The sequence below is a fragment of the Ptychodera flava genome, chromosome 2 (genome assembly GCF_041260155.1).
Source record: "Ptychodera flava strain L36383 chromosome 2, AS_Pfla_20210202, whole genome shotgun sequence".
NCBI lineage: Eukaryota > Metazoa > Hemichordata > Enteropneusta > Ptychoderidae > Ptychodera > Ptychodera flava.
In genome coordinates, this window is record NC_091929.1 from 27,285,564 (window position 1) to 27,429,742 (window position 144,179).

The window sequence follows — 144,179 nt, forward strand, 5'->3', positions numbered from 1 at the left end:
ACGGCTCTCAAAGTTGGCTTTTACTTTGAATGATTCAACCTTGCACTCCCTTGATTACTGTATATTTTATTTTCTCTTTTCAGCTCGAAATCCTTTCTCCGTTGTAAATACATGTGTGCGACTACTCTTAACGTAACGAGCTGAGCGTCCTATGACAAGAGACGTCGAGATGAGCAGAATGCGGCCATATTTTATGGCAAAACATGTAAAATGTTTAGGAGATATAATTGCATTGGCTCGTTAAATACTCAATGTAAGAATTATGTCGTAAATAAAATGGTAACTCCCCCACGGTGTGTGTACGCGAGAGTTGGGTAAAACTCGCGGCAAATAGTTTCAGGCGATGGTATGTGAGATGAACTCACATTGTTCGAAAATCGAATGTGTCGTCGCTCTGAGAATTATTGGCGTGGGTCATTGTTATACAAATGTGTAGTACAAAATTTCTCACACTCAGAATAACTCTCTCCTGTCTTGGGTCTATCTTATCAAACTCGTAAATCTTTGTCCAATGAGATAGGTTATTTCAATGAGAAAATCTTTCGTCCTTTCGTTTCTGCTCTGTCAGGACTGTGAATCAGACGAGAAAAATAGCGACTCTGGTAACGTTGATTGCAAAATGTCAATGAGTCTCAAAGTTGTATTATTTTTAGTATGCGGTAAGGTCTTCAAGTACTTGATAATTATCGATTGCTTTAACTTCAGTCTCAATTAAATGATTGCTGTAACCTGCATTCTGTAGTGTTGCCTTAATGCCGCATTAGCTCGGTAAAGTTTTCTGCATTTAGCCTCCATGAAGAGTAGTCCATTTGTAATCGGTTCCTGTATCGCTGTTGCGCGTCATCTATTTTCAGTCTGAAAAACGCATTGGCATTAAATTTAGGTATGACGATTTCACCGCAAAATTTCATAAAAATTGCAAGATGAACTATATGCAAAGCCACGCGATTGCCAGTGAAAGCGCGATATCTCAGAGACTTTGCACAAACGTCAGCGGCCATTGCTGATAATAAATTTTATTAAACATTCTCATTTCAAAATTAGTTATTATAGTGAAAAGTGTTGATACAAACTGATATGAAAGTATATGGATTTTGCAAAGCTGGATGGCGAATATCATCATATATTATATTACATTTTATCAGGGCCAGTCTGTAGCAAAATATAAACTAGAGAAATCGGAATAAAGACATGGGCCCGGCTATTTGTGTACACAGTGCATAAACAATATAATACAACACATTAATGTATGGAAGTCTATGAACTACTCATCGACCCGAATAATCAATTTAATCGAAATAAGTACTGGATTGCCTCTATCTGTACACTTAGAAAAACATTTTTGCTTACGATATTGCCCTTGGTGATTCTAACTACCCGAATATAAATTTTTTTCTGTAAGTAAAATGACTGAATAAGTAGATTGGTTGGTATCTTTTCTGTATAATAAACAGTTAAGACAGACTTGACCCACTGAGGACGGAAATTCTGACAATATAGCAAAACCTTATGCACTGTGACTGTCGTTGTCATTGAAACGGCATCTTTCTCCTCCTTGATAAAGATAATTGTACGATTTGTCCTTCACTAACCTGATAGCGACCAGTCAGTAGCTGGCTCCTTGTCGGTGAACACACAGGCTGCACATAGTAATTCTCTAAACGCACCCCTTCTCTCGCCAAATTGTCGATTGCCGGAGTTTTGATTACGCTGCCGTGATAACCGACGTCATTCCAACCTAAGTCGTCGGCGAGAATGAAAACAATGTGTGGTGGAAGCGGAGATGACGCCCAGCAAAAGCCAATAATGGTTAGAAATAACAATGATTCAGTGATCGACTCCATTTTCAACGTTTCTGGGTGGCGTTCATAAATCCGTATGGGGTGTCTTTTTGGTAAGAGACTCGGCAGTCAGGTTCCCTACCCAATGTCTGCCGCTTGCGGCGGTTTAGGGACTGGTCATTTTCTTCGGCCGGGGGGGGGGCGGTGGATTCATGGGGGGGTCACCCTGTTTTTGACTTTGGTGATGGGGGGGGTCACCATGTTTTTGAAATGCCCAATAGGGGGGAGGGGTCAGTGTGTTTTTGAATTTCGATACAGGCTCATCATTGCCTAAAATGCATCGTGTCAGCCACAAATTTTATCTAGTTGCATTTTTCGGCGCGCCCTTCGGGCGCGTAACTTTAATAATCAGACATATTTTTCAGCAAGCCTAACTTTAACATATCAGGCATACATATATCAGAGATATATGTATGTTCAATATTTTTCAGCGTGCTCTTTGAGCGCATTACTTTAATATATCAGACATTTTTCAGCACACCCTTCCTGTGCATTACTTTAATATACAAGACATATATATCAGAGATATCAGGATGTTTCATATCCTTCTCCGCGCCCTTCGGGCGCCATACTTTAATAAATCAGAAATATATACCAGAGATATCTTGATGTTTGCTAAGTGAAAGTGTACTATTATGAAATCTGCATTTCATATGAAAAGCATGACAAATTCCTGATACTTTTCTGTTCTCTCTATGAGAATTCAGTATGAGAAAGCAACATGCACAAATATCAATGTTCCAAGAAAAGGTCATCTCAGACTCTGCATACATCAGATTTGACTAAAATGCCTCTCTATGGTTCCTCAGGAGATTTATTTGGATGGCTGGCAAGTCTTAACACCCATCAAACATTTTGATTTACTGCTTTTTCCTGTTTGATATTAATGATTGACATCCATTGCTGTACATCAGTTCAGTACATCTGGGTGTAAGCATAGAAAGTGTGAAATACATTCACAGCTCATTCAAAATGTACTGTATTCAAATTTTAAGATTGACACTTTGAAATTCCTATCTTACAACTGACATGCCAACAATTTCATTAAAACACAGAATGACTGTTAAAATATAAATGTATGTAAAATATTATATATATATATATATATATATATAATATATATATATATATATATATATATATAATATTACATATATATATTACAGTATTATATTGTTACATATTACAGTTGTCGCGTGTGTGGGGGGGGGTTCATCCTGTTTTCAAAATTTGGAATAGGGGGTCACCTGTTTTCAAAATTTGGAATAGGGGGGGTCAGCCACTTTTTGACGTCGGCAAAAAATAATCCACCGCCCCCCCCCCCCCCCAGGCCGAAGAAACTGACCAGTCCCTAATCCCCTAATAGTGTCTGGTATGCACCGTTCTACCCATGGCTGTCATTGGCCAGCTTTATATCGACCAATCTGATTTGTTAATTCCTGAAAAACTTTTTGTATGAATTAGTAGCCTCACACATGTATGTCATGTCATTGCAACATACATCAACAAAGTTCAAAATATTGCCAGTGATTGTTTTATTGGGGGCGTCGAAAGTCTCTCTTTCTCCCTCTCTCTCTCTCTCTCTCTCTCTCTCTCTCTCTCTCTCTCTCTCTCTCTCTCTCTCTCTCTCTCTCTCTCTCTCTCTCTCTCAAGTTGAATATGCACAAATCAGTGTTCTCACACACTGTACAGGTAACAGGATGTACAGTGACTGTATTGGGTGTGTTGTAGCATGTATCGGAATCACTTGGTTGTTTGTTATTTCTACGTACATGGATTATTGTAATTTTAAACAATTCATCAGAGACTATCGCGCTGCTTCTAGGAGCGATAAGGCTTTCTTAAAATCGTTCGTCAATCCTAAATGAAAAAAAAAAACAAAACAGAAATAAAGAAATTGATTTTTAAAAATATTAATGTGCATAAACGCATCCATCATGTTTATGCAGTCACTGGATGGAAATATTACTCTCGCTAAGAAATGTTACGCTTTGAAACAGCTGGTGGAGATACTAAAAAAGGCATTATTCCTAATTTATATTCGTAGGCTTGGCTTATTTTGGCATTTTATTAGACATCTGGAAGAGACGTCACACAATTTTTTATCGAAAAAATGATTTGTAGCCTAAATCTGGTGGAGATGTTTAAAGAGAGATTTTTTCTCATTCATTTTCACAGGCTTGGCGTTTTTGGGGCATTTTATTAGGCATCTGAAAGAGACGTCACGTTAATTTTAAACAATATTGTAACCCCTAAATCGTTTTCTTGGTGAAGAAGGGGCAGTCGTTCTCAAATGATTATCGTCATCTTTAATATCTGCGATCGGGTCAAAGTTCACAACAAGAACATAACGTCATACGTAAGCAATGAACCAGTCCCATCGACGGTTAACAAGGAGAGTTTAACTAGTTCACAACACATGATGAAGTTTACTGATAAGAACCTAAAAATATACCCATTTTAGAGGTTGTTTCTTCTCTCATAATACAGCATTGTATAGAAAATCTGGTGTAAAAAGGGGTTTCCAACCGAAAACTCACTTGTCTTCAAACTGTGCTTTATCGCTAGTATAGAGTGACAATCAGAGTGCCGTATATTACACACACACACACACACACACACACACACAAACACATATATACACACACACATATATAAATATATATATATATATATATATATATATATATATATATATATATATATATATATATATATATATATATAACAAATTACTTCAACAAATTACTACGATTTAAATAACAGCAAAAAAACAGACATTATAGGATACATAAATACTGGAAAATCAACATTTAACATATGACCCAATTTAGGGTGAACAGTGAGCAAAAAAAAGTCATTCGTATCATTGGTATGATAACGCTGACATTTGCATTAGGTTCTTTCTCCCGTTTACCACTTTCATTAAAAATGACATCATTTCTAGCAATCTTGTCTTTCACATACCTTTGATTCCATAACAAAGCGTTATCTATAGGTGATTCGACCTACATAGGTGGTGTAGCTATCATATTGTATGTGTCGGTATGTTTGAAAATGCAATGGCTAATATGGCATCAAATAAGTTCAAACAGTTGTTATCATTCAAGGCAAGTAAATCACCGGTTCCAAGAAACAATAAAAACACTGAAAAATCAATGGTGCAATCTCGAAAAACTAGTTACGTGGTGATACCAGGTGTCAAGAATTGGTAATTCAACTAGATACCAAACTACTTTTTGTAGTCAAAGCCAGGAATACTGTCTCTCATGATCTGAGTAACAGAATTGCCATATTTGGAAACAAGATCTCTATATCTATCATAGAAATTCATGAATGCTCTAACCGACCTACTTTGTAAAAATCCCTGTCTCACTAGCTCAGGCTGGACAGCTGTGTCCCACTTGAAAGTCTTCATATGAATAACAAGCTTTAAAGTATCTCAAGAGTTATGAAAAGTATACACAATAGCACTCAAACAGATTACTGATCTGTAAAAGGACGCATTGTTGTTGTATTGTATGGGTCAAAAAATATAGGCTTGTCTCGTCGATGCATATTGCGTCACGAATGTGAGAGTGTATCTCGACACAAAACAGGTCAAAATGGGAGCTTGCACAGAGGATGAATTTGGTGTCTCAGCGTTTGTGCCCTTCGCCAGATGTGATGTATACTAATTATTCTTGCAATGAAATTAACCCAGTATAAATGTAATGTCGCCAATAAATGTAACAAATAGCAACCATAAATATAATAAAAACACCAAACATAATTGTAATGACTGGCTAACCATAAATGTAATAAAACTCACCTATAAATGTAATTCTTGTCAACCAAAAATGTTACAAATCTACCTGTCATCACAGTTTAAGAATTAGACCATAAATATTTATCTATGTAACAAATAGGAAAGCAACTCCAGTCATTGTCCATGTCTTATTTGTTTGCGCTTTGTGTGATTTGTGTATTTTGAAAGTGTACCTTTACGTTTCGCTGTTTTGTGTATTGAATCAATTTGACACGGCGAGACACAGCTGTACTCTGCATGCTATTGCAGTTTCTACTCCAGAGTGGACAGACTATAACACTACGATCTCTAACGCTATTTTTTAAAAATTTGCCGCACTTTCTTCATCAGTCGCTTAAAATTCATCTTCAGGGGATAAATAGTGTGGAATATTGATAGATTGTCTGTTTACCTATGTTGTCCCACTTGAAGTTTGTTCCTTCATTTGGGATGTTATAATGTCGGATTTTGTTCTGCGATGTTCAAGGTAGTGATCGTATTGTGTTTACTAATTTAATATAGATATATGTTCTCGCCAACATAGTTTGTCTGGTAAGTTTCTGTTAGAAGGTTGTGTATATTTCTCTGTTGTTTTTTCTGAGTCCTCTGTTGTAAACTTAGTGCGTTATCAATGCTCAACGAGCTGTTTTGACACTTCCTTATTATGTCATCATTAGTGTGTAGAACTGCTGTTCCACTTTCTTTATTATCGAACGTTTTGATCGTTAATTTTCAGGTTTCTGATAATGTTCTCAATGTATTCTATTATGTGTTTCGGAAAGGAAACCTAGTACTGGGAAAGTATGCAATAACATTGCACTATCTTTATCAGTCCGGGTCAGCTCCAAAATTGGAGCGCTATACCATAATATTTCCCCACTCTCATTAGCCAATCAGCGGCCAGCGCGCCATCAGTAAAAATTGTATTTCCTGGCAACCTCCACATGCGTCCTTCGTTACGTACGCCATACTGTGTCGAACTCCCGCGCCGTATTCTGTCATAATGTCGAACAGTTGTGTGGCCACTCTGTCAAAACACAATTTCAAAAGCGCGTACCAGTTTTATTCTGGCTAAGACAACCAAACCCCATATATCGCTGTGATTCCTAGACTCTGGCTTGAAGTCCTGCGAAATATAAATCGTGTACCTACACAGATCGTTCAGAATACCCCATTTGTATCGGTGATGGCAGCGATACAAATTCTACCGTATGCGGAACAGTTGTGTGGCCACTCTGTCAACACATTTTCAAAATCGCGTACCATTTTTAGTCTGCGTTTGACAACTACAAAACAGGTATCGTTTTAAAGCTCTGACATTGCTCTTCTTTCTTGCAAAATGTTATACGCGTACCTACAAATAACCTTAGTTTATAACAGTATTTCTAATAGAGATGACGAACATCCACAAAATGATTCTCGGTACTTGAGCGAAATCGATAAACTGGGGGTAGAAATGAATCGTCAATATTTCGAATATTTGTTCACTAATCGGACTCCATGTTGGACATGACCTTCTGCAGAACACGTGGATTATGTTGACTGTCGAAATTCGTCGAAATTCACAAGACAGGGGCTTAATAAGCGGCCCAAACTGCCGATCACACTTGGTGGGTAATTTGTGACCCAGCGTGACCTGTACTTTATTAATGATGTAATCTGGTCGATGATTGGCTGAATGCCGGAATACATTATCATAATGAGTCTCCATTTTGGAGCTGACCCGGACTGTTTATTCAAGTTTATTATTTACTCAGGGTATTGATAAACACATGATCACATATACAAGTTTATAACATTTATAGTTGAATTTTATTATATTTATGGTGAATTTGTTTATTATTTTTTGTGGGTCCGGGTTTTTACATTAATGGTTGACTGTATTATTACCTTTCTGGTTGATTTTATTTTTGTGGGTAATATTACATTTTTGGAGATTATTACATTTAAGGGAGTTACAGTGTCATATTGAGGGCTAGTGAGACCCAAATGTCACTGAAAATAATCGTACTTGGCAAATAAGGTGATTTCTCTATTTTTGAATGACATTATGGCGAGCAAATTTCATCCAAATCGTTCTATCACACCGTCAGCTTATCGCCCTTTGTCCGTTTGGATTTCCAAGGCCTATTACAGAAATGGTTATTTTAGACTTCCTTTGTGAAATAATATTGTGAATCCGAGGTGCTGGAATGTCGCTATGTCCTCGTTGTCCTCTCAATATAGTTGAGTTATTTCCTAAGCAAGTATTATATAGATAAATAACAACTGCATACATACATACATACATACATACATACATACATACATACATACATACATACATACATACATACATACATACATACATACATACATACATACATACATACATACATACAGAAAAGCTAAATGTTATTGCGCCCTCTTTGATGTACAGTCAATTTTACTTCTTTTTTCATTCGATGATTTGACTCAACATGACAACGGTTGCTATTCTTTATAATGTGAGACGTATTACGACAAGGCGATTCATCACATCTATCTGTGCTTTCTAGATGTAAAGGATAGCCTTGACAATTTTTCAAATAACGTCACTAAGAAATACAAAAAATGAAAAATTAAACATATAAAGTTGCCGAAAATAGAGGTTTTATTTGCATGTATTGTTAACCTTATTTCAGAACATTTTATAGTGCAAGATATATTAACATTTACCTCTAATTTACACAAAATACATTATCATGCTTATGCAAACGTACAATGCGCATCAATAAGAGCGCCTGCAATCTTAAGGATGATGAACGGTCCAAGCACGCCGCGTGTTCGACGAAAATAATTGTTTTTGTTTTCAAACCCCTTCCCTTAACAAAAGTGTGGATGTGGAAATCTCAAAATAAGTTTGAACTCTATCCTAACTAGATAAACTGCTGCAATAGTTGTCATTCGAAGGATTAAACTCTCAACCTTCAGGGACGTTTCATAGCAACATCTGAACAGTGATTGAGCTTTACGTATATATTCACGGCATAACCATGGCAAAATTATGGTTCATCTGTCAAGCGCGTTGCTTAATTATCTATGGCTCCTAAAAGAAATTTGAAAAAAATATTATTCGACAACGAATCAATTACAAGGTATAGTATTTAAGCTATGTTTGCAATTTACGCTATGCCCCTGTTATGCTTTTGGTGTACCTAGATATACCTCTGAACAAATTTTTGTATAATTCACACTTTCGTGCGAGGCATATTTTTGGCTTATTCACTATTGAATATGCCCAAAGACAATTAAGCATTGGTTTTTACAGTAACGAGGATGAGGCCACGTGTTCTTCAGATTTACCAAAGTTTTGGCAATGCATTTTAAAAATACGTTACAGAAATCCAAGATGGTGGATAAGTCCATACCTGTTTCAATAACGAAACTTTTGTTTGGTCTCGCTTTGTAGAGGAGATGGTCCAGCTGATACATATCCGTCAGGTTTATATAATGTAAGCTTATCAGCGAATCTGCACAACAGTTTCCACCCTGTATCACCAAGGAGTAAAGAATATTAAAATAAATGGTTGACATAAAAACGATATGATACAATATTTGCTCTACTAGCAGGTTAACGTTGATCGGCAAAAATTATAACGCAAATCATCGTTTTCCAAAATAACTTGGTGTCACAGAACGTTACCGTTTGCAGACTGTGTTGTTTCGTTTGCGTTTTTTAAAGGACGAATTTTACCTAATTTTAGAGAAAAAATCCATCTTAAGAATTTGGAGGTTAGTAACCCTTCACTGTTTGTTTTCGATTACATGTGTTGTTTAACTTACTCAAACATAATAAGGGACCTGGACAGAATCAACAGTGGGAGGGTTGGTGCTTTAAAAAGGTAGATACATAAGAAATGTTGACTCTCCCTTGCACGAAAGTTCTGACCCTCTCCTTCTCCTTGGTCAAATACAAGTGACCATCCCATTAATTTATTTCATGTCAAAGGATTTCTAGTTCAAGATTCATATAGAGGATAAATCCCAGATAAGGCTGTATCAATAACATAACAAGCAAAAAGTATTAAAATATTAAAATGAAAGCGATCACTACAATAATCAAACGTGCTTTAAATGAACAATCAAATAAATGAGACCAAGAGAACAAACAAAACCCAAGCAACGATGTAAATGAAAATATCTGTACCATATATCTCTGATTAAAGAATAATCATAATCATACCTATTCAGAATCCAATAATAATAAAAGGTAAAAATTCGTTAATACATCGTCAACTGTTCCAAACACAGACCGGAACAGCGCAGAACAGACAGCAAAGTACCGGAACACATAACAAAGTGAAATCCGTGAAAGAAGACTTTAAACGAGACTTTAAATTATAAAGTTATATATGCATCGGTTGCCTGTTGCCCTACTCCGGTGCGAAATTAAGACAATAATAATGTTGCAGTACCTCTTGTGGAATAAAACCAAATCAGAGTGTTTGTCTACATTTAACATGATTGGAACTAATGTGTTATAATTTGATAGAGGAGTAACGCTAATTAAATTTTCACATGACGAAAACCTTGTGTGAAAGACGTTGTTCTCAGAAGTCCAATTAAAATTCAGTGGTGTCAGCTTAAGACGATTGGAACTAATTTTGTATAATTTGATTGTGAAGGGAGGTCGTTTTAACATGGAAATGTAAGCTCAAACAAACTGATTATTAGCAAATTTGCATATTTAGTGGATTGGATTTGGAAGCATTCAATACAACGACTGAAATTAATTTGGGAGATTTGATCTTCAATTGTTCCAATTTCTCTTAAGTGTTAGGTGCCCATTGCTGCATATAGCAATATTACAAATTACTCATAAAAGTGTATAACTTAAAAAGGAAGAGCAGATGAGCTTACATTCGCAGATAAATTTCACATTACTCCTCTATCAAATTATAACACATTAGTTCCAATCATGTTAAATGTAGATTCACTGAGGCAATTAACTGGCATAGTTTGTACTGTGATGCATAAATTGCAGCTCTATAAGACTATTTTAAGGCCAAGCTCACGTGAGAGAATAGGTATGCTCTGTACATAAAAAAACCTATATCTTTTGATGTGGGTACGATGAAAGACCTTTGACTTGACCCGCCTCTTTTTCCTGAGTTTGACGGCCTTCTATTAGGTTAGTAGCTTCATCCAGAATGCATTACATGACTCTACGGAGGGAGGAAATGCGAATATATACTGTGACCACTACACCCGCTGATTTAAAAACATTCTGGCCAATTAAATTTTGCATTTCCCATCCCTAGAAGCTGACGTTCTTATCTTTCTGAATGAACTTGTGTAACAGGGAAGCACACGGTCCTGCCATGCTTTCATCTAATGATGGATCTAAACTTTAAAAACTTTACAAGTCGACAAATCCCGATACGAAAGCAGTTGGGTGTTGTTCACAATGAAATAAACTGTTAACAGCCATTAACTGTACGCGCTTTCTTCAAGCATTGGAGTCACTGTGGTATTTCAACACAATTTTGGTATAGATTCCATCAGTAACATTCCCATTGGGTGTCGTCATACTTAAGACAATTAGACTAGTCTAGTCACATGCCTTTCCCGTAACACATTGAAATTTATCTGACTTTGATAAAGCGATCATGCAATTTAAGGTGACATAACTTACATATTCGTGTGCCATTGCGAGCGGATTTTCTTGACGGCGACAATGTATTGTGCATTGTCACTTCAACTGACTGCCTAGCTTTGGATTGGCCGACGAGCTGGCATTGACTTTTAGGTTACCCATTGTATCGATAAACATGTTGAAAGTTCTGATCGAGAGCGGTGATATATTTTTTTTAAAAACATATATTTCATAAAACAGCGTGTGATAAGTAATTTTGTTATTTAACAATTAGATTTGAACTTGAACAATTAAGATACTCATTATCTACAATTCTTGAATTGTCATATTTTAGTCGAATTTGAAAAACAAAGGCCAAGGCGAAAATCTGAAAGTTGTATGCGCTGATAATCAGTCACGCAAGGTTTATTACGGAATGAATAAAATATGATCATGAATAAACAAATTTTCGAAAGTACACACATCCCTCAACCGTTATACTGCTAATAATATTCAGGTGTCAGTGTGTGTAAATGTAAGATTATCTGTGGTTATACATGATTGGTCTACTAACTTGACCAATCCAGATTTTTCAACTCTCCCCATCCACAATACAGTATTGCAACATAATTTATCAGTAGCATGTTATTCAGATATTGAGTATTTTGTTGTTCTTGTAATAAAATATCCAAACTCGTTATCGAAGTAATTGCCTCCTGCTGCTCACATTTACGAGATATTTCATATCGCTTGCTAGGGAAGACGTTTTGGTTGCTGGCTGTTAAGTATGTTATAGTATAGATTTATAGACAAGATTGTTTGATTTCACATATGCAGAATATTCAGACACAATGGAGTATGTTACACCCACACGCTGAATAACGTGAAAACTTTACCATGTGCAAAGAATTGTTTAAAGTCATGAAATGATAATATAGAATTCATATTCTCTTTAATGCTATACTATAGCATCATGGTATTATCTAACATGTTTTATATAATTAAAAAAAACATTCACAAGAGGTCCCACTCGAATTTACTGAATTAGAAATAATGATATTAATTGCTTTTAAGATCTCAATAGCGTTATAAACATGCGCACACATTGCGATGACCACGATCCAGTTGCTTTAATCTATGATAGTATGATGGATATTGACAGCTATATAGAACATGCATAGGTGACGTCATAAATGTCACCAGCTTGTAGATTTTCATTTTATTATTGTAACCATCCTGAAGTGAAATGTTTTCATGTTTCCCTGTAGATATATCAACTCGATTATATGTGCCAAAATGAGTGATTTACACTTAGGACCCATAGAAAGGCCTGTCGATCGTTACCTAATTAAAAAGTGAAGTTAAAGTATAACTTATTAATTTTCATTGATCACAATTTTTGCAGGCATCAGCTCTTTTAACTGGATAGCAAAGTCGTGTTATTTGTTAGAATTATGCACAGTGTCGGATTCCATATAATTATGTTTATGATGATAGTTAAATTTTCTATATATCGCATTAGGTAAATTGAGGCCATAACCAGTATGTTTGTCCACAATAGCATGGCTTTGAAAGGTGCCGATGTCATCGCATTGGACTATGTGGGTTAATACCTGTATACGTGACCTGATGTTGATGAATAATGGCTGACTGTATCCAGACACAACCTCAAATCCAAAGTCGTGTAGAATTGACTGATGTTATAAAATGTCGTATGTTTTTGAATGTTGGTGTGCACAAGTGTGCGAGAAAATTGACCTGTAAACTCGCGATTTATGTTTAACTCTGTATTCAAAATTGTCGGCAAGTATGCTGCAAGGTCACTTATAATATTCTATGACAGGCTCAATCAATCAATCAATCCATCAGTAAATCAATCACTCAATTAATCAACAAGTTATCAACAAATCAGGCAAACAACGAATAGTATGTGATAAAATATCTCTTGCATTGTCTTACTACTGTGTGTCACAAATTAAATAATATTGCAGAGTAGTTGCGCTAACTTATTCTTTCTCTGAATACCCACAATCAACTGCCTGGCTCACCATGGCTCATTCTGTATGTGTATTACGAAAACGACAACTACAGATGAACCCTTCCATTTTGTAATAATGTTCGGGGAGCTACTCTTCTTGTCAAATTGTAACGATTTCTCTGATTATATGCTCATAGACGTCAACCTTTTTTTGCTGAACATAACTGAGCTTCAGTCAATCTTTTCACGTCCTTCAACTCTGAACGGGTATGCTCTTATCTCATACTTAGATTTGTCCGTCTCCTCATATTTCTTCAACTAGCCAGAGACGCTATGAGTGAAGTACCATAGGTTAAAGGCAAAATACTAATTGGAATTTGCAGGAAGTGACTTGCTTGAAGTCCATTATTTTGAGCATTGATGACATCTTCCTGTTGGTCAAAGTCAATGAGATAGAACTTAAGCTGAAGGCGCGATGGAAGGGTTGATCTCATGTATGGTGATAACCCTGTACATCATACTGTGATATCTCCGTTATTCCACTTTTCGCAGATTTATCATTATCTCAAGGTTTTACAAATCATTGAGGGGCATGTCTTAATACAGTGTGGTGATTCAAACCCTCTTCAACATCAATTTGTATAGCACATGCCACATTACGACTTGTATCATAGAAATACCTCCTTTCAAAATGTAATATTCAGCTTCAGTTCTATAGTCGACTGTTTTAAAAAGCTATGCCCTTTGTGTATGATTTGTCAGCATCTTTGCCGGCGTTCAATTACGACACGAGGAGTCATCAGTTTCTTTGTCAGCTTCGAATCTTGAAACGTTTCCGTCGAAAAGCCACTTAAATCACGACACTGTTTGCTACGGATGATATGAGAAAAACACAAGTAAACAGAATTTAAGTGCCTAAGTCTTAAAGCCGCAATTTTCGATCCCAGGTTCTCCCATTAATGGAGTTCTCCTTCCAGTCAAACACTTGGCCAGTACGATGTTTGGTTTCTCTCACATGAATTACAAAAACTGATCTCAACTTTTTGGCACCTTTTGCTAATCCTGCAAACAGAGTTTATACAAGCGTTTGATTGACGCATTTGGGCCGGTGGCCTTGAAAAGCAATAAACTTATTATTGATTGACGGTCAGTTAAAGTCGCCAACGGTCATAGATTCCCATCACAAACGCTATTTCCTGGAAAATCGTCTTCCAGTCAAGTTAGAATTTGAATATAATCAAAGAGTTCGATCGGTAGCAGCTTCGTGCTGACCGCTTGGCAGTCTGTCTGGTTTTTGCAGCGAGAAAAAAAAACTTAATTCTTTCATTTTTTGGAGCGTATGCCCACGTGTTGCCTGTTTGATGTCCACTTACACAATGAACGCCGCCATAGCTTCGCGCCCTTTTATACTGAGGCACCGACTTTAAACTGGTTATTTGTTTGTATTTTTGCTGTGAGAGGTGTAGTTTTACGAATTTCACTTAACTACAATGTAGATACTACGTAAATCTTGAATCTTATATTTCAGGAAACTACGTGTAGATCATATAATACATATGTCAGCGTGAGTACTGTGTTCACTAACCGTAAATCTAGAGAATCGATTAAACTATTTAAAATAATGAAATGGCAGGAATTTTTTGGCTTCAAATCATTAATCGACTACTGGTATCTTTAGTCAAAATTTATGATTTTATAATTTACGATATGCTTGACATTTAACGATTTCAATAACAGTTCCCTCACGATATCAATAGAGCATATCGCTCTTTAAAAAGACGAAAGACAGATGCAAAAAGGACGCATTGTTGTTGTATTGTATGGGCCAAAAAATATAGGCTTGTCTCGTCAATGCATATTGCGTCACGAATGTGAGAGTGTATCTCGACACAAAACAGGTCAAAATGGGAACTTGCACAGAGGATGAATTTGGTGTCTCAGCGTTTGTGACCTTCGCCAGATGTGATGTATACTGATTATTCTTGCAATGAAATTAACCCAGTATAAATGTAATGTCGCCAATAATGTAACAAATAGCAACCATAAATATAATAAAACACCAAACATAATTGTAATAAATGGCTAACCATAAATGTAATAAAACTCACCTATAAATGTAATTCTTGTCAACCAAAAATGTTACAAATCTACCTGTCATCACAGTTTAAGAATTAGACCATAAATATTTATCTATGTAACAAATAGGAAAGCAACTCCAGTCATTGTCCATGTCTTATTTGTTTGCGCCTTGTGTGATTTGTGTATTTTGAAAGTGTACCTTTACGTTTCGCTGTTTTGTGTATTGAATCGATTTGCCACGGCGAGACACAGCTGTACTCTGCATGCTATTGCAATTTCTACTTCAGAGTGGACAGACTATAACACGACGATCTTTAACGCTATTTTTGGAAAAGTTGCCATACTTTCTTCATCAGTCGCCTCAAAGTCATCGTCAGTGGATAAATTGTGTGGAATTTTGACAGATTGTCTGTCTACCTATGTTGTCCCACTTGTAGTTTGTTCCTTCATTTGGGATGTTATAATGTCGGATTCTGTTCTACGATGTTCAAGTTAGTGATCGTATTGTTTTTACTAATTTAAATATTGATATATGTTCTCGCCAACATATGTTGTCTGGTAAGTTTCTGTTAGAGGTTGTGTATATTTCTCTGTTGTTTTTTCTGAGTCGTCTGTTGTAAACTTTGTGCGTTATCACTGCTCAACGAGCTGTTTTGATACTTCCGTATTATGTCATCATTAGTGTGTAGAACTGCTGTTCCACTTTCTTTATCCAACGTTTTGATCGGTAATTTTCAGGTTTCTGATAATGTTCTCAATGTATTCTATTCTGTGTTTCGGAAAGAAAACCTAGTACTGGGAAAGTATGTAATAACATTACACTATCTTTATTAAAGTTTATTATTTACTCAGGGTATTGATAAAAAAGATGATCACATATACAAGTTTATTACATTTATAGTTGAATTTTATTATATTTATGGTGAATTTGTTTATTATTTTTTGTGGTTCCGGGTTTTTACATTAATGGTTGACTGTATTATTACCTTTTTGATTGATTTTATAATTGTGGTTAATATTACATTTTTGGAGATTATTACATTTAAAGGGGTTACAGTGTCATATTGATGGCTTGTGAGACCCCAATGTCACTGAAAATAATGATACTTGGCAAATAAGGCGATTTCTTTATTTAAAAATGACAGTATGGCGAACAAATTTCATCCAAATCGTTCTATCACACCTTCAGCTTATAGCCCCTTGTCCGTTTGGATTTGAAAGTCCTATTACAGGATGGTTATTTTAGACTTCCTTTGTGAAATAATATTGTGAATCCGAGGTGCTGGAATGTCGCTATGTCCTCGTTGTCCTCTCAATATAGTTGAGTTATTTCCTAAGCAAGTATTATATAGATAAATAAGAACTACATACATACCTACCTACCTACCTACCTACCTACCTACCTACCTACCTACCTACCTACCTACCTACCTACCTACCTACATACATACAGAAAAGCTAAATGTTATTGCGCCCTCTTTGATATACGGTCAATTTAACTTCTTTTTTCATTCAATGATTTGACTCAACATGACAACGATTGCTATTCTTTATAATGTGAGACGTATTACGACAAGGCGATTCACCACACCTATCTCAGTGCGTTCTGGATTTTAAGGATAGCCTTGACAATGTTTCAAATAACGTCACTAAGAAATACAACCAGATATGAACTGAATATGCTCACGTGTTTAACAACTGGTTCATTAATAGTAGTACGCTTCACAGAACATTGATATATATGATATCACTATATGTAACAGGTTTGTTAAAACTTCGCACAGTACTCTCAGAGTTTAATCACTAATTACAAAACTTTATTAATATGCGAATGAGCTGTCAATTAACTTGACACCGCTCGATGCTTTATGAGACAATTAGATATCCATCAGATCAACATTTGTATCACGTTTTATTTAATTTAATGCAGTAATTTTAGAATAATGTCACTTATTACAAAGTTCATTAAATATGCAAATAAACCCTAACATTAACTTGACACTGTTCAATGATTCATAGCACAATTAAATATTTATCAAATCAATATCTGTAGCACGTTTCACAAAATTTTAGTGCCGAAATTTCAGAGTTATATACCTAATTACAAAGTTTAATAAATATGCAAATGAACCCTTAATTAACTTTATACTACTAAATGCTTTACAACACAGTTAGATATCTGTCGTATCAGTATGTGCAGCAGTTTCATCACATTTGATGCAGTTATTTCGGAGTTATATGACTAATTATAAGACTTCATGAAATATGCAAATGAGCTAATTATTAACTTGACACTGCTCAATGCTTCTCAGTACAATTGGATATTTATCAGATCAACATCTGTAGCAAGTTTCATCAAATTTAATGCTTTAAATAATTACTAATTACAAAGTTCATTAAATATGCAAATGAACCTTTAATTAACTTCACACAACTAAAAGCTCTACACCACAATTAGATATCTGACGGATCAGTATCTGCAGCAGCTTTTATCACATTTGGTGCTGTTATTTTGGAGTTATATCACTAATTACTAAACTTCATAAAATATGCAAATGACCTATTTGTTAACTTGACACTGCCAAATGCTTCTCAGTACAATTAGATATATATCAAACCAATATCTGTACCCAATTTCATTGACTTGGGTGCCGTTATTTCAGAGTTATATACCTAATTACAAAGTTCACAAAATATGTAAATCAACCCTTAATTAATTTAACACTACTAAATGCTTTACACTACAGTTAGATATCAGTCGGATCAGTATCTGCAGCATATTTCATCACATTTGGTGAAGTTATATCGGAGTTATATGACTAATTACAAACTTCATAAAATATGCAAATGAGCTATTTATTAACTTGACACTGCCTAATGCTTCTAAGTATAATTAGATATATATCAAATCAATATTTGTTGCAAGTATCATCAAGTTTGGTGCAGGAATTTCAGAGTTATCTCACTAATAACAAAAGTTCATTAAATATGCAAATGAGAAGATAATTGACATGACACTCACAGTATCATCATAATGTTCTTAGATTGTCATCTGTGATAAGTTTCATGAAATTTTGTGCAGTATTTCTTGATATATGTCTACACTGTCATTACCGTCTCCATAGGGAAACCATTGTACGGAAAAAAAACGATATTGCGTAACTTCATTAATATGCAAGCCACACTAACCAAAATCTAATCAGTTCTTGCAAGTAGCACATGGTACCTGTGTACCAAATCTGACTTGAATCCGTTCAGGCGTTTTTGAATTATCGTGTAAACAGACAGACAGACAGACACACACTAACACACACACACACACGGACAGGCAGACATACATCGTTATGACAATAGCCCACGTGTTTACACACGTGAGCTAAAAATGAAAAATTAAACATACAAAGTTGCCGAAAATAGATGTTTTATTTGCATGTATTGTTAACCTTATTTCAGAACATTTTATAGTGCAAGATATATTAACATTTACCTCTAATTTACACAAAATACATCATCATGCTTATACAAACGTACAATACAGTTCAATACGAGGGCCTGCAATCCCAAGGATGGTGAACTGTCCAAGCGCGCTGCGTGTTCGACGAAAATAATGGTTTTTGTTTCAAAACCCTTCCCTTAACAAAAGTGTGGATGTGGAAATCTCAAAATAAGTTTGAACTCTATCCTAACTAGATAAACTGCTGCAATAGTTGTCATTCGAAGGATTAAACTCTCAACCTTCAGGGACGTTTCATAGCAACATCTGAACAGTGATTGAGCTTTACGTATATATTCACGGCATAACCATGGCAAAATTATGGTTCATCTGTCAAGCGCGTTGCTTAATTATCTATGGCTCCTAAAAGAAATTTGAAAAAAATATTATTCGACAACGAATCAATTACAAGGTATAGTATTTAAGCTATGTTTGCAATTTACGCTATGCCCCTGTTATGCTTTTGGTGTACCTAGATATACCTCTGAACAAATTTTTGTATAATTCAACACTTTCGTGCGAGGCATATTTGGGCTTATTTACTATTGAATATGCCAAAGACAATCAAGCATTGGTTCTTACAGTAACGAGGATGAGGCCACATTTTCTTCAGATTTACCAAAGTTTTGACTATGCATTTTAAAAATACGTTACAGAAATCCAAGATGGTGGATAAATACCTGTGTTAATAACGAAACTTTCGTTTGGTCTCGCTTTGTAGAGGAGATAGTCCAGCTTATACATATCAATCGGGTTGATATAATGTAAGCTTATCAGCGAATCTGCACAACAGTTTCTGCCCTATATCACCAAGGAGTAAAGAATATCAAAATAAATGGTTGACATAAAAACGATATGATACAAAATTTGCTAAGCTGGCAGGTTAACGTTGATTGGGAAAAATAATAACGCAAAGCAGCGTTTCCGAAAGTAACTTCGTGTCACAGAACGTTACCGTTTGCAGACTGTGTTGTTCCATCTTAAGAATTTGGAGGTTAGTAACCCTTCACTGTTTGTTTTCGATTACATGTGTTGTTTAACTTACTCAAACATAATAAGGGACCTGGACAGAATCAACAGTGGGAGGGTTGGTGCTTTAAAAAATAGATACATAGGAATTATTGACTCTCCCTTGATTACTTGCACAAAAATGCTGGCTCTCCCCCTTCTCCCTGGTCAAAAAAGTGACCCTCTCCTATTACTTTATTAATTTATTTCGTGCCAAAGGATTTCTATTTCCAGAGTCACATAGAGGATAAATCCTAGATAAGTTTTTATCAATAACATGACAAGCTAAAAAGTATTTAAAAATTGAAATGAAAGCGATCAGTACAATAATCAAACATGCTTAAAATGAAAAGTCATATAAATGAGACCAAAGAGAACAAACAAAACCCAAGCAACGATGAATATATACCTCTGGTAAAAGAATAATCACAATTAGACCCATTCAGAATCCAATAATAATAGGTCAAAATTCGTTACTATATGGTCAACTATGACAAACACAGACACAAAACAACACAGAACAGACAGCGAAGTACCGGAACAAATAACAAAGAGAAATCCATGGAAGAAAGACTTTAAACTAGACTTTAAATTATTGAAGTCATTGCTGCATCGATTGCATATTGCCTTACTACGGTTCGAAATTAAGACAATAATAATGTTGCAGTACCTCTTTGGGATACAACCAAATCAGAGCGTTTTTTTCACAGCGATGATTTATCAACACTGATTATGTGTAGCTTTCTGATATAAAACGATTGCATCACTTGCTATATATATAGTTAATCAGAAAGTTTGAAGAGCATGACACACTTAGTATTAGGTCGTTCGTGCATTTCATGAATTTCAGCAATTAGGTTATAGAGCTAGAGGGCGCTGTACTTTGTCAGGCTTTGGATACAGTGGCTTACTGACAGTTACATAAGCATCATGTATTGATTATCATTTCATCATTTGTCTGTTTTATAGAATTATTTTGTCAGGCTATATATTAAAGCTAGGCGCTTTCAATTAACTTGAACTTCTCAAGTACGTTTATCACACAAAGGTTTAATCATGCTGACAGCCACATATCATAAATAGCCAATCTACTTTGTTTAATCAATTTCCGTAAGTACACAATATAAAAAAGTAGAATTCAAAGACTTCAATTACACTTCTGAATTTAATGAATTGCTGTATAATTTAGATGATATATCAAAGCAAACGATAGGAGCTAATTTGGGATAATTTGATCTTCATATTTTTCAAATTTTTAAAAAGTGTTTGGTGCCATATAGCTGAATGTTACAATATTACAATTTACTCATAAAAACAAGTTTGTAACTTAAAAAGAAAAGCAGATGAGCTTACATTTCCAGATTAGAACGACCTTACTTCACAAACAAGTTCTCCCAAACTAGTTCCAATCGTGCTAAGCTGGCACCACTGAATTTTAATTCGACTTCGGAGTAACATCGGTCACACAAAGATTTTGTCATGTGAAAATTTAATTAGCGTTACAAACTGATTGTTAGCAAATTTGCATATTTTGTGGATTGGATTTTGAAGCATTCCATTCCACGACTGGAATTAGTTTGGGAGATTGGATCTTCAATTGTTCCATTGCTGCATATTGCAATATTAAAAAATTACTCACAAAAAGTGTATAACTAAAAAAGGAAGAGCATACGAGCTTACATTTGCAGATAAATTTAACATTATTCCTCTATCAGATTATAACACATTAGTTCCAATCATTTTAAATGTAGAGTCACTGAGGTGAATAACTGGCATAGTTTCTACTGTGTACTGTGATGCAAGAATGCAGCTCCGTAAGACTATTTTAAGGCTAAGCTCACGTGAGACAGTGGGTATATTCTGTACATAAAAACCTATATCTTCTGATGTGGGGTACGGTGAAAGACCTTTGACTTGACCCACCTCTTTTTCCTGAGTTAGACGACCTACTGTTAGGTTAGCAGTTTCGTCCAGAATGCATTGCATGACTCTACGGAGAGAGGAAATGCGAATATATACTGTGACCACTACACCCGCTGATTTTAAAACATTCTGGCCAATTAAATTTTGCATTTCCCATCCCTAGAAGCTGACGTTCTTATCTTTCTGAATGAACTTGTGTAACAGGGAAGCACACGGTCCTGCCATGCTTTCATCTAATGATGGATCTAAACTTTAAAAACTTTACAAGTCGACAAATCCCGATACGAAAGCAGCTGGGTGTTGTTCACAATGAAATAAACTGTTAACAGCCATTAACTGTACGCGCTTTCTTCAAGCATTGGAGTCAGTGTGGTATTTCAACACAATTTTGGTACAGATTCCATCAGTAACATTCCAATTTGGTGTCGTCATACTTAAGAAAATTAGACTAGTCTAGTCACATGCCTTTCCCGTAACACATTAAAATTTTATCTGACTTTGATAAAAACGATCATGCAATTTAAGGTGACATAACTTACATATTCGTATGCCATTGAGAGCGGATTTTCCTGACGGTGACAGTTTATACACGTGTATTGTCACTTCAATTGACTGCCTAGCTTTTGATTGGCCGACGAGCTGGCATTGACTTTGAGGTTACCCATTGTATCGATAAACATGTTGAAAGTTCTGATCGAGAGCGGTGATATAGTTTTTTTTAAAACATATATTTCATAAAACAGCGTGTGATAAGTAATTTTGTTATTTAACAATTAGATTTGAACTTGAACAATTAAGATACTCATTATCTACAATTCTTGAAGTGTCATATTTTAGTCGAATTTGAAAAACAAAGGCCAAGGCGAAAATCTGAAAGTTGTATGCGCTGATAATCAGTCACGCAAGGTTTATTACGGAATGAATAAAATATGATCATGAATAAACAAATGTTCGAAATTACACACATCCCTCGACCGTCATACTACTAATAATATTCGGACGACAGTGTGTAACTGTAAGATTATCTGTGGTTATACATGATTGGTCTACTAACTTGACCAATCCAGATTTTTCAACTCTCCCCATCCACAATACAATATTGCAACACAATTTATCAGTAGGATGTTATTCAGATGTTGAGTATTTTGTTGTTCTTGTAATAAAATATCCAAACTCGATTTTCGAAATACTTGCCTCCTCCTGTTCACAGTTACCAGATACTTCATATCGCTTGCTTGGGAAGACGTTATTGTTTGCTGGCTGTTAAGTATGTTTATAGTATAGTTTTAGACAAGATTGTTTGATTTCATATGTGCAGAATATTCAGACACAATGGAGTGTGTTACACCCAAACGCTGTATAACGTGAAAACTTTACCATGAGCAAAAAAATTGTTTAAGTCATGAAATGATAATATAGAATTCATATTCTCTTTAATGCTTTAGCGTCATGGTATTCTCTAACATGTTTTATATAATTTTATAAAAACGTTCAGAGGAGGTCCCACTCGATTTTATTGAAATAGAAATAATGATATTAATTGCTTTTAAGGTGTCAATAGCGTTATAAACATGCGCAAACATTGCGATGACCACGATCAGATCCAGTTGCTTTAATCTATGATAGTATGATGGATATTGACAGCTATATAGAACATGCATAGGTGACGTCATAAATGTCACCAGCTTGTAGATTTTCATTTTATTATTGTAACCATCCTGAAGTGAAATGTTTTCATGTTTCCCTGTAGATATATCAACTCGATTATATATGTGCCAGAATGAGTGATTTACACTTAGGACCCATAGAAAGGCCTGTCGATCGTTACCTAATTAAAAAGTGAAGTTAAAGTATAACTTATTAATTTTCATTGATTACAATTTTTGCAGGCATCAGCTCTTTTAATTGGGTAGCAAAGTCGTGTTATTTGTTAGAATTATGCATAGTGTCGGATTCCATATAATTATGTTTATGATGATAGTTAAATTTTCTATATATCGCATTAGGTAAATTGAGGCCATAATCAGTATGTTTGTCCACAATAGCATGGCTTTGAAAGGTGCCGATGTCATCGCATTGGACTATGTGGGTTAATACCTGTATACGTGACCTGATGTTGATGAATAATGGCTGACTGTATCCAGACACAACCTCAAATCCAAAGTCGTGTAGAATTGACTGGTGTTATAAAATGTCATATGTTTTTGAATGTTGGCGTGCACAAGTGTGCGAGAAAATTGACCTGTAAACTCTCGATTTATGTTTAACTCTCTATTCAAAATTGTCGACAAGTATGCTTCAAGGTCACTTATAATATTCTATGACAGGCTCAATCAATCAATCAATCCATCGGTAAATCAATCACTCAATTAATCAACTAGCCATCAACAAATCAGACAAACAACGAATAGTATGTGATAAAATATCTCTTGCATTGTCTTACTACTGTGTGTCACAAATTAAATAATATTGCAGAGTAGTTGCGCTAACTTATTCTTTCTCTGAATACCCACAATCAACTGCCTGGCTCACCATGGCTCATTCTGTATGTGTATTACGAAAACAGCAACTACAGATGAACCCTTCCATTTTGTAATAATGTTCGGGGAGCTACTCTTCTTGTCAAATTGTAACGATTTCTCTGATTATAAGCTCATAGACGTCAACATTTTTTTGCTGAACATAACTGAGCTTCAGTCAATCTCTTCACGTCCTTCAACTCTGAACGGGTATGCTCTTGTCTCATACTTAGGTTTGTCCGTCTCCTCCTCACATTTCTTCAACTAGCCAGAGGCGCTAAAAGTGAAGTACCATAGGTTCAAGGCAAAATACTAATTTGAATTTGCAGGAAGAGACTTGCTTAAAGTCCATTATTTTGAGGGTTGATGATATCTTCCTATAGGTCAAAGTCAATGAGACAGAACTTAAGCTGAAGGCGCGATGGAAGGGTTGACATCCAGTATGTTGATAACTCTGTACATCATACTGTGATATCTCCATTATTCCACTTTTCGTACATTTATCATTATCTCAAGGTTGATTGAGTGCCATGTCTTAATAAAGTGTAGTAATTCAAACCCTCTTCAACAACAATTTGTATAGTACATGCCATATCACCACCTGTATTAGAGAAATACCTCCTTTCAAAATGTAATATTCAGGTTCGATTTTTAGTCGACTTTTAAAAAGCTATGCCCTTTGTGTATGATTTGTCAGCATCTTTGCCGGTTTCTTGCAATTTTTTATTCAATTACGTCGCGACAAGTCATTAGTTTCTTTGTCAACTTTGAGTCTTGAAACGTTTCCGCCGAGAAGCCACTTAAATCACGACACTGTAAGCTACGGATGTTATGAGAAAAACACCATTAAACAGAATTTACGTATCTAAATCTTAAAGCCGCAATTTTCAATCCCAGGTTCTCCCATTAGTGGAGTTCTCCTCCCAGTCAAACACTTTGCCACTACGATGTTGGGTTTCTATCACATTAATTACAAAAAAACTGATCTCAACTTTTTGGCACCTTTTGCTAATCCTGCAAACAGAGTTTAGACAAGCGTTTGATTGACGCATTTGGGCCGGTGGCCTTGAAAAGCAATAAACTTATTATTGATTGACGGTCGGTTAAAGTCGCCAACGGTCATAGATTCCCATCACAAACGCTATTTCCTGGAAAATCGTCTTCCAGTCAAGTTAGAATTTGAATATAATCAAAGAGTTCGATCGGTAGCAGCTTCGTGCTGACCGCTTGGCAGTCTGTCTGGTTTTTGCAGCGAGAAAAAAAAACTTAATTCTTTCATTTTTTGGAGCGTATGCCCACGTGTTGCCTGTTTGATGTCCACTTACACAATGAACGCCGCCATAGCTTCGCGCCCTTTTAAATTGAGGCACCGCCCTTAAACTTGTTATATGTTTGTATTTTTGCTGTGAGAGGTGTAGTTTTACGAATTTCACTTAACTACAATGTAGATACTACGTAAATCTTGAATCTTATATTTCAGGAAACTACTTGTAGATCATATATACATATGTCGGCCTGAGCACTGTCTTGACTAACCGTAAATCTAGAGACTCGAGTAAACTATTTGAAATAATGAAATGGCAGGAAATTTTTGGCTTCAAATCATTTATCGACTACTAGTATCTTTAGTCAAAATTTATGATTTTATAATTTACAATATGCTTGACATTTCACGATTGCAATAACAGTTTCCTCGCGATATCAATAGAGCATATCGCTCTTAAAAAGACAAAGACAGATGCAACTATGGAATAAGTGCCTCTTAGTGAGTAGCAAAAGCTTTTGATAATTGTCATCTTTATTACCCTTTTATAATACCATTGTAAAATGTCATATTTTCATAAGGTTGAAAAAAAACCGTATCGGCAGGTGTTGCTCATAGAATGTTCCATAATTACAGGCAAAATATTAATCTAACTAACACCAAGTACACAACATAGGTAATTTTCATCGTTAATACCAAACTGTAAATACCATTAATAGCAATAAAGAAATATATCACATTGTTGCAAAGAACATTAAATGAAATGTATTCAACCGAGCATACCTCGAAATTTATCAGTATCAAACAACCAGTGGCAGGGGAAGCTGGTGTATCTCAACATGTCTGTCATTTTGCGCGACTATGGTGACGTGATCTTTTGATGAGACTTTTAGACAAGATGTCAACTACAATAAACCTTCCGGCAGTAATCCTGGTAGCATTCCTTTTCGGGCGAAACGCTTATGCAGGTAGGTAGCAGCAAATTGATTTGAATACGTTACCGTTTCCTACAAATAATATTTTGATGGCTTGACCACCTTTCATAGGTTCTTTATTGTCTAATTCTCTGTGTTGATACTTATATCTTTGCCCGGCTCACATCTGACAAATCTACAGTACAAAATAACATTAGCTGTTGGGCATGCTCCTTGCCTAAGCTTTCATTTGCAGTTTTGTATTTATCCCCTGATTTCAAAAGAGATTTAAAAATAATTCAAAACCGGCTTCCCTCACAATAAAAATAAATTGATTGGTTCCTACGTCATTTTATACAATACCATTTCATATTCACTATTGTTTTACCTTCTGGGGTATATTTGCCTATGCTTAGTTGCAAAAGTTCTATACAATGTTTATGTCCTAACATGACGTATTCATGATACAGGGGCCAATATCGACTTGTAAACCTGTGTTAATTCAGTAAGTTTGTCTATCTTTCCGTCTCTCTGTGGACCTTACATATAAAGCCCTAATGACACAAAGCTACCCTATCAAACGATATCATTTTAGGTAAAATAAACTATGTTGAATATTCAGATAACTGTTAGAAGTACGGCGCGCCGATTGTTTCAAAATTATTTTAATAATTGAGACCGCAAGTCGCCGGTTTTTGCTAAGGATTTTAGCAGGGCTGTGGTGAAAAGCTGTATAGCGCAGGGAGCACACAGCGTCGTACGCAGGGCTTTACTCACACGCTCAGTTCGGAGAACTTCGAATGGCCGTAACTTTATCAAATCGAGCCCGATTTTTTGGCGACTTGCATCGATCGAATCGTACTTACATCAGCTTTCAATACGGGAAGCATCGGCGTTGAGAAACCTGTACGAACACCCCTAATCGTCGGATCTCGGAAATCTGTGACTATCAGTCACTGATGCATTGCATACAACTGATGTAAGTGATTAATATGGCCGCCTGCCTTACAGTTCACAGGAAAATATAACACGAAACATCCGGATACAAACGATTGATAACCCTTCACTTTCTTAATACACGACCTAGTGCTCGTGATATTATGAGGAATTTGGCTGTTTCGTGTTTGGTTACCTTGTTTTCAACTTTCTTCGGTCATTATAAAGTACATCATGGACTCTATATTGAAAAAAATGAGTGAGCTATGGGATCACCACTCCCTTCACTTTTTTACTTGACCAAAAATAATGAGAAAGCTAAAGGATCACCCGCTCCTCCATGGTTTTATTTTATTTTATTTTATTTTTACAGTTCGCGAAATGCTCACAGAAAAATCGGGATTCCACGACCCCCTAACTTTTTCTACGTTGTCCACCCACTCCGCAAATTTTGAATGGTAGCGACCCCTATATTGATTTTCCCCACCAAACAAATACTCCACATTTTCAACAAGCATGGCTCATTTTCTTTCTCAGTTCCCATATCTCTTCTTTTCTCTGACATTGATAAAGCTACTGAAGTTTTGCATCATGACACACTTGTATTTTGCCTAAAGTTAATGGTGATAACCTCCGTTTTATCTCTCCCAAGTGCTTTTTTTCTAAATCTTCCCAAATTTGTTTGCCCAATCCCTTTACCCGAATCACCACAAATATCTAAAATAATTCTGAAACTCTATTCTCTCAGCCTGCACTTTTTTTTGATCCTCACAAATATCTAACCAACCCATTTTTTATTTTCACCAGGCTAAACTCCCCCCTCTTTATTTAAATGGCACAAACGGTTTCCATTAATTTGTATCTACAACTACAATAGTACCCCCTGTTTTTTTACCCCAGCGATTTTTCTCTTGATGTTACCCCCCCCCCCCATCTTCGTTTTTTCAATACGCCAGACCTATTCTGGATGTTCTCCCTTTTTTATCAATCCCGGCAATTTTTTCTCTATCTACCACAGTACCCTCTCCCTCTTTATTTACCCCTAGCATTTTTTTTATTTGGATGACCCCCTTCGTTTTTTTTAACCCCAGCGATTTTTTTTCTTGATCCTCACAAGTAGTTAAAATATTTTTGAAACAATGGGCGCGCCGTAGTTAGTAGAAAGTGAAATCTGGTAGGTGTTGCTTCAATATTAAGGCATATGTACAATTAAAATTAGGTCTAAGCTATGCTCCCTGTAACGTCACCAACAAATCACCATAGATCGCGAAGATCGCGTGACGCGCCATATATAACTTAGACGTGCAATAATTACACTTACTGCTATATTCAATGTCGTAGAATTAATACATTTGACAAGGTACTGTGTGTTATAACTCTGCATATCTTTACATTTCCAGGTCAATGCGACATACTTGACTATTTTGACCACTGTCATAGTGTCTATGTATCGACACAAATTCCGGATCTAAATGCGATGACTGTTTGTGTCTGGGTGAAGACCACAATGATGTACGGAACACTTGTGTCTTATGCAAGTGGAAATGATTACTACGAATTTGCATTGCTTGACGTACAATTGTTGAGAGCATATATAAAGTTTGCCTCGTCTGCCACAACAAACTTAACAGTCAATGATGATGGCTGGCATCATGTGTGCTTTTCTTGGTCTTCATCTGGAGGTCTTTCGAAATTCTATGACAACGGGGTCTTATACGCAGGGTTTGAAGGCTTTCAATCTGGTGAGACGCTAAATGGTGGTGGAACCTTGGTTTTAGGATCCTACGCATATACTGATTGTTGGTTTCGTGAGAAATTTATTGGCATTTTAACAAGTTTAAACATGTGGTCCTCAGCACTGACTGCAAGCCAGGTAGCTCAAGTCGCTGGTGACTGCTTCACTGGTGGCGACATATTCACTTGGACTACAACATCTCTCGATATGCACGGCCCTGTTCGTGGTGAGTATTTAGGTTAGGTCGGGTAACCTGAACCACATTATTTTGCCCCTCAGTGTTATTCGAATACACTCACGTTGTTGGGGAAGTATGCAAACTTCGTTCTGTGATCATGGGAGTAAGAAGGAACAAAATGAAATGTAGTCCCCAAAGTACACTTTCGTGGTGGCTATAAATAGCTCAACAGATTGTTCTGCTACATTGAATTGTGTAAAATTTTCAGAGTCATAACACATTGCTATCAAAGCAATACCGCCATAAATGCGCATATCTTTCTCATATATGATAATATTGATAACTAATGTACAGATTTTCATTGTCCACAGAATTTCATATTTATATCATTCTTATATATTGTACCGTTGTACATTTAATATGTTGAAAGGTTTACACCTTAGACCATTTACAAACCAATATCGATCCCCGTTAGAAAATAAAACGATGTGAATTTTTTTCTCTGTTTCAGTTTTGCAATATGTTATACAGTGCCCCGTGCAAGGTACGTTTCACTCAAATATGTATTCTAAATAAACAATCGTTTGAAATGTTGCCAGATAAAATTATCGTACATGAAAGAATTTGAGAAATGTTGTTTTGAATGAATGTAAATGATCTGGTACAAAGGGACATATATTGAATAACTATCTGCAAAATTTGTGATTTGTAGAAGTAAGGGTCGTAAACTAACGACTATGCAGGTTTATATCTGGTACTCAATATCATAAAATTAATTTAATTGCCAATGGATAACATTGGATCTTCCCAAGAAAGTGTTTTAAAATTATTGAACGTTATTCAATTGGTAAAAAATACCATTTCTTGTTCGTATGTTTCCTTACCAACAGACAGTCTTTCAATTCAGTGCCCACCAAATCAAGATAAAAGTACTGAACCTGGAAAGGCAACATCAATTGTTACTTGGCCAGCTCCCACGCTAATAACAAATCCAGGTAGTGTTGACGTGTCTTGCAGTCCATATTCATGGTCTGAATTCCTGATTGGTATGACTATGGTGTTGTGTGAAGCAATAGATTCATGCGGGAACAAGGCCTTCTGCTCCTTCAATGTGACAGTAATAGGTAGGTTTGCTCAAGTATCAGTACACTGGTGACTTTGCTCAGCTGTTTACTTTATGTTTGTATTTCCTTCATTAACACGTTAACTTTCAATGTTGAATAATCATAATCCAGTAGCTGAATAAGGCTGATTAGGAAATTAATTTTAAATGTTTTACTGCACCCAATCCTTCACAACATGTACTAATCAGGACAGTGTATACATTTAGCAGGCACGAAGCTGCATTCAAAGTTTTTACAGTGAATTTCAAAAAGGCTTGGAACTACAACATGCTTCGGTGATATACAAAACGCTTCGGACGATAGAAATTAACGCCACCTGCATTCATTATAAAAGATTCTTATTCAGTAGATTTTGCAACAATGTAACTCAATACGATATTTACTGTGCCACAGTCAACATCGTCAGTGTTGCGACTCTCCAATTTGAAACTCACCCGTACACTGACTGCTTGAACATTCTTACCCTTATAACATTTCCCGTCGGTGAAACAGCACAGAACACTGACGATAGTTTTTTTCTCAGTACAGTGTGTAGGGGTCGGTACAATGATTGGTATTGCCTACACTCAACGTGTTCTGTGAGTAAGAACAGTTGTCGTCGTATTGGGTTAAATTGTTGCAAAACCTACGAAAGGAGAACGTTTACTGGTTTGTTATAAATGCAGTTGGTGTTTTTTCTATAGCCAAAAACGTTTCTCGTATCACCCGGGTATGTTGTAATTCCAAGCTAATTTGAAATTCACTGTAACCTTGTTTTTTTTAAAGAAATGAAACGGCAAACAGATAACATGTAATGCATTTTTCATATGCAGATGACTATTCGTGTCTTGTACGGGTTCAGCGTTCGATCCATTTCAAGCGGCTTCAAATTAGCATAATATATGATTTACTGGAGATAAGAAGTAACTTAAATAAAATGTACATTAAATATGACAAGAACACAATTTCCTTTGTATGTTAAATAATCTGTCAGATGAAGAACGTCCTTCAATTCAGTGTCCATCAAATCAAACAGAAAGCACTGATCCTGGCAAAGCGACAGCAGTTGTGACTTGGTCAAGTCCAATCGCAGTCGACAATTCAGGTCGAGTTAACGTGTCTTGTAGCCATGCTTCATCGTTTGACTTCAGTATTGGCGAGACTGTCGTGTTGTGTGAAGCAATAGATCCATCCGAGAACCGAGCAACATGCTCCTTTATCGTGAAAGTAATAGGTAAGTTGTGCTAAGTATGTTCGTTCGGTAAATATGATTTTTTTTTATTAACTTGTTCCTTCATTACGAATTCAAACAATCACAGTACGGAAAGTCAAATTTGGGCTAAGAAATGAAAACTCAATTATCCCATGATCCGAACATGTACGCATTTAGCAAGCAAAGTAGTTAAATGTAAATACATGCAGTTACATAAGAGTGTTTTGATTACAAATGTGGCTTTCTCATACTAGACGATACATACGTCTTATTCGTATTGCCCCAGAGAAATGTCACTTCATTCCATCTGGTGGTGTTCACTACTGGCGTGAAGACCGAAAAGCTTTGTGTAATTCAGCCAGAGAGTATTGAGCAAAGACGATGTCAAATTAATTCTGAGTTGACTAGCTGGTGTTTTCGTGATCCACTGTCATAGTCCCTGAATTCTTCGAAAAGTGCCCCCATCCTGAAGCTTCTACCCGTTTGCGTTTTGCCAACATACGTTGACTTGATGAGAACGCTTTACCACGATAATGCTAGCACTGTTGTCACTGTCACGACACAACCTTTTAATTGATTTTGTTAGCAAGATGTTAGAGCCTGGCTCGTTATGGACGTGTTTCTTCTTCACAATGTCAATAAAAATTTAGGAGAAGGGGATCAATATACGAATGTATATCTGTCATCACTTACCATTCGTTGTCATTGCCGTCTTAACCTTCCTCTCTACATAATGAAAACCTCTCGATTTTGTGGTCGCCCACTTAGAAATCTACATTTCTTGCTTGCCGAACATGAGGGGCGCTTAAGGGAGCCTTCAGTATTTACATGGGGATGGGCCGGGGGAATTTCGCGCACACCTGTACCGTAAAATGTGACCCTCTCCCTTATCCTCCTGTCTAAAATGTGACCCTCCCCCTTGTCCGACATTCTAAAACTTGACCCCCCCCCCAACCACTGCGGTATTCTCCCCAGGAGTACAGTATCAGCTAATTTACATAACAATTTGTTCAATTGTTATGTTAGGGACCAATTACAGAGGGGAGGGCTGGTGTTTTTGGAGGGACAGTCGCAATTTATCACGCAAGAATTTTCAAGAGTTGTGGTATTTCATACATTTGAGGGAGGGTCACCATATTAAGGGCAACTATAAGAAGGTAAGATGTGGCTGATTTAGTGCTTCATCCAAAAATATCAAATAATAATAATGGAGTCTATCAGGCAAATTATTGACAATTTCCCCCCACAAAACAAGCTATATCTCTATATTATATATGTTTGATAATGTATTTAAATGTACTTTGCTTGAATGGGGAAGTAAAATGTGCATTTGTGTACAAGAAATTGATTTCTGAAATTATGATGAAACTATGAATAATTTTTTTCAGTACAAAATTAGATAAATCTGTGCATTTATGTATGTTGATTATTCACATTATTGTTCTTGATTAGACTAGAGTGGTTACAAGTTCATGATTGTGCAAGAAATATGATTTGGAATTTCACTGAAATGTTGAATCACTATGCATAGCGGTCTATGATGAAACTATTAATATTTTTTTTCAGTACAGAATTAGATAATTCTTTGCATTTATGTATGCTTGATTATTCACATTATTGTTCTTAATTAGACTAGAGTGGTTACATGTTCATGGTTGTGCAAGAAATTTGATTTTGGAATTTCACAGAAATGTCAATTCACTATTCATGGCAGTCTATAATGTGCACGTATTTTGTTGGTTATTTCCTCTTCAGGAAATATCACATGGACAATCAAAGTTTTGGCCATAAAAGCAGCTTCTGTCAAAAGTGACCCTCCCCCAAAGATAGGTTTATAAAAAATGGCCCTCCCCTTAAACTGTTTTCTAAAAAGTTACTCTCCCCCTAATGCTTCCGGCCCACCCCCTGTAATTACTGAAGGCTCCCTAAGCTCTTTTTACTGCTACGATTTTGCCGTTTTCAGCTTCAAATGTCGGTTTTTGTCGTTTGATCAACGCTTTGTATCTCGTAGCGGTAAAATAATTAGTTTCTTAGAGTTCGACATAAACACAGTTCACCTGATTGCAGTATACATCTTTCGCATAGATCTTTGCAGACGACAACATTTACAACCTTTATTTACCTTAATTAAATTTGCATATCGATAATATTATTTGCATATGGCCTAATAAAAACACAAGTTTGTCAGGCGTAGTTACAATATAGTTAATTGCGATTTGATTACTTAAGATTTGTAAGTTAAACGAAATTTACCTCGAAAATGAAGTTTGACTATAATTCGGATGTCGCGGCATAGGTGTCACTCGAGATTGCGCAAGACTACCCAGCATTAAGTCTTTATCGGCGAATGGATATAACAATGGTCATTCAAACCAAGTTTAGGGAGGTATACATGCATGTTCCCATTGTATTCAGTTGGTCTACATTTGTCGTAAATATGAATCAGGGTGAGCGAGTGACACCATAGCGGCGACAACAGCTCAGAAGAATTCTAGTCACACTTCAACTTCCAGGTAAGTTTTATTTAGCTTACAAATTCTACCTCACTAATGTCTAGCAAGTGTCACTCGAGATGTTTAGCGTTATGTCCATGAGCTAAATAAATTCAACTGTACTAGTAGCTATAAACATTTTCATGGCGGCAACCATGAATGTAGTTGGGTACACTTCCGGTTGCTCGCATAGTATATTATGAACCTGCGCATGCGTAGTCAGTAAGCATTACGGGACACTTGCATTTAAAAAACAGCATTTTTAGCCCCCTTTCTGCACTGATAATATGCGATCTTAAGTAGTTATATCAGATATTACATAACACTGAGTCAAAACTTCAAGGGCAGTTGATTGTCTGTGATGCATTGAGCTTTGCCCTACACAATCTCTTATCGCATACATTGTAAACAGCTTACAAGATGACAAACAATTTGTATTAGGATGAAAATACCCGACTTCCTGGCTCATAAGTCGAGTATTATTGCACTGTTTTTAGATGGAAGTGTTCCGTCATGATTAATCTTCCTTTCACAGCCAACCTGTCTCAAACATTAATATTCTAAATACGAGCTGTATTGTCTCCCAGATTAAAGGATAACCTCTGTAACTGGCTCTGAATGTCCTTGACCTGGGAGAGAATGTCTGATAAGTAGCATGCCAGCGGTTTTAGTTCCTTAACAAAGGGTATTTACTGTTCTGTCCCGGGCCTATGTCAACAGAGAGTTCCCTTTTGGTAACAGTAGTGGAACCTCACCAGACACTTTGTCAACAGTGCAAATCGTAGTTGGGTTGTCCAAAACAGCACAATCAGAATCCTGCATGCTTTGTCCAGCTGTATCTTCTGTATTACTTGTGAGAGTACACTGAAAAGAGGAAATGCATAGAAATGCAATTTTGACCAGTCTAAACTAAATGCGTCCACAGCATAAGCCTGGGGGTCAGGCTGCCATGATACATAAATGTTGCACTGATGATTAAGTCTGGAGATAAATAGGTCATCAATTTCTGGACTGCCAAATATGTGAATTGCGTCAGTAAAGAATTTGCTATTTAGAATCCATTATGTGCTTCTAATAAGGTGTCTTGCTTCCCAGTCTGTCTCTATATTATGAACCCCTGGAAAATGAGTTTAACTAAGCCAAATATTTAAGCAATTATGTACCTCCTACCAGCCCTTAATGGACGAACGCAAACTTTGCACCACATAAAGTACGAGGCAAAGCCGAATACATCATGGAGTGCAAAGTTTGCTTGAGCCACTATGGGCTCGGAGGGGTATATCATTGCTATTATTTTACAGTTCAAGCGAGGCCAGTGTTTTGGAAGATGTAAAAAAATCAGGGCCCTAACTGCTGGATAATCGAATACATCATCAGTAATAATCTGAGGGTATGGCGTCACGAAATTCACTGGAATTGACAAAGCTATAATATAAAACATGTTATGGCCCGGCTCCAAATCACTCGTGTTATTCATTACATTTCTTCCTGCCGTCCATATTGTTGATGTAGCACACAACAGTGGTACTGTCAATGAGGAGTAGGATATGTATGTTTTGCTTCCCTAAGCAAAAGGCCTGGAGGGTAAAAAGTGCAAGTTTCATCTCCAAATATACAGTGAATATGATCTGACATTTCACATTGAAAACCTTTCCCACTCGTTCTATAGTCCCCATTACCCTTCCCCTCCCGCTCTTTTTGAGGCATATGGTTTTAAGGTGGAGTCCGGGTTCCCATGGGATACCACATCACAGGTAGACTCAATGTTTCATATCCACCGTCTGATATCGTTTTTGGCTTAATGGGAAAGTGTCATATTTCCTTCATAAACGCCCTTTATTACCGTAAGCATGTTAGTTTTATCAATCTCTAGTGATTTACAGTAAAGTGTGCCATACAGGTCATCATGCAGCCAAGCAATCCCGCTAACAACCTTTTTGATAACATAGGTATTTCTATCAAAAGTAATCTGTATGTTCAGTCAATTCCCTGATCCCCTTTGCTTTTTCTAGGGTGACCAATATTGTTAATTCTATCGAGTTAAAAAACGGAACTCAGAAACATGATATACTGATCATGAGTAGGAATGAAAACTGACTTCCTTTGATTTGATGGAAACCCGAGATCATCTGGGAGTGGATAAAGAGTCAGATACATTCACATTACATTCACTAAATGAATCACTGCAACGCAAGGAGTCATCTATATGGGGGAATTAGAATACGCACTGAATGCAGGGTAGTCCTATGTAACCTCAAGTGACCTGCTAGACAACAGTGACTCAGTGAGGAAGAAATTAGATATGGCAATTAATGTTGATATCACAAGTATCTTTCAGGAAGCAAATATCAAATATGAGCTGGTGTATGTGAAGACAAAATAATATTTTTTTTGCAAATTTGGGTTTTATGTTTTACATGAAACAATGACTGTAAGACCATGGTCATTTGCGATACAAAATCTATTTGGTGGTTTGATGTGAACTAAAACATGCCAAGAGTAAGGTTGAATATACAACCGTCAAAAATTATTAAGAAGTTATTCAAAATTAAGACAAGACAAACGATTTTTCTGCAGCCCAGAAAAGTTCTGCCTGGTAAGATATACAAGCATATTGTACTAGTGTTTTATCTCTGTTTACTTTTTCCCAATTACAGATACTGAAAACCCTGCTATCAACTGTTCAACAGACATTTCGACAACTACGGACATTGGCAACCCAACAATTCCAGTTACATGGCCATTACCAATTGCCACAGACAATTCTGGAACTGTGAATGTCCACGGCACTCATCATCCGGGAAGAAATTTCTCTATCGGCAGTACAGTCGTGTCTTACGAAGCGACAGACTCATCAAGCAATACGGCCAGCTGTTCATTTACCATTTTTATAAAAGGTGACATAAATTATATTGTAGAAGTAAGCTTGTTGAAATTTGATTTCATTTTTAGTTAGTCAAACGTACTTTCAAACTCTTTGAGGCAGAATGGGGCAAATACTTTATGAAAGGCATTGCTGCTCCTTCTAACTTAGAAATATTCAAGTAATTTCCCAGTAGAGGATAGCAAAACTTCATACAACATGGTAAATCATCCTTGTGCAATGACTGCATCATATCTTGCTAAGAAGAAAAAAAAACTTTTGGTTTCTCCTTCTCGCCTGCAACAATCTACATCAGTGGCAGTAACCACTAATTTCATGTTCACCTCGAAAATTTCCATAGATATATGACGATGTGTTTCGCACGGCTGAAAACATATAATTTATTATCCGAAGGATCATCATACGTACACGATGTGCGGTAACTGTTCTGGACAGTCAAGTCAAGTTATTATCTTCACAATTTTAGAATTTGGAATTACCAATGTTCTCCACGGCATCTAAAGACAGATATGACAATGAACAATTTGCGTATTTTCTTGTTTCGAAGATGTATTTTTGTAAAGCTATTACATATCAATAGATTGCTCATATGACAGGGGTGGGCCACCCCTGATAATCCCCTGATGAAAAATCCTGACTACCATCATATGCAGACATTCCCAATTTTTTGATTTCGTATTGTCGACCAAATGAGCTCGAAAATAACAATAATAAATCAAAAACTGATTTCAGTGCATTATTTTTGGAAGAGGCCAAGGGTGAAAATCAAACCTAACCACGGGACTAAGCTGTCTCAGATAGGGGTACGGCAGACAAGTAGACGTGAATACTTGTATAAAATTAAAAGTATAGGCCAAAGCCCCAAAGTACTTTAATCCTTAACCATGTTTGTATGATGTTCGTGAAACTATACATATTGCCCCGAAGGTTAATCAGTCACACCTTATCTTACTTGCATACTATAGTGAATGGAGAAACAAAATTGAGAGTATGATGACCAATTATGCACATTTATAAGGGGTATCTGTCCCCAACATCCTAATTCTTCAACTTGATGATCCAACACGTAAAGAGGAATATTGATGAAAGAGGTGTTTCCTTGACACACTTTGCTTAGATTCAAAATCGCACAAGGTAATCCTTCAAACAATGACTAAACCAGTCCAGTACTTCAAGGTGGACACTAAAACGTCGATGTTCGCCAATGATACATTTTAATACCCACTGACCCCTTTCTCCAAGTTAAGTACAATTATCTAGAGAATCTCATATCCCAGCACTACGTTCCATACCAATGACAGAAGCTTGATACCCTAACTATGTACTATATAATTCTTTTCGGAATTAACACAGCAATAATCAAGCCTATAGTTCCTGTGCAAAATGGAACAAATTCGAGCACGTCAACAAATTACGTAAGTATACGAACTGCCGAGAAAGTCTCACTTTGGAACACAAAATTATGTGAAAACGATGATCACATGCACAAGTCAATGTTTACCATTCCAACAAAATACAGGATGCATACTGTGGTCGATCTACGTTGCGATAACCTGGGTCTGTGTCGTCAACTTTTTGCACCAAATTTTTTGCTGCGTCAGTCTTCAACGCTGTCGTCAGTATAATAATAAACAACATGGCGGCCTTATGAGAGAAGTTAGTAAATTCAGTCATAGTTTGTTCATTTCAGCAAAGTATAGAACAAAGACCTGCCACTTACAGTTACGGTTGTGCTCATAAAAGAGTCACCGCCGCCCCAAACCTTGTTTAGTGCACACTTTGATTTGCAGTCAGATCCTAGTTGGAAAAAGATCCATGTTGAAGTAATTTATTGTCAAAGGAGTTAAAACGTTGATACAAGAAATATCTTCACTTCCCTATAGCTACTGCATAACAAAGATAAGTTGAATATGCGGTGAGTTGAATGTATGAACAATTAATTTAATTTGAGAATATAAATGAAAAAAAGAAAAAGTATAGAGAATTAAATATAAAGGGAGTTATAATTACACATGGTCTCTTTGAGCGTTTGGTACACTGAAGAACACAAAGTCATCGATAGTCACACATTTACTCCAACAGATTATCCAACGCCTTGGCGAATTATCAGACGCTATTTCTGGGCTTGACAATTTGAATGTATCACGAGAAGATAGTAAAGCCATGGCCTACGGTAAGTGTAATATCCAGTACATCACGAGAGGCGTATATTTATAATGGAAGTTCTTAATTGTTATGTTCATATGGAAGGTTAGGCCTCTTTTTAAATTTCTAAATTTCTTGCAAACTTGTTATCTTCATTTCATTTGCTTTGCAAGAGATACAAACGAACCAAATAACTATTCCACAAATAATTTGATAACTTTAATTGCCATTGACTGAGGACCACTTACATTGTATCTTGGTGCTGTGGCGCCATTTCCTACGGAAAGGAGATTTCAATATTTCAATCGAGAAATTTTGGGCTCTTTTGAGTTTTGAACTTGATTTTCGCAGTAAACTGAAGCTGATTGTGTGGACAGAAAAATATCACCTGTTTGTTTTTTGTTCCACTTCATTTTGTTTGAAGTCCCTTTCTTGGTGCTTTTCAAGGAATAGAAACTAGCCAAGGAGCAAAATTGTATTTCTTTCGTCGTAGACACTCAGGGTTATTATATTTTACTGATTAAAAAGACGGTAATCATTCACATTTCACCGAAGTCACATAATGATTTGATATTTGCATGTTCAACTTTTCAATTGTTTACTTTGTAATTCACCTACAGATATACTAAAGGTAACGGACGTGGCCGTCGAACTGTCTTCGTCCTCACCCTCTGAAACTGAGAACAGCAACGATGTAAAAGATCGGGTGACAGAATCTGTCCTGAATGTTGCTGACAAACTTTCAAAGTTGGTTTTGCGCAGTACAAAACCTGGTAGTGGACCCGTGGTATTGGACTCACGATCGCTTCAGTTAAATTTAGAGAGTGACTCGCCAAATGAGCTTTTCAACTGCTCCATAGATGTTGGAGATGGTAACGGTTTCAGTCTGCCAGCAGCAGATAAACTTTTCCCCAACCTGTCGTCTGGTGAAGGATCCTTATTAAATAGAATTGTGAGTAAATTTTTTAGGACACGGAACTTGTCCGTACAATGTTATTGGCAGTAAGGTTTATGTGTTGATACAAAATAATAAAAAATATTCATAACACGACAATGAAATTTTAAACAGCCGACCGTAATCCTTTCCTTATTGTTTTCAAACTAACACAACTAGGTGTTACACAAATGATCATCCTCATTGGAAAATGACCCAGTCTCTTATCTCTGCACACCTTGATTGCTCAATGCCATTATATTTGTAGCGAATATTTAGTGTAGGGATATTGTCTGGCGATCATTTTCAGTGACAATGAAGATAATCACAGTCCTTGATCAGCACAAACGTGCATTTATTACATTTCAACTCACGGTTTTACAGAGCAGCACGCAACATCCATCTGCACGGTAAGTATAGAGTATAAAAACAAGATGGGAATCTGGTAGTAATGAGAATTTTAAGTCCGAATCACAAAAAGGTAACATAAATAAAATTCAGTTTAGAAGCAAACAGTTGATTAAAGGTCGGTAACGAACGTGTAAATTTTAAGACAGTCCATGCAAATCAATCAAAGTTGACACATAGTGACACATTCGACAGGCGGGCAGTCGTCTATATAAGAAATTGAACAAGCTTCAGATACGTTAGTGTAAACTCTATTTTTCAAATCAAAAAGTAAAAACCTTGCACTTCACCTAAATAAGTTAGGATTTGGTTGGCGACGTTTTTATTTCTTTATTGGTAATTTGAAATGTGTTCGTCACACAATTTTAGCGATAAGTTGATGACTAATGAAGTAGACGAAATCCCATTTATGATGAGAAGATTTAAACAAGCAATTTTTTCTGGTATCTCGTTTAATATTTGCATGAGTAATTTCTGCTAATGGTCGTACTTAAAAATGTCGTACGTCACTTTGATGACCGTTGGTTGTAGGCATGGCACGGACCTTTGGTGACTTCACCAGTTTAGCCAAGAAACAGAAAAAACTGTTCCCTCCATTATTCCATACAGGTGACACGTTTCAAACGAAGATCACTGCAACGAGACAATGGTGCAAATACCTCTTCGCTGAATGACATTCTTACGTTGTCTTTCACGGACAGAACAGGCAATGAAGTGAAAGGTATTTACCATATAAAAGCACAAATCGTATATAAAACTAGTTTACACTGATTATAGCACCCACATTTCAATTTCCGGCCAGTAGGAACACACGATTTCATACATCAGAAGAATAATGAACGTACAGTGGAGTCGCAGTCTTATCGTATTTCCCGTTGTATAATAAACGCATTATAACAAGAAGTAGGTAGTAACCGGACATTATAAATTCACTAAAAGCACAATTTGTCTTTTCCTTTTTAATGTCTTTACCATTATATCCATGTTCTGCCTCTAAAATACAGTTCGATTTCTAATTTTTCAAAATGTCACAACGGGAATGACGGTTTATCAGCAAAAGCCTTTTCGAGTGTTATTTCCAATGTTTTGCTAACGATATAACCATTCCAATGCATTTTCTATCAATACTACTGCATATTTTACAAAGTGATTTGTGTCTGCAAGGCAAGAACTTGTATTCTATATATTTCAGGGAGGACAAAAAGTGCCTTCTCGTTTCCTAAAACAAAAGTACAATACCATATCAATACACGGGAACAACTGCATTTCATACGTCTTTTCAACACAATAAGTATGCCAATTTTGAGCTTTTCAGATGATTTTTGTACATTTTAAACAAGTATGAACATAAAACGTAATCCACAACATGGTGATTTTTATTGCTCATGTTTTTGATAGGAAGGTGTTAACACTGTTGGTTTTTTCCTCTGACAAACTTTACATACAAAGTTACAATGTTTATTTGCCATTTTACAGTAGATTATTGTATTTTACTCTAGAAATGTTTCGTGTATTTTTAGAATAAAATAATTTTACTGGATATCAATGGTCTGTAATGTTATTTCAAGGCTTGTACACCCGTGAACGCCCAAAATTAAGGTGTTCAACAAGCGCGCATCATGTGTTCTAGCCTTTAACACAATTATCGTTGAACGGCGTTCATGTGTTCAAAAGTGTTACAGCCCTTTGAACGCGTAAAAGCGTTCAATTTTTTGAACACATTTCCTGTGCAACGTGTGTTCAGATATGGAACACCATGGTGTTCAATATAATGTCTGATGAACACGTAGCGTTCAAAATCTGCACACGTGTGTTCAAAAATTGAACGTTGGTTGAACACGTAGTGTTAAATTTCTGAACGTCTAGACGCGTTCAAAAAGTGTTACAAAAAGGCGTTTAATTGGTGTTCTATCCTTGAACACTTAACTTTACAGTGTAGGTAGGTAGATAGGAATTTTTGTGTGCTTTTGAGAAGTACGTATTTACGTGTTTGTGTGTAAACATAAGTATGATTGTGCATCTTTATTGTCACGTTCTTTGAAAAGAAGCGACTAAATCCGGTAAATCATTTTCTAAATCATACAATTAGCCTTTCATCATGAAGTGAAAACAAGCTCTCAGCAATGGTTGTCAACATGTCCGTTGTCTTGAGAAGGCTAAACTTTGAATGATTGAGAAATTTTAAATTTATGATAGATAAACTGGAACAAGGAGCAGCCATGTTTGATAAAGGGATATTCGTCTACTTGCTCTAAATATATCGCATCACAAATTCTCTCTGAGGAAGTATCATTTAGGAAACCTTTTATTAAAGTCACATTTTCAGACGCTTAAGCCATTGTTCCCGGATTTAGTGTGATTCTCTCTCAAATCTTCTTCTTGGTGCTTCATTCGTTGCCATTGCAGATACCAAAGTTGCATCACGCTGTTATCATCATGTTAAGAAACTCAGTGCCTCTGTTTTTGAATACTACGGCATACGTGTTCAATGAATTGGTTCAGTATTCGGATCATTACCGTGGTTACCAGTTCTCTATTGATGTCCAGTTCAGCGGGAACCATTCAAGTATTTTTATCCCTGAGAACTACTTTATGAAGACCGGGGAATACTACATAACTTTTACTATTCCAGAGAGTAAGTAGAATAAATGTTACGATGACCCCGATAGTTTATCGATGCCCAGGACACACACTATAGTTGTATTTGCCTTTCAAATACGATATCCAGTGACGCAGATAAAACCACATCCCTTGTGTGCATTCATGGCCGTTTGACTCGTTCATCATTTCGGTGCAGTCCAATTATGGAATTATCGATACAAACGCTGATCATAAACGGGTTAAATATGGACAACTTTTGAATTCCAATTTTAATATGTACTGCCTCCAATAGCATCATATTTGGTACGTTCATGACAATCTTTATAGTTTACGCGTTGGTAATCTAAAAACACTCTGTAGTTAAAACGAGACTTGATGGCCCTGTTGAGCAATAGCTCAATATTAATTAGCATTCGGGTATTGTTTTTATGAAATTTTGTTATTCCATTAAGTAACATATCCTGTTGTTCCGAATTTGTAGGACATGATGTGAACTTAACAATGGACATTAAGCAACTTGTGTGCACTTACATGGACAAGCAAACTGGTGCCTGGCATAGCAATGGTTGTAAGGTAAACAATTATTTTGTTATTGAGGCTTTCATTTGAAAAATGGAAAGATAGAACTGTGATGAATGTTGTTTGTGATTTCAAAAACAATATCACTTAGAACTCGGAAAGCTTTATATGTAAATCAAACGGCTATCGTTTCTAAATAAATGTTAACCTTTCCTATTCTAACTTTTGTGATTCTGATTGGATTATTTGTTGCTTAGACTGATCGTTTGAGGGCGCGTGTAATAAGTTCTAATGTTGAATCGAAACCACGAAAATGATTAAATCCATATGAAGGATCCAACAGCTATAATGTAAAACACGTTTTCTCATGTTTTTCTTCAAGGTATCACCCGCATCCAACATGACTTCAACCGTGTGCTTGTGCAATCATCTGACCACATTCACAGCCATATGAATTCGAAATCATTCTTCTGTAAGGTAAGAAAAATAATAAGCTTAGGAAGGGTGATTGAGGACAAAGAGACGCAAATTTACTTGCAAACAAAGACATAATAGTTCAAAAAACAAACGTGTTATTCTAAACAGATTTGATGAAACTTTGATATCAGACATAACTGAAACAAAATGTCTAATATCGTGATAATTTTTTAAATTTCTTTTCTGTTGTTTATCTTCACAGATTTGTCATTGAATGTCGTGGATTACTATTTATTCAGTCTAAGCTTACATCGTATAAACTGAAAGTTGTAGTGGAAGTCGTTGCAGTAAGCTTAGTATCTTCGCATCGAACGATAGATGAAAGAAGAGGAGGGACAGTGTAAACGAAAACTGGCAGAACATACTTTCATTTAGCTTTCGACGTGTACAGCTTCTAATGTAGGAAATATATGAAAATTAACTTTTAAAACATTGCAATTGAAAATCGCCATATTAATTATATTCATTACTTCTTTGTTTCATTTTTGCAATCCTGTATTTTTCTCAATCATGTAATTTTTGTTTGACTCGCAACTAAAAAAGTCTCACAACCGCACTTAAAAAATAGCGTCTGGTATGTTTTTGTGTTGTTATATATCTTATTCGTTTCCATTGGCTGTACTAGTATTGATATTTTGGAAAATTTTGCAAAATAAACGATTAGGGGTCACATGCAATATCTGGAGTTATTTATGACAAACTTTTATGTGATTTTAAATTCTTATTTGTAGCTATGGAAATATCATTGAAAAGATTTGGTAAGCTTGCCTTACACATTATAAGCTCATTTGAATACTTATCGATTAACTGCAAAAAGGTTAATATTAATTTGACACAAATTTCTGGTGTCATACTGACATTTGTTTAGGTTTAAAGTTGGATGAGCTAACAAATCGATCACTAGCTCATTTGCTTTTTTAAGGAATTACAACTAGTCAACCTATTTCTTATTTGCATTGCTCATGCTGAATTTAGCTAATCCGAAGGTTTGAATAGCATGACACAATTAGTATTAGGTCGTTTGTGCATTTCATGAATTTCATCAATTAAGCCATATATCAGAGCTGAAGGCGTCGGATAGTGAAATCAACATATCATAAATCGCAAATCTATTTATTTAATCAATTTCTGTAAATAAACAAAAACAGTGCTGAATTCACTTACTTTAATCAGGCTTCCGTGTGACATCATCCACATTTACTTTTAACACTGTCGAAGTTTGATGAGCATGATAAACTAATTATTTACTCGTCTGCATATTATATACATTTCTGTATAAATAAGGTGATATGTCAAAGCTGACTGCATTGAAATCGATCGGACCTTGAAGTGAAATCATTCATGCTAAGTTTGTGTTATGCGAAAAGTTAAATGAACATGACAAACCGATTATTAGCGAATTTGCATATTCAGTGAATTGTATAGATTCTAAAGTTTAATAATTCACTGCATTTTACCTTTGGTCATATTATATATCAGTGTAAATTAATTGCAAGAATAACTGGGGACTCTTCTGATGTGATGTACGGGCTGCTACGTAACAGAATAGATATATATATTATTATATAAAAACCGACACCTCCTTATGTCGAGTATGGTTTAAGCGATGTGACTTGACCCGCCTCTTTTTTCCTGGTAAGACGACACACTGACTATAAAGTGCCTTGTTTCTTCAATTTAATTGAATAATTCCTAAGTCAATATACTAAAGTCGCTGACATTGCCACCTGAGCTGTATAAACAACTATGTTTCCTTGAATGTTATAATTTGTTTATTATCATAATGAGCTATTTTGTAATTTCAAAGGGGCTGGGCTGTGCATGGGGATATATAATGAGACCAAAATACCTGCTGATTTCAAATAAGCATGTTGACAATTAAATCATGCATTGGCTATCCAGAGCAGCTGATTTTTTTTCTTTGTGTTCTACAGAATTTAAAATAATGATGGGTCTAAACTTTACAAAGTTTAGAAGTTAGCATATCCAAATAAGACAGTAATTTTTAGGTTAAATACGTAAACCTGTAAAGGCACACAGATGTAATAGCAACAATGAAATAAATAGTGAACAGTCTTTGTCTGTAAGCCCATTCTTCAAGTATTGAAGAAAGTTTTATTGAACAGATTGCATCAATAAGATATCAAATGAGTTTCGTCATACTATAGAACATGAAGCTGGTCTAGTCACACACCTAAAAAGTAACCAGAGTTACACACTGGAATTTTGTCTGACTTTGGTAAAACGTCACGCAATTTAAGTTGACATAGCTTGCAAAATCAGATGTCATTGCGAGCGGATTTTCTTAAAGGTGACAGCTTATATCATCACTTCAATTGAATTCAAAGATTTGGATTGGCCTGCAAGCTTGCTTCGATTTTTAGGGCTACCCATTGCATTGATAAACATGTTGAAATGTCAGATCAACGTAGTTATATAGGTCTTGCACGCAATTATTTCATAAACATAAGTGATAAGTAATTGTGTTATTTTACAATAAGATTTGAAACTAAATCATAAGGATACTCATTATCTGAGATTCTTCCATAGTCAGTTTTGATTCAAATTTCAAAGAAAATCTGGCCAAGGCGTAATACCAAAGGTTGTATGCGTTGATGATCAGTCACGCAAGGTGGCTGATTGATTGATTGATTGATTGATTGATTGATGAGATGATCATATGGAATTCCCATACTCTTTGATGCTGTGGTATCGTTGTATTATCTGACTTGTTTTACAAAATTTTGTAAAACTACGGAAAACGTTACAAAGGAGGTCACTTTTGAATTTTATTAAAATAGAAATAGTACTGTCAACTGGCTTTTAGATCTCTATAGCATAATAAACATACGCAAATATTAGTCTGGCTACCATCCTATTGCTTTAAAACTGCGGCAAATATTGACTGCTAGATAGGCAAACATGTATCGATGACTTAATACAAGAATACGTCACTGGCAGGTAGGCTGTCGCTTTATTAATGCAACCAACCATAAAAGAAATGTATTTATGTTCCCCTAGCAGGTACATCACATCGAATACCTGTATCCCGAAATAAGAGGTTTACATTTAAGACCTCCTAGATTTGTCTGTCGAGCATTACCTAATTAGAAACTAAGTTCAAGTGGCATATCAAATTAGTTTTTATTAATCATGATTTTTTAAAAGGCATCAGCTCTTTTAACTGGAAAGCGTTGCTTTATTGTTTGCTGACACTGTGCATAGTATCGGAGTCATTATAATTATTTCTTTTATGACGGTAAATATGTCTACATATCGCATTAAGTAATTGCAGAGAAAAATCATTATGCTTTTCCATAGTAGCAAGGCTTTAAAAAACGTCGATGTCATTCAATTGAAACGCCGTCGATTATTACTTGCGAACGTGTATTGATACTGATAAAAAATGGCTGAGTATATGCAGCCTCAGCCTCAGGTCGAAAGGTGTGCAGAATTAACTGATGTGATAAAAGGTCAATTATAATACGATTCGCCTATGCAATAACAGACCCATGCTCTTTTGTGTCCATTATTTCAACACTGCAGTACGGAAAAAATAATTTAACCAAAAAAATAACTTAATGTCGTTGCGTCTGACTTGTAGCCATCGTTATTATTCAATGAATTAATTATTTAATTACTCAATGAACCTATCAATCAACAGGACAAACAGTTTTGATTATGTGATAAAACATCTCATGCATCGCCTTTCTACTGTGTGTCACAAGGTAAATAACATTGCAGAGTACAGTGCCTAGTAGAGAGTTGTGCTAACTTATTATTTCTCTGAGTCTTCACAATCTATGACTGCAACGTACGATGGCCGTTGTCATTTCCACTCTTGACGGCAGATGTGCAGGGCAGACGCTATCCAGAATACGGAAACTTGATGAGATTGTAAGAAATATATTCTTACTTTCCTTGTTCGCTGATATTTTAATTTACCAGTGGGATATTATATGAATCATATGTATACACTCAGAGATAACATGAGAACAATGTTAGTAAATGAACAACGTGTGCTCTGAGTGTGAAGATTAGCAGATGAAAGGACAGGCACTTAATAAAAATCCCAAAATGACAACCATGACCGACATTGTCTGAAAACTTGGTTAACTGATTCCTCACACCGGTTCAAATGACCGCGACTAAAAGCTGTATGTATTAAGATAACGGCGACTATAAATGAACCGTTTCCAATGTGCAATACCCTAATGTTTAGAGAGCTGCTCTTCTTGTCAGTTTATAATGTATTTTTCTGATTATATGTTCATCCACGTCATCATTTATAAACCAAACATATAAATAAATGCTCTCCTGTTCACGTCCTTCAACTCTGGACAGTGCGGTCATGCTCTTATCCCAAACTTATCTTTGCCCTTCCCATCTTCATATTTCTGCAACGTGCCAGAGGCGCTATAACTATGTAGTTATTATTAGACACACAACTCTCCTCTGAAGGGAAGAAAGGCGTTACAAAAACAAATGAGGAAGTTACTCAAAAGAGAGCAATACAGCGTTTCAAAGTAATAATAAAAAAAGAAAATAAATTCATACAAAAATACGATAGCATGATTAATCTATCAAGATAGCGAGAATAACAAATGAATATTACATTTCTGATAGGCGTGTGTTTTACACATAGAATGGAAATACTCAGTCGTGGGATCGCCACATTTTTCATAAAATAAAATCAACCATGAAAAGTTCAAACTAAGACTGATACTTTCTTATTTCATACAAATAAATGAAAAATTGGCCTCATCGTACTTTCCAATATGTCCCGAGCATTCTATTGCTTTGTCCACTCGCGCTTTGTCCTTCAGAGTCAGACTCCGACTCTGATTCGGAGCCACTCATCCCGGATGCCGAGGGTTCAACGTGGTATGCCTATGCGCCTTCAAACTAATTCTCCTCGAATCACTTTCTGAATTTGGTCAACACTGTCCCACCTGGAAGCAACTTGACAGGTGCCTCTAGCTGGATCGCCGGTGTGGCTTCCTTGCCAGTACTGTGTTTACTGGGCGTCTGTGAGCACTGTTTATATAGCTGACTTTGTTTGTGGTCTAATTTACGTAAGGACCGCTAAGTACATTTACCGTGTCAATAGAATGGAACAAATGACGTCAATTGTACCTGTTGGTCAATATGCAAATATCGCTGCTTGGCTCGGGCGCGAAATGGCCCCCTGATCACCAGGCATGAAAAAGAAGTCAAATTTAGCCATTCGCTCACATCTTTCCGAAGTGACATATAGAGAGGTCCCCCAGCTGAGTTTTGACGGGAAAAATTAAAACTGTGGAAATGATGTCATAGACACTTTAATACAACACACAACAACACACATTTCTCGATTTCAATAACAATTCACTCATAAACATCACTGTTAAAAAGACAAAAGATACGTGCGGCTATGGGATAAGTGCTTCCAATTTGGAGCGAAAGCTTGTGATATTTTACTTGTTATTCCCCTTTAATAAGAATACAATTGCAAAGTGGCATATTTTATTGGATTGAAACAATATTACCGCAGGTGTTCCTTACAGAATTATTAGTTATAATTGCTGTCTAAAACATTAATCTAACAGGGTCAAGTACGCAATATTCAATTCAATTCAATTCCATTCAAATTACTTTATTGTCCATTAATGAAACACGCACATCCACAAATGGAACATTTTCTTTCGGCACCACAAAGCTCCCGACTTACAATAAAAAACACACACACACACATATACACAGTCTTGGGGAAAAATTAATAAATTACGTATAAAATTCCGAGTTTAAAACTGCCACAGCTGAAGGTAATTGCCATCGGGTAATATATAATAGGTATTTATAGGTATTTATAGGTATAATATAGGTATTTGCCATCGTTAATACCAAACTGTAAACAGAGTCGATAGCAATAAAGAAATCAATCACCTTATAAAAAGAACAGCAAATTAATGTATCCAAGCTTAGCATACGTTAAAATATATCATTATCCAACACACAGTGGCAGGAGGAAGCTGTTTTATCGCCACCTCTCCGTTATTTTGTGTGATTGTGATAAGTGTGATAAGGTGGTATTTCGATGACACTTTTAGAAAAGATGTCAACTACGCTAAACGCTCCGGCAGTAATCCTGGTAGTATTCCTTTTTGGTCACCCAGCTTACGCAGGTAGGTGGCAGCAAAATGACATGACTATGTTATCGTTTCCTGAAAATAACTTTTGGATATTTTGTCATGGGTTCTGACAAAGCCACAGTACAAAACAATGCAATTTATTAATTTTCGAGCATGCTCATCGCCTAATGTGTCTACGGAGTTTTGCATTTATCCTATCTTATCAAAAATGCACGACGAATGTATAGTAAAAAAGATAAATTGATGGGTTCATATTTCGTTTTCTAAAATAGGATTGTGGGTTTTATATTTCGTTTTCTAAAATAGGATTGTGGTTTTTTTCATATTCTTAATGACATAAATAATTTCAATGACAGAAAAACCTTTGGACTGAAGTATTGATTGCTCTCTAGGATATAGTTGTTTAAATTTAACTATATAAAGTATAGACAATATAGGTCGCAATATGACGAATACTCATTGCGGGGACCAATGACAATTCCTTGTAAGTCTGTATTTATTCATACAAAGTCCGCCTGGCTTTACGTCTCTTATCGAGATAAAAGTTGAAACAGTAATGACACCAAAACGACCAAATTAAGGAGTATTATTTTAAGCTATGTTGAATAATTAGATATCTATTTACAAGGGGTGAAATCTGGTAGGCGTTGTCTCCATAATGAGGGAAATATGAAAAAAAATGAAATAGCTTTTGACAATAATTACCATCATAAAAGGTGCGTGAAAAAATGAGAAAAAAGACACCTACATGTAAAATTAGTGCACAAGTATTCCTGTTCGTCTGTAAATATGATTTGCAGTATAGATGCAGTAACGAAATTAGTTGTTCTCAAATGTTCGGGGCAGCAACTATGTGTTTGTAAATGAATATTAACGTTCATGGTCGCCATGTCAAGCAGGCAATTACATTACTGCGGGCTGCTACGTCATCAACCAAATTACCATAGAATGCTATCGAGCACGGGACGTAAGATACACAAAGCGTGTAATAAATACTCTTAATTATTGAATGTCGACTAGTTAATAAATTGACAAATTTTTTCGTCGGGTTACTGAGTGTCATATGTTGTGAGTTCAAGTCCGATAATAAAAATCTACTGCATTTTATCTTTACCTTACCAGGTCAATGCAACATTCTTGACTATTTTGGTTACTGCAACGAAGTTTATGTGTCGGCACAAATTCCCGATCTTAATGCGATGACTGTTTGTGTCTGGGTGAAGACCACAATGAATAACGTAATGCTCGCGCATTATTACAGTTATCATAATGATTATGAATTTGCATGTTATAACGATCAGTCGCTGATTGTTGAAGTACACGGAACCTCACGCACAACAAACTTAACAGTAAATGATGATACGTGGCATCACGTGTGCTTTTCCTGGTCTTCGTCTGGAGGTGTCTGGAAATTATTTGACAACGGCATCTTATATGCAGATGGTAAAGGCTTGCAATCTGGTGAGATGATACATGGTGGTGGGACCTTGAGTTTGGGACACATCTTGTCTTTATGTCACGTGTATATCACTTTCATCGGTGATTTGACGAGTTTCAACATATGGTCCTCAGCACTGACTGCAAGCGAGGTAGCTCAAGTCGCTGGTGGCTGCTTCACTGGTGGCGACATATTCACTTGGAATACGACATCTCTCTATATGCGCAGCGGTGTTCGTGGTGAGTACTGGTATTTAGGTTAGGTCGGGTAACATGAACCACATTATTTTGCCCCTCAGTGTTATTCGAATACACTCACGTGCCAGGTAGCTCAAGTCGCTGGTGGCTGCTTCACTGGTGGCGACATATTCACTTGGAATACGACATCTCTCTATATGCAGCGGTGGTGTCGTGGTGAGTACCAAGCTTGTCTAATGTGTTCACACACGTGAACTAAAGTCGCGTCGATGTGTCTGTCTTTCTGATGCATATTTTAACGAACTTAGGGATATAATCTGGATTGACTTGTTCATCGTTTCCAGCTGTGTGTATGGGTGATAAACTGATATAGCAGTCATGAATGTAGATAAACATTTGAAGTTAGACTAATAACTTTGCGTATTTAACGAAATTTCCAAATATGGGGTATACATCAGGATTGACTCGATCAAAGTTGACGAAACTTTCTATGTACATTGATGATACTACGATACATCATTATTGGAGTCATTTACCAGTTTATGTTTTCATTCAGATGTTGCGTTTTTGTTCTCATTAATAAAAATTTAGAACGATTTTCAAATTTTGTTCTGCAGTATCGGTCTCGAATTTTAAACTTCGCTTTTAAATTCAGAAACCAAATCGAGAAAACAGAAAAGAAACAATCTATTTCTTTTGGATGCTGGGGATTCTCTCGATAAAATGTTACATTTGGGTATCTACAGTATAGCGAAGATTAAAGGAAAACGTTAGAAATGTTACAGGGTCTGTCTGCCGAGTTGTCATGGCGACAAGTTTCCTGGCCGGTCTCTTCACGCCCGATCAGACAACTTCTCTTGCCCTTGTGACCTTCTTTTTTAACGTCTGAACTCGTCGTCGCAAAGGAAAGGTTTTGCTCTTGACTACATCGTTGCTGATTATGGCGTTTTCTAATGGTAGTCGACGCTACAAGGCACTTCTCACGCCGAGATCAGCTGTCTATTTCTACCAATATCTCTATAGCTTGACTGAATTAATTTGCAGCCCGACGTCCAACTATGCGGGGAATTTCAGCGATAGTGCGCTATTTCCTACATCCATTCATTCCATGAACTTTGAAAACTGGAAAATGCCAGAAGTTAAAGCAATTGTCCTAATGTTTGGTTGTCTTAATTCATATATCCTGTATTGAAAACTGAGCAATATAACAGAGAGCATGGGCAAGCTTCTTTCTATTCGTATGGTTTCCTACAAATGTATGTGATAAACGTGGTATGAGTAGATAGGGGTTTTGATTATCCAGCAACTCTCGTTCCATGAGATAGTGCAACTAAATGTGTTAATTATAGTACTCTCATCAGCATTCAAATGAACTAAACTGATGGCATAATTTACGATGAGAAATTTATTGAATCATATAAAATAGTATGCCAAGTGCACTGAACAACAAATCAGCAATGTGCCGTCTTGCAAATTGCTTTGTCAATAACTTTTGGAATTGCTCACTCAGCATTGGTGTCTGCAGATTAAAACATGTACAGATGATCATAAATATCATCTAGTTCATATGTTATGAAGATTATCGCCATTAAAACACGACAGAAAGGCCTAGTATAAGATATTACACTAATTAGGATCGCTTTTCTCTGATCTTCGCTACACTTTGATATGCAAATGAGACAATATATTACATGACTAGCGACTCCCGAGCACCCGTGTAAAATTAACGTTGTTCGTTTCTGTTTTTCAGAATTTGATTTCTGAATTTAAAAACGCGAATTTGAAATTCGAGATCACAACGACAAAACCAAATCCGAAAATCGCGTCGAATTCTGAACAGAGAGTACAACAACATGCAATATCTGAATTAAAACTAACTCAAAAAATTGAAATTGCGCCTAAAACCGAATTAGTCGATTTCAGGAAATATTAAAATTTTACTTGGCCGCCGTTAGCCACGGACCATAAATTCGTATCCCCCAATTGCTACATGCGTTCTGTAGTTTTTCACAATCGCGTTTACGAATGGCTAAAAAGTTTGATTAGGCGTGCAATATAGACTAAGGCATAACCTAGCTGAGCACACTCTCATGTTGCAACGAAATGCTAAAATGGGAAAACATGCGAACAGATCGTTCTATGACTACTGGTTTATGAAGAAACAATATGAAAATGAATGTAATCCTCGAAGTCCATTTTCATGATGGCTATAAATAGCTCAACAGATGTTTTTTCTACTACCTAGAATTGTGTAATACTTGTCAATATGATCAGAGTCATAACAGGTTGCTACGTATTACATAATTATTATTCACATATATTTTCTTCTGTTTGTGCCGTGACAAAATTATTAAATAAACAGCAATTTATTTGTTTCTGTCCATTCATTAAGAAATCAGTCAAGGTTGTTCACTTCGTGATGGTGACAGTGACTGGTGGGTTTGGGTATTCATCAAAACATCGATCTGCTAGCCTTTTAAGTCATTTTTTACGCATTGGCCTAAATTACGACGGACCGTCAGTGTACACGAAATTAGAGACTCTAGATTGTTCTCTTTTATTGAACACTACTGCGAATAGTACAATTATACAAAATCCCTTTCTTCCACAAACGAAAATCTAGTGAATGTACCCAGGATTGTAACATAATGTACTAAGCTAAAGCCGTGTAGACATGCAGACGCCATAAGGCAAATGCAATCCAACGAAATTACCAAAAATTGTGACTGCTTCATATATCTCATAAGCATCCTATGAGTATCAACACACGCTTAAAACGCACTTGTTCCATGCATACCACCATAAATGCGCATGTCTTTCTCAAATATAATAATAATTATAATAATAATAGCGCCAAAATAAAGTTCCCTTCCGATTGAAAGATGGCTAATACACAGACTTTCACTGTACACAACATTTTTATTTTATAGATGTTGATTATCCTTTTGTGCACTTACCATGTTGAAAGAAGGTTTACACATTAGGCAATTATCTAAGCAATTTCTCAATAGCAAAGAAAACAATGTCAATTTTCTGCTTATCTTTCAGTTGTGGAATACGATATACAATGTCCTGTACCAGTGCGAGGTACGTTTCATTTAAATCGGTATTCCAAGAATTTTCTGACATATTGGCGGAGCAAATTATCGTACATCAAAAACGTTGTGAGGAACATTGTTTTCAATGATTGGAGATTTTCGGGATAATGGTTCGCAAAATTTCTAGTTTGTAGACGTGAGGATCGTAAACTAACGGCAATATGATACAGCTTATATTTGATACTCAATAGCATTGATGTTAAGTGAATTGTCAATGGATAATATTGTACTTTACAATGAAAGTTTTAAAATTATTGAACCTTAATAATATTTAACATTAATAATATTTTCAATGCATGTGTTTCTTTACCAACAGGTGGTGGCTGTCTTTCAATTCAATGTCCATCAACTCTAAGTACAAGCAGTGAACCTAGAAAAGCATCAGCGGTTGTGACTTGGCCAACTCCGACGCTAATAAACAATTCGAGTAGCGCTAGCGTATCTTGCAGCCATCATTCGTCTGAATTCCTGATTGGTGTGACTGTCGTGTTTTGTGAAGCAATAGTTTCATCTGGGAGCACAGTCTCTTGTTCATTCAGTGTTACAGTAATAGGTTAGTTTGATTATGTATCAGATCACTGGTGAAGTTTTTCCTTTGTTAACTTTCTGTTTATTTATCCTTCCTTTTTATTTGTTGAATAAACATAATCCGATAGCCAAATTAGGCTGATTAGGAAATTAATTTCGAAAGCATTACTGCACCCAATCCTTCACAACATCCACTATCAGGGTAGGGTACGCATTTGTATTCAAACTGTTTAAATCGGCTGGTCCTCTGCCCCATTTCCACCGCTGGCTGTGCTGCTCCCTAATATAGGCGCTGGTATAGGGCTGCCGATTTTCGTCAGAATTTTACTGCACATTAATGAGCACAGTCACCTGAACAGATTACGTGATCAGCACATCTGAAATCTTGGAAATCAGACGACGAACCAACGAACATTGAAGTAATATGAACGGCTTAACTTTTAAGTTTCTGATTCTGTACTTCAATGATGGCATTTAGTAAAATGAGGATTATCGTCTTCATTTCCATAACACACTATCCGGTATATCTCTCCTTTCGTATGTTCGGCATTGCATAAAAATAACTGATTTTTCGTTTTAAACTCAATGTCGACATAGAATGCTAGGTTCGAGAAACCATGGAGGTATAATTACTCAATGGGCAAACGAAATCTAAAGGCTGAGGTAGCGTCAATTTAGAAGTACATTCAATGTATTAAGTGCGTTCGTACCAGTGACAATTGACAGCCATGCTTACAATAGGCCATGCCTGACCCTATTTTCGTGAGCAGCCCAGCCAGCGGTAAAAATAGGGCAGGGTACCAGACAAGTAATAATTGGGCAGGGGACCAGACTTAAGAATATGAAGGAACAAACACTTGAAGGTCAAACGTAATGTCGTTTTGATATGAAGATGACTATTCGTGTCTTATGAAGCGTTCGTTCCAATTAAGCTACTTCAAATTAGCATAATGTGTGATTTACTGGAGGTAAAAAGTCACTGTAAATTACATGTACATTACATACGACACAGAAATAATTTCTTGTCTTCATGGATCTATCAACAGATGAGGAAGCTCCTTCAATTCAATGTCCATCAAATCAAACAAAAAGAACTGATCCTGGGAAAGCATCAACAGTTGTCACTTGGTCAAGTCCAGTCACAGTCGACAATTCAGGTCAAGTTAATGTGTCTTGTAGCCATGCTTCATCGTTTAACTTCAGTATTGGCGAGACTGTCGTGTTGTGTGAAGCAATAGATCCATCCGAGAACCGAGCTGCATGCTCCTTTATCGTTAAAGTAATAGGTAAGTTGCTCTAATTATCAGCACGTTCGATAAATATCATTTTTATTCACTGTTTCCTTCATTATGAATTCAAATAATCGAATTCGACTAATTACAAAATGAAACAGAAGTACCAATGACTGTTTCTTAAAGGGAAACCTAAGTCCAGCGACATTGACCGTTTATCCCTTCCAAAGTCACCCTTGAATAAAATGCAGCTCAAATTTGCAACATAATTGCACGCGCCGACGACTACGAAGCGACGAAAAGGGACATTGAAGTAGACGACATTTATGGAAATGAGCTCGGAATTCCATGGGCGCGAAAGGGCTCATGGGAGGAGCGTGCGTGACGTCATCGGCGATACACGGACGTGTGTGACAGCTTACCAAGCATTGAAGTCTATGACTGCAGGAGTGCAGTTCTGCACGTTACGACTCTTTAATGCTCAGTAGCATAAAAAATTATTAACTGTTGTTCACTTGAGTGCAAAATCACTCAAGGAAGAATAAACTGAGTCAGCTTTTATCGTCGTCCCACAGAACAGCTTTTTCGAAGACAGTGGCTAAAGGAAAGTCGGGCGGGTTTTAAAATCTTTAAAAGATAAAAAGTTATGTTCTACTTCTTTCATGATGATTGTTTTATAAGGGATTTCGGGATTCTGATACCGATACAAGACTATACTACACAATGCGGTTCGTATCTTGACATGCTGAGTCAGCCTACTATCGCCGGTTTTAACCAGATAAATATTAATATTGGCGATTTCGGGACTCTAAAATCCGAAGACGGAAACTACACAAAGCGTCTCTTATCTCAACAGCCAGGGTCTACGAAATCGCCGATATATACCCAATAAATATAGTCAATTTCGGGACTATATCTGGTAATATTGATAAAACAAGATATACCGGAATGACTTCTCGCCTTTTGTGTCTCGGCACGGCGGGTCTGACAAATCGCCGATATTATATTTACCCGATAAATATCAATTGCGCCGGGACTCCTAGACTAATGCAGACGATTCAGTGTGGCTGTTTTCGGATGACCTCGGTTTTCGGACATTTAATGACATGCTGTTCGTTGTCATTCTCGCAGGCCAGAGCAATAATTTCCGCTCCGCTGACCTACGCAAAAATCAAGAAATACATGCACGAAATACATGTTTTACATGCAAAGCATTTGTTCATTAAATGTCCACACGAACTTTCATACACTACTATCGGGACTTCGTCGAGAGGGCCGATCGGATATCACCGTGAGTTTGGGAGGGCCTTGCACGAATTACATTCTGTACAGGTAATGGACTTGAACAGAGGACATATCGGACATCATCGGGAGTTTTGGCTGGTCTTGTATGAAATACATTCTTTACAACAATAGACGATACTGTCTTTTTTAAATAGCGGGCAAATATCCACTATATCGGAGATTTCATCACTTTGTAGATCTGAGTAAGCCCGACTTCCTAAGTTCGAAACGAACTTCGAAAAATAGACGACACTATAGATTTGTCGAATCGCGAATAAATATTTTCCGATACATATCGGAGATTTCGCAACCTTAAAGATCTGGCCAAGCTCGACTTAGCCTACATGGTAACACCATAGACCCTCGAGGGTCTATGGTAACACATACAATCAGTCAATCCTTCCGTATCATTCACGAACCAAAAATTAATTTTAAGCGACTGGTAAAGAAAAACTATGTTTTAGAAACGTAGCGTTGAAGGATCGCAGGGTCACTCAGTGTCTCCAATTCAGTTCGGGTCTGTACAAGCACAGTGATTCCCTTCGTGGAATCATACACAAAACGCAAACAACCAAATATGAACGATGTGTAGTGATGCTTTCATGATATCTTGGTTCAAATTAGTATGGTTTGATTTCAGTCGGGGAAAATTAATACTCGATGTCAGAAATATCGCTGTCCGAACTCTCCATAGTCGTCTTACACACGCGCTGAACTGTTTACAGAACTCCTTCAGCTGCAAGCTACAATCGTCTGTATCGATCGTCAATGTCGCTGGACTTAGGTTTCCCTTTAAATATCCCGTGATTCGAATATGTACACATTTAGCAGGCAATATACCTATATTGAAATCATAAATATGAGGCCAGGAAAGAAATTAAGGTTCAAAGACAAGACATTGACCTGGTTAATAAGCTCAACCCCCAGTGTCACAATCGTTTACATAACTATCACGTGGCAGGTAATTTGCGTAACTTTTCAAAAATCGATTTTCCCTATGTTTTGTCTCAATCCTTCAAAATATCTGACTCAAACTTTCTGAAATGCAGGCTGTCAATACGCATTTTCAAAGTGTGTATCAGATTTTTTATATCTTGTTTATTTTTTTTTTGCAGCGCAATTTTTAAGAAATCAACTAGGATTATATTCGCCTCTCGGGAAGTTTTTTAGGATAAAAAATTGTTTTAGAAGCTTCAAAAATTCTGAGACACACTTTCGAAGATCCGTATGACAGCTTGCACTTACACAAATTTCAACCTCATATCTCAAAGCATTGAAACAATACAAGAAGACAACTGATTTTTGAACGGTTATGCAAATTACCTGTCACGTGATAGTTATGTAAACAATGGTGACACTATGGTAACTAAATGTTCCCTATATCTAGGCTTTTCTAAAAATATGTAATTTACGGGGGTTCTAAGCTAATTAACCATTAGAGAATTATTACCTTAAAAGGGTAAATTTCTTTTCTTGAAACCTTAAATACAGTAAAAAAGTAGGGCATGGTTGAACTATGTATTTTGAGGGCAATGAAGATTGCAATCATGTCCTTTTAACATTCTGAATCGTTTTCGTTGTGAATCTGTACTAACTTTTACTTGTTGTAACCCTGCGATAAAGCTTTGCTTTTGCAGTGTTTATGTCAAGTTCGGACTTCGAAAGTAAAGAAATCACCCATCAAAGTTTTAGAGCTGAAAATACTTGTAATATTTTATTAAAATCATATCGTATTGTCGACAATCATGAACATTGAAGCATTGACAATAGGCCGTAAATCATCACTAACATCAACCATAGTGGCATTTTGAAACAGAAAATTGGATTTTTCGAAGCACTAAATACTGCAATACCTCCAAGTTTTCTCATGTACTTTTGATGTAACAGTAACATACTGAAAGAAGGAAGGTACGATTTCACAACTTGGATGCACTGGTCTTTCTTTGATAACGTATCGCAGTTAGATGCTTATATTTTTGTTGTCATTTGTATAGCCTAGCATTGCATGTCTCGCAAGTAAGCGAGTCGTGGAAAATACGCTGACATTGCATTGCCATGGAAACAGTTGTCATGGAAACAGACCTAAAATTTTGTTTGCCTCTATCTGAGAAACCTGTATTTTTAAATGTTTAAAAACCAAACTATATTCGAAAAATTTTTGGGCAATTGATGATGTCACAACAAATGCAATCTTGACTGGGACATCAAAATGGCGTCATTTTTGTTCACTTCAACCCAATTTATAAGCTTACTGTTATGTTATGTTCGTGGTACATGTCTCGTACAATACCTCCGCTGCACTCTTTTTTTTTTTTTTTTTTTTTTTTTCTTCTTCTTTTTTTTTCTTTTTTTTTGAATTTTTTTATTGGCTTTCAGAAAAGGAAAGACAAAACAAAACAAAAACAACAACAGAAAAGAAAAACCAAACAAAGAAAAAAAAAAAAGCAGGACAGTGCTTCGGTTTAAAATCTCAAAATTCTATTGGCAAAATAGACTTAATTTTGACCATTTTGAATCCGTGTCATCTTTATCAAAGAAACTTAATTTATGTTTATGTTTTTCTACTGTTATTCTTTCTTGTACCCATATTGTAAATTGTTGAATCTTTGGTATTCTGTGCAATCTTCTGCAATCATATATGTATTTCTTACCTAAAATTACTAAAACATTAACAGTGAATGTATCATCTTTCGTTATAATTCCCAATATAACGTTCTCTGGAATCAGTGTTATTGGAATATTACAATTTTTCAGCAAAAGCGATTCTACATCACTCCAAAATTGAAGAATATGTTTGCACTCAAAAAAAAGATGGACTATGTCTTCCACCCATTCATTACAAAAGTACATTTGTCATTTGTGATTACATTTCTTATTTTTAAAAATTTATTGGTAGCTATTGTACGTGTAAGAATCTTGTACTGAAAGCTTTGCAGGGCAGTATCGTCTGTAATTTTGAAGGTCAATGGAAAGAATTTGTTTAGGTCATCGACATGAAATCTTTCTATCCACTTGGTCGTACTGACTTGTGTTTTAACTTTGTTCATTACCGTACTTTGAAAAAGACTTAAATATACTTTCCTACATATTTTTTTCTGAAAAACGCTGGTTTATTAATCGATTATGTGTTTTATTTTTTATTTTTGCTTTCAATTGCTTAGGAATAGCATCAATAATACTTATGAACTTCAACCTTTCTGATTGTGGTATATTGTATTTATGACTAAATTGATTAAATGTCATGACACAGTGATTTTCATCTAGTAAATCTTCCAAATTGCAGATACCATGTCTATGCCACTTAACATAATGCACTGATTTATTATCGATTTGAATGTTTGGATTGGACCAAATGCACTGTGTGACTGGATCGCTATCTTCGTCGTCTTGATTCAATTGTTTCAGTTGGTCAGACAATGTCATCAAAGTATCTTTCCAGAACTTATTTTGACTAAATATATTGATGCTACATTCCTTGCAATTGGTGGAGTAAAATAGTGGAGACACTGACCACTAAATCCACTAACAGCCTTAAACCATTCCTTCCATTGACTTTCTTTATCACACATTAATCTATGAATCCAAGTAATATGTAAAGAACTAGCTAATGTTGACAAGTCTAACATGTTCAGACCGCCATTTTGCACATCACAGCATAATCTTAGTCTGTTTATTTTTGGCTGTCTGTTGTTCCATATAAAGTTAAAGAGAACGTCATTCACTTTTTTTACGAGAGTTGTGGACATAATTGGTAGGACTGACATAATATGTATGAGCTTCGGTATTGCCAATGTTTTAACCACACATATTTCCCACATAGAGTCAGAGATCTTGTCGCCCATATACTTAACAAGCGTTCAATTGAACTGACAACCGGCAAGTAGTTTAGTTCTTCAATTATTTCAAGCTTTACATCAAAGGTGATTCCAAGTAGAGTGAAAGGTTCGTCAGACCATCGAATATTTTGTTTTGTTTCCAGCCGTTCCCCACAGCAGGCGTTTGAACCCAAACCAAATCGCTTTAGTTTTATCAAAGTTTGGACAGAGACCAGAGATTAAAGAAAACTTTTCCAATATATTAAGGGCCTCCTGCAGTGACCTTTGTGAACCATCTAAGAGTAAAAACGAATCATCAGCATACTGACATAGTAGGAATTCTCTCTGACTTATGTAAAAACCTTAACGTGGGGAGACCTTCTTATTGAGGCTGCCAAAAGCTCGACTGCTGTAATGAACAAGTAAGGCGACAATGGGTCACCCTGTCGAACTCCTCTATGAAGATCGAAAAATTGTGAAAAGTTCCCATTATTTGTTACACAACTGTTTATACTTCTATAAAACAAATTTCTACCCATTTACAGAAACTTTCACCAAACTTGAAATATTTCAGTACTTTTAACATATAGTCCCATTCTATTGAGTCGAAAGCTTTTTCGAAGTCGATCAACAACATTAAACCTGGCAAATTCTTTTCCTTGGCGGTGGATAAAACATCGTAGACGAGTCTGGTATTTTCCCCAATAAATCGCCCTTTCAAGAACCCCTTTTGATTTTCATGGATAATATCGGGTAACACACCTTTCATTCTATTGGCTAACACTGTTGATGCAATCTTATAATCTGTGTTCAATAGAGTTATTGGTCGCCAGTTCTTTAAAGTTGCCTGTCTTTATTTTGTTTTGGCAACATGTAATTATACCCTGTTTTTGTGTTATTGACAATTCACCTGAATGGAGAGCTTGATTTAATGACCTCGTGACGAATTTTCCAATTGTCACCCAGAACATCTTATAAAACTCTGGTGGAAAGCCGTCTGAACCTGGACTTTTATTATTTGACATACCTTTCAATGCTTTTGTACATTCTTCAATTGTCAATGCACCCTCTAATTTTTGACTCTGCACTACATTAAGTTTAGGGATATCTTCATGGTCTGTCAGAAACACACTGTCAGTTATGTTCTCACGACCTCGTTTACTAGTATACAGTGCTTCATAATATGATTTTTGTGTCTTTAAAATTTGTTGTTGTTCTGTTACAACTTTATCTTTTTCGATCAGTTTATATATGGTTTTATTAACATACTGTCTTTTTTCAAGCGAACAAAATATTTTGATGGTTTTTCGCCTTCAGCTGACCACCGTGCTTTTGAGCGCAAAATTGCTCCTTCTACTTTAATTTGCCTTAATTTCTCGACTGATAGCTTTTTTGATTCTAGTTTGTCTAGATTTTGTGCAGTGGGGGAATCTGTAAACTCTCGCTCAAGATCTTCTATTTCTCTTTCTAATTCTCTTTCTTTTGCTTCTCTTTCTCGTTTTTTTCTACTGGCATATGATATGGAGGCACCTCTAATTTTCAACTTTATCATTTCCCATAACAACTGGTCAGGTATTGTGTATTTTTCATCTTCCTGGGTCGATGAATTGTGATCACGGTAATCGTTGAGAACTTCCCTAATAGTTTCATTGACTAAATTGATGTAATTTTTATCATTTAAAAGGGAGGTGTTCAGCTTCCAGAAACCTTTCCCTCTGCTATGATTGATAATAGAAACACTAAGCAGTATAGCTGCATGATCTGTTCTATACCCTGGGGAAATTTGACATTTCTCTGTCATTGAGGCAAAATCTGGAGAGGTTAAGAAATAATCTAACCGACTTTGTATTAGAATTGGATTTTTCCTTCGCCATGTGTATTTTCGCTTGTTTTCATTCCGTGCACGCCAAACATCTATTAAATTAAAATCTGAACACATCAAATCTACTGCTCCTCTTGCACCAGGATTTACGTAAGTTCTGTAGCCAAATGTATCTAGTTCATGATTTCTAACAACATTCCAGTCACCAACTGCGATGATGGAATTATTTTCAAACATTTCTATATCTGCATGTAATGTTGAAAAGAAAACTGGTTCGTCGCTGTTTGGGCCATGAAGACATGATAACGTGAAACGTTTCTCCATGATTGTGATATCCAATAGAATATATCTCCCCCCGGGGTCACATTTAATTTTGTTCATTTTAAACTCAACATTTCTTGCAAACAAGATAGCAACTCCTCTACTTGTACTCGACCCTGAACTGAAATAACATGGTGCACCCCATTCATTACGCCATCTATTTACGTCATCATCCACAGAATGTGTTTCTTGTAAACAACAAATAGAAAACCGTTTTTGTTTCAGCCAAAGAAAGAGGTCTTTACGCTTCTTATATTCTTTTATACCACGGACATTCATAGAAATGATCTCTAACTTATCAGACATGAGAGTCAGGAAAACAGACGAAACAAAGCACTAGCCCTCGGGAAGAGCGGGAGAACAAAGGAAAAAAAGGAGAAAAAAAGCGAAAAAAGAGGGAAAAAACAAAAAAAAAACAAAACAAAAAAGGAAAACAAAAAAGCGAAAAGGCATCGCAACAAAGACGCTAACGACAGAGCCGTACTCATTTTGTCAAAGAACCCACAAAAATTGACATAAAAGAGGTCCGTCCTGAAGCTTGGTTTTGCTTGTCTACCAAAAATTTAACGCACTTCAAAGTTTTGTTGCCAAGTATTTCTGCAAAAATAGACGCACTTCAAAATTATGTAACCACTCCATGTTGAAAATTACCATTTCAATATTACTGCTCATTAACATATTCTGAACAAAGAAGAAACCATTAGCACATTCACATTTTTGAATTTACAAATGTTTTGAGAGGCACAAAAACATTAGCGGACAAAGACTTCAAGAAAAGTTTTGGGATTTAGACAATATAAGATATAAAACATGGAGGGGAAAAAAATGAAAAGACCGCTTACATGGCTTAAATAATGATGTTTTGACGGGGCCGGTACTGGCACCCGTCAATATAAAGCTTGCCATTTCTAAAAGAAATCTTCTTTTTCTCTTTTCTGGCAGCATCCATGACTGGCTTCAGTTGTTTTCTTCTTTCTAAGTCTTCTCTAGGAAGGTCATTGGTTATAAAAATGCCTGTCCCTTCCAAACGGTTCTTGCTCTTCTGAGAATGTCAAACTTCTGCGGCCTATTGTGTAGTCTTACAATGATCTGTCTTGGTCTTCTATTTCCTTTAAAACCAGTTCTGTGAGCGTTCTCGATTTCATTCATCGAAACATCAAAATGTGAAGACAGGATTTCTCGTGTAATGGTCATAGTATCTTCGTTTTGTTTCTCTTCTACTCCGCCAATGCGCACGTTGAAACTCCTTGAATGTCTCTCATGTCGAGTATTATCTTCTTTCAGATCTTTCAGCTCATATCGTGCATTCTCACATCAACTTTCAAGTTTACCAGCTGCTTTTTCAGGCCTTCAATTTCATTTTTCAAATCGGCGACTTCGTCTCCCGTGTATTCAAGTGCTTTCTCAAAGTCCTTTTGCGTTGATTCAACGACTTCAAGTCTTTTCAAAGTTTGGACTATGATTTCGTTATTTTCTTTCATGTCGCTTTGTATCTTTGTGACCGCTGAGTACATAAATTTACGGAAAAAAAATCTTGACTTGGGACATCAAAATGGCGTCATTTTTGTTCACTTCAACCCAATTTATAAGCTTAGTGTTATGTTATGTTCATGGTACATGTCTCGGACAATAACTCCGCTGCACTCTTAACTCGGACATAAATCCCGGTATTTTGTGGATACATTTATTATTATACACTCTTAAGTCAGAAAATAGAAATTAAAGGATTTTAGGAAGCCCGCCGAGCACTGCACTGAGCAATCGCGAACAGACTGGGAACTCGTTCAGCGAATCCGCTAAACGCACAGAACGAAATTTCAACCCGCCCGGTAAATTTAAGGTCAGCAGCGTAATTTCACTCAAATTCACAGGTTTTAGATGGACTACTATTAACTTCGTAGAGTATTCAACGTTTAGAAGTATATTTTTTGTTTAAATGTAAGTAGTAAAGTAAAGGTGTACAACTGGGATAAATAAGAATTTTACACCCCATTTTATTCATTTATCTACATGAAGCGAAGGAAAAATTAACCATCCATGTAACTAAAGTGTGACCCTGACCTATATATGAACTCACTCACGCTGGCGCAGCAGTGCATTGTCCTGAACTAAGCGGGGAAATTCCCTGCTGAGTCATTCCTGGACTTGCGCAATACACTAGCTATGACTCACCCCCACTATCAAAACGGAACGACATTCTATTCTCTCTCTCATTTGTTAGATAGATTCTGACTGAGCCGTACCGGAGCCGGTCTGCTCTTACAAAGGCAACCTTCGGTTACGGTTCCGGAGCTGATTCTCGTCTTCTGGATGTGGATTTTATCTGCTGACTGGTCCCTTTTCACTATGTTGGAGTCGTCGGAACGAGATTTTCCCCTACCCTACCGGAACACTGTTGCGCAATACCCCTATCAGGACGCAGCAGGAACTTTCCAGTAGGGAATTTTGCAATACCGCTTTCGCAATACCGGGCTTCGAATGTTGCTTAGTAACTTGTGATGTCATGTTCAATGTCTGTCATTCTACAGTTTTCAGAAAATCGTTCCGATAGGTTTCTGTGGAATTTTTTCTGAACGACTCTAGTTAACTTGTTCACCCGATAGATAAAATTTTAGTAATTTCCTCTGAACTTAAAATATGACGAAAGACCATTACTTCAAACAAAATGAGTCGTTTCAGATGAATGGTACTGATATCTAAAGTGTTCACTCTTTTATCTTTACGTACAAATGTAGTTCCTAAGTCGTTCTCTATTCTATTCCCACCAACAAAACATTCAATACTCATTTCCCCTCCCGATCTTTATCAATACTTATGATAATATCACAAGTTGTTCTGTTATCTGTTTTCATAGCATAATATCCAACCAAATCGTCAAATTCATCTCCAGTAGCTAACTTTACACATCTAATGAGAACTGTACCATGTTGAAGTATTTTCATATTATCTGTCATCTGTTGATTTACTGTCTGTAAAGTGAGAACAGCTGCCTCATCACCGACACTTTTAAGACCCAGTTTCTTTAAAGTTGTGTCCCAAAATAATCTTACTGGAACTCCGCTAGCTGTATACGAGCAATAATTCTCCCCCTCGTTTATCCACCTTCTTAGTGTATTATCTGCCTTCATTATTGTATTAAGAGGACTAATTTTAAGGTGAATCGGTATACCAAGAAGTGCAATGTATGGATTTGTAGGAGTAAGCCAACTACGAAAATCTAGCAACTTGTATTTGTTTACATTGCTATCAAAATAAATCACATTCGGAGTTCCTGGTGGTTCAGCAACACCTCCTGCAATTTCACTATCCAATATATCTAAGATGTTACGCGGCACATTATAAGGCATGAATTTCTGACTAGCCGAATCCCATGTCAGAGCAAAAGGAGTAGAATCATTCGAAGCCTTTGTGGCGTCAATTACAGTTTCATCAATGTCTTTAAGTTCGGAAAATTCTACAGCATGCTCGTGGGATTGCACCGCGGCATTGGCTAAAACGAAATATTTTTCGCGGTCTTTATAACGAAGGACGTAATCCTTATTATGATTAGCAGCCATCTTAGTATTATTGTTAACTTTAACATCACTCAGATCTTCAAGCTCAAGATTTTGCATACGAATTGTACCTAGACCGAAGCCACTTGGATCAGACATACTCCGTAGGGACCTATATACAATGAAAATTAAAATAATACCTTGTAATATACACAACCATGGCTTCAGCTATAGGAATGACAGTTCTCGGTGCTGTATTAAATGCAACGGCATTCACAGGAGGAAATATTATTGGACAAAAGCTTAGCGGGAATGGTGATGCTCTTATTGAAGAAAAGGTTCGACATGATAAAGCATTAGAAAAATTTGAACATGATCGCAACGTCTGGTCAGAAAAAAGATTACTACAGGCTGACTGGGAAAGAGAAAATCAGGCAAAGGACGCACATGCTGCGGCAGAATTAAGAGATACAGATGCAGAAATCCTGGAAGAAGCAGAAGCGGTGCAAAGCAACTCTACGTCAGGCAAAGAATTCAATTCTCAGATTATTATCAGCCCAGTCCTGAGCAAAAGAAATATGAAATGATTTATATTGCTGGAGGATTGGTCGTGGGATGGTTTATGTTACACCGGTAGGCGGAACGACTACAATAATTCAATACAAAAGCTAATTGGCCAGTTATTGAAATCGATCATGTTCCCATCCTGATCCGTTATCCAGATACGAATTGAATTCATGTAATCTCCCCCTTTTCTCAATGGCATAGAAATTGCTCCGTTTTTAAAATCGTAAGTAACCTTTTCACTTATTTCTCTCGTATCCCGGATGGGAAGTATTTGTAAACAGTTCGATACTTTCCCCTGTATGTATCCTCCGGAGGCACCCGAACCAAATGAAACATAATTTCCAGTAACATCGACTACATCTGAATGAACTATATATTTAGTGACTGTTAAGAAATCCACTTTCTTCGGACTCATAGTACTTTTTATAACTGGGTTGTTCTCAGGTTTATCTGAAAAGCCGACGACGTTGGCGAAGCTACCTGTGGCATTGAAATAGACTTTAATATCTTTAGCCAAAGTTAGATAAACATGGTTTGTCGGCAGATGTTTTTCAAAATTAATTTTTTGCTTCAACCCGATTGCTTTGTTTAACGTATCGATATTGTAGTTACCTGGACGTATTGATTTAGTCTTCTTCGGTTGGTCACCTTCTTGATATTTTATTACATTATTCGTCGATGTTATGTTATGCCATGAATTATATAGTCCGCACTCTAGCAGTCTTATCTTCGTAAACTGTGTCGTGTCAATGCAAGGGTAAAAATTAACAGTAACAGGTTCACCTGTTTTGCTTTCAATCCAAATGATCATCGTTGTACGTTGTATGTATATATTACTAAGTATAATGTTCGATGAATAATATTCCGAAGGTGCCCATTACGAAGTATAAGGTTCTGCAGGAATAATATTTTTCTGTTCAAGGAGATCTTTGGTCGCAACCGCGGCAGCAGTCGCACCGCCTAATTTTGCCAAGCGAGTCAAATTTGGTCGACTTGGATCGCCAACCTCTATTTTCAGAAATTTGCTGGAGATCATTAGATATCCCATCGCTAGTCCTGCGATTACAATACCATCGTACATTGTGTTTACAACTGTTTTAATATCCATGATTGCTGACTAGTATATAAAATAGAAAAATAAAAAATAAAAAATATGGGGAGTTAATCCATCTCATACAATGTAGAGGAGCTGGGTCCTCCCTCCCCCTCCCCCTCCCCCTCCCCCTCCCCTGTCGGAACTGTTCCGGAGGGAGCTGCTACGTGCTCTGTTTTTTTCGCTTTCTGGGGAGGATCTTTCCGAACGGGACAGGGGGTATGTCGAGCACGCCCCCAATATAGCCCTAATGCAGTCAATGAAACTCCCACAATTCCTAAAACAAGATAACATTTATTATACCAGCTATCGCGTGAGCTATTGCGTGAGCTATCACACTGTTCTTTCATTGTAGGCGGTAGGTCTGCTTCAGTCGCTACCGCATCGCTATCATTCCCCTCCATTGCTTGGCGTTTCTTCTCCTTGTTTTTCCTGTTCCATTCCGCTAGTCGCTTCCCTGAAGCAACTCTCCCTGGATGCTTCGGCGGTAACAAAATTTTCTCTACGTTGCGTTGTGTCGGAGGTGCCGGTGTTGGTGTTAGGATCGTCCCTGACGGAGTCGACGGAGTCGTTTCCGGTGTGGGCCCCGTTTCCGTTTGCTGAGTCGGAACCGTTTGCGAAGTTGAATCCATTTATTTCAGGTACTATATTAAACCCGATTTTTTTAAAATTTAAATGTTTACCCGTAATTAAACCGGTGGAAATTAGAGCAATCACGGGCCCCCATGTGTACCCTATCCGTCCTGATAATCGTTTTATTTCACTGTTTAGAATAAAATCCTTTTTAAGATCAGTGGCATAGTTATCTCGATCATCGATTGGAACTACCTGACTTATTGCACGGGCTCCTAGATCTATGAAACTTTGAGTGATGGTATCACTTATAAGAGAACTGTATTTCGCTTCGTACATTTTGAAGGCTTTAACCACCGTTTCATCTTTCCATTTTTCTACGTCAGCAACTGAAATCTCCTTACCAAAAATAACTTACTTTGACCACTTGCGATGACACAGAGTATTTTTTCACGTTTCGTCTCTATTATGGATCGATTATTGTCCGACGCTGCGTTGGTAGTGCCACTTCGGAATGCGTTGCCATATTTGCCGCTGCCGATGTCTTTATTAAATTCTCCATTGTTTGCAGTATGTTATCTATTCTTAGTAAAAAAAAAAAATTCGTTTAAACCTGAATCCGAAATATAATATTAACATGGTCTGGAATGTTAGTACGATTCCGAAGTATGGAAAATTCTCCTCCATTTAAATCTATCTGTATATAGAAACACGAATAATGAGTACAGACGCATTCCCAGTTGCTTTTCAATTGAATAAGACGAGCGTACCGACAGTACAGCATGCTGATATTCTACCAAACCGAACGGGGAGTAAAACCTATTCTCATGACTTAGAAATATATGTAACGCCGACAGATAAATTTACTTTCCATCCACGGGATGTGTTCAAAGATAACGTAATCACTCATCGATCAGCTAAAGAAAGTAATGTCTGGCTGGGCAGCCCGCATATGAAATATTGGGACCAGCAACTGAATTTCGCTGTATGGTGCAGCACTACTGGTTGTGGTATATCATTCGCCCATCTCTTCGGTTCCGAAGGGGGGATTTTCCTCCGCAAATACGATCATTCTGCCGTTTCCATGTATATTTTACAATACGTCGTATTCTTCATGAAATGGGCGTTGCACTTCCAGACGATACCCCCACCTTCAAAGCGGGCGACAATCCGTACAATCTCGTCCAATATGAACTTCTATGTACTGAATTTGGAAATATAAATCCAACGAAGTCCGACTTTCGATATCGAAAAGGTCAAAATAAAGGTCTTGGTTATGGATATGAATATTACACTAATCGTGGGCCCGTTAGACAGCCAAAAGCGATATACAACGGTCATGACTTTTTCCTCTCCTCCGACGGAGGCGTTTTCTATACACATACCATTTTTGGAAAGAAAAAACATGTACTGTCCGACAAAGAACGACCGCACTACTATTTCTTCCGAAATGATGGATCGGAGGGACAATATAATAGTTTCATCCCTCTGACAGGAGACTCCGGACTAACAAAGGCCGGTCTCGCCCGCCTCAATGAAAGCCTTGAAGCCTACGTATATTGCATACTCGGTGCACAAGCAAATATTCGCAGTACCATAGTAGGTGATACTGGCAGTGCAGTGCAAGTAAGAAAAGAATTCGGCGTTCTCCTCGAAGATGAAATTCGCAATACCGACAAAGTAATTAGTTATAGGCGATATCAAGACACAATAATGAATACTGGTGTCAAACTTGATATGGCAGTCTCACCAAATTTACTTCTCTTACCGTCTGAGATGGTCATCCTTTCAGGCCCGGCGATCTCAGGTTATAATAATGAATTGCAATACGCTACAGAATCTATGGTCTTCGGGGTGAATGGTGATATAAACACGGAAGTTCGAGAAAGTGCTGTACACGAGATGGAAGGAGGGGATCCTGTGAAGTGGCAGGATGAGCCCGGAGAGTCACCACCACCTCACAATGACACGACTCGGATTCGGTCCCCAAAGGCCCTCCCCCCCCCCCTTCGGAACGCTTCGGAACGGAAGGCAGCAGCCGTGACCAGCATAGACCCTATTCACGAATATGGTAAAATTGGTTTGTTATCTTTAGCAATATTCATTACTATTGTAGGTACTGGAATAAAGTCACTAAATATATAGATCCAGAGGAAATGTCAATATACCTACCCCGCCATTCAACATGATTATAAATGGACCGACAGATTCTGGTAAAACAGAATATGTAATGGATCTCCTCACAGGTCCGTACCGAGAAAAATTCGAATATGTGATATTCATTTGTCCAACATTCATGATTAATAAAACGTATAATAGAAGATTCATTTTCGCTGAAGATAATGTATTCGTGTTTCCAGTCGGACCCGATGCTGTGAATGATACATTAGCATACGTGCGGGACGAGTGGGCCGGCACGAAAACTTTAATAGTACTCGACGACTGCGCCTCGTCCAAAGATATGAAGAAGCGCAGTGATGTTTTAGTCCAACTTGGTTTCAGCGCAAGACACTACGGACTATCTGTCTGGGTTCTGACTCAGCAATATACTAGTATTAGTAAACCATTCAGGGAAAACATAAAGATGTTAGTACTATTTTACACACCGAACAAGATAGACAACAAAACTATTATAAAAGAACATGGAATGGAGATGACAGAACGGGAAGCCGTGGGCCTAATCAAGCAATTGAAAAGGATACAATTCAGTAAACTAGTATTTAATTTTCAGCATCCGTACGGCATAAAATTATTCGTATAATATATATGAATTATGGAAGCTGAAGCCGAAGGTACTCTTAGAGAATTATATTACAACCCGAAAACTGGTTTTGGAGGTGTACAAAAATTGTATGACGCAGCACGGGCCAGCGGACTGAAAGTGACCAAGAAAGAGGTGCAGGAGTGGTTAAAAACTCAGCTAACTTATAATCTACATAAACCGGTCCCTCGTACTCGTGGGGGTGGTTCAGGCGGCCGGCGCGTTTTTGTAACATCGATAGACTCTCAATGGCAAGCGGATCTCGTGGAATTCCCTCCCCCGTTCGCAAAAGAGAACCGTAACATTCGATACATGCTAACAGTAATCGATGTACTCAGTAAATATGCATGGGCCAGGCCAATACAGTCAAAAACGGCTGATGATACGTTACAGGCACTACAAGACATAATTAAGAAATCCGGGAGGAAACCTGACAAACTTCAGACAGATGAGGGGCGGGAATTTACTAATCGAAAAATGCAGGGGTGGTTGGAGGAGGTGGGAATTCACTGGTTTCACACCTACAGTGACAAAAAAGCTAGCGTCGTTGAACGTTTTAATCGGACCCTCAAGACGATGATGTGGAAATACTTTACATATAAACAGACACGAGAATGGCTCCCCATTCTACCACAACTTCTCGAGAATTACAACAACACCGTTCATGGAAGTATCAAAATGAAACCAGTCGATGTAACGGAGGACAACGATTGGCAGGCATTTTATACACTATTCGGTCCTGAGTTGGCAGCCGGGGGAGTTAACCCTGAATTCAAGCCGGGAGAACGGGTCCGAATTACAAAATACAAGACCACTTTCAAGAAAGGATATTTACCAAATTGGACAGAGGAGATTTTCGTGGTTTCAAAAGTGGTGTATGCGGCTGGCTTGGGAACGCCACCAGTTTACAAAATAAAAGATCTGAATGGAGAGGAAATACTCGGCACTTTCTACTCCGATGAACTGCAGAGTGCCCTTTCGGAACGGGGAGCCGACGAGCTGTACAGAGTAGAACGAATTTTGAAGACGAAAAAAATTAGAGGAAAGAAATATTATCTGATAAAATGGAAAGGTTATCCAGAAAGTTTCAATAGTTGGGAGCCAGAGGAAAATGTTATTAGAACTTCGTAAGTTCCTGTGCTGGTACTTGTCAAGTACTACGTAAGTACTAACGTAAGTATTTACGAAAGTTATTCAGTAAGTACCATGGACGAAGTCTTAATTTCTTGAAAGCCGAAAGTGTCAGTTTACCGTTATTCTTCCAACCACCTGGCCAAGTATTTATCATGTACTGTCGTAAGTAATGTTCACTTACTGCATCTCGTCTGGCCGTATGTGGATGAGGTGGTACAGGGAAGGATTTGTAGAGTTCCGAAGGGGGACATATTAAGTTTGCAAGATCTTCAAAGCAACTGTGCATGTTGCCCTTATCCGTTCTTTTGAGTCCCCTTTGTTCAGCTTTCTTGATAAGTTCTGGTTGAAGTATAATGTACACAACTGCCATGAGCCATAGACAAGTAACTTCAAAGTCTTGCTTGTAATCGTAGTGTTCCTTCAGCATCATATCAGGTGCCTGTAAGTCAAACGGAGCATTGTAAGCGTGCACAGATTCACAGGCATTAAGAAGTTTGTGTAGGTTCTTGAGTGAGACTCGAGGTTGTTCTAGTTGTTCTTGATTAGGTGGATAATAAGCTTTTTCAAGTTCCTCCTCCTTGAAACCATCTATTAAAAATCCTTGGCTGCCGCCGCTCCATGCAATTCCAAAGTCAAAAGCTTGTGGATATTCTACTGGCCCGACTGTCTCGGTATCAATTGTTGGATTAAGTATATTTTTGAGAACTTCGGGCGTAAGAGATTGATGAATTACCAAACATGGAAGCCTGTAGTCGTGGCAAATTTCTAAGAAAGTCTGTTTGAACTTATTGTGAATCTCTTCTAGTTCTTCTAAGGCGCCTATTTCGTACGACCTGGCTCGAGTCAACACATTCCGCCTGCAATAATCCCAAGGCATATCTTTGAATATGATAATGAAATTGTCTAAATGGTCAAATGCTCTATAAACAATCTTTTTTTCTTCCGCTGCCACGGAAACGCCCCGGATTCTAGAAAAAGTCAGATGTTGAATTATGGAAGAGTCACAAATAACGTAGTGTTCTGAAGGGTAGCCCCCTCCCCCTCCCCCTCATCCACCCAAGCCTGATATTGTAAACTAAGAGTATGTTCTATAAACTGTTTCTGAAAATCGGCAATCGAAACAACGACACGCCCATTATAAAAGTCGGCAATGTTGCTAGAAAAACTAGTGTCAAATTCTGGTACGTGAGTCACCGTAGCAACTCCCTCTTCTTTCAAATTTACTGCATCGTAACTCTTACCGCTTCCAGTTGGTCCATTTATGAATATGTATGACATTTTGGGGATACTATATCATAGAAAAAATTTTTTAAATTATTTTTTTATTAAGATATATACGATAAGACAATGACAATCCTTTCTATTTCAACTGCAATAAAAATACTTGAAACCGGAGAAGGCGTCCGAATCAGTGACGGCAAACTCATATTTGAAGAATATTTGGTAGATCCTTTCATATACGTAGACAGTGAGCTAGAAGTAGTTTTCCCCATCGGACCTAAGTACGGTTCTAAAGATCCTGCTACATGCGATGGGGTGTGTGTCCGTTGGCAACCGAGTCTTCAAAAGTTTACTGATTTAATAATATTCCGTACCCTAGGTGAAAGTTTCGATGCATCTACTGCTAAAAGTTATGCTGCAAGCCTGGCCGCTCACTCCAAGAATACTACCGGATTTTACAATCCATCTAAAGTGTATCAGAAGCGAGGGAGCGAGGCACAGCCAGTTGCGTATTTTAAATTTCGGTTTAAAAGAGGGAGAAATCACGATTTCGCTACATGTATTGATATGGTTCAAGAAATTGACTGTGCTTTTAAAACAGTGAGCCCATTGCCAGTCCGAGAAAATCCTGCTATTGTACCTCGTAATATCAGGAAAGGTAGTAAGATAGAATTCTTAGCATTTAAACCGCGCTTAAGTAAGCGTGCTCTTTCTTTCACTGTTGAGAGGTTATTTTGTGCTGCGCCTAATAAACCAGAAATTCAAGATGTGGAAGAACTAGTCGACTTAGAAAGATTAGGTGAGATATATAAACAAATAAATGCTGACAAAAATATTATAGTGGATTTTGATGACCTATCATAGAATAATTATTTTTTCATTTTAAAAAATTTTTAGGATAGTATATATCATAAAGATTATTATGGCCAGTCAATTACATACAGCATTCAAGGGAGCAGTTTTACAAAAAAAATTTCCTGAAGTCAAGCGAGTCAAGGATATCGGGGAGCTGGTGGATATTGAAGGTATGGTCAAAGAAAGCCATTCGGAACGAAAGATGTACTCTGTTTATACTGAAATGGAAGTCAAATTATCGGATCCGAAAACTGGTAATACACAAATTCGTATATTGCCTGTTAAATTAAAAGATACATACACAAAAGATGTAGGTGGGTCGGATGTGGGGCAACAATTAATAGATCGCTACGATCGTATGCTTGATACAATTGAAAATGTTGAGGGTTCTGGCCTCGTTCTCGAGGAGATACTTAATTTTGAAGTAATTCTAGTAGAAGTTTACTCGGGGCTGGAACGCGTTCCGAAGGGGGGGCTGGGATTCAACTTCCCGGATGGTTAAAAAATAAGCATTGTGTGAGTGATCTTATTCTACCGGTGGGGCTGAGAATTGTTTTCAGTATGCCGTCGTAGCAAGTATAAAGTTGAGCGATCCCGAGTTTCGTGAAAAGAGGGGTGGTCAGGTAAGGAGAAAATGGAATACGTACGCCCCATTTATGGCTGACTACTGTTGGGAAGGTATTCCCTTTCCTACGCCCGCCGATCTGACTGTGTTCAGGCGCTTCGAGCAGCAAAATCCAGGCACGAAACTTCAAGTGTTTCAGATCCACGAGTCCGATCCCGACCCGTCAGACATAACTGTGTTATATAGCGGAGCCGAGGGGGGAGAGGATCGGGTAGCAAATATATTACTGATAGTTGGTGGGGAGGGAAGAACCCGGGGTCACTTCGTGCCAATTACTTCGTTAAATCGTCTTCTTAATTCTCATACTAATCGAAAGAATGAGCGCAGAAGGAAGTGTATTTGCCTGGTTTGTAAAAGAGGTTTTAAGTCAACAGAAGAATTAGAAATACATCAGGTATACTGTGGAACAGACGCCGCCCAGCCAGTTTTTCCTAAGGAAGTATGTCAATTCGAAGGACATCGGAAGAAGGTCCCCGCCCCCTACGTCGTCTATGCAGATACTGAGGCAATTATTGAGAAGGGGACCGGTCGACATATTCCAATTTGTCTTTCGTATGTTATGGTGGAACGGGGGTGGGCCCCTTCGGAACGGCGGCCACCCACTGTTTATGGTAAAAGAACATTCACAGGTCTCTCCTGTGTTACAGAATTTCTAAAGGATATGAAAGAACGGGCTGAGTATTATTCGAAATCGTATTATTGGAAAATAATACCGATGAAAGATAGATCTAATTACAATGATCCGGTCTGTATTGCATGTGGAGAGCCGGCAGGATACCGAGTAGTGAAGGAGGAGGCGACTTTTTATTGCGAAGGATGCCGGCCGTCGAGAACCATTCCTATCTACTTTCACAACCTCAAGGGATACGATGGTTCTTTTATTTTGAAAGAATTACATGAAATAGATGATGGTCCCGGACAAGAGCCAAATATAATAGCTAAGACGAGCAATGGTGGAATTATGGGTCTCTCGAAAACATTTATTTTTAGTGGCTCAATTGTTGTCGATGGGAAGAGGGAGATAAAGAAACGTTTATTTTCTATAAAGTTTATGGACAGTGCTCAGTTGATGATGGGGTCATTGGCGAAGTTGGCAAAAACTGTGCCGGAGACCCACGGGTGGACGGCGGCGCCACTTTCGTACCCGGACATTCAAAGGGCGAAAGGTTTCTTCCCCTACGAATATTTAGACTCGGTTGACAGACTGGGAGAGAACCAGCTCCCGGAGAGGGGGGAATTTTATAGCGAATTGACGGAAGAGGGGATTTCAGAGTCCGATTACGAACATGCTTTGAAGGTGTGGGGCGAAGTTGGATGTAAGACGATTCGTGATTATATGGAATTCTATTGTGAGACTGACGTTCTACTTCTTGCGAATATATTCGAAATTTCCGTGACACATGTTTAGAAGCATATAAGTTAGATCCGGCCCACTATATGTCAGCGCCCGGCTTGACATGGGATGCTATGTTACTTTACACAGGTAATAAGTTTGGGCTCATTCAAGATGCTGAGCAGATGAATTTCGTACAGAGGGGGATTCGAGGCGGTATCAGCCAGTGTAATATTCATTATTTACAGACAAATCATCCTGCTTACGCTGGCGGGAATTACGATCCAGAGAAGCCGGTGACCGAAATAAAATATCTCGATGCAAACAATCTCTACGGCTGGGCAATGAGTCAACCAATGCCTACGGGCGGACTTCATTGGATGACGATGGAAGAGTGGGAGGAATGGGAATGCGGGGCCCGAGACGGTGGAGCTGGCGGAGCGTGGGGACCTGGCGCCACCTTTCCACCAAGTTTTCTAGAAGTAGACTTAGAATATCCCCCCGAATTACATGAAGAACACAGCGATTTGCCATTAGCGCCGCATCACTATGAATTTCCGAGGCAGGGCGGTCGACTGATTACAAGTGTGATGGATAGAGAGTCCTATGTCTTACACTACAAGTTGCTGGAATTCTATCTTCGGATGGGAATGAGATTGAAAAAGATTTATCGGGTGCTTGCTTTCGATGAGGCTCCATGTCTCGCGAAATATATTGACTTTAACACTAAAATGAGGACAAAGGGGAGGACAGATTTCGAAAAGAATTTCTATAAGCTGATGAATAATGCAATGTTCGGTAAGACAATAGAAGATGTTCGAAAGTACAGAGACTTTAAATTTGTTTCGGACTGGAACGGTACGGATAGTGGCCGTAAAAGATTCAGAAGTATAATTCAAAGACGAAACATATAACTTTCATAACTTCCGAAGAGGATGGCGATTCCTGCGACAGTGCCCTACTGGAACTGAAAACGGATGAGCATAGATATGTAAAACCAGTTTTCATCGGCGCCGCAGTACTGGAACTTTCTAAGCTGCTTATGTATGAGACGCATTACAATTACTTTCGGGCTCAGTCTCCTGGAATACGATTAGCCTACATGGATACTGACAGTTTTGTTTACAGTGTACCGATCCCGGATCCGGACGTAACTTTCAATGATATAGTCCGAGAAGATGTTGAAAAGAATGGTGAGAAGTCTATATATGATACTAGTGGGATGAGCGGTGCGATACCCCCAACTTTCCGAAGATTAATAAAAAAGTGATAGGTAAATTTAAAGATGAGTTGAATGGTGAACCTATTCTTGATTTTGTCGGCATACGCTCGAAAGTGTATGCTTTTCGAACTCCCGTTTCCGAGACGAAAAAAATAAAGGGGTGAAAGATGTTTGTGTTAGAAAACATTTGAACTTTGAAGATTATAAAGATCTGTTTGAAACTGGAAGAAGCCGGAGCCGGCACAGTTTGTACAGTTTGTACGGAAAAAGGCTGGAGAAATCCGTAGTGAAAAGCGTAGTAAAATCATGATGGCGCCAAATGATATCAAACGTGTGCAGTTATACAATCCAGACACAGGCGAATGGCTGGCAGAAACATGGCCGATAGGACGGACGACGGGTCATGGTTAAAATTGTAAAGACATTAATCTACTATTTTCAATAGAGACCAGGGCATCACTGATAACATAAATGTGGGCAAATATATTATCATTGTGAGCGTCATCGCCACCCCACGAGCCATCTTTCTTCAGGATCTCAAGTTGAATTCCGTCCTTTGTGTTCATTACTTTTAAACCATTTCCATGAAACTCAATATCTTTAAAGCTACGCAGATCGATAAACAGACAGAATTTATTCTTCAAATAATCGGCCTCATCTATATCAATTTCACACCAATCTTTATCTTCAGCAAAATACCGTCGCACCTCTCGCCAAAATTGTCTTGGTATCATCTTCTGAGCGTACACTTTATTTGCAATGCCTTCGATTGATACAGACACAGATTCAATGGATGGGTTAAAGAAAAGTTCACTGTTCAGTTCTGTCTGATTCTGATTTTTAGTGAAGAGTATAGCGATACCTCTAATGCTACGTCGTGGTACATTTATATTTTCATTGATAACCGTGTCCGATTCTTTCATCGGGATTGTTCTAAAATAATGTATGTGCTCGTAAAGGTAACTTTTTCCACCGTTGTAATAACCAGCAGTTGACCTCGCGAGATCGAGGTCAGAAATTGTCTCGTATTCCATTTGAATGTTTTTTAATTTATAATTGGTTGTAACAACCTGATTACTGACAAGTAATTGGGGGGCGGGTGCCAACGTAATTTCCCATTCAATATGACTCCCTAACGCTTTTGGATATGCAACTCCATGGCCTGTTATGAGGGGATGAGTCAGACGAATAGCATATTTTGTTTTATATGTGTCGAAAAGTAACTTATCGCCCACGACGTTTTGATCTCCATCGGTCGAACCGCTTCTTAATTTTCTTAGATTTTCGTTCTGAATTCCGTACAGTGTCATGTTAGTTCTCTCCTTTTTATGTTTGAAGAGATCGCGATAACATTCAATAAGGTTATATTTATTCAAATCGAAAAGTGTCTGACCCTCAAATGTGAGTTTCATACGCTCCACCAAATTTTTTGCAACATTTTGTACTACTCGGTTATATTCATCTCCCATTACTTCGAGATCAAAAACCAGGTCGAAAGTATCTGGAACTAAGAGTACTCCCGCTTTCTAACTTTGGACATCGTATGATAAGTGTCTGGCCTGGATCTGCCTCACTTGGATTATGAGCAATCACGTGATGAGTTCTTTCTGACTTCGTTCCATTCGGTATTCGGTTGGTGAAAGTCGGTGATAATGTTCTATCGTACCCCATTTTTCGTGTAATGTATATAGTAGAAGAAAAAAAAGAAAATAAATCACATCTTACGTTTCACTTCGTGTATATAATGACTTAGAAGAAAAAATCACATCTTTACATAAATATTTCCGTCTGACTGAAAGATAAATCGATTGCCTGTGTCGCGAATCAATCGAAGGACCCAATATTCTTGGAGATGATGAGCCTCTTGGTCATCCTCAGTATCCTGGAATACAGCTATGAATTCTAGTCGCTTAAAGAAGTTAGTCTTTTGACATTCCTTCACGAAAGCTAATATGTTATGATAAAGATTATCATCTTTGAGTCGACACCTGGATTTGCTCGAAGTATATGTCGATTTACTCGTCGGAGTTTGCACCATTCCAATTCGACAGAGAAACCAAACAGGTCTTTATTTTTAGAAAGAAACTTTGCAATATTCTTTTCACCAACATGTCGATGCCTTAGGGTGTCATATATTAGTACATAATTTTATTTATAATGACTAATGTTAATCCAGTTAAAAATATCCATAGCTGTTCTCCAACAAATCCGACCACCGATCCTGCTGTTTTTAATAGAAAACTGACGAGGGAACCGATTAGACCGGGTATTGCAGCAGCACTTTTTGCGGCCAATGTTTTTAACCATTCGCCAAATTGCTTTACAATTTCTTTCGCTTTTGTATATACTTTGGGCGGACCTGAACCCCCTGTGTTTGCGCCAGTTCCTGCTCCTCCTCCCCCTGCTCCCGCTCCTCCTCCCCCTCCTTTAGTCACAGCCAGGGCAATTGTTGATATTGTCATTCCAAGGGCAGTCAGTATTGCAGCGATTGTTATACCATTTCGTTTAAATAACTCTGTCAGCTTCAGTCTCAGTGATAATTCTGGATCAGAAATTACATCACGAAGAGACCTAGTCGTAGCCAGACTTTCACGTGCCTCACTGATCTTACCATGTTCGTATTCAATTCGATTGTCAACTTTAGCTTCTCTTGTTATGAGTTCAGCTAGTAGTTTTTCGGCTTTTCCTTTTCCTTTGGTGCTCGTTTCAGGATCCTCTAACTGCTTTTCAACTTCTCTTTTCTCTAGCCTTATTTTAACTTTTTCATTGTTAAGCTCGCCAAGACGCATATTCGCAATCCTTAATTCATCATTAATAGCTCTATACTCAGGGTTTTCATTATTCCATTTTTCGATTTTATTTTCGATAGTATGTATTTCATCGGCATTATCGCTAAAATTTTCTCGTAAATCTGTTATTCTATCTCTGAGTCGTCCAATGTCGTAGGGTTTGAGTTTATCGGCCGGCCTTTTCAATAACATTTTTGCTTCATTATCAGTCAATTCTGATACAAAATCTGGATCTATTCCTAATATATCTTTTTTAAATTCTGCAGCTCCCTTACCTTTTATTGAGGAGGGCATTAAAGATTTCGTGCTTTTATTTGATGTCAGCCTAGCGTCTCGATAATACAGCTCTCCATCCCTAATACTAGCATTCGTATGCATTAATTCTCGTTTATGCGCATCAGTAATCCTATTACTATCTAAGTATTGGTTAGCCGTTATATCTGTAATTTCTCCTCTCTGTCTAATCAACGACTCACCTGCGGGTCTGTCGCTTGAGCCGGCCTGGAAAGGCTCGGCTTCTGCAAGGGCATTATCGTTGTTTATGAAGGATGTTTCAGCAGTAGCGTCATCATCATTTAAATTTGCATCATCGAAATCCTGGAGTGGTATATCTTCTCCTCCTTCTGCCATATTGTATTTCTATATTACTACAATTATTTTTTATCATGCCTTACATATACAGTAAAAATGCACATCTCAGTTGTTGAAAGCGTTGAACAATTGGCTGATTACATAGAAAGAACAAGTGCTGCATATCGACGAAGTTACAAATTAATGGGTAGAATTGATATGGCTCTTAATATTACTAAGGGAATTCTTGTAAGTTCTGCTGTCATAGCGGCAATTCCGACAGTTCCGGTACTGTTAGCCTTAACTCCTATACCAGGTGTTGTTATTGATGTAATACAAGGGAAAACAGGTGTAGCAAAGAGACGAGAGAAATATAAACATTATTATGTTCAATATAAACAGCTGCTTACACAAATACAAGAAAAAGGCGCAACAACAGAGGCTCCGGGTCAGAACTTATTCAGGACATATTTCATCAGGCGCTAGAAATTCAAAAACAAGAAGGATTTAGTCCACCTCTGGAAAGATACTTAAGACATTATGGATTGAATGGATATGAAAGTTAGATTCAGAAAAAATTCTGTAGAAAATTTTCTGAAAACTGTAGAATGACAGACATTGAACATGACATCACAAGTTACTAAGCAACATTCGAAGCCCGGTATTGCGAAAGCGGTATTGCGAAATTCCCTGCTGGAAAGTTCCTGCCTGAAAAGGTATTGCGCAACAGTGTTCCGGTAGGGTAGGGGAAAATCTCGTTCCGACGACTCCAACATAGTGAAAAGGGACCAGCCAGCAGATAAAATTCACATCCAGAAGACGAGAATCAGCTTCGGAACCGTAACCGAAGGTTGCCTTTGTAAGAGCAGACCGGCTCCGGTACGGCTCAGTCAGAATCTATCTAACAAATGAGAGAGAGAATAGAATGTCGTTCCGTTTTGATAGTGGGGGTGAGTCATAGCTACTGTATTGCGCAAGTTCCATTTGGAATGACTCAGCAGGGAATTTCCCCGCTTAGTTCAGGACAATGCACTGCTGCGCCAGCGTGCGTGAGTTCATATATAGGTCAGGGTCATACTTTAGTTACATGGATGGTTAATTTTTCCTTCGCTTCATGTAGATAAATGAATAAAATGGGGTGTAAAATTCTTATTAATCCCAGTTGTCCACCTTTTCTTTACTACTAATGTAAAATCATCTCTCTTTCTCCCCGCGTTGACGTAAAGGTGTTTTGAGGTCAAACAAAGGTCAAAGGTCAAATAGCGTCCAATAACACATAAAGATATTGTACTTAGCGTCAAAGTTATTGGACTCCGCGTCCTCTGATACCGAAACTTACAGTACAACGAAACTCCATATTTTACAGATGCAGGTATATAATAAAATCTATTATTTAGATTGTGATCTTCATATATATTTAGGCTCGAAGTTGTACGGCTTCGCGAAATACACTCGTATACGATGACGTCAAACAGAGAAAATACCATGGAATTATATATTTATCACATGAACAGCCTTCTTATTTTTCAATTGACGTAGATGGATCAAATTATTGTAACAAACTGCGTGAATTTCGTCGCGATTTGTGTTTTATTTACGTTGATATCTTTCATTTAATGGGTAAAACAGCTCGTCACTCAGGGGACACTTTCCTTCATAAATCCGATCAAGTTGAAATTTTGATACATCGAACGAATTCTCCACCAATCAGACATACGGATTCAGTCACGAGAATGTGTCATCATTGTCTCGCGCTGTACTGATGCTAAGGCAAGTCGGCCATCGGCGGACATAGCTTTCACCGCGCTAGAGACGGATAGCCATAATATTACTTAGAATATTTACAAATAGATTTATGAAGTAAATGCGATCGAAACAGTAATTCTCAGAGATGGCCGTGGCTTTTGAAAATATCACATAAATTTACTACCTTGGCGAGCGCGAAAGATTCCGTTCGATGACACACATAGTAGGCCATTGCATGTTTGTTGCCACAACGCTGCCGTCAACGGTCTCTACCGATGTCAACTCATCAATCCCGATCTCGGTCGTCAATGTTTACGTCTTACGGACTTTGATGTTTTTAGTGACACATATCTCGCCGTCGATACATCCTAGTTTTGTTACTTGATGGAAACTCTGTTCTGTTGTGAGTGTTGTCTGCGTCAACTTGCGAAATACACCGGATTGCACAGCCCTGCACTGCAGAGTAAGACTACAACTGCTCGACAGCTTATGTCTTCGCTTTAGCCTAACGCTGCAAGTTTAATTTCGAGCGACAATTTACGGAACTTTTTGTGTGATGAAGGAAATTTATCGTTGTTAGTCTAATGACTTTATGCTTTTGCCTCATATGTCGCTTTCTAGAGGATTATACGGTACTTATTTATTCAGTTGAACTTCCATTGAGGTGATGATTTCGGGTTTATCGCCAGCCGGGATCGCCAGGTGCGTAGTCCACATTGAGTCTAACGACTCGGCTGGAGCGGCGACGTTACTGAGCCATTACAATGAAACGATCGACAGTATCCCTATTCCCTCGGGAATAGCTGTACTTATGTAGTTTAAGCGACTCGAAATTTCGTTGGACATGTCGTCTATGTTTCCATGTCTGGATTTATCGGGTCACCTTTTTGTAAAATTGTAATGAGAGCACGGCATCGATGACGACAAATCGGTCTGTGTCGCGACGTGTATGTATGAATGGTACTACGCATGAAAAAAGTTCCGGTTGATGACGTACAACAGGGGTAATATGGATTTCTTATCTGTGCTGGTGTACGTCACACAGGTGGCGATACGGGCCAGTTCATGTCATAAAATTATTTATTCAACTATTACTACTAGCTGCAACAAGCATAATTAACTAGTGTTTTATCTCTGTTTACTTTTTCCTATTACAGATACTGAAAACCCTGTTATCAACTGTTCAACAGACATTTCGACAACTACGGACATTGACAACCCAACAATTCCACTGACGTGGCCATTGCCCATTGCCACAGATAATTCTGGAACTGTGTATGTCCACGGCACTCATGACCCAGGAAGCAATTTTTCCATCGGCAGTACAGTCGTGTCTTACGAAGCAACGGACCCGTCTGGCAATATGGCGTCTTGTTCGTTTACCGTTTCGATAAAAGGTGCTTTGAATTATATTGTAGAAGTGAGCTTGTCGAAAGCGGAAGTCTGTTTAGATTGTCAAACGTATATTCAAACTCTTTGAACAGGAATAGAGCAAACATTTCATGAGAGGCATTGCTGTTCTTCTAACTCAGGAATATTCGAGTAACTTCATGGTAGAGGATCGCAAAGCTTCGTAAAGTATTGTAAATCCTCCATGTGCCAGGTTTGCAGCAGTCAAATCTTACAAAGCAAAAAAGGAAAACGTTTTGTTTCTCATCTTCGCGTACAACAATCTAGATCTTTGGCGGCAACCATTATTTTCAAATCCATAATGAAACAAAATCAGTGTGTTATACATGGCTGAAAATGTAACATTTTGTATCCGTATGATTGCATGCACAAAATGAGCAGTTCTGAGCGGTGAAGTTATCATCGTCATTGTGCATGGTTTCGGAATTACCAGTGTTCCCTAGGGCTTGGAAAAACAGACAAAACAAAGCATAATTTGCATATCATTGGTCGTGATGTTTCTTTAGTACGGTTACTAAGATATGAAAAGATTGCTCCGAAAATAGAGGGGTGGCCCATTCCTAAAAACCCAATTGTCGAAATGGCAAAACTTTGATGTTTAGAGTATTCCTGTCGTTTTCTTAAGTAATTAGAGTTGGTAGGATTATGGCCTTGTCTTTTTCTTCCGCTAATGTGCCTGCTTTTCTATCAAATTATATGAGAAATCCTCTTACAACATCATGACAGGATATGTATTGTTTTCCTCTATTAAGTAACATACTTTGTTCGTTTTTTGTCTATTTTCAAAACAATTTTTTTAAAGAAAATTCCCTTGTAGAGATCCCTAACCACCATAGCATGCAAACTTTCCTGATTTGTTTTTAATGTCAAAAATACTGTAAAACAAACCAAACAACCATTTCAACGCATTATTTTGTAAGATGCCGGGGATGAGAAACAGAGTAATTATGATTTTTTTCTGCGCAAAGTTGTCTGATATTGGAATAAGGCACCAAGCAGATGCAAATACTAGTAGAAAATTAAAGGTATAGGCTATTGCCCCAAAGTACTTCATCCCCAACAATGCTAGTTGTTTATGATGTAGGTAAAATTAGACACGTGACCCCAATGATTAGTCAGTCATGCCTTATCTTGCTAGTATGCCATATTAAATAGAGAAAAGAAATAGAGATTATAATGATCATTGTTGGATATTTTGGTGATATGTGTCCACAAATTCCTAATTCCTAAACCAGATGATCCAGAATGCTAAAATATATTTGAATGACGAGCTCATTTTCGCAGAGGTAGTCCTCTTTAAGGATTACCCAGATTTGTATCGATGAAACGATGAATACACCGGGGCAGTGTATGCAAGATGGACACTAAAAATATTTTTCACTGAATGATACATTTTCATACTCTCCGAACCCCTTCCATCAAGTTCAATACTATTATCCTGGAAAACGTTCATCCTCGCCTCAAGATCAATGCCAATGGCAGAGACTTGAAATGAATCTTAACAATTTTTTTATGTTTTTTTTCTGAATGAATACAGCAATAATCAAGCCGATTGTCCCGATGCTAAATGGAACAAATTCGAGCCTGTCAACAAATGAAGTAAGTATACATACTGCTAAGAAAGTTTCGTTTTTCAACACAAAATGGTGTGAAAACGATGATCACATACACCAAAAATACGGCATTTATATTCTGGTCGATCTACGTTTCAACATGCGTCCATGGTGTCAACTTTTTTTGCATTGGAAGTTTTGCTGCGTCGATCTTCAATGTGCTCTTTAGTGTATAGACAAAACATGGCGACCGGCATATCTCCCAAGGTCAAAATTTGAGTCTTATGTGAAGATTTTGTAAATTCGGTCATATTGTTCAGTTCAGCAAGGGGTAACACAGAGACAAGCCACTTCCTGCTACCTTTGATTTGCAGTCAATCCCGGCAGAAGAATGATCCACATGTAGCGTCAACGGATTTAATACGTTAACACCATTATCTTCACTTCCTAATAATTGACAAAGATAAGTTGAATATGCGATAGGTTGAATGTATGGGCAGTAAATGTGAATTTAATATGAGAATATACATGAAAAACAACAGAACAAATTAAATTTAAAGAGCGTTATGAACACACATGACCCCGTTTTGTCAACTGAAGAACACAAAGTCATCGACTGTCACAACTTTTCCCTAACAGATTATCCAACGCCTTGGCGATTTATCAGACGCCATTTCTGGCCTTGATAATTTGAATGTATCAGAAGAAGATAGTAAAGCCATGGCTGACGGTGAGTATGATCACTCGTATATCTTGAGAGTCGTATACCAATCATGTATAGACTTTGTTAGATATGATATATATTTGGAAGGTTTCCAATCATTTATGGACGTTCGAAGTTTTGATAGATATTTGGAAGGTTAAGCCTCTTTTAAATCTTTAACAAACTTTTTATCTTCTCGTGATTTGCGTTGTGAGAGAGTAAATACCAAGCAAACAACTATTTTGTTAAATTCAAATAATTCGATATCTTTAAATACGATAGATTAAGACACAATTATATATTCTGTTTTGATGCTGCCATGCCATTTCTTACAGAGATTCAATGTACCTATCGAGAATTTTCTCTCTTTTGAGTGACTAGATTTGTGTAGTAAGTTGCAGCTTATAGTGTGGGCAAAACAATTTATCACCAGTCTATATGTTTGTAATTCCTCTACATTTGGTTTGAAGTCTTTTGAGCCCAATGCTTTCAAAGAGGATGTAGTTAAGGGGAAATATTGTGTTTCTTTCGTCGTTGATACTAAGGGTCATTACATTTTGTAGTGATTAGAAATACCACAAACCTTCACATCAACTGAAGTCAAACTCTAAGTTGATATTGACATGGTCAACTTTTCACGTGCTGACTTTATCATCCACTTACAGCTATACTAAAGGTGACGGACGTAGTTGTTGAAATATCTTCTTCTTCTCCCACCGAAACCGAGAACAGCAACGATGCAAGAGATCGGGTGACAGAATCTGTCCTGAATATGGCTGATAAACTTTCTAAGTTTGTTTTGCGCAGCACGAAACCTGGCAGTGGTCCCGTGGTATTGGACTCACGATCGCTTCGGTTAAATTTAGAAAGTGATTCGCCAAACGAACTTAGCAACTCCTCCATAGAAGTAGGAGATGGTAACGGCTTCAGTCTGCCAGCAGCAGATAAACTTTTCCACAACCTGTCGTCTGGAGAAGGATCGCTAAATAGGATAGTGAGTAAATCTTTCGGCTATTTACAGTAGGGTTGACATGTTGATGCCAAAGTACTTAAGACGACAATGCCATTTTGAACCAGCCAACCCTAATCCTCTGGATGCTTATTATTTTCAAACATAATACACATAAACATTTAACATAATAATCCTACTTTGAATATCACACAGTCTCCTCTGGAGGCCTGGATGGCTAAATGCAATAACGTTTGCAGGGAATATTTGGTTTAGAGATATTGTCCGCCGATTATTTCCAGTGACACTAAAGAAACTCACATTTTTTGATCAGCACAAACACGGGTATATTACGTTTAACTCATTGTTTTACAGAGCAGCATTCTGCACTTTTCGTCTGAAGAAGTACTAAACCACCAAATACTTTTTTTAGTTTTATGCAGTCAGTTTGACAGATTTTGCGATAAAGTATCACCATTGTCGTTGATAAATCGTCACTGCCGCTGTCACTCCTTTCATCAGTCTGTTTGAACTTCTCTGATAATACACGTGAAGACATCTTTTGAGTCGTCATCCAGTGCTGGACCCCAATGTACTTCTCTTTGATAGTGTGACGTATGGTGCTTGGGGGTCAACGTAGGATGCTCAAAAACAAATCGCAGATTATCCATTTAACTGTTGGGACTATCAGAAAGTTTCTGACTTACTATTCAATGCTAAGTTCAAACCCTTGACAATATCTTTATGTAGTTGGCTCGTTTCGAGACAAGTTTAACCAAAAAACAAAGCAAATACTGCGATATGTTGTATATCAAAAAGCCTAGCAATTATTATCTTTGGCGCAATCCAATGGTGGGAGGATTATATACGTAAGGCAATAAAAAGCTTGAGAAACAATTATTTAAACTCTATTTTTCAAATCTAAAATTAAACACTTTACATATCACCTAGAGAGGTTTGGATTTGACTGGCAAAATCTTAATTCTCTTCACTAATAATCTAGAAATGTGTTCCTCATATAATTTCATCGATACATTGAAGACTGATAATGTAGGCGAAATCCCATTCAAGATGAAGCGATTTAAATTAGCAAGGTTTTTTCAACATCTGGCATTTGCATGATTAATTCCTGCTAATTGTCGTACTTAAAAATTGTCGTACGTCACTTTGATGACCGTTTACTGTAGGAGTGGACCTCTTTATCCGCGTGATTTAGCTTATATACAGAGAAACTGTTCCCTTCATTATTACAGGTGACTTGTTTCAAACGACGATCGCTGCAACGAGAAAATGGTGGAAATGCCTCTTCGCTGAACGACATTCTTACGTTGTCTTTCACGGACAGAACAGGCAGTGAAGTGAAAGGTATTTACCATAATCAACGCAAATGATAAATAAAACTACAAGTTTCAATTTTCCTGTACGTACGTGTACGCTTTTTCATATATCAGACAAACGGGCGAATATTGGGGTCGCAGTTGCACTAACGAATCTCTCTGTGAATGATAAGGGTATCACACCATGAAGAAGGTAGTATTAGACGTATATCATTTAGGACATAAATTTGTGTCCTAAACCCCAGCGTCGCTCACGTTGATTGGTAGGTCTTATGTCCCTATGCCCCATTTGCGTTCATTCATTGGCTGCCTATATGTCCTCAAGTCTCATTAATATTTACTGTTCCGAATGCAACTCATTCATTGGCCGCCATATGTTCTTGTCCTTGCCTCACTTTCGAGTGTTCCTTGTCTCGTTCTGCCATGTGCTCATTACTGTAACCTGTAACGCATCTGCGAGCCTAGGCAATCATTACCAGACAGCTAGAGCGTAGTCGCAACGTTTGTGAAGACAAATTTGTCTTCACAAACGTTGCGACTACGCTCTAGCTGTCTGGTAATGATTGCCTAGGCTCGCAGATGCGTTAGTAATGAGCACATGGCAGAACGAGACAAGTGGCACTCGAAAGTGAGGCAAGGACAAGAACATATGGCAGCCAATGAATGAGTTGCATTCGGAACAGTAAATATTAATGAGACTTGAGGACATAAAGGCAGCCAATGAATGAACGCAAATGGGACATAGGGACATAAGACCTACCAATCAACGTGAGCGACGCTAGGGTTTAGGACAAATTTATGTCCTAAATGATATACGTCTACTGGGACATTATAAGTTAACTAAAAGCACAATTTGTCTTTTTCCTCTTTAATGCCTTCAAATTATATTCATGCGCTGTTTCTAAAACATAGTTCGACTTCCAAAATTTAACAAATTCTTGGCGGGGGTGACGTTTTAAGACGTCGGCATAAGCTTTTACGTCAATAATGTCCAGTGTTCTGCTAATGATTACATGAAAGTTTTCAACAATACCACCAGCCTGCATATTGTACAAATATACTTCTTATGAGACAAATATAGCATGCTTCTCATTAAAGAAACTGAGAACTTGCATGTAACGTTTTCCTGTTTTCGTCCTTTAGTGAATGATACGGGAGAATACGTTCAAATAATGATTTCCAGTGATCCTCAAGGCCCTGACAAAAGTAAACTGATGGAAAGCATCTATCTGAACAAGGAAGATACAACGTATTTTGGTTCACTATTTGAGGTTGGTCCAAAATAGTACAAATGTATTAGCCACGTTGACTATTTCATGTAGTTTGTTAGCTGGGTAGGCAGGCAGGCAAGCAGGCAGATAGGAAGGGAGGGGGAGAGGGAGATAGGTAGGTGGGTAGATAGTAGGTAGGTGTACATCACTGTGAGTGTGCATGTTTATTATCAGTTTGTATGAAAAGAGCGACTGCATGCTGTCAATGATTCTTATGATGCAAAAAAGTAATTGTCCATTAAGAAGAGATAATACATCAAAACATTATCTCTCGGCACTGGCCCCTACCACGTTCTTTGTTTTGAAAAAGATAAGTTTTAAATTATTGAGAATTTTTAAATAGATTTATGAATGATACAGACGTTGGAATAGTGTAATGTAATCTTTGGATAAAGGAATATGCATCTACTTGGTCTGAATGCATAGAATCACAAAATCTCCCCAACGAAATATCATAAAGAACAAGTTCTAAAAGTCATATTTCAGACGTTGTCGCCATTGTTCGAGGATATAGTGTTATTCTCTCTCCAATGTACTTCTTATGCATTATTGCAGATACCAAAATTGTACCACGCAGTTATCATCATGCCAAGAAACTCAGTGCCTCTGTTTTTGAATACTACGGCATACGTCTTCAATGAAATGGTTCAGTATTCGGATCATTACAGTGGTTACCAGTTCTCTATTGATGTCCAGTTCAGCGGAACCATTCAAGTATTTTTATCCCCGAGAACTACTTTATGAGGACCGGGAATACTACATGACTTTTACTATTCCAGGGAGTAAGTAGAATAAACTGTTACAATGATCCCAATAATTATATGGGTATGCACAAAACATGACATTGCCGTTGCATATGCATTTGAATACGAAAGTCAGAGCCGGAGATGAAACCACATCTGGTCAGCAACTGTTTCGATTTGCGAGAGATAGTCATTGAATTCCATGTTTATCGTTAACCTTGCATTTATTGTATGTATTTGACGTGTCCTGTACATGATACGAGAAATTTATTCATTGATTTCAGGGCACTTTTTCAGAGCAGTACTACTTGGCTCCGAGGAACATGATCATATCTGTGGAATATGTGTCGATCATGTTGATAGCCCTCGAACAACAGCAGACGCGTTTACTAGTATGCAGATAGAGTTTCTTTGATCTTCCATCGTTCCATTGGGTAACACGTCCTCTTGCTTTGAATTTGTAGGACATGATGTGAACTTGACAATGGATGTTAAGCAAACTGTGTGTACTTCTATGGACGAGCAAACTGGTGCCTGGCATAGCAATGGTTGTAAGGTACACCATTATATTGTGACTTAATCTTTTATTTGAAATATGAAAAGACAGAACTGTGCTGAATGTTGCATTTTTTTCAAATAAGAAACATTACCTAACTGTTAATCTGAAAAGCTATATTACATAAATCAGCTATTGTTATTCAATTAATATGAAGCTTTGTCTTTCTTACTTAAACAAATTGTTGGGATTATTTAAGGTTAAACTGATAGCAGTCCCTCTACCTGGTGGAGGGTCCGCAGACTGACCATTTTAGGACGTTTTTAATACGTGTTAATGTCGAATTGAAAATATGAAAATATATGAAAATTAGTGATAAAATGATCGAACTGGTACATTATGGACGTTTTGTTTGCATTCATTCAAGGTATCACCTACGTCCAGCATGACTTCAACCTTGTGCCTTTGCAATCATCTGACGGCGTTCACGACCGGATGAATCCACAATGATATCCTAACAACAGGTGAGAGAGAGAGAGCATGACGTGCAAAACAGACTGTACATAGACTGTCATATAGATAAGCATATTCAGCACTTGCATTGATATAAAGACTGAAATGAAAAAGTAAACGATACATATTTGTATGAGGAAGGAATCAAATGAAACTGGCTTATCAAACATAACGTGGAGAATATATTAAACTAAACTTATATAGGTCAAAACTTGAAATGACAAAAAAGTCTGTAACAAGTCTGATCTCCCTTATTTATATTCACAGCTCGAAAATTAGAACTGCGAAGTACTGGATCCGTGAACTGGCCTGTTTCTGTTGAAGTATCTGCCTTGAAATTCGCCACGGAGTTCACGTTAGTGACACGGAATACCTAATGACCGTGAAGTAGGATAGTCGCTGATACAGTGAAACATTTGATGTTTGCAGTGTGAATTTAAAGCATTTTGTGGTCATGTGAGAAAAAGAACCTCACACACCAAGGACCTGCGGCTCTTGTGAGACAAAATATCCCAAACTTGTGTGAGAAATCTGACACCAGGTCCTTTGGTGTATGAGATTCTATTAGTATCACTCGCCAAAATCACATATATTATTAAATACACTAACATTTCGATAAATCACATCAATTACTCATCACTTAATTCAAATAAGTATTCTAAGTCATCAAAGACAATGATATTGACCGATGTGTTTCGTGATGTGAGGGTTGCCTTGTATACCTATGTAAGATTAATTTTATATGCACATACTTATACGTAAAATATATGTTACTTATATTTTAATATATCTGTGCAACACTTTTTCAGACCAATAAAATCATATGACTTTGCCCGTCGCTAGTACAACGACACTCAGTTGCAATCTCAATGACCCCATAATGCATTGTAATGCATTCGAATTCAGATTTGAGTGGACAATTTATTGAGCACTATATCAAAGTCAAAGTCATTTCCAGCTGTGTTTTATTAAATTAGCCAATATTCCCATCATAGCTGTGATTAATTTACCGTTAATGAGTTTGTCTGTGATTTTACTATTTTTTCTTGCGTGGAATATGGCTGTGTAAATTTTAAAAAGCAGGTTCCTGGCACTGTAAGAGCTACGACACTGATTATGTTACATTAGCCATCACAATCAGTTGATATAGTTCCATGAACTCCTAAAGTTGTATCTTCGAAATATGAAGTATAAAAGGTTTTATCTCTGTTTTTCTCTTTTTGTTTTTGTTAATTGTCAACTATGAGAATTCTTTAAGATAGAACTCGCCCCTGGGACAGATATTCGGACTCTCAAATTTCTACATATCTCTGATCCACCCCTCGTGGGGGCTAATTTTAAAGCTCTTGAGGAGCGTAAAAATTTCACCGTCTTTTTAGTATTTCGAAAAACCAATTTTTTTCTCCAAAGAGTTTACACTGCGATGGTGGCCATTTTGAATTCAAATATCTCAAAATGTTGTTTAAATTGTTTCACTAGTTCCAAAGTTTTCACTGTTACCCCATCATTTTTATTATTGATTCGATAATAGAATAGTTGAATGTTTCGTTTACGAAATTTTAAGCAAAAGTTTAAATCTTTCACATTTTATCGCACACTACTCTAGATGTGTTGTGGAAGTGAATCTGGTGTATTCAGCATTTCATTGAATGTTATCAACATAATCAGTATCACATATTCAAGAATAAAGTATTTAAGCCACCCTCAATTACGTAGTTGTGTTTTGTGTGCTGTGTAAAATAGTTCATGCACGGAAATCGAGTGATGGAATGATAGAATACACAAAACTAGTAACTCTGTAAACGCTTTGCTGGCGTTGATGAGGAATAATTATACCATCTTGTTTACTTGCAATCGTGGGTTGTCGTTTCGTGGATTTCTTGTCGAAAATGATGTTCAGTCTCGCCTCCTTGATTTCTTTTGGCAAGAAAACATTGGATCAACGAAGAAAATTATACCTCCATCAATGAACGAGGCCAAGGACTCGTTCATTTACCATCTCGTGTCAAGTCATTTTATCTCCACTTTGTTCAAGGATCTATTCCGACTATGACATTCCTATTTTCCGTTTTGACACAGACATGGAGAAAAAGAGTTTTGTTGATCATCATTTCAACCAAGTTGTCGGATCTACCGACCATTAAACTTCTTTTTTCACTTGATGATTTGACTCAACATAGCTGCGGTTGCTATCCGTCTATCGTGTAATTTTTACCATTATCATCATCATCATCTTCACCAGTCTCTTAATACTCATCGCTATCATCACCATCATCCGTTTATAAACACGAGATCGTTTGTCAAAATTTCGTTGTTATATTTTGTGCATGTCCTGTGTACAAGCGATTCGTCACACCTATCTCAGTGCATTCTGGATTTAAAGGATAGCCTTGAGAATGTTTCAAATTACTAAAAATACAAAAATTGAAAAATTAAACATACAAAGTTGCCGAAAATAGATGTTTTATTTGCACGTTTTTTAAACCTTTTTTTCAGAACATTTTACAGTGCAGGATATATCGGCATTTACCTCTAATTTACATAAAATATACCGTCATTCATTATGCAAACGTACAATACATGTCAATGCGAGGGTTGTACAACAGGGCCTGCAATCTTAGGGATGATGACCGCTCAAAGCACGCCCCCATAGCCGATGAAAGTAATTGCTCTTGTTCTCAAAACACTTAACCCCTTAAAGGTATACTGTCACCTGTTCAAATTTTGCCACAGTTACCATGGAAAGAGAAAATCTAACCAATCACAGATTTAAGCGGGTGGCCGCTTTTTAAAAACAGCGCCCTCGCGTGGGCATACAAGGAACGCCTCTTTGACAATACATGGACATATTTAGATTACAGTTGACTGTATACCTTTAACATAAGTTTGTAAGTTAAAATCCGACGATTAAAACATGATTTGAACTTTACCTTAACTCTATAATTAAACTGCTACAATAGTTGTTATTCGAAGAATTAAACTGCCAACCTATTTCAGACGTTTCATAACAAAAATCTGAAAGGTGATTGAGCTTCACGTCACGGCATAACTATGGCAAAATTATGGTTAAGGCCAATCTGCGCACGACAGTCGAAATAAGCAACGGGATCATTAGTCAAGCGCGTTGCTCTATCATCAAAGGCGCCTAATAAATAGAACTGTGAAAAATATAATTGAATATCATTATAAATTACACGGTATAACATTTAAGACGGTGGACGGAAATTATGTTTGCTATTTACACTATGCCTCTGTTATGCGTTTGGTGGACCGCTATATACATCTGAGAAAAACGCTTAAAGCTGCAATGTTTTGGTTTATGCAATAATCATAACGAGTACTTTGTGTTGAAAACTCGAAAAAGGTACACGTTCCTCCACATCTTACTGAAACTAGAACCTCGTGTACATTATATACACAAAATTGGAATTAATTTGGGAAAATCAGGTCTTCATATTTTTCAAATTTATATTTCTCAATTATATTAGGTGCCCTATAGCTGAATGTTGCAATATTACAAATTACTCATACAAACAAGTGTATAACATATAAAGAAAAGCAGATGAGCTTACATTTACAGATTAAACGGACATTACTTCACACCACCCGTTTATCCCAAATTACTTTGATTCGTGTAAAATCTTTTAAAACCTTTGTTTTTCTCTTGGAGTTGCGATCGCTTGTATCAACCCACATTCCTGTTTCTTCTCACATGGAAATTTTCTTTGTATAAATTTGACAATATCCCTTTAAAAAGGCAGGTTCTTGGTTGACATCGACGTTAATTTTGATAAAAACTCCAGAAGTACTTGCAGATTGCCAAGCCGATACCGATAGATAAAACACTTTCTTTATTCACTCCTGTTCCAGAAAGCTCTTGCAATTCGTGGATATTGCAAAGATCGGTTTGACAACACTCACCGCACGTGGTGACACCTATAAATATAGAAAAAGAATCGTCGTGTTAAATCTGCGAATCTTTCCGGACCTGGACTCATTTAGTATTTTTCCATGAAAAATACTAGACTGGTATATGAAACACTAAGTGTATTATCATTAATCAGTAATCGCCATGTCAAAAGTATTCTTTACTCGTTGAGTGATGTAATTTTTCCCGCCAAAATTTCAGTTCAAATTTTACCGATTTTTATGAATTTTTATGAATTTTTATATATTTTTTAAATAATTTTAAACAAAATGGACATCACATTTCATCGGCTACAGTTTTTTATCAAAATATTGGAAAAATTCTGAAAAAATTGACTTGGGAAAATTTTTAAAGGTGACTAAAATTGACTTTGGCGCTGAAAGAGTTGACAGTCCGCTCCACTTTTGACGTATTTGCCAATCTTTTTGTTCCCTAATGTCGTAGACACAGTTTCTTATTCTGCTCCCTTAACTATGACAGTATAACCCATGTTCAAATTGTTCAATATCAGCTGGTTTGTGTAATGTCTATTGTTCTTGTCGAAAACAGAATTATAGTCTGGAGTAGAATTCATATGTCAAAGTAGTAAACCATATTGTAAAGAATTTATTGCGATCGCAAGGTTCACAATGTATTCTACCATACTCATGGACGAATTTTAGAAAAATCGGTATTGGAAAAAACAACAAAATATGAAGATACGATCGATACGATCTTTGCTGTGTTTCTGTCGCCACATAAATGTTTCTCTAGAAATCTGTCTTGCTCCTTACACTTATGACGTAACGCTGAATCTAGACTCTCACAGGCCCTCGTTCGCTTCACGGCCCATCTCTTGCCTACAGTATAGTGCTATGACTATGTCGGTTGACTATAGGCGAGTGACGCAGGGATTGCGAATAGATGGCAACATTGCTCAATCTCGCGAAACTAGGATACACCACAGTCCTTTCAAATAGCTGCATACGGGTAGTTAGAGTGTCACTATAGAGACGAGATAACGTTTCTAGTCTGTGCGCCTGATAAACTTCTAATGACTAGTTTTAGGAGAGGGGGGAGGCTGGCAGACATGTATTTAAGCTTACCTGTTGCATTATAACAGTGTTTCAACAAATTACACCGGGCAGGGGTCGAGCATCTGCGAGTAAACATGTGAATTGTTCTTGATGAGTCAATTGCAGCACTTGTCTGTGTGAGAAAAGCGAAAACAAATTACGGTGTAATTGCGGTTTAATTATTCCATTATAATTTATAATTCATAAGGCAATAATAAAATAGATTTATTTCTAGTTTTCTACATATGATAGTTGTAATTTGTTTAAATTTTGATTCACCAAATATGTTCAGATGACGATCTAAGTTTACCTCACACACGCTGGGTTCAAGTGTAGAAGGCGTGCATTCGGTGTCAGGTTCAACCAAGGAACCAGTGCGACATTCCCCTTCTGAACTGAGATCACTGCACTGAAAACATTTCAGCGAGATCCCGGGGCCGACCGCCAGTAGCAAACCTGTGAAAAATCAGTTGATAATAAATGATCACTAGTAATTCATATCGTCTAATTAAGTGTATGACGTTGTAAGCTTTCGTTCTTGCACGGGGTCAACATTTTGGGTTGTTTTTTTTTTTGTTTTTTTATGTTAGGCCTAAGTCTGTCTTCAGAGACCATCCTCTTCATAAAAATATGAAAACGTATACCGTGTGTCGCTTCAGAGAAGAGTGTTTATAGAACACTCGATATTTGTTATTTAGTTTTTATCATCCACATAAAGCAATCAATTCGGCTACTTATTTGATTATATGTACTGTTGTTATTGAGAGAGAGAGGGGGGAGGGAGGGAGGGAGGGAGAGAGGGGAGAGAGGGGGAAGAGAGAGAGCACGTACAGTATCTGTACTAACTTACCGAGTAAGAGTGGAGCAAGCAGCGACCACATTCCAAACACCTCTGCAGGTCACCAATGAGAATGAATATATAAACCCTGCAGCAGGTAAAAGACATGCAGTAAATAGTAAAAACAAACTCAAGCGGAACTTCTCTGAAACCTTCATGAGTAAAAGCACTTGGCGCTAAAAAACAAAGTTACTGACTTTCAGTGGGAAGCTGTTGAACGAAGAGTCACGTGACCATACACACTCCCCTTCCCGGTTACCATTATACAGTAGGATAATCCTGCAGTCTTTGAACTCCGTTTATTTGTTCAGATTCCATTCATATACAGCTCAAATATAGACACAAAACTCCTCGTCCTGACTATATATAGTGCGCTGTAGACCCAAAGCTGGGTGTATCATCAACAAATCTGGTATTATATTGTTGTAGGTGTTGACAAATAAACGCGATACAAAGTTCCTATTCTTATATACATTACGCACTCATTGGTTTCCGGGGACGCCTCAGTGATACGCACACGCGTGCCGAACGCTAGAGAGGCTGCGTCATTTATGTATTTACGCGGTTCCCGTATTACAACCCTGGACCAAATACATGAATATACACCTATAGCTGTACATAGTCTCCCAATGGATTTGATACATTTGAAAAAATCCCTCAAAACATGGGTGGAGTCATAGTCTCGTTGAACTACGTGGATTACATTTTAAATGTCTTTTATGTCAAAGGACAGGCTGTCTTTGTGCGTAGCGTCTGCAGCCTATCAAAGCTGTCACTATAATTTGGCGTAAGTAACTAAGCTACGCACTGTTTAAAGAGATCTTGTCACCAAAGAATAGGTGTTGTCCGTATGCAATCTAAAGGTAGCGTTATAAAGTGTAAAGGTCTGGCGACCATCATTCGGGACTGGTCGCTGAGATAGGAGCAAAATTACCTGATTCAATTCACAGGTAATCAAACAATAAGTCGATCACTTGATAAGTCAATCAACATAAGTGGATCAATCGATCAGTCAGTCAAGTAGACAAGCAAAATATAGATAGTGAATAAATGCATAAATTAATCAATCAATGATAAATAGTAGGTTACCGTTGAAAAGATCGGCATTTATCATGTAGGTTTCACCGTCTAATAACGTTTTATATCGTCCTTATTATGATAATATTGCTGCCAAATAAGAATGTTGTACCTCTCATTCATAAATTAAATTCAAAATTTTGAGTGTTAATACTTGCATATTGTGCAGAAGAAGACAACTTAATGGTGTTTCAGAGCTTGAATTTGAAGCGTTCAAAGCTCTAAGAATTGTAGGCAAGAGTTAATCAGATCATTGCATTCCGATCACTGACAATTAACCAAGGTCTTCACAAACAGTTCGTATATTGTTGAATTACCCCACACCGTCGCTTTTATGCGACTTTCGGCGTTGATGAAATATTGCCTACGGGGTCAAGGATCGGTGTACCTCGTCGGTAAGTGGAGAGCGTGAAGCAACACCGTGACGTCGACAGCGCCGTGTTTAACATGTTTCTGTGTGTGTGGCGTACGTTTTTTACTAACACGATGCCTTGGTCTGCTTAATCTTGTCACACAGACAGTGGATATACTATGACAACAGAATGTTAACGGTAAATTAGGTTTCAGTCGTGCATGCTGAGATGCCGTGTTACCGCTTGGTGTACTGTGTTTGTACAAATGACCCCATGAAACTGAACAGTGCATTCGTAACGGCCCATGATTCCTCTTATCGTAATGTGGTCACAACCGCTGTCATAAACATTCGACAAAATACACAACAAAAATAGTAAATACAACAGACTCTGTGAAAGACGTACATTAGCTTGAGAGGTAACTCGGCTTTGAATATAAGGTTTTTGAATAGTTAACATCAGAAATATTCACATTTATTTCATTCAAATCTTAAGAGAATACTGAATTGGTCGAATAAAACGTGAAACTTGCTGATTCATCCGGAGATAATTTGATTGACAAAGACAGCTGGGCTGTCGCCATGGCAAATACGTCGAAAGTAAAGCGTCTGACGGCGCAAAATGTCATAAACATTCAAAGTTTCAGACCTAGACCTGTTCTACGATGAATATACCGGTCACCCTTCTGGAATCAGCCTGGTGATTCGTTGGTCAAGGATTTGCTGTAGCCAGGTGTGTGTACGTGTAACCTTCAGTGAAATTGTTGGCGACGTTGCGGTGATAAAAGACAAACGAATTAGCGAAAGGAATTTGCACCTACTTTGTCTTTAAAGCTGTATTGCCGACACTTACGGGTTACACCAAATACACCAGTTCATGAAAGAGCCTTCGATCTCCAGATTAAGAAGAGAATTAAACTATCGTCGACCATGCGATTACTGTAGCTGAGTTGCCAGGTTAAGATTGTTTGGGCATGCCGTGATTCACCAACCAAGGCCTTTGTTCCATTATAACACAAACTGCCCGCAGTCCTAACGACGAGTCAAAAGACGTGTAACAAAGACAAGCCGTTGCGCGGCCAGACGATAAAAAGAGACACCGTTTTGACCGACTGAAGAACCGGTGACCTATTTTTCTTTTCAGACAGCAAAGATTATATTCACGTGATTGTCGTATAGTTCTAAGCAGAGAGAAATGACCTTATAGACGGTAATTTATCTCCGCCATATTGTAATACACCACCGAGAAACGATTACCCGCAAACAAAGAAATGTGTTTTCGCTTAATTATATCAGAGACCCTATGGAGTCTATGGTCTATGGTTATACATGCAGCATTGCTGCCTCCATGGTTTTGTGAATGTGGATTTTCCTTCATGGAAGAGTAATATTCTTTATGCAGTTATCGAGGCGCGATGGTGTTTGAAAGACTGCCGACCAAGATTCGATTTTCAACTTCGAGTTTCAACTTCGATTTCAAGTGATTCTGACCCGGGATTCTGACCATGTTTTCAAACGATTCTGACCAGTTCGTCATCATATTATGTCTTAATGTGTTTTTCCAAAGCAATCTTCCGCCACCGGGATCCTTTGAAACGACACCAGCAAATGTACCATGTATTGGAATCGTTGATCAAAGCACGGCCACACCTCTAAGTAGATTCGTCGGAAGTTATGCTCCTTGGGACGGCATGAATTTTACGACTCACGAAGTCCAGCTATAGTGTAAGCCATGAAAGAACCTGGCGTTTCATACATGTTGTCAGATGTGTATCTATTGATCAGACTACCGCCAGAATCTAGATCGTGCTTCTTCCCGCGCGCTTTATTTTCAAGTGACCGCGTCAGAACAAAAAATTGAAGCACGCTTATTCAATGGTTACGGGACTTGCTCTGAACCGCTCATTTCATTACACCTCAGATGACTGCCAAAGACAACGACCATTATGTGGTTAACTGTAGACCTTACAGCGACAAGCCCGAGGGTCTGGGATTGTACCTCTGTAATGACTGAACCATTGAGTTTATGTAAACAGCGATGATTATTTTGTTGTGTAAGAAACGAGCGAAATGTTATTCTTCAACCGTCACAGCCGGAGGGTATTGCATTCCAACGTTTGGTCAGTCTGCGCAGCCGTACTTCAATCGTTACAACTCAGCATGCATTGCATCACTCCAACAATAAATAAAACGATTCTTTTAGCAATTATCATGATTAGATAAATACCTTTGGGCTGCACACAAATATCTGTTTGACTCATTAAAATTGGGTATCTTCTTCTCAAAACACAGAACCCTGTGAATTTTTCCTCAAAAATCATTCTTCAATTTCCCAGTAACCACTTGTGCATATATTACTATGCAATTATACTGGTAGCCTTTGGAACGTCACTCCGCTATAGAAACCTGCAGTCTTGCTTTCAACTGTGATATATAAATGTAAGGTTGTTGTCAACAGCCCTACAATATCAGCTATTTTTATGCATATTTGTACAATCCGTATCATTTGTCACATTCCGACTTTAGATCCTTATTTTGCCACACGTTTGCACCATGTTCTTGTTATTTAATGCAAAGCTGTCACTGTATAGTTCTTTATTCTCGACCATGTTTCTAATGATGTTGTTTTTAATCAAATAGGGTATTGTCTTGTCTCATTAAATGTTGTAATTTCTTCGTATTGTTTTTGGCTCGCGTGTTTTCGGTAGAAATCTTAAAACCATTTCATTACGGTCATAATTTTGTGGCTTCACGGCCCGTTTTTCCCCGTTAGGCCATTTAAATAAAATCCTTTGTTTGCCGTCCTTGGATTTTTGAAAAACTTACCAGTCAGCCTGGAAAAAAAAAAACAGACAAAAAACTCAAGTGTATTAACATTAGCTCAGTTTTTATTTCTATATGTTGGAAATATTTTTATTTAAAATAGTGTTAAAAATGTGTTTGTTTTTTAATTTTCTGTGAAAACCTATCAGCATGCGGACAGCAAACAAAGAATTTTATTTAAAGGGCCTTGTATCTTTCACGTGACTGTTCTTGTAGCCTTGCTGGTTAACTGTACTCGAGAGGATGGAAATTATCAGAGCCTTAGCCGACCGAAACCTCATTCTGTATCAGCATACCTATACAATCGGTTATTATGTCGCTATGAAATCATACATACGCAACCACCCCCCGGCTACCCAAAGTTGTTCAGCGCCAACTTTGAGTCGACAATGACGTAACCAATAGAATGAAATGAATTTAAACAGCGTATCCATAATGACTGCTACGTTTTTTAACTAGTACGCCGAAGAACATGTATGTCAAACTAATGCTGGTATAGCGCTGGTGCCGCACTCGCTTGGTACATGCCCGGAACAATACAGCGTGATATTTTGCGATACATAAAACGTGTAGCGGGATGTTGCGATATAAAAACATGTAGTGCGATTTTTGCGCACGGTAATCGAAATACAGCCAAACCTCATCCCCTAAACACAGAAATTGCGTTTACCATGCACATGTTTTAAGGATCTACGGCCCCCAAATCACAACAGGGCTTACATGCTTGTAATAAAGCTACCTCTGTAGATGAACTTAAACGAATCAAGAAGTCTATTAAACATGGGAAGTTAACTGTACAACAGAGAGTAATTCCTTTAAAAGTATCATCAAATCACGTTACCTACACTGAGATCAGATCACACAAAACCGGATATGATAAACCTAATACGCAAGTGCATTTGGACAATCGTCCTGAATACATCGACTTAGCGGATAATCATAATTCGTATTATTAAGTATTCATTAACAGGAGGGGTTAATCAACTCTGATGATTCGTTATCTTGTCTCTGTTTGTAAAGCTCAGAGTTTGTATGTCGCATTATTTGCTCCTGTCTCAGGGAATTGTCCTCACTCCTGTCTTCTGTTATCTTGTTCTCTTAGGATGAAACGTTTGCTCCTCTCTCTCTCTCTCTCTCTCTCTCTCTCTCTCTCTCTCTCTCTCTCTCTCTCCTATAGAGGGTAATAGTATTCATGATTAATCGTGTTACATAAACGTGCTTTTGATAATTATACAAAATATTGTTCTTTGCGAAATGCTATATCATGTTATGGCCTAGGATACGTGTGTTCATTATTGAATAGGCCTTTACATATGATGGCTCTTTACATCGCTCTTTATAACAATAGGCTTTCTAAATATAGCGATTGGATGGTTTGCATTGTTGAATGGCGACGCCTATATGAAGCTAAATCATTGTCGTAATACGCCAGCGAATGATATTGCTGCTTTTATCAGGATTATTGTCATCGGATGTGGAATGTAGGACATGGGAAACGTGAACCTTTTCCTGATAACAGGTGAACTTGACTTCTTTTGTTTTCTGTGTGTCACAGCCCTTGAAATATCGTTTCAAAAAAGTAAAGATGCATGTACATATCTGTATGCGTTCAGTCGATGGAGGATTATAATACCACGTAAGCGCTCGGTGTCAGTGAAATTGCAGTGTAATATTTCATATTGATTTGATTTTAAAATTACCAGTTTTGCTCACTTACATTTTTTCCGAATCCATGTCAGAATAAATGTCTATGAACGACAAGAAATGTCAATGGACTACAATATCGGAGATCTACTCTATGCACGCAGTACATGTCAGGCGGCATATATTCGAAATGTAACGCCATGATTATTATAGATACACGCTGATGACGTTTTACCTGACGAGGCACAATGGAGGTCAAAGGTATCACCACACAACGCAGCTCAGCGAAGTTCTCTCGCAGTAAAACTGTTCGATATTGCAGCTCGCTGTGTATCACTCTGTCCGCGTTTGAAGTATCATACAGTTATAGTTGTCACCTATGATGAATACAATATAATACATAGTATGTATGTTTAAAGTTTAGATTGTCACATCCCTTTGCCAATCATGTGTTTGCTGGAACACAAGTGAATGTAATAGTTGTGTGTATTATTAATCCACTGCCCGTTGTAATTGACTGTAATGACAGAATACACAATATATATTAGTTAATGATATACCTTCATCAGATTTTCAAGTTTAACAAGAACACAGATCGATTTTGCTTGAAAGCTCTCCTTTTCGTTCGTTGATATGTTGTGTTCAATGCACGCCGATCACTACCAACGTTTATGTTTTTAAGGATTTGACGCTCAAGTATTTCCATTGGCCATTGCCGTGGTAATGTACGGAGAGCTGGGTTGCGTAATGTTACGACGACCATCGTTGCGTGCTATATGCGGTGAAAATGGTTGCTAATGTTTTGATGGTGGAGCAACTGCTATTCTGCAGACATAATGTTACTAATTTTGCCCGAAGCCTTATTTGTACTGAACTTTAGCACAGTATCGTTATATTTAACAGCATTTAAGTTGCATGGTATACCTTTAACCGATTCAAAATAAAACAGTCATATGCAACTCAGATATAAAAGTACATACTAAGGTCATGGCATTGACCCAATGACATTTCATTGAATGCATAACAATGTTGAATACATACAGTGCGCTGACCACTAAAATTCTTGTTTTAAAACGAAGGCAAAGGCAGATGGTTACGGTTGAGGAGTGGACAAGCACGTTTACTCAGATTCCCCTCGCCAATGCCTGTAAATCAGCCTGTGTAATTAAGCGAAAAATCAAACATTTGGTTCGCCATGTACAAGCAGATGTCAAATACACAGAACACGACTGATGGTTGTTCGCGGGGTTTTTAGGCTGTGTAGTACTAGATCATTCAGAAATAATTCAATTTGGTTGTTGTTTTTGTTGCGTATATCGTCAGGTCGACCACTCCTGTTAAATATTGTTTAGGTCCACGCAGCATGCCTTGAACGATTATTCAAATTGAACAAAATAATTGGCTCCAAATGCCAGTACAGAGTCACTGTGCTAAGAAGAGCGCTGATATACGCATATGCGGACTCTGTCACTCGTTTTGTGAACATTTTATGAAGCTTTACTTTTGTTTGATGCGTTTTTAAATTGGTCTATCGCGATTATTATTGAATACCTGTTATGTTAGTACAGACGTTCACGAGCTAACGTTCACTGGAGTATTTAGGGTCAGTAACGCCGCCCTAATTGACCAATGAAAGAGTCTCAAATGTTGATACGCACGGAACTTTATTTCAGCAATGATGTAGCTCCTCCCGGTCAATAACAGACGAAAGCAAACTTTGCATGATATAGTGTACGAGGCGAAGTCGAGTACATACAAAAGTTTGCTTGACAATCATGGAATGAGTTCATAATGAGCCGGAAGGGGGTACATCATTGCTATTATTTTATAGTTTTGGCAGTGCGAGTAAATCAAAAATAAACGAGACTACAACGTTGGATAATCGGATATATCATCAGTAATAATTTTGGTGATGACGTCATAAAATCACTGGTATTGACAAAGCTATAACACGATATGATTCAGTTTTGTTACCAGAAGTGTATAACATACACATATAGCGTTACGTCTTTTTAATGAGATAATTTATATTATTTCATTCTTATCAACTATTATTTCATTTCTTTTTAATGAGATAATTTATATTATTTCATTCTTTTCCAGTAGTTTTTGTTATTGTCCCGTCAGTAACTTCCCTTGAGTGTTACTCATGCGATATAGCTGATAGCGGATCACGCTGTAGGACTGACTTCAAGAACGATCGTCAATTTCAAGCCCTTTGTGATGATTCTTTTAACAACGCTAGCTGTGTGGCAAGTAGTTTTTGATTTAAATCTTTGATGATTACATGCAGCAGACAACGAGATATGATTAATAAGCGTTACTTACATGTAAATACGAATGATAAAGGTACAAAATAACATGTATATATTTTAAATGAATCGATATAAGTCAATATGTAATATCTGGCAATGCAGTCACCCCATTATTACAAACTTAATGTCCTGTTGTGAAGCGTAGTATTACATATTATAGTCAAAACAAGGAACAGTGTGCCATAGGGTATGTGATCATTTGCCTGACGAAAATGATTTCCTGCCTTGAGGGTACATAGTCCCTTGTTTTGGTTATAATGTTTTTATTACATGCCTCTCTTAAATAGTTTTTAATGTAGTGCAGTGTTAAATTCGAACAAGTTGAAGGGTACAGACTATTAGGAGTACAAGGGACGAAAGGAATGTGTAGCAGTTCAATGCAGAGCTCTGTTGACTCATGTACTTTTTGAGAGTTTATTAGGCATAGCTGCTACACACTAATTGATCCCTGCATAATACATAAGTTATTTCACTGTTATTATTTTGAATATATGGCAGTGTACCCCTAGAAGGAAAATATCAAGATTCCGAAATACTCACAAGGAGAATAATACATGTGTTTGCCGGTGTCTTCCAGGTTGCTAGACTGGAGACAGAAGATGGAGACGTAGTTTCATTTTTCCGATCCTGCCTCGATAAGTCACGATGTTACAATGAATGCAGAAAGGATGGTGATGGTGCGTATATTCTCTACCTCATAGATTTCGTAGCACCATCCTTATTGCGAGTGTCTTCCTCTTTTGTATCTAACAATAGAATTATACCTTTGCTAAAACTTCACTGCTTACAAACATGTCACAGATAGTGTATTTCCATCAATTGGATTGGACCTGGCAAAACGATGTTTTAATAATGAAAATCTTGTCTTTCTAGGAAATTATGGCTGTGTCGACTGTTGCCACACGGACCTTTGCAACGTAGGAGACGATTGTAACCGTCTGCAGCCGAGTGTTGGCGCTATTCTTGTCATCTCGTTGGTATGCTCTACTATACTTGTGTTTTCAACGTCTTGCTAGGATAAGTACGACCAGTATGTTTAGCATATTTAGTGAAATTGCATGGTGATTTTAAAAGGTTGTTCAGGTACTTACATTACTTGAAACACAGTGCCAATATAGCCAGTACAAATTGGAATTTTTACAGTCAAACTTATAGTAATTGTTATATTTCAATGTTATTTTCACATGGAACTGTGATACACGTTCAAGTCATTCACCTGTAAGGAGTTTTTATAGAAAACTACGTCAAATATTTCCGTAAAACTTCTCTGATCGGAAAATTATAAAGATGCGGTACCAAATTCATATACATCCACTTTTGCTTTGGTTCGTCAGTGTCCGACTCAAAGGTCTAACACATTGGTTTATGTGTAGATACCATCAAACAAAACTAGAGAGAAGGTCGGAATTTGAATTCTTGCAACATTTTATCTGACAGCCCTTTTACGCATATCCGAGCAAATGAGATGTCCACAGATGTCCATAGTAATCAAGTGCCAAGAAGTTTTCTTACTTTCTTTTTTTTTTGGTTGGCACAGCACTGATCATTCTGACGATTGTCAAAATTTCCGATTTGTAGAGCATTACAGCCATTCGTACACTTTGTGTTTTGTATTACTCTAAAGATGCTTATTTAGTATTGACATTTTGTTGATGGATAGTCTTTATTAAAGTGCGAAAGTTTTCACTAAATGTTTCATTTTTTTGCATATGGACGTATAAATAGGATCTTTGTGTCCTCTGCCTCGTTGTGTCACTATCATTCAAATGGAAGCAATGACTACATTGCAATGCCGTTAACCTACACTTTTTACTCCAATTACCAACAAGTGTGTTCTCATGGCCTGTTGTGTGATTTCATAGCTGTTTTATGTCATTCATATCATCTTGTTTTTTGAAGTCAGTGCCACAATAATTGGGCGTTCATGCTTTGAGCGAAAAAAGTTACAAGACTGTTTTAAAGTTAAAAAACACAATTAACTGATTTCAACCCATCATACCCATTGTTTTGAGAAACAGACAGACAGACAGACAGACAGACAGACAGACAGACAGACAGACAGACAGACAGAGGGGGAAAGGAAGAGAAATGAAAAAAGTGCAAAATAACCCAGAACATGACAAAAATGGAATACGGGAAGTGGATAAAAGGAGCACAACCGATTAAACCAAAACACTAACTTCAAAGCAATTTATGCGTACGCCTTTCCTTATATGCTACCTAATAATCAATTTCCATGTGTACATTAATATATCTCATTGATAAAGTTTTCTGAGACAAGTGCACATGTATCTTAACTTTATTTGCATATCGGTGTGTACGCTACCGGGTACGCTAACTCTTTGATACGTCGGGGATAAATATTTTGACATACGCCCTCAACGGTGTTATTCATTGTCGATTAGGGGCTTTTCATAATTTGCAAATAACTTTGCAAGCAAGATTGTTGAATGTTTCCAATACTGTCACTTCAAAGTGTTAAATGCTGCAATGCCCATACGCAAAACTGCATTTTTCATAAAAGGCATCTGATGATTGCTGAATTAAACTTAAAGAGCTTAAACACGAAAGGGTGGCTGTTTGCGTAGTTTTGAAATCTCTGGTATATTTTTATGCAATTATGGGATAATATATACCAGGAGACGCAGAACCTCAAAAAGTGGAGACTCTACCCTCAAGAAACACGAACGGGCCACAATTTTTAAACCTGGAACTCTGGCACCAGCCGGAATGAATGCATTTTTAATACATTTGATCGTTCTCTTGTTTGATCGGCTGTTTTAATTTCTTTTGTTTCCACTTTTCGCCAGCGAGTTTTAGTACTGATGAAGGGTTGCACCCGAAACGTCTGTGTGTTTTTATTCTCTGCGATTTGTAAGTGTTTTATTTCCCGCTGGTCGGTCAGTATTTTACTGTATTTGTTTTAACTTGTTGCAGTTTTTATCCTGTGCCGGTATATGTGTATATATTGTTGTATATCAAACATTTTGCCTAGTGGGTACTACTGTGAAGTAATTCGTTTCCACTTATACAACAAAAGGAAATGTATTACATTCAACATTTAAGAAAGGCGTACATTTGAATTTTATTTACACGAATGGGAGTACCAACCTACAACCCAGTTAGGGATCATGGAGCGTTTCGATTCAACCCTCTTTCTTGTTTTGCGTTATCAACGTCGAAAATTGTAGTGAAGACTGTCGTAAAGTCTGCATCTTCAAATTCTCGGAGCTCGACCACATTTACCCCGTCGCCGCCTTCAGACAATCTTCCTAAATGACCACGTGCGGTTTCAACATCATCTGGCTTATATTTTCGTGGGTATCTCAAAGGCGAGAATAGATTTGAATTTTTTTCTTAGCCCCATGGACGACCATAGTGTAAATGTATTTCCTAGAGTATTGTGTTGGATTGACCCTTCATGACCCTAACTAGATATTCAGAAGATCGCCCTCTATCTTTCTTAACACCCTCTGACACAAAGGTCAAGAAACGTCTTGGTAAAACAATTAAAAGGTTACAGATTAAATTACACCTACGCAGACATGTTTTCTTCCACTGTCTTAAAGCAAGTAGACATGCCATGTGGATCTGACAAACACTCCAGTCAAAAGTAGGACTGTAGGCGCACGATGTCAGTTGATGTCCTTTTTGACTTGCCAATTATTTAGAGGACCATTCTGAACGTAGTGCTTAAATATTTTTAGTAGAATTTAGTTATTTTCTTCGTTTACTTTGAACTTGATTTACCTCGACTCTCCTGCGTAGACAATGTATGACCTTGTATTTTAATCTCTTTATTTACCCGTTTTTCTCCGCTTCTTGAATAAACCTATCCTAAACTAAAGCAACTGAGGGTGGTTATTTCTTGGTGTGGTTTGCACTTGGCGGATACAAAAGTAACTGGACTCCGCCACAAGCATACGCTCAACAACTCTAAAGTAAAGGACTAAAATCGATTAAAAAAAGGTACAATGGTACACAATACCGTAGCAATATTAAATAATACTGGATCCCAATCCGAGCAAATTTACAATTCAATGAACAAACCCTGTAAATTAAGTCTAATAAGTCCCATTTTACTAACAATTGGATACTGCTAAAAACGACATCTTGGTTGAGGAGGCGCTGCACCCAACACAGCGTATTTTGCTCAAAAGTATTCAAAATTAATTAATTTGTTAAACAAAGATTAAAACAATGGTTGGGTTCACTATTTAGCATTTCAAACAGTCGTAAGTTGTGTGATTAAAAGTGTTCGTTTATGCAAATTTATGCAAATCACCCGATTCTTGGCTTCTCGTTTTTCCACAATTTCCAAATTTCCAAAGAATTTAACTCCACATGGCCGGGTCAAAGTTTCTGCAATTTTCACACTATGTTTTTTTAAATACTGTATAAAACCGACTATTCTGTTTTGCAATAAAATTCTCACATTTTGAATAAGAGGCATTTTAATTTTGCTAATTATGTTGTTAATCACTTTTTGAGTGTCAGTCTTTCAATCCATGCCATTTTAGAATGAGGATAATTAATGAAAAATAGGATATACGTTTTTTCTACATATACTCTTCTTTCACGTAAAATATCAGATTTCAGAAAATAGTGTCAAGTTTTTGAATTAAATTAATTTTTATCATTTAGACCAAAATTAATGTTTTTTTATACCAAACATGCACCCCTTCATCAGTCGAGTAAACAATTGCTACCATACTAAACTTTATATTCTCTGCTTTATGAAAACATATAGTATCAGGGGGTTAACTTATCATCTTAGATAAGAAATAGTCCTTTGAAAAAAAAACTGTCGGCAACATGCAGCTCAACCTTACAAAATAAGATTTTGCTGCATGTTCTTCAATGCGAATCAACGTAGGCCGATCTATCAGGTAAATGCATAGAAAAACAAACTTACGACTGTTTCACATTCAATGCAATTGACATGCACATTGCTTGCTTTAACCTTCATTGTTTCAAAACTATAACATCCACAAGGACATATCACAAAACTCCTATTACCAGTTTATCTTTGTTCTGTGATCTCGCGAGCCTTTGATTGATGCAAGCAATTTGGAACACATTAATTTTTGAATAGAAAATGGGTGATCGTACAGATAACGATATATTTGCCTTTTTGTGTAATATTAGCATTTTGCATACATCCGTCGTATTACGTATATTTCAGAAAATATCTTGTCAATTGCACCCGGCAAAATCACGTTAACGTCCGGCACGGAAAAATGTTAAAAATTTAATTCATAATTTCTCGAATTTTCGTATCGAAAGTTGTTGAAGGACGTGCACAAGATAATAAATATTACATTTTAGGGAACTTTATGTAAGCTATGGACAGATAATCTTAAATACAACAATTTAAGCGTGCCAACTGATTATAAATTTTATTCAACCCATTACAATAAGTGATTGCAAAGTTTTGAAGACAACTTGTGTTTGTTAATATAATTACCATTTTGCAAACAGAACGATACTAACAGCTATCTCAATAATCGCATTCTGTGTAACAATAATAAGCAAGCGTAAACATGATAGCAATCATTAGCGTCTTATATTGTCTGCCTATTAAACATATCTCACGAAATTGTTTCAGCCTGCAATCTTTGATTTCCTACAGAACAATAATTACAGAGTGCGTTTAATGGTTTGCCCACAGTCCACTGTTATCAATGGTAAAGGTAGACCATTCTATAGTATTGACAGTGAAAAGCTTAAATTATTGCCCACTATGAGGGTGACATTATTCCATGACCATCCTAAATTTAGAACAATAACAAATTTAAGCTTAATGACCTGGTGGTAACAAATATTTGCACGTTTACGGTAGTTGTTACCATGGCGTCTATATACTACAAAAAAAGGTATCTTATTTTCAAATGCTCAGATCTTAGCCATTGGCAAATATAGCCATTCACTTTGACATCATCATCGACCCTGCGAGAGCCGTAACTGTACCAGCAACCAGTAGATGAATAGTTGGGGATAACATTATTCCAGTGTTACACTTATTTTTGTCGCAGCATGTTGTACAGGTTGGAATCTTGGAACCTGAAACAATTAATAAAAACCGCAAAAGATGAAACCATTCCCACCCTATCATGATACTGAAAAGTCCGCTACCTAAAAATGATGCACACAAGGTCAAATAAAGCAATTCTAATGATATATAAGAAGCTTACAAAAGACTGAAAGACTGGCAATCGTGAAGATTCATCAACGTCATCGTATGAGCATTACGTAATGTTCATATATCATGTGAAAGTTTATGTACTATTTATACGTGTACATGTTGCGATTTCACTGTCGTTTACAGGTTCTTTTTTGTAGCAGATGAGCGGTTTCATTACCTCCAGAGGAATTCTCCGTGACACAACTGTCGTTGCACATTGTGCGACAACCCTTGGAGATATACACCAATGTCCCTTTCGTTTCTACTCGATCAACCTGGACAATGACATAACGTAGAAGAAAGCAACACCCATGTTTATTAGACAAACAAAATATACACACATTAGAACTTCAAACTGAGATGCACAGAGGCATGAGACAGACATACAATAAATGTGTCATTAAACTTATGAAGCAACGTTGGGAGTCAGTACAGGTTATGACCTCGTTTTTACAGATTTCTTGACAATCCAATCCCTCACATTTATAGCAGTCCAAAGCAACACTGAATGTGCTTGCAAAACCTGCAAATGAAACATATCGCAATTTACCAGTACTATGCATAATTTAAAATAATATCGCATCGGTTAGCACACATTAATGGGATGCCGCCTGTGCGTTAGTTATTCAACTTTTTTTTATATTCAAAATTCTTATGTAGCAAGTTTTAAATTATATCAAAAGCTTTTGAAAGAAAATATTCTAATTCGAATGATTTTCTCGCATATAACCTAGTGTTTGATGATATACAAATAAAAATACAAATTATATATAAACAAACAAAATGAAGCACAGACTTTATTTATTAAAAGTCAGTCTTATTGTATTTTACTTGAATATTTAATGGACTGTTGCAAATAAGTGGCATAACTTAATAAATAAGAACTTGTTTGAAAATAACTAACAAGAAAGTGTTCGTTAGTATTTAACTTTATTTCACCACTGTATGTTAGAAATTACCTACCCACCCAAAAATCCACCAAGCAACCCACCAATTATCTACCTTCCTACCTATATATTTCATCCAGTCACAAAAATGCAGACTGCAAGAAATGTTGTATCACAAAAAATTGTTAAGAACATCTAGAACATCTCTTTAATGTGCACAGATATATGGTAATGTTAAGCAGATACATGCATATCTACGTGCATATATGTCGTGAACTGGTCAAAATATCGTGTTATACCGTCGCTGGGTGTGCTTTATTGCTTAAATATTGTCTTCCATAACTTACCCAACATTAATATGACCACAGCCACTCCAGACATTGCAATTTTGCTCGCTGATTTCTTTATTACCGATTGATCTAAAAGCAATTAAAAGAGAGATAAAGAGTGACATTATTCTATATTATTCTCATATCATGCACTGTCATATCTCTCTGTCTGTCTGTCTGTCTGTCTCTCTGTCTCTCTGTCTGTCTGTCTGTCTGTCTGTCTGTCTGTCTGTCTGTGCTCTCTCTCTCTCTCTCTCTCTCTCTCTCTCTCTCTCTCTCTCTCTCTCTCTCTGTTAAGTGACAAGTGATAAAGATTGAAATATATGGTGTATGTATTAAGGCTAAGTCAAGTCCGCTGAGAACATGGTGCAACAGATCCTACAAGATGCACGGCCGATATTTTGTAAGACTTAGAAGTTCCTCATAAATTTGGTATGTAGATTATTACCTTGTCTGTGCGTCATCATTATCAATCCTGTCTTAAGAAAATTTGACAGTTTGAATCGAGTACTACGTAATCTACGACCACAAAAGCTGTAATAGTCAAAAAGCGTGACCGTTCTATCGTTAAGATGCGTTGCTCCAACCAGCAATAAGATATCTCATATCAAGCAGTTGATTTCAAGGGAATTTGCGACTGTCACTAAATAAAATCTAAAATCGTACAATACCTGCCGAAAACGAAGCACGCGTGTGCTTAATTACTTTCTAGTTAAGAAATCAACATTTATAATATATCATTACAACACATTTACAGTGTGACGTATCACTGACATTCAGCATATACTCACAAGCACTAATAGGGAAGTAGAGGTAGAGATCAAGTGAAATTCAACGAACAGGGCAAGTACTTGATTGTTCGTCAAGGGTCATTCATGTGTTCAAATTGTTTTTATTGGTTTTGGAACACTGATTAACTTTTTTTAATTTGCATACCCTTTGAACTGCAAGAATGAACATAATTTGAATAGAAATCATTTCGTTACCACCAATGACATATATACATGTGTCAATCTCGAACTTATTGACATCATGAGCCCATCTAAACATGCTTTACATTATGTATTTTCTCTAAGTCAGATAACTTTTAGACATCCTCCCTATCACATATACAACAGTCTTCCCCTATTGCCTTCGCAACTAGATAATGTGATTTTGTTGGTTACGGTTCGTACTTCGGATGCGTTGGAAACAGGATAAGTATCAGACGTGAGTAACAGTTGTTAAATTTGCGAATCTGGAGATTAATTTGTCTACAGTAATGAACAGCTTCGTCCATTCAAATCATCACATTTTAGTCAGTTAGTACATGCAATTTTGTGTGCATAGTAACTTTATTTTCAATGTTTTTGCGTCTAATTCCCTACTATAAGGACGCAATAATATACTGGAGTATGCTCCTATAAATATTAAAAAGTGACTACAGAACATTTGCTAGAAGTTATGCTGAGCTATTACCTCGTCCTCTCTCTTTTCTCAAATTATAGAGAAGGGTTATAGATTTCACAGTTCTACAAGTTGATGAACTACTATAACACAAAGAGAGATTCCTTCCAATCCGAATGTCACGTTCTCCATAAATATGGTATAACTGTGTCCTTTGAAATGTGTTGTGCTTATTTTAGATACTCTTTTTAAGTGAATGTCGATTATATTTGTCATGACAAAACCCATATAATTTTGTCTCGACACAAACGAGAAAACCTTGCCTCTTATTAAGCATTTTGATGCATGATGCTTACCTGAACGATAAATCGATGGAGAGGTTATCAGACTTCATAAAAAGGAGTATTATCTGCATCGAGCAACCAACAAGTGACCAAGCCTAAGAGAGGTGTCAGTTTTTGACATGCAATATTTTTTTTTCTGCCAGTCCTGATAACAGAGCGCATTATTGAATTAAAGGAAATCTAAACGATATTAACCAACGTTAAGATTTTTAATGGTAGCCAGTCGTACTTTGACCTGTCTGTACCTCTTGCAAATGCTAGCAAAGGCGAGAACTTTTATCGACATTCGGCTTTGTAATAGCGCTTCACACCAGTGTTGCTAGATTTGTAAAGCAGGGGAAACATCGCGGGTGGCTATAGAACTCTTTACAATTTATAACACGACCACTCTCCTTACAATTGAAAGCTGGCTGTGGTGAGTGTTGACAAAAAAGTACAAGTTAGTTCATTTGGTACTTGTAGTGCTTGAAAATTTACGTCTGACCTATCCGAATTGTTTAGGTATGTCTGACACTAGCTAGATATCACATCGAGCCCTTACTCTGACGAAGCCATTCCGACGTTTTGCCGACTTTCGAAAAGATTGCACTGAGACACAACCATTCCCGGTCGTTGTTTTAGCCCCTATATAGTCAAGGAAGGGATCCTAATTAACTACATCTACGCAAAATATTGAGTTTTCGAGTGGTTAGCATATACGCAAGGGTATCAGAGAATATGGCGGCAGCGAGTGAGCACAGTATTGTTTCAGCTCTCCCTTTTTCGCACTGATGTGTGCACTCGTCCAAAGAAGTTATTCAGTGTTGAAAACGACAACATACGTTAACAAAGATCTACGGTCTCAGTTAGGGTACGTGATCAAAATGTCGTAATGAAGTCCTTTTGAGGATACTTTTGATGAAAACTCCAGGGAGCAAAGAAACCACACCCAGGACAACAATAATGTGGTGCGTTCATGTTTCGACCATCAAACGGCTGTACGTTAAATTTTCCAGTTTGCAGGCGACATACACACCAACCCAGGACCCACTACATACCCCTTTGGCTACTGCTTTCGCCCGGTAAGAAAAGACGATTTTGGCATTCTGCATTCAATTTGTAACTTATGGTATCACACAAAGTGTGAACAGATCCCTGACATCGAATATGTTCGTGAATGGAACTCGCCGAATGAAACGTGGACCTGGACGAACCAAGTGATTGTTGAACTGCCGATTTGAATATTGCACCAACGAAATAATCTTTTTTTGAAATAGGCTTACGCTTCCTTCAGACATCGTTTGTACCGATATCTAAAATACTATAGGCGATAAGTTTCCCACATAAGATGTCCTTAGCGAACTATAAGGTACCGTCACGTATACCATTTAACAACATGCAGACACGCACCTTGGATATACCGTTATTAGTGATGACATTTCGGCGTAGAACTTCCGCTAGTCGGCTTATGAACGATTGTTCCGAAAGTAATACACAAATCGGGCGCATATTGTCCCGTGAAGAAGTAATATAATTACCGTATGTGATGTTAAAACTGACGGTATCAGAGCAGCAAACCGGGCAATGTTGCACGGCAGACGTCCTGGTGAAAAAGAGGACAAAAGTTGAGGACTACCTGACATCTGCATCACAGATGGCGCTGTAGGAATTGCATTTGCATCACCGTAATAGGCCTCACTTCATAACTTTTTGTATCATAATATTAGTTTGATAAAGATTGTGTGCGATGTATGTTAGCGGGTATATGTCAGTATGGGTGCTTAATGAACTCTAAAGCGGGTCGAGGAGTCGTAGTCAAAATAATTTTAACAAGTTAGGTTGGTTATTGGACCAAATTTTTAGGGTGAGGATTTGGCCGAGGAGTTTTGACTTTGATGTCTTCGCTAGGTAACGGCATGCAGTCAGTTGTGAGTTCGAATCCGATAAAAAATCTACTGAATTGTCTACCCTGGGTCGAAATTTCTACAGAAATGACTCCAGTGTCATTCAAAGTCTCGGTCGTAGGTAAACTACGACCAACAAGCATGACTACCGCGGGTTCACCATTGATCTAGCATCTCTTCCACCTAGTTCCGATGCATCGACTGTAATTTGCGAAAACTTTCATCATCGATTTCGAAAAGTTCCCGACGAAGACCTACCAGTATATCTATCAACATTACCTTTTAAGCACCAGTTTACATCGAGTTTTCCCTTTTACCAAAATACAATGGCTCTTGCCAAGAAGCCATCGAAAATTAAATTTATGGACACAATTATTGATGAAATTTAAACATTTGAATAATATTGTTGAACTCTGTTGATATTATTTGCAATTAAATGCTGTACAACTAGCGACATAATACTGAGTACAAGTACAAGTTAGTTCCTTTTGTAGTTGTAATGCTTGAAAATTTACGTCTGACCTATCCGAATTGTTTAGGTATGTCTGACACTAGCTAGATATCACACCGAGCCCTTACTCTGACGAAGCCATTCCGACGTTTTGCCGACTTTCGAAAAGATTGCACTGAGACACAACCATTCCCGGTCGTTGTTTTAGCCCCTATATAGTCAAGGAAGGGATCCTAATTAACTACATCTACGCAAAATATTGAGTTTTCGAGTGGTTAGCATAAGCGCAAGGGTATTAGAAAATATGGCGGCAGCTAGTGAGCACAGTATTGTTTCTGCTCTCCCTTTTTCGCACTGGTTTGTGCACTCGTCCAAAGAAGTTATTCAGTGTTGAAAACATCAGCATACGTTAACAAAGATCTATGGTCTCAGATACGTGATCAAAATGTAGTAATGAAGTCCTTTTGAGGATACTGTTGATGAAAACTCCGGGGAGCAAAGAAACCACACCCAGGACAACAATAATGTGGTGCGTTCATGTTTTATCAAATGGCTGTACATTAAATTTTCCAGTTTGCAGGCGACATAAACACCAACCCAGGACCCACTACATACCCCTTTGGCTACTGCTTTCGCCCGGTAAGAAAAGACGATTTTGGCCTCCTGTATTCCGTTTGTAACTTATGGTACCACACAAAGTGTGAACAGATCCCTGACATCAAATATGTTTGTCAATGGAACTCACCGAATGAAACGTGGACCTGCACGTACCAATTGTGATTGTTGAACTGCCGATTTAAATATTGCACGAACGAAATAATCTTTTTTAGAAATAGGCTCACGCTTCTTTCAGACATCGTTTTTACCGATATCTAAAATACTATATGAGGCGATAAGTTTCCCACATAAGATGTCCTTCGCTAACTATAAGGTACCCTCATTTATACCATTTAACAACATGCAGACACGCACGTGCGATATACTGTTATTACTGATGACATTGCGGCGTAAAACTTCCCCTTGTAGGATTATGAACGATTGTTCCGAAAGTAATACACAAATAGGGGGCATATTGTCCTGCAGAGAAGTAATATAATTACCGAATGTGATGTTAGAACTGACGGTATCAGAGCAGCAAACCGGGCAATGTTGCACGGAGGACGTCCTGGTGAAAAAAGAGGACAAGAGCTGCGGACTACCTGACATCTGCGCCACAGATGGCGCTGTAGGAATTGCATTTGCTTCACGATAATAGGACTCACTTCATAACTCTTTGTATCATAATATTAGTTTGATAAAGATTGTGTGCGATGTATGTTAGCGGGTATATGTCAGCATTGGTGCTTAATGAACTCTAAAGCGGGTCGAGGAGTCGTAGTCAAAATAATTTTAACAAGTTAGGTTGGTTATTGGACCAAATTTTTAGGGTGAGGATTTGGCCGAGTAGTTTTGACTTTGATGTCTTCGCTAGGTAACGGGATGCCGTCAGTTATGAGTTCGAATCCGATAGAAAATCTACTGAATTGTCCGAAATTCTACAGAAATGACTCCAGTGTCATTCAAAGTCTCGGTCCTAGGTCAGCTACGACCAACAAGCATGACTACCGCGGGTTCCCCATTGATCTAGCATCTCATCCACCTAGTTCAGATGCTTCGACTGTAATTTGCGATAACTTTCATCATCGATTTCGAAAAGTTCCCGACGAAGACCTACCAGTATATCTATCAACATTACCTTTTAAGCACCAGTTTACATCGAGTTTTCCCTTTTACCAAAATACAATGGCTCTTGCCAAGAAGCCATCGAAAATTAAATTTATAGACACAATTATTGATGAAATTTAAACATTTGAATAATATTGTTGAACTCTGTTGATATTGTTTGCAATTAAATGCTGTACAACTAGCGACATAATACTGATCATATGCATCAGCTAATACCACGCAGCTCGCAGATGTCGCGATGCATGAACGTTCGTTCCGTTTTCGTTATGCCTGGCATTTCATCATGTTTCAGCTTTTTGAATGGCGTGATGTTAAAAGTTGATGTTTCAAGTTCGATATAAATGGTGGGGATGCGATTTCTTTTCATTCCCTTCAAAAATACATCGATTTTTTTTAAGTTTCCAAATCGAACCGAGAAAGTACTGCTCATTTTTGTGTTGAACGTGCGTGCTCAGTGCAGTGTGGAGTGCGAGTAAATGTATACAGTATACAGATTCAGGGCTGATTATGCTGGACGATGCTCACCTGGCTTTAATCTCATTTTATTCTGATTCACTGGCATTGCCGAAACTACAATATACTAGCAATAATGTCCCCCACCCGGCCCCTAATCGACTCAAGCAAACTTTGCACTCCTTAGTACTCGGCTTCGCCTCGTACATTATGTCGTACAAAGTTTGCTTTCGTTCATTATAGGTCGGGAGGGGTTGCATTATTGCTTAAATGTTACTTTGCCAGTTGATAAACAGGCTATCTAACTTTAAGACATATGACGTATATGAAAGACCTTCAGCATTAATAAATTCGTTACTCCAATAAAGTTTGTGTGGGATGTGTGATAGTGAGTATGAGTGCGAGCGCTTCATGGACTCTACAGCGTGACGAGGAGCAGTAAAATAATTTCAACAATTTAGGTCGGTTATTGGACCACATTTTTAGGTTTTGGATTTGGCCGAGTAGTTTTGACTTTGATGTCTTCGGTATGTAAAAGGGATGCCGTAAGTTGTGAGTTCGAATCCGATAGAAAAAATTGCTGAATTTTCTACCCTGGTTTGATAGCTGTGCTGGAGGACAGCTTGTCTCTGAGGCTGTCTTTCGAACAGTTAAGCGATGTATTCTGCGCTTTGCCACTCTGACAAAGTTTGTATTGATGTCTGATAGCGAGTATATGAGTGCAAGTGCTCCATGAACTCTACAACCTGTGGACAGGTCCCAGTCGGAATAATTACAACAAATTAATTGGGTACTGAACCAATTTTTCAAAGGAGGGGGGATTTTGCCGAGCGGTTTCGACTGTGACGTCTTTGCATTATTAGCGGGCTTTCCTTGTTAGAGATCTCTATCCCTTGCAAATACCATAGAGTTTTGCTGCGGCATCTCAAGTTAGTGATGAGCCAGCCTTGGAAGGTGCTTACAGCAGAGTGAAAACCCTATTCTCATGTCTTTTCGGGGGAAAACGGGCAAAACAATGCGTGACCCTCTAAACCCCGCTCGTCACTTTTGTGCCGCACAATGATTGTTTGACCCCTGATATTGTAATGCGTTGACGTCAAGGCCTTTCCTTGCCTGAAGAGCAATACCATCTATATAACATCGAGTTAGAAACCTATGGGAACCTAATACGACCTTCAAAATAACCTCATATTCTTTCACATACGCACAGCCTCGTCAAGTTTGTGTTATTGTGAGCGAAAAAGATGACAGGAATTTAAAAGTGGCGACCGACGACAGCTACTCTTTTATCAGTTATAAGATTGAGATATTTGGAGAAATTTCTTATGTTGGTGGCCATTTTGAATAATTCAATAGGTCATTATTTGCATATTTTGGGACAAGTTTTTCATGCGATTCAAAAAATATTTACTAATCGAAGGAAATATTTCATAACTTGAGGTGCTTGATGTTATGTAAAATAATGCTTTGACCTACTTGACCCTTATGCAGCGCCTTTATTTGCATTGCACTTCGTAGATCAAAACGATAAAAAATGTCAGTGTATCTTCACAATTTTTTTTCACAATTTTATGTCAATCTTTGCTCATTTTACATAAAACAATGTTTTGGTATTGAAAAATGACCAATTAAATAGGATCTCCTATGAAAATAACAAATATGTTGAAAAAAACACAAACTTCATGTATTGGCAGCCATTTCGACAATTAAATGAGGTCACAGGACCATTTTTTGGACATGTGTTTTATGATGACTCAAAATATATAAATCTATGATTATTTCTTATGTCAGACGTCATACAACCTGGTACCTTCAGATGTCAATTAAACCCCAGGGCCTTGCGGTGCAAAGATTTAATTAACAACATACTATGCAAGTATGAAGCCGAGCACCCTGTGCACTTCAATAGTAACGGTGTTGAGAACAAGTGCATGTTTATTGCCTTTGTTTATTGGCGTGTTGTCTCGCTGTCAATCACCTAGACTTTCGATATTTGTATTGTGCCACGCCTTCTTTCATGGGCACGTGTTGGTTGGAGGTTCTTGCGGAAATAAAGTTCAGTTTCGCTGTTGTTAAATAAACACGAGTGTCTGTCTATTCATTCTGTTTTCTGGGTATCTACCGCGACCGGGATACAGGTACACTAAGACGAGATGGATATTCAAGAACGAATAAAACTGAGTAGAAGAGAACACAGCGGTCAAATGACCAAAATACTGAACCAACTGGAAGAACTCATGGAGATAGAAGATGGGCTTAACGAAGCAAAGTTAGACACGATCCAAGCAAAGTTAAAGTTGGCTTCAACCAAACTTCAACAACTTCAAGTTTTAGACCAAAATCTGATCGACAAGACGGAAGATATTGATTTCGAAACCGTCATCGTCGAAACAGATGATTACCACAGCGCTAATAAACAAAGGTTAGTCGTTTGCGGAAGACACTTGAACAGACTGTCCGAAATGTTTACCAAGAGTACATTGAAACTCGATCCATCGGCTGAAGAATTCAAGCCAACATCCGCAATGTTACAAAACAACAAACTTGTGAAGAACGTACAGATACCAAAACTAGCTTAAGCCAAATTTTCCGGAGACATTCTGAAGTGGCAGAGCTCTTTTGATAGTGTCCAAGCCGCTGTACATAACAACCCGTTACTGGACATAATTGGAAAGTTTAGTATACGCGAGCCCAACTATCTGATTAAACAGCCAGGGCAATAGAAGGACTTTACCTCACCGCCGCAAATTACTCAAATGCTATAGAGCTGTTGGTTAAACGCTAAGGCCAACCCAAAATGGTAACAACTGTCTACGTGAAAGCCTTGAGGGAACTTCCGATACCAAACGGTGATCTTGCCAGTTTACGCGAGTTCTACGACGCCACTGAAACTTACATCCGAGGATTACAATCGTTAGGAAAATACGAATCATTGTACGGTCACCTCCTCGTACCAATCATCATGGAAAAAAAATACCGAGCAGAATCTGCGAACTCATAACGAGAGATCATGGTACATCACGAGAATGGTCACTTCAGGAACTGAGAGAAGCTATATCCAGTGAAATAGATGCGAGTAAAGCTGGACTGACAGCTGCTATGTGAACTATTTTGAAAAGTTCACCCAGCCATTGAGATACACAACCCTGCCATGTCTGTAGTCAGGCGGAGTTATACACAGTTGTGGTGAGACATGTGTCGCACTATTTATATTGTTCTTGCCCAGTGCGGTGTTCAGTGAGTTTGTTCTGTTACCTTTCTATAGACCTTATTATTGATTGATTTGTTGTATATCTGTCCAGTAAGTGTATTGTGGCAGGAATTGGCATTGTTATAGATTTCGTAAGTAATAAAAAATATATTTGTTATACTGTTAAACGTAGCATGATGTAAGTTTATTAAAATCTTGAACAAAAGAGAGCCACCACGAAAATGCGCCTTCTTCGCTAAACTGTACCAAAGTCAACTTGCCAGATCAACGTTTTGAAATCGTTAAGCATGACCGCCTCTGCTTCAATAGCCTAGGAAACTATAAGGCTTCTGACTGCAAATCGAAATACCGCGGGAGAAACTGCAAGAGAAAACTTAACATCACACATCGTTATGTTCACCGTCGCAACCCGCCTCAAAAAGGATCCGACACAAAGCCAATTCATTAAACCCGCGCCTGCAGAAGTACAGACGAAATCAGTAGCAACAGATGTGGGTGACTTTACCCTCGCGACCTCATCCAATGTCATCATGGAAGTTTCAAGTCGCTCGGTAACATCAGCAACAATTCTCATCGATGAAGGTGCGACCAGATCGTTCATGAAAGACATGGTGGAAAAGTTACAATTGGCGCCAGATAGCTCGCAGACAACTGAACTTGCTGCGTTCGGCGACAAAACATATCAAACAAGGTCTGTGAATCAAGTTATGTTCTCGCTACATACTACATCCGGGACAAAAATAGACATAACAGCCCGAATGTGAAGACCTCAAAGTGGTCCCCGACTTCAAAGTGGTCCCCATCCTAAATGTCCGGTAAGATAGGGGGTCAAACTCAAGTCTGACGACACCTACCGCATAATGGACGCATTTGTTGTCACATGGACGTTTCTGATGAAATATCAGCTGCTATTTTAGTATTTAATACCTAAAGTTGGGAAAAAATAAACAAAATAAGGGCGGAGCATAGAATTAACAATAGGGAGGGCTAGTGTCATCAATCATGACTTATCTATAAATTGACTCATTTGAAATCATATCGACATTTGGAAGTCATTCTAATCGCTGCTCTTAAATACATAAACGGGTATGAAATACAATTTGCAGCAGTGCTGTGGCGTATCAATCGCACTTGCGGGTCAAAAATTCATCGTCACAAGCCAGCCCATAGACATTTTTGGTAGTTTACATCGACCGGTACTACTAGTATAACACTGGTCGGTTCATGACCCATTGTCTACTTCTGCTAGCTACCTCGATAATATAAACATGTATTTTCAACCATTTTCCCGTGAGCCAACGTCCACGAACTCTACAACGTTACCACTCTCGCGTAAAACGTATTGAATTCTTTTGATCTGTCAAAAGTTCAGAACCGAGCAGAAACAGTCGACGGCTCTTAAAAACGGCTGAAATTAGATGTTGCCACATTCGACATAATGAACGGAAGTAGGAGATGAGTCATAGGTAGTCAGAGATAAAGTAGGTAGATGTTCATTTATTCAAAGACTAAGCTGTTTCATTATTTTGCTAAGTAAATTAACAAACTGACTGGTGTCGTAGTAAACCAAGTAAAAGGTCCATGGACAGATTAACAGCGGTTCTGAAGCGATATCCCTTGACACGAATGCGATCTATACACCTCAGCATTGTGCTACGAATGCACAGATATGAAATACATATGGATAGGACTCGAGGCAAGTTTTTTTAAGAGTGGGTATTTTTCTTTATATTTTTAAAAAAAATATCCATTATGTACCATAGAAAGTCACGCGATTGAAGTAATACATTACCTAAAAAGTTGAATACAGCAGACGGAGCGTAAAATTATCCAAATTTTCAAGGAGATACCTTTGAAGTCAAGAGGACAATTTTGAAGTCATACTGATTGTCTTTATTCAATACTAAAAGTTGACAAAAAGGAAGTGTACTCTTGTCTTATTAATACCTGATACTTCACAGGTCGCTTGTTACATTTTTCAAGTCATCACATTCTTTCAATAACATAAACGATGATGAATACAGCAGAGAAAGTGTAAAATCATCCCAAGTATTCGGGGACCACTTTGAAGTCAAAAGGACACTTTTGGAGTCAAAGTCATTGTGAAGATCAAATACTAAAAGTTGACAAAATTCAAAGGAAGTGTACTAAAGTCCTATTAATACCTGATACTTCACAGGTCGCATGTTACATTTTTCAAGTCATCACATTCTTTCAATAACATAAACGATGATGAATACAGCAGAGAGAGCGTAAAATTATCCCGAGACTTTGGGGACCACTTTGAAGTCAAAAGGACACTTTTGGAGTCAAATTGATTTTCTTTATTCAATACTAAATGTTGGACAAAAAAGGAAGGGCACTTTAGTCCTATTAATAACTGATAATTCACGGGTCGCTTGTTACATTTTCAAGTCATTACATTCTTTCAATAACATAAACGATGATGAATACAGCAGAGAAAGCGTAAAATCCTCGCAAGTCTTCGGGGACCACTTTGAAGTCAAAAGGACACTTTTGGAGTCAAACTGATTGTCTTTATTCAATACTAAAAGTAGAAGAAAATCAAAAGAGGTGTACTATAGTCCTATTAATACCCGATTCTTCACAGGTCACATGTTACATTTTTAAGTCAACACATTCTTTTAATAACAAAAACAATGATTAATACAGCAGAGAAAGCGTAAAAGTATTCCGAGATTTTGGGGACCACTTTGAAGTCAAAAGGACACTTTTGGAGTCAAACTGATTTTCTTTATTCAATACTAAAAGTAGACGAAAATCGAAGGAAGTGTACTATAGTCCTATTAATACCTGATACTTCACAGGTCACATGTTACATTTTTCAAGTCATCATATTCTTTCAAGAACATAAACGATGATGAATACAGCAGAGAGAGCGTAAAATTATCCCTGGTCTTCGGGGACCACTTTAAAGACAAAAGGACACTTTTGGAGTCAAACTGATTTTCTTTATTCAATACTAAAAGTAGACAAAAATCGAAGGAAGTATACTATAGTCCTCTTAATACCTGATACTTCACAGGTCGCATGTTACATTTTTCAAGTCATCACATTCTTTTAATAACATAAACGATGATGAATACAGCAGAGAGAGTGTAAAATTATCCCGAGACTTTGGGGACCACTTTGAAGTCAAAAGGACACTTTTGGAGTCAAAGTCATTGTGAAGATCAAATACTAAAAGTTGACAAAATTCAAAGGAAGTGTACTAAAGTCCTATTAATACCTGATACTTCACAGGTCGCATGTTACATTTTTCAAGTCATCACATTCTTTCAATAACATAAGCGATGATGAATACAGCAGAGGGAGCGTAAAATTATCCCGAGACTTTGGGGACCACTTTGAAGTCAAAAGGACACTTTTGGAGTCAAACTGATTTTCTTTATTCAATACCAAAAGTTGGACAAAATCAAAGAAGTGTACTATAGTTTTATTAATACCTGATACTTCACAGGTCGCATGTTACATTTTTCAAGTCAACACATTCTTTCTTTAACATAGACGATGTTGAATACAGCAGAGAGACCGTAAAATCATCCCACGTTTTCGAGGACCACTTTGAAGTCAAAAGGACACTTTTGGAGTCAAACTGACTTTCTTTAAGCAATACTAAAAGTTGACAAATATCCAAGGAAGTGTACTATAGTCCTATTAATAACTGATACTTCATAGGTCGCATGTTACATTTTTCAAGTTAGAACATTGCTTCAATTACGCAAAAGAAGTTGAATAAAGCAGACAGAGTGTACAATCATTCGAAATTCCCGGGGACCACTTTGAAGTCAAAAGGACACGTTTGGAGCCAAACTGATTTTCCTTATGCAATATTAAAAGTTGGACAAAAAAGGAAGTGTACTATAGTTTTATTAATACCTGATACCTCACAGGTCGCATGTTACATTTTTCAAGTCAACACATTCTGTCTTTAACTTAAACAATGTGGAATACAGCAGAGAGACCCTAAAATCATCCCAAGTTTTCGGGGACCACTTTGAAGTCAAAAGGACACTTTTGGAGTCAAATTGATTTTCTTTATTCAATACTAAAAGTTGACAAATATCCAAGGAAGTGTACTATAGGCCTATTATACCTGATACTTCACAGCTGACATGTTACATTTTTCAAGTCAACAATTCTTTTTAATTTTCCTTAAAAGAAGCTGAACATAGCAGATGGAACATGTAATCAAGTGGAATTTCCGTGGACACCTTTACGGACATTTTGGTGTCATATGTATTTTTTCAATACAATACCAAATGCGTGATAAATCGGTAGAAATGTAGAATAATCCTACAAGTAACTCTGTCTTATAAACTCAATCTCATACACACATACAAATGGACGTTGAGCATTATTTAGCCAAAAAAATCTTTACTTAACTGTACATAAATTTTAACAGTAAAGTAAAGCACAAGAGCAGTTTTTCTCTATAAAGTAAAATAACTACTTTCAATAACCGGAAATAATGAGATAAAGGGCATCAATTTCACAAAAATAAAAGCACATTACCTAAAGGCAAATACAGTCCTGTTGTGCTATGTAGAGAATAGCTTTTTGTGACACATATGTTTATGAAGATAGATACCTTTGATAACACATTTTAAAAAATGTCAAAAAAGCTGCATTACCACTAATACAAAATTGAAAATATTATTATAATTTGAACATTACAGTAAGATTATCCCTGAGAACAAATCAGCCAGTGGTATGAGATGAGTAGTGTTTAGAGAAAGAGATTTTTCGATCAATAATGGAAAACATAGCATCAATGACACTTGGCTCTCATTTGATTTGATGAGGCAGGCCACAGTGTGTATACTTAACTATGTTTACCCTTGGCAACATGCATACAAAGTTTCATAGCCATTGGAAGAGGGATTTCAGAAAAAATGATTTTTGACCAAATGTGGGAAAAGTTGCGCAAAAATGCCCATATGAAAATATTCACCAAAAATTTGAAGACACTCAACCGAGGTTGCCTCTAGATACATTAAAAACAAATTTCAAACCAATCAAAACATTTACTTCACAGAAAATTATTTTTTGACCAAAATATTGCCCCAAAATGCAAACAAGCGACCTAGCGGCCGATATAGCTCCGCTATGTTTATATGTGGAGAATAACTATTTTAGACACATGTTGATGAAGAAGGTGGAAATCTTTGATAGCTCAATGCAGTGGCCAGAAAAAAAGTGGCTAAAATAGCTGCAAAAATACATAATTGAAGATTTCATCATACTTTGAATATATCACATGGGATCATCCTTAAGAACATGTCAACCAAAGCTATCTCATGAGTAATTTTTTGGAGAATAAAATTTCTGACCAAAAATGGCAACAATTGCCCCCAAAAATAAAATTTGCAGATTTCATCATAATTTCAAAAGATCAAATTTAGTTCATCAATAGAAACCTGTATACCAAATTTCAAAGCTGTTAGACCAGTACTTTTTGAGAAACACATTTTTTGACCAAAAATGGAAAAAATTGCCCCAAAAATTACAAAATTGCAGATTTCATCATAATTTCAATAAATATCACTTAGTTCATCTATAGAAACCTGTAGACCAAATTTCAAAGCTATCAGAACAGTAGTTTTGGAAATACACATTTTTGGACCAAAAATTGAAAAAATTACCCCAAAAATACAAAATTGCAGATTTCATCGGGAGATATCATATTTAGTTCATCTGTAGGAACCTGTATACCAATACCAAATATCAAAGCTGTCAGATGGGCGGTTTTGATGAAATAAAGTTTTGACCAAAAATGACAAAAAAAATTCCTTAAAAGTACAGATTTGCATATTTCATTACAATTTGAACAAATCTAAGTTGGGTTATCCCAAGGGACCTATATACAAAATAACAAAGCTGTCTGACCAGCGATTATGAAGAAGATTTTTTACCAAAACGCCTTTTTTGGCGCTAATTTGCATATTTTCAACAATATCAAAAAATACCGTCAAGGACAGTGTGCTCACATTCGGTTTGAATTGGTAAATTCAAGAAATATTTAAACCAGAAAAACAAGAATGACAAAAGTAATTAAGGTCTAACTTTTGGTACTGGAGGTCAACTTTAGCAACATGCATAGCAGAAACAAGCCCCTCTTAGTTTAGTATAAACGGTCTTCCCCCATCTACTGTCTATGGTTGCAGCTGGTCTGTTAATATGTAACAGTTCATAAACAATGACAGGAAATGACTCAAGATCAGTGGAGTTTGCCTGTTTCTCACTGGCATGCCTCCTGCACATTTGCTGGATTTCACTTTTTCTTACCTCATTTGCACATTTTTGACACTGATATGTTCACTTGAACAAATTCACATCTCAACCCCTGCATCTACCTGTACACCAAATACTGAGATGGTAGCTTTGGCGGTATGGGAGCCTTTGTGTGTGACGGACATACATCTGCACATACCCACAAATATACAGACGTACAGACATGCAAATCAGATGCAAATGAACTGATTCAGCTTATATGATAATGTTACGTGCAGAGAAACGAACAAAAGGGTGAACTCAGCAGTTAACGTTTAAACAAAATTTATTACGAAAATAAAACTAATTGCTAAGTCAGGGATAGAGTACAAGCTTTAAAGTGTACAGACTACTTATCTCAGCTGGGACGGCAAAGCTCCAGTCTCAGAGTTGTAACAGTCAGTCGGATGAATGAACAGTCCTTTGGCTTGCAGGCTTGAAGCTGCACAAAGTCCACAGTATAAATCCAGCGTTGACAGTGAAGGTCTTGAAAAGTCTTGAGAATGACTACTGCTGGAGTTTAGTAACACACAAGAGACACGATCCCAAAAGTCTGACTGGAAGCTGAGCACGTCCCTTTTATAAAGGCATATAAGAACAATCTAGAACTTTTATTGACATGCTAATTACTGTTCTAAAATTATCTCCCTTACACAACTAATCAACTTTCCAGAACATTCCAAACATGACTAATTGAATTCAAGGTTGTGAGGTCATCAAGGGCAGTGACCTTGAGAATGTTCTAGACTAATTGAACTCAGGTCATGATGAGTGTGGGGGAAATGACCTACATAACACACCCCCTCTTCAAAAAAAGAAAATTTTTCAAAGAAAAATCTTTCTTTTACAAATGTAATCTTGAAAAGGATTTAAGTACTCAAATTTGTTTTACTCTAAAGTAAAATTTCTTGAAAGTGAACAACAATAAACTCTAAATACGAGAGAGACAGTCTGCAATTAAATTGTCTCTGCCTTTGATATGTCTAATATCAAGATTAAACTCCTGTAACATTAAACTCCATCTTAGCAATCTCTGATTTTTGCCTTTAAATTTCTGCAGAAAAACAAGAGGGTTGTGATCAATATAAACCACTATTGGCTGATTTGAAGAAGTAACATAAACTTCAAAATGCTGTAAAGCTAATATCAAAGATAAACACTCTTTTTCAATTGTAGAGTAGTTTCTCTGGGATTTGTTAAATTTGCGTGAAAAATAGCAAACAGGATGATCTATACCATGACTATCCTCTTGCAATAAAACAGCACCAGCAGCCGTATCACCAGCATCCACAGCTAATTTGAATGGCAAAGTGAAATCTGGTGCAGACAACACTGGAGCACTTTGCAGTATGGCTTTAAGTGTATCAAATGCCTGTTGGCATTGCTCTGACCAAACAAACTTTACTTTCTTTTTAAGTAAGTTAGTCAAAGGCTCAGTAATTGTGGAGAAATTTGGACAGAATTTTCTGTAGTAACCAGCCATACCGAGAAAGCGCATCAGTTGTCGTTTGCAGTTTGGTATGGGAAAACTTGAAATGGCACTGATTTTGGCATCAATAGGTTTTACCTCACCCTGTCCTACAGTATGTCCGAGGTAAGTCACCTCGCCCAACCAAACTCAGATTTGGCAAGGTTGACAGTCAACATTGCTTTACTCAGTCTCTCAAAGAACTTCCGCATGAGCTTGATGTGTTCCTCCCAGGTGTCACCATACAGAATGACGTCGTCAAGTAAGCTGCACACCCGTCTAGCCCGGATATGACGTCGTTGATCATCCGTTGGAACGTTGCCGGAGAGTTCTTCATTCCAAATGGCATCACCTTGTACTGGAACAATCCGTCTGGCGTAACAAAGGCGGATATTTCACGAGCACGATCTGTCAGAGGGACTTGCCAAAATCCCTTCAGTAGGTCAAATTTCGTCACATACTTGGCTTTTCCCACTTGGTCGATGCAGTCATCAATCCTCGGGATTGGGAAAGTGTCTGTCTTTGTTAAAGTGTTGACCTTCCTAAAGTCCGTGCACATACGATAACTGTGATCTGGTTTGGGAACAAGTATGCACGGCGAACTCCAGTTACTTTTACTGGGTTCAATAAAGTCATTGTCCAGCAGGTATTTGACTTCTTCCTGGAGATATTTTGCTTTTGTTGGATTCAGTCTGTATGGATGTTGTTTTACAGGCTTACTGTCCCCAACATCAACGTCGTGATAGATGACGTTTGTCCTCGTTGGAACATCTTGAAACAGGTGTTATATTCGTGGAGCAGTTCTTTCACCTGTTGTTGTTGTTCTGGCTGGAGGTGTGCCAACTTTGTAGACTCCAGCTTCTCCAGGATTTCTGAGTTCTGAAGCTTGACCGAGCCCAGCTTTGAGTTTAGAGTATTTCACTCAAGTCAGTTTCAGTATCACTATCTCATAATGGTTTGAACTGACTGCACTGACAGGCTGAGTTATAGTAGGATTATCCCTATCCAAATATGGCTTAAGCATATTTATGTGACATAGCTGTTTTTGTTTCGCCTGTCAGGTGTTATTATGATGTAATTTAAATCACTCAATTTCTTATCAATTAGGTATGGCCCAAAGTAACGAGCATGGAGTGGTTTGCCAGGAACTGAAGTAGAACAAGAACTTTTTGACCTGGTTCAAACTTCCGTTTTGAGGTGTTTTTATCGTATTTGGTTTTCATTGACTGCTGAGATGACTCAAGATTTTCTCTGGCTAATTCACATGCTTTAGAGAGTTTTGTACGAAAATCTGACACATATTGCAAAATATTCAGACAATCATCGTCGTCAGACAGGAATTTCTCTTTAACGAGCTTAAGTGGGCCACGGACTGTATGTCCAAATACAAGCTCAAATGGGCTAAAACCAAGAGACTCTTGAATTGACTCTCTAACAGCAAAGAGCAGAAAATGAATTCCTTCATCCACTGCTTCTCTGTGTCAAAACAGTAGGTCCTAATCATGTTTTTCAAAGTTTGATGAAATCGCTCAAGAGCACCCTGACTTTCTGGATGATAGGCGGATGACCTATACTGTTTAATGCCTAGCTGATCCATTACTTGTTGAAAAATTCCAGACATAAAGTTGGAGCCTTGATCGGACTGGACACATTTAGGGAGGCCAAATAAAGTGAAAAATTTGACTAAAGCTCTCACTATAGTCTTTGTCTTTATATTTCTCAGTGGTATGGCTTCGGGGAACCGAGTTGATGTACACATTATTGTCAGCATGTACTCATTTCCTGATCTTGTTTTTGGTAGGGGCCCAACACAGTCTATTAGTATCCTACTAAATGGTTCTTGAAATGCAGGAATTGGCTGTAAAGGGGCCTTTGGAATGGTCTGATTTGGCTTTCCTACCATTTGACATGTGTGACAAGTTTTACAGAAATGTGCTACATCCTGCCTGAGATTAGGCCAATAAAAGTGACTGAGAATTTTATGATAAGTTTTCCTGACTCCTAAGTGACCAGCCCAGGGGGTTTCATGGGCCAGGCGCAATATTTCAGCACGGTAGGGCTTTGGAACCACAATTTGATGTTTTATAGCCCAATCGTCATCAACCAAGACATCTGGAGGTCTCCATTTACGCATGAGAATACCAGATTTTGTATAATAGGAAACAGAGCTATCTGAAGTTTTACCTTCATCATCTACCCTGTCAAACAAAGACAAAATATCTGGGTCTTTGTGTTGTTCTGCAATGAGATTTGATCTAGAAAATGTCTGACTTTGGTCAGCAGAAGTTTTACTGGAAGTTTCAAATCCACGAGGGATAACGGAATGATCCGTGTCAAACACCTGACTGAGAAAGGTGTCATTTAAGTCAACATCTGTGACATTATTTTTGAGAGTATTTTGATTCTCGGAAGTTTTCTTTGAACATGGCTCGAGTAATGGCACATGAAGGAAATAAATCGGGTATCTCTTGTTCAATTGGCTCTGGATCCTGATCTAAATAGGATTATCAGTCACAAGTGGGTTAGTAATGACCTTGTCCCCAGCAAGGGCGTTTCCAAGAAAAAGGTGAATCCCATCAAAATGCAATCAAGGCCTAATACCTAAAGCTACAGGTCCAGAAACAAAGTCCGAAGACAAATAGACATTATGGAAAGGGACAGGAATGCAGTCATTAAATTCTACCCCCTTAATTAGAACGTTAGAACCTGAAATGACTATCGGAAAACGGCAGGTTATCTGCCAACAAAAGAGACTGGGAAGTCCCGGTATCTCTTAAAATTTTGACAGGGGTAGCGGAAGACAAATCACTAGAAAATGATATAAAACCATCGTGAATAAATGGTTAGAAAATACCCATAATGCTATCTTGAGAAGAACTGACCTTGACCTCATTAATTGGGCATAAGAGGGGTTTAACCTCAGAAAATGTGTTGCGAACATTATTAGACTCTTTTTAAGATGATGAAGAAATAAAGCCGGTAGGCTCAGACTTACTTTGGTCACTTTGACCTTCACATTTTCTTTTCAATTTGGAACAATCTGACATTAAGTGGCCGCCTTTCTTACAATAATTACAATAAAGTGTACCGAACTGTTTGTCAGAAGGAGATTGAGACTTGGGATCTGATGATGTGGGAGTGTTACTTGAACTCTGTGAACTGTTGTCATTTGATTTTCTACTGTCCTTTGAGAAATTCTTGGATGAAAAGGAGGAGTTAAATTTACCTGCATTGTTTCTGTATGAAAAGGACTGGGATGGTTTGCTGAGAAAGGAAGATTTGTGGGTCAATGAATAATCATCGGCCAAACGTGCAGCAACCTCCAATGTATCTGCCTTTTGTTCATTGATAAATGTCTTGATGTCACTCCGGATGCACCTTTTAAATTCCTCAATCAAAACAAGCTGTCGTAATTTGTCATAATTCTGACTGACCTTTTCCGAAGAACACCAACGATCAAACAGTTGTTCTTTTGTTCGAGCAAATTCAACATAAGTTTGATCCTTCACCTTCTCACAATCCCTAAATTTCTGACGGTAAGCTTCAGGCACCAACTCATAGCCCTTGAGAATTAATTCCTTCACAGAATCATAATTTGAAGCCTGCTCTACTGACAACTGAATGTAAATTTCTCTGGCTTTACCCACCAAAGCACTCTGCAAAAGCATAGACCAGGACTCCTTAGGCCAATTCAGACTCTGAGCAATTTTCTCAAAATGAAGGAAATATTTATCAACATCCTTTTCTTGGAAAGGGGGAACTAACCTGAAATGCTTAGTGATGTCAAACTTGTCTGAAGGGAAGAATTTCCTGATTGTCCAAGCTCTAAACGTCTCATTTCTAACTGTAGTCGATGTTCTTCCAATTCTCTCTCCTTTTCTCTCTGTCTTTCTTCCATTTGTAATTCTTTGTCTTCATTTGTAATTCTTTGTCTTTCATTTGTAATTTTTCCTGCCTTTCCCTTTCTTCCATTTGCAATTTTCCTTTTCTAATTCCAATTTCTTAAGCTCCAAATCTGCCTGTATTTCTAATTCTAATTTTTTGAGTTCGAAGGAAGACTCAGGCTCATAATCTTTTAAGGCAGACTCCTCAAAATGGCCAGAATTAACTAAATGTTTGCAATCTTGAACTGAATTTCTCGCTTGCGCATAGATCTTTTGACATCTACTTTAAGGAAATTGCCAGTGCTATGAGGTTGTCTTTTCTGAGGGAATTAAATGTGTCCTGATCAAGGTCATCCATAATTCGTCTGGCTTGAATTCCGCCATGATTGAATTTCGCTGAGTTCACAGTATACAGTAGTTTTGAAAAGGCTGTCAAAATGTTTCAAACGGCTCAAATATTCGTCTCCCGGACGAGCCCCCAATTTGTTACGTGCAGAGAAAACGAACAAAAGGGTGAACTCAGCAGTTAACGTTTAAACAAAATTTATTACGAAAAAAACTAATTGCTAAGTCAGGGATAGAGTACAAGCTTTAAAAGTGTACAGACTACTTATCTCAGCTGGGACGGCAAAGCTCCAGTCTCAGAGTTGTAACAGTCAGTCGGATGAATGAACAGTCCTTTGGCTTGCAGCTTGAAGCTGCACAAAGTCCACAGTATAAATCCAGCGTTGACAGTGAGGTCTTGAAAGTCTTGAGAATGACTACTGCTGGAGTTTAGTAACACACAAGAGACACGATCCCAAAAGTCTGACTGGAAGCTGAGCACGTCCCTTTTATAAAGGCATATAAGAACAATCTAGAACTTTTATTGACATGCTAATTACTGTTCTAAAATTATCTCCCTTACACAACTAATCAACTTTCCAGAACATTCCAAACATGACTAATTGAATTCAAGGTTGTGAGGTCATCAAGGGCAGTGACCTTGAGAATGTTCTAGACTAATTGAACTCAGGTCATGATGAGTGTGGGGGAAATGACCTACATAACAATAACCTCACATTGGTATACCAAATGTGAGCTAAAAATTAAAAAAATATATTCTCAAATCATATTTTTCATCTACGCAACAAATAGCAAATCAGTAAGTACTGCGGTTATCAAGATATTTGAGTGACTGGACGCCTCACAAACGGACATACATACATACTGATAAAGGATGCCGGACAGATACCCATCCCAATAGCTTCAAAAGACTATCGTATAGTAGCTAAAAATGAAAATTTCACCACAATACTAACGAAAATCACCATAAACATCCCGCATACAGAGTTTCAACAAAATCTAGACTGCCGTTACAGAGTTTAAGCGTTTGCTGGATTTTCTCTGTTTTCTACCACATTTCTTTTTTTTACCTCATCATCCTATTTTGAAGACTGACACTTTCATTTGAACAAATTCACATCTCCACCCCAAGATGCACCAGTACACCAAATACTACAATGGTAGAGCTGCGGTTTTTGAGTTTTCGATGTGCACGAAGATAGCATGCACACATACTAACATACATAAATGTAGACACCGCTGACCTACAATAAAAACTCTTTTTGGTATAATATACATACATGTATACACCAAATGTGAGCTAAAAATTGTCCTGAAAATAGAAAATTGTGGATTTATCAAAATTTGAATATTTCACAATTTGATCATCCCTATGAACCTGTATAACAAATATCATTGCTGTCAGACAAGGGGTTTTGGTGTAAAAAATTCTATTTTGTTTCAGCCAAACCTTAAAGCCCAATACAGCAGCAAATGTGTTGTAAACCAATCTCAAATTATCCTCAGTTTTCAAGGGTTTTCTTCAAGTAAGACACATTAAAGACCAAAAAAGTGTACAACACTGTCGATAGCCTAAGAAGTAGCATTTAAATTCAAACTTTTAACATGATTTTAGATTTTCCGAGAATTTCAAAAAACAAGTCATTGACAATGACATAGTCCCCACTTGTAATAGGAGTATTAGTCTTGATGGGGCAGGGAAATGTGGTCATTAAGAAGTATCACTGGAGTGTATATGTTCAGATCTATGGGCACATAGGTCTATGTCATTGTTCCCAATTTGAAACAAGAGGCATGTCTAAGTTCTGGTTCTAAATCGGGAAAAAAGATCAGACCTCTAGCTGTATTGGCCAGCCAAGAAATACATATGCGCATAATAAATGAGGTACAAGATGTGACATCTTAAGGTCTATTATCCTATCAAAATTGAAGCGTAAAGAACTTGTGGTTACTGAGTTGTGCTTATATATGTATAATCAAGGTCAAAGGTCATCAAGGTCAGTTGACATTTTGTAAAAAAAAATTGTATTGCTAAGTTATCCCTATATACCAAAAATCAGACCTCTAGCTCTATTTGCTCGCTTAAAATTAGATATGCACATAATTAATGAGGTACAATATGTGGCGTCATAAGGTGTCCCATCATACCAAATATGAAGGGTGTAGCACTTGTGGTTACTGAGTTATGGACAAATATGCATATTTGAGGTCAAAGGTCACCAAGGTCACGTGACATTTTGTCAAAAAAATTTTATTGCTAAGTTATCCCTATATACCAAAAATCAGACCTCTAGCTCTATTGGCTCGCTCAAAATTAGATATGCACATAATTAATGAGGTACAATATGTGGCGTCATAAGGTGTCCTATCATACCATATATGAAAGGTTTAGCACTTGTGGTTACTGAGTTATGGACTAATATGTATATTTGACGTCAAAGGTCACCAAGGTCACGTGACATTTTGTCAAAGTGTCTGAGATATCTGCGTGAACGGATGGGTGAACGGACGGACTCACGGACGGATATGTCCCAATCTATAAGCCCCCTGGACTTTATCTGTGGGGACTAAAAACTGTGTCACTGCATCCTTTTTGCAATATGAATACGATGAGAAACTAAATTTTTATTTTTCTTGGCCTTATACATTGGCTTTATATGGGAGTCTATGGAGAGCTGCCTTATACATGGGAGTCTATGGAGGTGTAAACTAAAAAGTCCTCTAACACGGCCAAATTTGATCACATTGTGAAACAAATTGACGTGCATCTGTATGAGGTAGGGTACTACTATCCTTGTACCAAGTTTGAATAAAATCGCTCCAGGCGTCTCTGAGATATCTGCGTGAATGGACGGACGGACACACGGACGGACGGACGGACGCACGCACGCACGGACATGACCAAACCTATAAGTCCCCCCCCGGACGGTGTCCTTGGGGACTAATAATCATATGACAGGAAAATAAAGATTACAACAAATAGTTGGCATTCGTGTGTTGTGCATTAAGTAAATGGCATCATGCTTGTTTCTGGTATGATCATGGTGTGTATGTGCGGGGCCGGGGAAATACTGGTTTTTTTTTACTTTTCTGTTGGTCGCCAATTTTTGAGTACGTCACAGTTTATTATTCAGCCTGTTAAAACGTCTAGGCATGGTCCAAATCAGCAAGCAGTGATAACTCTGATCTTTCCACATCATTTCCAAGAACTCTGTTATCTGGAGAGATTAAAATTGAAAAATTTATTACCAGTAAGCAAATCAATCCAGTCATCATTATCAGAAGATAAAATGTATGCAAATTAAGAAAGAAACACAAATATAATATCTTTTTGGTATTTATATACACACCAAATATGAGCTAAAAACCGACTCAAAGCAGGTCTGTTCATTATAAGCACGTATGTAAAATTATGACTACGGTAAGTATTGAAATGGAGACATAACAAAATACATAAATGAGTACACTATAGGTGTAACCGTAAAGACTCAAATTGTGTGCTGAACACACATGAGGCTGAGATTGGGGATTTGGCTCAGCAATTTTATCTATGGCTTCTGCGCTAGGTGACTGGTGCTATACGTTGTGAGTTCAAATCCGACTGAAACCACAATATATTACAAAAGTGTATGGACACAAATTCCATGAGCACAATCATATTGTATTCAGTTTAGATTGTCAGCTTGAATTTACAGCTAGACATCAGTTAAGACTGATGACACAGTCCTTGACGTAAAAGAACTTTGTCATTCAAAGTCACTGAAATGTACGTTGTACCAATGATGTGAAATGACCTAAGTTACAATGAAAACAATGTCAAGGCATGTAGAGTACGAACTCAACACATGGAAACTAGACAATATGGCTGCCTCCAAGTGCTAAATTTGCTTTCCTGTGCGTGCATGATACAGCCTTGGGGCTTAGTGGGCCAGGGTCGGGTGTTGGAGTATATTCTATTCTTTCAAGTATCATCATAAATTCCTGACAAACTGTTTAAAACCCTTTCCCCAAAAGACCACGGACAGGTAAAAAAATCTAAGTTGGCAAAGAGCAGTCGGGGGGGGGGGGGGGGGGGGGGGGGGGGCGGTTCGTTCATTACTTGCCGGGTCACTTCCATTACTTGCCAATATGTATATGCGCCGCCCAATGGGGTGGGTATTTCAGCAACTTGGTCCAAAATGGGGGGGAGGGTTCAATTCCACTGTAAACCATGGTCTAAAATGGGGTTGAAGTTTGAGTGCCACACAAGAACAAATTTTAACAGTCTGTTCCCATCTCGCTAGCAGGGTTCTGAGCTGCACTCAATAAGCATGGATATCTTTTCTGTGGCAGGGGAACCATTACAGAGACCCCCTGGCTTAAAGTAATATGGACTTTGTTTTAAAACATTGTCACTGATTTGTCAGAACTCTCATTATGGCAGATTTTTGCCCAATAGAAAATACCCAAACAAAGTGGCTCTACTGCTCCTAGTATTATTCAGGTCGACCATGGCCATATGAAGTAGTATTGCTTTACAGACAAACAGCGAGGTTTGTTGTGAATTGTAATTTAAAAAAAAACACCACTCAGACTGTAACTGCAGATAACTGATAATTTGCAGAAGCTGGACCAAATTTGGTGAGAGTGAAAGGCATTTTCTTTCACAAAATTTTTTTAGTGATTTTTCGGAATCATGGCTTGGCCAGCAACAAAATAGCTCTAAACGCAGTATAAGCTTACAGTGGTAGGCTTTGCCGGGGCAAATACTTGCTTTTTCCGTTTTAAAAATGTTGACGCTATGACTGTTGACCTGGGTCAAAGGTCGTAAAGGTCTAAAATGGGGTCCTAAAACAACGAGATTTTAGGTCTAAAATGGGCCCTGGGTTTTATACCTGCGGCCGCACACCTCTACCACTTCTCTGAACAAGTACTCCCCCCTCCCCCGAGAGAGGTACAGCAGTTCTAGCTCTGCGTTATATAACGCCGGAAACACACAGCATCGTACCCAGGGCCATCATTCAATGTGCGATGTTTCTGTGTAAGTTCACATTGTAATTTGATTTTGGACGAAGACAATCAGCACTCGCACACAGGCGTTTTGTTTACTGGATAGTTTGTATAAGTGTAGTTTATGCTACGTTCCGATGTTCTGTTCCGTAAAAGTCTACGGAACAGAACGTCGGAACCATGGTCGGAACGTAGCATAAAACAAACTACCCATTAAATAGCTCTGCCATTTGTCTGCATGGCCATGGCATGGCAGGGCTGTGTGTTAGCGCATAGACCGAGGGTCTATGGTTAGCGGCGCGGCGTTTATACGACCTCCCAACACATGTGGTGGGAGGCCGTATAACGCCGGTAACACACAGCCCTGCCATGCAGAGCTACCAAGTAAACAGAACGCCTGTATGCGAGTATGAAATATAACGTCGAGCAACAAGATTGAAATTAATGACTGTTTGAGCTGGTACTTACTCAGTAAACTTCTAGGCCATATATCCGCATATCTGTACACTGTACAGTGATCGGTGGGTCGCTGGTCTCGACCGTGCCGTGTGCAGCGCAAGCTCCCATGATGCTAATATGAGACACCCTAACCAGGTGAAAAGATTGGACGCGCAGTTTGGGCTGGTAAAATGCGTCGGGATTTTGAAAAAGTAATAAAAGTGAGCGCATATATCAAAAAGGACCAAAATGACAGATTAATATTGGCAATGTTACAAAGTTGAACAACTTTATGCAAATATAGGAATGGAAAAATCCCTGGACTGCGTAAAATTTCAGTTCAGTTACAACTACGGGGACCACTTTGAAGTCAGGGACCACTTAGAGGTCTTCACACCCGAACGTCCCAAAATTATCCGCTCCCATGCGAAATCTGATAAATCAATCAGTTCTAGATTTGCCACATTTGAAAGGGCTACATTTCGCTAATCCGCGCTCGGACACTGATACGTTTGAAATGGCAATACTCATTTAGGCAGATTATTACTGGCAGTTGATCGAAGACAAGATTATTCGCGGAAATGGTCCCACCGCTGTCAAATCTAAACTGTGATACCTTCTATCGGGTCCAATTCACTCTCGCGTTACAAGACGAACACTGTCCTTCAAGTCGCTACTAATTTGAAACAAGAAGGAACTGATATTAACTCATTTTGGGAATTAGAATCGATCGGCATTAGGGAGGACCCCCAAGCTTAAGAGACTGCAGCTGACGACGAGCTCTACCACACAACTAAAATATAATTCTATGGCAACCGGTATGTTGCATAGCTGCCCTTGAAAACCGGACCATCCACCTCTCCAGACAATGTACTTAATCAGCAAAATGCGCACTGGTTCAATGGTGAATAGACTCAACAGTGATCTGCGCTGTACATAGGACAAAATAACACAGGAACAATAGCGCAAGGGCCTCATAGAGAAAGTCAAGGACGAGGATACGTCAAAAGGACACTACCTACCGCACCACCTGGTAAAAAGAACTCGGAAACAACCCCATTGGAGCTGCAAAGCGAGGGACGGAGTCAGCTTAAAAACTTGACAAATGATCTGTAGAATTAAGTGAACTATTTCATTCGAGATATCACTGTAAAACTCACCATACGAAAACTAACTTTAAATTCATTTGTCCACTGCGAACAATTGAACAAATTGATATTACATGGTATTTGTATTATCGAGTTTTCATAAAGCCTCAGTGAAAATTTTTGTGAAACGTCACAGTTTTACAAAAAACTACTGATTTTGATATTATAATTAGTGTTGTTCAAATCAGACGCAAACACGTTGACCTTCAAGATCGTTTACAGGGCGAAAATTTTGATTGCCACATTCTATTCTATGCAAACCTGAACGAGTCATGTTTATCATTGGTTAATATTGTGTTGCGGATTCAGTTACAGTTTAATTCGGATGTTTTAACATTACAACATTTTCGCAGTGCGGAGAAATGTTGAGAACGAGTGCTTTTTATTGACAATAGGCGCGCTGTCTCGCTGTTAATCACCTAGAATTTCAATATTTGTATTTTTCCACACACTGTTTCATGGGTGCACGTTGGTTGGCGATTCTAGCGGAAATAAGGATGAGTTTTGCTGTTGTTTACTGAACACGTTTGTCTGTTCGTTCTATTATTCGGATATCTACGGACCACCTTATCCCAAGTGGTCTCAGACGGCGAGTACATAACTAAATAAGATATAACTCTTCTATTGAAATACTGGTGGCAATGACCACCGTATTCCAGCATGTGACCAAAGTAAAACAAAGAAATTTCCCGCCAAAGAACCCCCTCAGTTGCCTGTTCAGCGCGTCCGAAAATGAGTTGAAGTTTCGCATGTTGTTCGTAAAGTGGGAATGACGCAAAAGCTGGCTAAAACTACTAAACGATCCTTGAAATGACGATATAAATATTGTACGAGGGAAAAATCTTTTTTAGAAATAGGCTCACGCACCCTTCATTGATCGTTTGTACCGATATCGAAAATACAGTGTCAGGCGAAAAGTTTCTCACATACAATGTCTTCAGTGAACTTGAAGGTACCTCAACTTATACCATTCGACAACATGTAGACGCGTATGCTCGACATACAGTTATTACTGATGGAGTTTCTGCGTAGAACTTCCCCTAGTCGGCGTATGAAAGCATGTCCCAAAAGTAATTCACAAATCGCGGGCATATTGTCCCGTGAAGAAGTAGTAGTATAGTTACCGTAGGTGATGTTAGAACTGACGGTATGAGAGCAGCAAATTGGCGATGTTGCACGGAGGACGTCCTGGTGATAAAAGAGGACAAGAGCTTTGGTTTATCTGACACCTGTGCCACAGATGGCGCTGTAGGAATTGGATTTGCATCGCGATAAAATGCCCTACGTTTATAACTTTTTATATTATAATATTAGTTTGCCAGTTGATTAACAGGCTATTTACATTTAATACATATGACCTATATGAAAGTCATTTAACATGTTTACATCAACTAATCGCATCTTTAGGACATTTTCCCAAGAATTAAGGGATATATTTTTGGATGGAGTCAACTAAAGTTGACAAAACTTGCGAGGAACATTGACGATATTATAATACAACATGGATGACAGGCGTTTAGCGTTTTGACATTAGCTAGTTACTAATTCATTCGTTGCTGTTAATGAGTTCATGCCGGAAAATGCCGAGAGAGTTTGACCGGTTAAGAAGGGCTTGACTACGCAGTTTCTGCGTAGTGAAGCTTCATTACGTATTCATGGTGACCCCTGGCCAGCTGTCAATAACTTTGGGGGCTTTTGTCTTTTGGCCTGCTTTGCATATGCGTCGTTGGACACGACCTGCCATCACCCAGGTAGTCAATTAAACTATTAGTTGACTGTTTACCGACCCAATTAACACTATCCAGCAGTATCAGTCATATTTTAATCGCGTGGCCCGGGTGGGCACAACGTAGGAACGCGTGTATTTCTATGTGTAC

General features: G+C 37.6%; 2 protein-coding genes and 2 long non-coding RNA genes across 5 annotated transcripts in view; 1 reads left to right on the forward strand and 3 right to left on the reverse strand.

Annotated features, from left to right (window-relative positions):
* Positions 1 to 1,914, reverse strand: part of LOC139118312 (arylsulfatase B-like) — an 11,992-nt gene extending 10,078 nt beyond the window's left edge. The window contains exon 1 of the mRNA XM_070681570.1: positions 1,593 to 1,914. Coding sequence (XP_070537671.1) covers positions 1,593 to 1,844 — 252 coding nt within the window. The 5' untranslated portion in view covers positions 1,845 to 1,914. The remainder of the gene's footprint in view (positions 1 to 1,592) is intronic.
* Positions 1,915 to 18,665: 16,751 nt separating this feature from the next.
* LOC139118367 (uncharacterized) lies at positions 18,666 to 101,166 on the reverse strand. Of its 2 annotated transcripts, XR_011548689.1 has the most exons (7): positions 100,923 to 101,073; positions 98,685 to 98,760; positions 98,145 to 98,290; positions 97,865 to 97,967; positions 95,757 to 96,787; positions 95,382 to 95,557; positions 18,666 to 18,768 (listed from the first exon to the last, which is right to left on the reverse strand). XR_011548689.1 is itself a non-coding variant. In XM_070681666.1 (5 exons), exons 2-5 carry the CDS (start codon positions 98,713 to 98,715, stop codon positions 96,633 to 96,635), a joined length of 435 nt encoding a protein of 144 aa, XP_070537767.1. In that variant the 5' UTR covers positions 98,716 to 98,760; positions 100,923 to 101,166; the 3' UTR covers positions 95,300 to 96,632. The 2 variants fall into 2 exon arrangements, 1 of the variants encoding a protein (XP_070537767.1); XM_070681666.1 differs by lacking the exon at positions 18,666 to 18,768 and having other exon boundaries at positions 95,300 to 96,787; positions 100,923 to 101,166.
* A 3,092-nt stretch (positions 101,167 to 104,258) lies between these two features.
* Positions 104,259 to 110,696, forward strand: LOC139118336 (uncharacterized). The gene is made up of 4 exons (XR_011548683.1): positions 104,259 to 104,443; positions 106,672 to 106,820; positions 107,461 to 107,560; positions 107,757 to 110,696. It is a non-coding gene; the product is annotated as an uncharacterized lncRNA (long non-coding RNA).
* Positions 110,697 to 113,477: 2,781 nt separating this feature from the next.
* Positions 113,478 to 117,599, reverse strand: LOC139147765 (uncharacterized). The gene is made up of 3 exons (XR_011555796.1): positions 117,531 to 117,599; positions 114,302 to 114,373; positions 113,478 to 113,590 (listed from the first exon to the last, which is right to left on the reverse strand). It is a non-coding gene; the product is annotated as an uncharacterized lncRNA (long non-coding RNA).
* Between the last annotated feature and the right edge of the window lie 26,580 nt (positions 117,600 to 144,179).

What these genes read in the sequence shown, in the direction of transcription:
- LOC139118367 (XM_070681666.1), bottom strand. Translation starts at nt 98,715, where the DNA reads ATGTGGTCGCTGCTTGCTCCACTCTTACTCG. An exon ending in GCTTGCTCCACTCTTACTCG is followed by an intron (nt 98,291 to 98,684) that starts GTAAGTTAGTAC and finishes GATTTTTCACAG; the next exon opens with GTTTGCTACTGGCGGTCGGC. An exon ending in ACACTGTTATAATGCAACAG is followed by an intron (nt 96,788 to 97,864) that starts GTAAGCTTAAAT and finishes CTATATTTATAG; the next exon opens with GTGTCACCACGTGCGGTGAG.